The sequence below is a fragment of the Citrus sinensis genome, chromosome 3 (assembly GCF_022201045.2).
Source record: "Citrus sinensis cultivar Valencia sweet orange chromosome 3, DVS_A1.0, whole genome shotgun sequence".
NCBI lineage: Eukaryota > Viridiplantae > Streptophyta > Magnoliopsida > Sapindales > Rutaceae > Citrus > Citrus sinensis.
In genome coordinates, this window is record NC_068558.1 from 8,759,986 (window position 1) to 8,895,632 (window position 135,647).

Consider the following 135,647-nt stretch of genomic DNA (forward strand, 5'->3'; position numbering starts at 1 on the left):
TTTGAGCAAGTGCTTCAAAGAATTTAGGGTAAAAACTCATTTAGTCCCTATATTTTAAGATTAGTGTCCGCTTAATCTCTGTATTTTTAAAAATACCTCGAAACATCTCTGCCGTTAAAGTATTAATACCACTACCGTTACTTTTTATTTCTTTTGATTTACTTTTACAATATTACCCTTTTATAATAATTTTTTTGGACATTAATAAAAAGAAAATAATTAAATTACCAATTTCACCCTAGAAAAATAAAAAAAAATTATATTAATTTTTTTGCATGCACCATTTACACACTTGGTAGTTTGCATACAATTTTTGACAATTAAAAATTAATATAATTTTTTTTATTTTTAGGGTTAAATTGGTAATTTAATTATTTTCTTTTTATTAATGTCCAAACAAAAAAATTATTATAAAAGGGTAATATTGTAAAAGTAAGCCAAAAGAAATAAAAAGTAACAATTTGATTTTTGACAATTAAAAATTAATATAATATATTTTTTTTTATTTTTTAGGGTTAAATTGGTAATTTAATTATTTTCTTTTTATTAATGTCCAAACAAAAAAATTATTATAAAAGTTTAATATTGTAAAAATAAGCCAAAAGAAATAAAAAGTAACGTAGGGGTATCAATACTTTAACGACAGAGATGTTTCGAGGCATTTTTAAAAATATAGGGACTAAATGGATACTAATCTTAAAATACAGGGACTAAATGAGCTTTTACCCAAGAATTTAATGTAAAGTTATAATCTCAGTTATTTGTATGATTATAAATATAAAAAAAGAAGAGATCATAATGTTTTCTTTATCTGAGTTTTATTGAGTTTTTAAAGATATTTTACTTAGTGTTATATATATTTTTGATAATAGTGCATGGTTAAAATTTAATTACTTTTATATTTTTATATTTTTAGTTTGGTAGTCACCAATCCAGGTGAGTATTAATTACTCACTAAAAATTTGAATCAAGAGAGAATGTTGATAATCACTTGATTCAATTCCTATCTGAATCAAATATTTAACAGCATAATTTGATTTCTTAATTACTTTTATGATCATTTTCTTAATTATTTAGACTTTAGATATAGAGAGAATCTCTCCAAAGCCTTTTCAGAACGAAAAATAAACAGTAACTAATTGGCTATTACGTTTTCTTAAGTTCAACTGAAAATTAAAATTAAATGATTCAGTTTCGTGGCCGGCGTTTCATTCCTTAGTTCTTCATCTGAAATTTACAGTAATTTAGAAAAAGAAGAGGGGAACTTGCTTGTATAGTCTTAGAAAATGAAAATTTGTCACTGTCCCTATTCCCTAACTCCTCGCAGCCAAAAAACAAAGGAAGAGATACATATATCAAACTAGCTGAACACAGCTAGCTAGCTAGCTAGTAGAAGCAGAAGGCCTTGCTATACGTGTAGGGTGATCATCTCCAGCCATGATTACAACAATTTTGGGCTCCAGGGCCGCCGGAGGATCAATCGCTTCCGCAGATTTTTCATCTTTTTGATCACCGGACGATGGCCCCGTTATCGATGACTTGTCGTGACAGCAAGCAAGAAACATTAAAGCAACAGCTATGACACCAAAAACCAGCAGCAGACCTCCAAACATGTACGGCAGCGGAGAGTTCCACTGTACCAGCCCAGCCCCGCTGGGCGCCGTTAAATCAGTTGCAACATGTCTCATTTTCTTTTCTCTCAAATCTTTATGTGCTTGTAGCTTTGAGTATTTTAACTTTTTTTTTCTTTCTTTCCTGAGTTAGAAATGGGGATCGATCAATGAATTTATATGAGTAACTTTGGATAATACCCGCAATAAGATATATTTCATGGCTACTTTTGTTTAAATTACGCAAAAGTGTCCTTAATTCTTTTGAAATCAATATTGTGGATGCTTTTGATCTTGTTTTTCACAAGCATGCATGTGGGTTGATTTATTTATTATTCAAGTGGAGGTGGTGAAAATTATGTTTTGGTTCCAAATTAAATTCCCTAATGATAATCATTAATTAATTATGAAAGTGCAAAGAAGTGATCTAGTGTTTATATTATATTATCCGGATTTCAGGATGTTGAAAATATTGTTTAATCGATTCCTATAAAAATAACTTAGGAATGTAAAGGCACCAAATTAGAGACCTTTCATCATCATCCATTACTTAATTCCACATTGATGTCCTCTCCCAGATTGATATCTTATCATCGTGATATAAATTTTTATTAAGAAAATATATTGATTTATGAGTAAGGATAAAAGAAAACAGATTATTATTATTATTATTATTTAAAAAGTAGTTCCTAATCAGTAATATTACAAAATATGATATGATATTTTGTCCAATTGTTTTTTTAAATTTAAAAATCTTTATTTTTAGGTAAAATTTTGATTGACGTTAAGGGAGTAACTAAATATTATGAAAATCATAGAAGGATAAAAGGTAAAATTAAAAAAAAATTATTAGATTAAAATTAGGAATATCTCATATGATAATTGATATAATAGTTGTCGTATTACCTAACTCAAATCTGTAAAGATAAAACTCATTTAATTTATTTGAACTTTAATTAAAAATAAAGCCACTCGGCCTTTGGCCGAGTGGTGAGAGCAGCAGTTCGAACCCCCACAATGCATGTGGGGGTGTTTCCTTCCTCAAATAAAATTGAGTGAAGGCAATCTGCTACCTTACCCCAGTGCGAGGAGTAGACATCCCTCGAGTAAAATCTGGGCAGCGCTCCATTAGCTTTGATGTATGTTGGTCCCAGTTATAATCTGATTTGTACATATCAGTTATATTCTCATGTAATATGAGTTGTAATCGGAGCAATAGTCTCATGTAATAAAAAAAAAACTTTAATTAAAAATAGCATATGATCGAAAGGGTGACAGGTTTTTTTTTTTCAAGATAAGAATAACATTTCTTTGATTACATGTATCGTTATATAAAGTTCCAAACGAATGGGAGGGATATTTTGACCAAATTGCCGAGGGGCACAAATTCCTTCACCTTGCTTTTTGGTAGCATATAATCTTTTTGATACACTTATCATCTTTTCGAATTCAATATATATAGCTCCAGTTAGCATTAAATGAATAAAGCAAGTAGCAACGGAATATAATATTATCAAGGGATACGGGGGCTCGTGATTCGCTCTCTGTGCCATTTGTCAAACTAAATATCTCCTTTCCGCCTACTTATTCTCTTCCCACATGCATGGTGCGGTTATAGATTCCAAAGCAAATCATAGATGCTGTACTGCCGTGGTGGTGAAATTCCAATGCAGGCTTGCCGGTAATTGGAATCTGAATCAGCACCGCTTGCAGGCGACATTAATTTCTCTTTTCCAACGGAATAGAAATGGTTGACAGTTGTAACTTTTAACTTTTAGCTCCAGGATGTTTTTGTGGGAGTTTGAACCGCTGACCTCAGAAGGCCTAATGGCTGAGTAAATGATATCATTTGATGATGGACAAGTATTACGACTCTTTGTCACAATTTACCTTTTAAAAGAATAAATTCCAACTATGAAATCAACTTGGAAGTTGGAATTAATGCACATGGTTGAGAACGAAAAGAAGGAATAATCAATAATGCATGACGAGAGGATGTAAGTTATATAATACGTAATTGATACTAGCCTAAGATTCCGAATTTCTGGCAATTTGTATTTATTTTCACTTATTTGAATCTTCACTTTATATATAAATAAATATCTTTTTTTTGCAGAAATCCCGTATAAACGGTCCGGTGTTTTCGCCACGGTCGGGTCGGGTTGGTTTTTCATAACAGTCCAAAGTCTGCCGCCAACTTTGTGCACTTTCCAACTAGACAACTCTTATGAAACATTTTTCAACGAATCGCCATTTGACTAGATAATGTCTGTTTTTCCTTGAACCCCATTAAACTGATATGCTTTCTTTCTTCTTCTTTTTCTTTGAATTAATTATCAACTTCTTTTAGGAGCTTCAAATGGGCATCTTGGGCAGATCGGGCTTGGTGATCAATTGGGAGTACGAGTCATTCCCTGAGGCCAAAGACGTTGTGGCACTGCCCTTCTTTGCCGCCTTCTTTGCTGCAGTTAGGCTCTTTTTGGACAGATTCCTCTTTGAGGTATCATTTTAATAACCAGTGTATGCATATTTTGTTCGTATTAATTACTGGGTTTTTTGTTGGTTTCAATTTTGCCTCACTTCTTGTTGTGACCTGTAATGTAAATATCCAAGTGCACTATAATTTTATATTTGCTCTTCTACAACTTTGGAAGTGCTTGATTGCTTCTGTCTAATGTTCAACTCCTTTCTTTTTTTTTTTTTCCCTTTTTGATTTCCAATTTGTTCAGTATCTATCGTTTTGAGTTTTGACAAAGTTAATTTGTCCTTTGAAACATTTATCTTCCCAAAAAAATCAAAATCCTCGTGTTTGACAGGAAGTAGCTGCTCATGTTTGTCGCAGATTTTAGCTAGAAGAACTATTTTCGGGAAGGGGCATGCCAGAAATGATTTTGTGACAAAAATTAAAAGGAAGAAAATCAATAAATTTAAAGAGTCGGCATGGAAATGTGTTTACTTCCTTTCTGCTGAACTTTTGGCGCTAGTTGTCTCTCGCTATGAACCTTGGTTCACTAACACTAAGTACTTTTGGGTAGGGCCTGGAGATCAGATTTGGCCTGATCAGAAAACTAAGTGAGCTCTACTCTGCTATTTAGTATCGCCGAAGTAGTAATATTGCTTATTGTTGTTTCTTGATCTCCTCCCATGATTAAATCAATGTTCGTATAGCTGTATAGCTGACTGGAGCTATTCTTGAGTTTCAGATTGAAATTGAAGGGATTGTACATGTATGCTGCCGGATTCTACACATACTCAATCCTTGCTTTGCTATTTTGGGAAACGCGGCGTAGTGATTTTGTGGTGTCCATGACTCACCATATAGCAACTGTCATTCTCCTAGCATTGTCTTACATATTTAGGTAGTGGAAGAGGCTTCAGTTTGCTGCTTCTTTTCTCTTTTGAAACTTGTCTGATTCAAAAAATGTATAATTGGATGACTCTGATTTGTTTTTTTGGTTGACAATGATTGATTAGAATTTTAGTTATCTAATATATGCTGTTTCCTCTTTTGCATCTTTACGATGACCTCTTCCTCCTGAAGGTTCACTCGTGTTGCTCCAGTTGTTTTAGCCTTACACGATGCCACCGATGTTTTCCTAGAAGTTGCAAAGATGTCAAAATATGGTGGGTTTGAGCGGACTTCTAGCATATTTTTCACCACTTTCGTTTTCTGTTGGACTGTACTTCGCATAATTTGCTATCCTCTCTGGATTCTTCGGAGTACAAGGTAACTTCATCCTTTAGCATATATTATAATAGCAACAATAATCACTGATGTAGCTTGAGATCATTCATAATGAGATCGTTCTAGATTAACCTACCAAGGCAAATAGTCCCTGCCTTTCCTTTCCACTTAACATTGTTCTTTCCATAACAGCTATGAAGTTGTTCTCACCTTGGACATGGAGAAGCATGCAGTAGATGGACCTATTTATTATTATATTTTTAATACTCTTCTGTTCTGCTTGCTTGTTGTTAATATTTATTGGTGGAGTTTAATGGTCGGGATGGTCGTGGAACAAATCCATGCAAGAGGCCATGTTAGCGATGATGTTCGGTCAGGTAAGGAACACCATTTCATTACATGATGTGGTACATGTAGATGAAGTTTCTTGAAAGATTTCCATCAGTAAACTGCTTTCTCCAACTGTGCTGTGATGCTGAATTTGGTTATTGATTGTTATCGTTATTATTATTTCCAGATTCTGAAGATGAGAATGAACATGATGATTGACCACCAGAGAAGATTATTAAGTAGCTGTGCTGAGTGTTTGGGAAATCACAGTTTCATAATTTTGTTAGTAAGTTGTGTGCATTTTGTATGTTTGGGACAGATTAATTAGGAGACTTCATATTATTTGGACCGTTTCCATCTTCATCTCTGGCGCCCTTATTATATGACTATATATCAGTATGCATATCCTAGCGAGTATCAGATAATAAGTTATTCCTTCACCGGTTCTGTAATTAATGATTTTTGGCAACAATCCAAAGAATCGTAACCGTAATTAGCAATATGACTATGTCCATGATTAATTAGCAATATGAAGGATGCATGCATGTGCCTTTTTTTTTTTCCCGCAAAGTTGAATTGCTGAAGGAGCTGGACAGGCTATGTGAGAATTGGTTCTGCTTTCCATCACAGGCACATTTGGTAACTCTTAGTCGAGCTGTACTCGATGTGTTTGTTTGTTGTACTGGGTTAATATTGGAAACAAGGTATCTCCATCAATAATAAGGTGATAAAGAAGCCACTAACACTAAGGTCTTGGTTTAAATGGTGGACTTGTTGCCTCATCGAAGTTTAGGTTAAATGATTTGAGTCTCTGTGGGAATTCAAAACATTTTTCCTTCAACAAATGCGGATAATCTCTCCAAATATTTGTAAGAGGAAGCAGATCTCTATACTACATAACAAATATATGCAGTTAGGATTCACAATGTATGTTACAGTCATTTGTGACGATAACATAACCAGGGAGTAATTATACATGTGTTTATATTTTGAATAACTGATCGATCAGATTGTGCCTTAAAGCATCTGACCGGATATGCAATGTGGGTCATCAAATTTCGGGTCGGGTAAAAAACGGTTAGGATATTTAATAACTGTCAGAAAGTGTACCGCCGAATTTCTGCAACTGCCAATTAAAAGAACCCTCGTGTAACAACATTGTCCACCAAAGATCGTCACCAAAAGTAAAGAAATGTCTGGCTTCTTTCTTTCTGAAAATTCCCAGTAAAATGATTCTGATCCTCTCTCTTCCTTCTTCCTTTCTGAATTGATCAAATTCTTTCCCGCGCTCCAAATGGCTATTTTGGGAATTTCCAGTTTCGTGATCAATTGGGAGTACGAATCATACCCAGAGGCCAGAGACTTTTTGGCACTGCCATTCTTTGCCATCTTCTTTCCTACTGTTAGGCTCGTTTTAGACAAATGTGTATTTGAGGTATCATTTATTTTATTTGTGTTTCTGGATTTTCTTTTTTAAATTTCATAATTTATGAACTTGAATGTTAATTTTTTTTTTTAAAAAAAAAGCTAATTGTATTATTGTTAAACTGGTCCTGGCATTTTGATCCTTTAAGCACTATTTTTTTCTTGGAGGCAAGATCTAGAATAGATTTTCATTTATTATATATAGAATCGTAGAAATCAGATTAAATTTGAAAACATATATATTCTTAATCCATACACACAAGTATATTTATTCTATTATCCGTACAAATAAATTTTCACATCCTTGCGACAAGTGTAATATTGTGTGGATGAATGTTTGAAATTTCAAAACCATGTTACTTTGGATATAAATTTATAAGACTGTGAAGATAAATTTGAAATGTGCATGTGTAATGTATTTGGCACAGATTTAAGATTAAAAGCAGGAGAGGAATGGGTGTAGAAGTTAATGTACAAGCTTTTATTTAAAACTTGCTATAATTGAAAATGGAGCATGTTCTGATGAAAGTATTAGTGCACATAGTAGAACAATATAATTAACTGAAGGATCGAGCTAAACACTCATGCTCACGGACTCGTGCTCATGCACATTGCTACCATGACCAAGTTGCAATGTCAGACAGCCAAGGGTCTGGAAAATCTTTCAGCAGGAATATCACCTCACTGTCTTACTTGGACTGGATAATAACTTCTAAGTTTGTTTCTGTTTCAACCTTAGGGATCTATACTCATGAGTGCACTGAAACTTTTACATAAGACTCTATTTTTCTGAATTTGAACATTGCTTGTATTTGATCTTTTTTATGGCTTCAAAATATGTTAGTTTGCTTCTGTTTAATGTTCTAGTTTCCATGTCTTTTTCTTCTAGTTGCAATTTGTTCTGTGTCCATTGTTCGACATGTTATCTTCTTTTTTGCAACTTCTCTTTTTCTCAAAATCCTCTTGTTTGATAGGAAGTATCTGTTCATGTTTGTTGCAGAATTTAGCAAGAAGACTGATTATTGGGAAGGGGCACGCAAGAATCAATTTTGGGACACAAATTAAAAGGCAAAAAATCAATAAATTTAAGGAGTCTGCATGGAAATGTGTTTACTTCTTTTCTGCTGAACTTTTGGCACTAGTTGTTTCCTATGATGAACCTTGGTTCACTAATACAAAGTACTTTTGGGAGGGGCCTGGAAATCAGGCTTGGCCTTATCAGAAAACAAAGTAAGCTCTACTCTGCTATTTGATACGGCAGAAATAGCAAAATTGCTTATTGTTGTTCTTGATTCTTACATAATCCATATTCTTAGTTATGATGGATTTCTTGTCTGTTCAAAGTAGTTGACTGGCAGTTTTCTTGATCTGCAGATTGAAATTGAAGGGATTGTACATGTATGTTGGTGGATTCTATGCATACTCCATATTAGCTTTGCTCGTTTGGGAAACACGGCGTTCAGATTTTGGGGTGTCCATGGCTCATCATGTAGCTACTGTAATTCTCATTGTGCTTTCTTACATATTAAGGTATTGGAATAGGATTCAGTTTGCAGCTTGTTTTCATTTTTGGGTAGCTTTGAAAGTTGACTGATTCAATACTGCAATGGTATAATTCTGCAGTTTTCTATTATGCTAAAACAATATTAAGTTTTGATGTATGTTTTGATTTTTGTTAATAATGATCAATTGAAGTTTTTGTTCAATAATATGCTCTTTCTGCCTTTGGCATGTAAAGATTGCTTCTTCCTCTTGCAGGTTCACTCGTGTCGGTTCAGTTGTTTTAGCTGTACATGATGTTAGTGATATTTTCCTAGAAGTGGCGAAGATGTCAAAATATAGCGGCATTGAATGGATAGCTAGCATATCTTTTATTGTTTTCGTTTGCTCTTGGACTGTACTTCGCATAATTTACTATCCTTTCTGGGTAATTTGGAGTACAAGGTAAGTTCAGCCTCCAGCGTAATAGAGACCCCTTAATACATGTTGGATTTCTCAATATCTTATATATCTTACTTACAATAGCACAGAATCGGAAACAATAATGTAGCTGAGTGTCCTTGGAGGACAAGATACTACTTGTAGTCTCATTCTTAGTAGGATTTGATGACTGATTTATGAACCTCCCTAAACTATATTGCAAATGAAGTTCTGGAAAAGTGAAGATACAATACTTAAAAGAATAGAGAAAAATTTACTTGAGCTAATTTTTGAAACCATTACTCAGCAAGAAGATCACTGTATGGTTTACTTGTAAACATTGTTCTATTAAGGCAGCTCGACAATGTTATCCAAGTTCTTGCCAGCTTCTTCTTCTCAATCTAAATTTATGCAGCTGTGATTGATTGATTATATCATAGAGAAAGATTTGTAACTCTCTTTTTTATGTACTGTCTTCATTTAATTTAAATTAGTAGGACTAGAAGACCATCAGGCATACCTCTTGTGTAATCCAAATGGCATGACAAATATTTAGTATACCCATCAGCATTTATGGTCATATTGGTAGTTGAGTGACATGTGCCCAGTGCCAGTGGTGACCTTCTACCGTACAATGCAGTTTACATGAAAAAATTTCTTGCATTCCTTGTCCGTATTGGTTCAAAGTAGTATAATCTCCGCATTTTCTTTTTATCTCTTTATCACAGCTATGAAGTTCTTCTGAACTTCAATAAGGAGAACCACCAGATGGATGGACCCATTTGTTATTATCTTTTCAACACTCTTCTAATCTGGTTGCTTGTTCTTCATATATATTGGTGGAAGTTAATGGTTGGGATGGTCGTGAAACAAATTCAAGCGAGAGGCCAGGTTAGCGATGACGTCCGATCAGGTATGTAACATGATTCAGTACATGGGTTGGATTTAAGGCATTAAAAATTCTGTAATTATATCAATCATACGGTAAAACTTTCGGATAGCATTGACCAAGTGACACAAACAATGAAATTGACCACTGGGAATAGCATGAATTGATATAATGGCACTATTTGACCATTATATCCCTGGTTTAGAAGACCAGAACCGGGGCATATTTTTTGGTGTAACCAAACAATTGCACAATATTAGCCAACAATTTGAAGCCACTTTGAGAGGGCTTGACAATTATGATGAATTTGGTGCCATTTTCTTAACATTGCTCAACTAGAAGTCCAGGACAGTGTACTCTTTTGAAAAATATTTTTCGTAGGACTTACACAGTGTGTTCTTATTATTGTAATATTGCAAATAAATAATGTTTTGGCTTCCCGCAGTTGAGAAGCTAGTGGTCACATATTTCGTGTTACGGTACATTTAGAGGAAGTTTCCAGAAAGATACCATTTGTAAATTGCTTTCTCCGCCGGTGCTGTGATGATGTGATCCTGAATGAATCTATTTATTTATTTTCTTAGATTCTGAAGATGAGGATGAACATGATGATTGACCATCACAGAAGATCAATAAAGTCCACAAATAGCTGTGCCAAGGTGTCTGGGAAATCACAGTGTGACCATTTTGTTAATAGTTTTCTTTTAAAAAGTTTTCATTTTCACTCCATTTTTGGATTGATGTTGCCTTGTTCCTTCATCATGCAGATGGGCCTCAACAGAGGCATGCTCATCTTTATTTCAAGGTTCTCATTTCCACGTGTAAGTTGATACAGATAACCTACTTAGAGATAGCAAATCATGAAATCACTCTGTATCTGAAGGGGTGTGTACATTGGCGATTGTTCTATGAGACAGACTAGAGTTTAGAGCTGAAAAGTACTAACTTCCAGAAAGACCTCATTCATGATTTAAGTTCCAGCCAACGTCAAAATGCCATGCTTTAGATGATTGAAAACTAGTTAAAATTGTAATTTACAGATGTTACATTTAGCATGTTTTGTGCAACTTCATAAGCTTATGCGTCATTTTGTTACTTTTTCCCGCGTTCAAATCTGGGTGAATTGTCTTTGAGTGGGTTTGTTGTTGGAACCAATGTAGACTATTCTGGTCTTTTTTTTACCTTTGAATTTCTCAAAACAATTAAAGTGACAATGAAAGCAATTCTTGCCACTTTGCATAAGGAACAACAATATTTCAGGGACATTAATCTCTACTTGGTTCATTGCTTGGTTTTTACTTTCTGCTGGTTTTACAATATCAACAGGTTACATGTCTTTATTATTAAAAAAAGGATAAACTTCAATTTATCCTCTACTTAGAATGATAATTTTCAATTTATTTTATAAAAGTGTGAAAACATTGATTTATCTCACTTACTGTCAAGAAGACTTTAAAAAAAAAAATCACATTGCCCTTCATTTGTCCTCATCTTCTGAATAAAAATGAGGGTAAATTAAGATTTTTAAATTTTTAGGGGATAAATTGAAGATTTTCATTCTATTTAGGGATGAATTAAAATTTACCTAATAAAAAATAACTCTTAGAAACTCAAATATTTATCAAACGTAGATACATAGACAATCAATCAATTGGAACCTTTTGCAGATGACGCATGATATGTAAATGGAAAAAGAATATGAAAATGTGCATTAGAATCCGATGCTTTAGTGTTGTTAAACCGAAGAAATAGAAATTAAAACTTCATGAATCAGTTTGAACACATAAAATCTCATTAAAATTAAGGCAAAAAAGAAATAGAAAATAAAACTTCATGATCAGATTGAATATATGCGATCTCATTAAAACTAAGGCAAATGGCTTGCTAGGCTCAACTTTGATTAACAAATACGTTTTATGTGATTCTAATTTTTATTTTTTGTGGTCTACTCCCCACTTCACAACTTCCTTTTTGGCCTTACTAGCTGCAGATATAATTTAATCTTTGAATTAAATTTCATCTATGAAAGTTCTAATTGGCTGATTAATATTGTAGTCTGCATGGGATGTTTTTCTGAAGCATTCCGAGGGCACTAGAAGAGTATGTCCTAGTTCCATTTCCTAATTCGAATATCCCCTCTTTGAACGAGGCTAATCCATTTCCTAACACTGCTATTTTGGTCAGGTGGCAAAACTTTCACAGTTTCAACTAGGGTTGTTTGTTTATGAGAACTTCAATAAAAATTTTCATCATTTTATAGTAGATGAGGTGTTGAAACAGGGCGTTATACCCCTTCTCCCACTGTAATGGTCTATATGAGAGAAAGACCACGAGTTTGATGCAGGGGCTTTTAGGATTTGTATGAAGGGACCTAAATTCTGTTCCCTTTTTCAGCTGGTTAGTGTAGGTTTTTTTTTTTTTTTTTTTTTTCAGAGTCTCATTCGACATTTATATTTTCTGGTCTCTGGGGAAATCAGGGAACTCCGGTAGCGATCATCTGTTAGATAGTGGATCTATTGAATCCCAGCAGATGTCCATTTCTGATCTTTTTCTATCCGACAAAAATATTTCCGATGATTTCAAGTTCTGTAGAAGGTTAATAAGAACAAAAAAGAACAATTCATTGGCAACAGTGTTCCTGCTTACTAATTTATTGTTTAACAGACACCAAAGTAACATCTTTGTTAAGCTTCAACCTATGGATTTTCGGACCGTTCTATCAGGAAAATCTAATGTTGCCTTAAGTACAGCATTTTTTTTTTCCACCTTTTCTGACTTGTAAGTTCTTTTCTATGCGTAACATCCCAGTTTGAGTGGAAAATATGACTTGAGTGATCTCAAAGAGTTTTATAGCCTGGTCTAGAGATCAGAAGAAGAAAACATAAAAAGGGGGCTTTAGCGAGACTGATGTGGTTTCTTGGAATCACACTTGACAACTTGAGCCATGTGGCATTCGAGTTGTTTCCAGGACAGTTCAGTTTCTCCTCTCTTTACTTATACCCTTGCAGGCACACATGAATTCCACTAGTTAACAGACAGACGCATTCAAATCCCTTGAAATTATTTGCCAATGCCTTTTTTTCTTCTTTTTTTCTTTTCCTTAGAGATCTCTGCGGATATTCTGTTCTGTTCGGTGGGGTACTCGAATAAAAACTATTGAACAATATAGTTAGGCTACCATTACTCTATGTATTTCCAAATTATTCTAATGGTCTTAGTCATATCATGTGTTAGGCATAAACATATTCTCATCTTGGGCATCAATAAAGATGATTGACACTCAGAAAAACCAATTTTCAGGTTGACATTGCCTCTACGAGAGCCCATGTGTTGTAAAATTACTTGTACTCCAGCTTGTCTCATCTGCTGATTATAGATCTTTATTTTTTATTTTTTTTTTTGAGGATTTATGCTTTTCATATCTTTCTCCTATCATTGAAATTTCTTCCCTTACTAAGAGGATTAAAATACAAAAGCGTTCATAGCCAAAAGAAATGAGAGAGAGAAGCATGTGGTGAGAAATTATCTATGGAGAATATGTCATTTTGTTTTGTTGTTGCCCTTTTGTTGAGACTTGAGAATATGATGGCTGCTTTGGTGGCTTGGGCTGTATGAGCATTCACAACAAATAAGAATCTAAGATTAAGTTACTTTCGTGAGTGGAAAAAGAAAAAAGAACTTAAGCAAGCCAATGGTTACACTGCAATAGATACTTGATGTGAAAAGAATGACATTTGAGTTTCGGCTTTGGTAAATTTTTTTTTTTTTTTTTTGAATGTTGTATAAGAAAATTTGGATCCATCCAACCGTGGCCTCTAGGAGAGCCTCTCATTCCACTTCATTCCATGTGGTTGAGCTTTGTTTCTATTTCTCCACATGAATTTAGTAGTTGCAGTGACTTAAAATTACTTTATCTAACATACATTAATGAGTAGTACTACACGTTACAAAATTTCATCCCAATTGATGTGACATTTACTACTCTACGTCATTACCATACGCCAATATGAATGAACAAAAATGAGACATTATGTATGATATGCCAATTCAACATTTTCCAACTACAACAGATGTAAGATATGCCAATTCAACATTTTTCAATTACAATGGATGTAATATTCGCAGTTGGAGATGCCCTTATTTCATTCATCTGTCACATGCTGTTAATTTATTTCATTCTGTAGGCTTAGAATATATGAATAGTAGGCATGTACGCACTTGGAGTTTGTTAGTAGTTTGAATTCGACAATGAATTCCCTCCTCTTCCCCTTGCTACAGTAATTTAACAAAGAAATAAAGGCAAAATCCTATATTCCCTTTATTATTGAAGAGAAAATCTGTCCGATCTGCTTACCATGGTTATATGATTCCTTTCTAAGGAGCGTGTTATCTGAATCTCATTTATGCTTATGAATTCCTTAAAAGCATTGCTTATTCCTGTTCCAGAGTATGATTCACTGAATTCAAAGTTATACTTCAGTAGCACAGAAGTTTGACACCCCAGTACTGATTCGTCCTACTCTACATGAGAAATTGAGAATTCGAGTTTGGCTACAATGAAACAAGTTGATATTCCCAGTGGTCTCGGAAATTGGAATACTGAAAAAGTTTTTTTTTTTTTTTAAAAGGACTTAGGAAAGTTGCCTCACATACATGCATCTGTCTGAATTCAGCCATCAACTTGATGAGCATAAATATTCACTGAGTGAACTATTGGCATGACTTGGATAGTTGGTTTATTAGCAATTGACAAGTTAGTAGTTTGGAAATATTTGGAAATCAAGTTACTTTCCTAGTAGAGAAAACCAGGAATACATGTGTGTACTCATCACTCATGAATCAGACAGACTCATAATTACCAGCTTTTGCTCTGTGGTAATGTTATGGACTAGGAAATTGGTATTTGGAGTTGAAGAATGTTAGCTTTGTTTGGGAATTTACTTCACAATCAAGTAAGTAGATATAAACCAAATTGTCCTGATTGAGAGCTTTGTGTGAGTTATATTAGATCTGTAAATACTGACCAATGGCCGTGCAGAAATGGGTACTCAAGTAAATAAAGTGTGATCACGGAACAGCTAATAAGAGACTTAAAACAAAAGTTGGAAAACTCACTCAAGCTTGAACAGACTTAGTGTGGGCACTAGATACTGCTGTGCTTTGGATCTATTATTCCTGTCCCTTAGGACCCTTTCTATCCTTTCTTTAGATGCGGGTGAAATTTGTTATGCTTTATGCACATCTTACCATCGGAAAGGTATAAAGTGTAGTAAGCTTTTCTTAAAGTACAATGCTTGATTCTTTATCTCTTGTTGGACGGAAGTTTCAGGATAACATTTACAACTTCTTTTGTCTGTTTGTATTGCAGTAGCAACAAGATGAACACAAGTTTAGAGGAGTATAGAATGGTGGTAAAGACAAGAATTTGCATAAAGTACTGACAATTATCCCCACATATCGAACAACTTGGGATACAATGGCAAATCTAGATAAATTAATGCATAACCCATCACTTAATTAGAACTTTAGAAGTGATTTGTTTTCCTCTTATTTTCAATATGATGGAACAATGCCATAGCCATACTCTTCTATTGAGAACATCTCATCGACTTCAAAATCCATTTCTGTTTTCCTTGCAAACCTGCCCTTGACTCGAGGTCGAGCCTCTGCATAGGCCTTCCTAGAGGCATATCTTATTTTCTTCTCGAATCTCCTTGCTTTTCTTTTTTCTCTGTATCTTAGGACCTTTGCCACCCTGTTCATTGGAGAGAATTGCAGGGGCACGAAGAATGAAAAGTTTGGGAAGAGGTCATTCGTCCCTTGTGAATATTTGGTGTATGAACTTGAGATGTCAGCCCTTGTTGCCTTTGGTAAGATGCCAGACACGGGGACCTGGATTTGGAATTGGAGTTAGAATTAAATAGAAGCTATAATATAATACCTTACCTGCGATAGGAAATATTCGGAATATGGAAGCATTCCCTATGCAGATAGTGCATAACAGCATGGAAAAACCTTACAAAGTACAAGATCGATAGAACTGTGTAATGTTAGAGATTCATACAATTAAGTTACGCCATGATTGGTAAAAGAGGGAGGATAGATTAAGTAAGATGATCTTTTTGTTCATAGGTGTGATTTCTCGTAAACATGTTTATGAAGCATTGTGTCTTATACCTTCTTGCTTTTGAAAACTTCTACTTGTTTACTTAATTCGGTGGTGTTTCTAGAGGAAAGCATAAGACTAAGGGATTATTAAACCTAATATGCCACTGAAACTGATGATCTAAAAAAATATCCTGGAACCATGGAAGTAAAGTTGATTCCCGAGTATCTTTAATCAAGTCCTTAATCTAAAATTAAGTTAAATGCCCCGCAGAGAACAGAGTCAATATGGAATTTTCAGGATCATTAACGAAAAGAAAGTAGACTGCCATCAAAAGAAAAAAGAAAAGTACATGAAGTCGTCAAGTTAATAAACTTAAGAGAATTTCTAATGGAAATAATGGTTTCGTGTTTACGTAAATATAAGAAATCTTACGGTCTGACTAATTGAAGGGTTGTTAATGAAAGCAGCTTTTGAGGCTTCATACTTCCTACTAAAGTATTCATTCTCTTGCTGTTGCTGTTGTTTTTGCTGTTCTTCTTTATCCTTCACTTGAAAAGGCTGAACTGGCACCACACCATCGCTTCCATTGTCTCCCCGATGAGTGCATTGTAGTTGCTGCAGATTGTTTTGATCTTGGCACTCATGCTTCGTGCATGAGTTGTATTCCATACCAAAGGACTCATCTAGCTCCTGAACATATGTGTGTCCACTATTCATCTGGTTGTCATGGTTAGCAGGCTCAAGTAACAACCAAGAATCCATCTCATCTTCATCTACTTCAATTGTAGGCGCAGTGACTTCCTTTTCAGTGTCAAACATGGGGTCTGGCAGATAAGTACTCGAGGGTGCAGTGAATAGATCTGAGAAAGGAGGTGCTGGGACCCTAGCATGGTGGTGGTGGGCTAGGAAGTTGGCCAGGTGTTTATCAGCATCACAACTGAGGCGGAGAGATGCAGCATCAGTGTTGCAGGAGAAAGTTGCTTGTCCATTCTCACATGCAGCGGAAACCCACACGCGCTCATGTGGTAAGGCCATGGAATTGTAAGCATGAACACGTTCATCACAGCTGTCACAGAAGTAAGCTAAGTGAGTGTGGCAGTAGAGTCTACTAACTGCTGCTTCACAAGTGTTACAAGTACGCATCCAATCACCAGGATAGCCATCTCCATCTCCACTAGAATTTGCATTCAACATAATTGTTTTAACAGGTACATGCTATATCTGAAATTTGTTTTGTACGTGTAGTTCAGTTGTTGTGAGTAGGAAGGGAAGGTGTGAAGTAGAAAATGGTTGAGTGAGGCACTGCAAGTAAGAATGTGAAGGGAAAGCAAGAATCCAAAAAGTGAAAAGTTTCAGGTTTACTAGTGGCTGAAAGAGGTTTCCGTATGATCTTGTGGCCTAGCTGTGTTTTTCAGGTGGGGCAGGGAATGGGGTGAAGGTTCTTGTGGGGTTCACACTTTTGTCACTTTTTGTAATCTTTATACACGTCTGATTTTTAGGCTATAACAATTTACTGCTCAGTATAGGATCTGGGAGAAAGTTGATATAGCTGGAAATGAAAAGAATTTCTCGTGGTAGATGTTGGCAGAGAATTATAAAGAGCAACCAAAGCAATAGAAAAGTCACAAAGATTCAATGTTCAATATTAAGGTTACTTACCACTTCCCTTATATGTATGCTGAACCATCAAGAGACAGAACATAACATGGTATCGAACAAGTGATGATCATATACACTTGATTGAAATATCTTTCAACTAAGTAATCTTCCCAGGTAACATGTAATGTACACGTACTTTTGGTCCCGATGTGTTGGGACAATTCTATTTCAAAATCAATAATGGTTTCAAGCAAGCCCTTTCAAGCCTCGTTGCTGTTTGAAGGATTACATTAACGCTTTTTTAAGAGCATATGTTAAAGGAAAACTATCAGTACCGTGAAATATTTTTATATGTATGAGTGCTTGCATTGCATCTCGTGTTGCTTGCGATATTTACAAATAATAATGTCATATGTTCGTTCATTATTTAGGATGTACTATCCCCTGGTTAAGATTTAGAGTGGGATATGGTTTTGACTTTTGAGGCCATCTAAAGTGGTTTTTTTTTTTTGGTGGGGGGGGGGGGGGGGGGGGGGGGGGTGGGGTTGGTTCTATTGAAGCACTTGATAGTTTCATTTTAGAAACTGCTTAATTAAGCAATTGTAAACTAATTGATTTCTATTTTGATATATAGGGACAAAGTTCCTGTGGTGCGCCAACCTACGAATTCAGAAAATGGAGTCCCCTGAAAGTTGTCTATGAACTGTACACGGATTATGTATTGAAGAATTCCTTTCAAGAGATGGATGTATGCGAACTCTTTGACATCTTTCTAGCACAGGCAGTTAAGGATCGTGTTGCTCTGTTGTGGCAATATAAGGAATTTAAATACTCTGTGTGTGGGGAAAAAGTCCTTCTCATCTCTAGGGTTTCATGCAATAACTCATTTCATCCTTACTTTTTAAACAATAGCTTAAAACATCCTTCCGTTAACTCACCGTTAGTTGAATGTCGTTTGTTAGTAATTCATTAAGGGTAAAAAAAGATTTTCCATCAAAGAAAAAATTAGAAAAATAAATAAAAGTTGACATATAACTAAAAATAATTTTATCTAATCCCACTAAATAGGAAATACTGAAAAAGATGAAAAAATTTTATTTCAAGCAATTCTTTTTTCACTTCTTTCTATTTTGGTAGTATGAAAGCCCTATAAACCCTAGACTAAGTACCAAAAATATCACAATTTTCTTATTCATATAAGTATACTCTCTAATTGCACAATAAAATGGCTTGAATTGAGTTGAAAATAAAGAAGATATTCAGCACATGCAAGCACATAAAAATTGGTGATATTTTTGAGCTTTTCTTCCAATGATTTAAAGATATTGGGTTAATTACAATTTGTTCTTTATGACAATTATTCAATGGTTATATCAAACTATATCATCGTTGATTTCATTTTAAAAAAAGTTAATAAATTTTGAATACTTTGTAGTGTTATTTAATTGCGTGAAAAAAATTATTTTAATATAGTTTATATCACTTTAATGAAAAATCTTATTTTGTCCTCAATAAATTACTAGTTAACGGTTTTACACTAACGATAAGTTAACGGAATGATATTTTAGGTTATTGTTTGAAAAGTAAGGATGAAATGGACTATTGCATTAAACCTTGGGGATGAAAATGACTTTTTCCCCTGCGTGTGTGTCTATATATATATATATATATATATATATATATATATATATATATATATATATATATATATATATATATATATATATATATATATATATATATATATTATTAGGGAAATTATCATTCATATACCCTATATTTATTCTATTATTAAAAATACTACAACACTTTGAGGGTGTATCAATCGTCCACCCTTAGTTGACAAAATATATCAGCCGACCACCAAACCGTTATTTACCGTTTGAAAGTTAACGGAGTTACAGTGAATTGACGATTTTACCCTTGAAAATTATTACTTGTATACCCTTAAATTCTTTTTTTATCACTTGTATACCCTTAAATTATCACTTATATCATATGAAAAGACCAAATTACCCTTCTGACGTCATCATACTTAAACGGCAACTAATGGTTTAGTGGTCAGCTGATACATTTTGTCAACTTAGGGTGGACGATTGATCCACCCTCAAAGTGTTGTAGTATTTTTGATAATGAAGTAAACTAAGGGTATACAAATGATAATTTCCTTTATTATTAAAATAGAGATTTATACACCTCAACATTGCTACATATACAATGAGATAGTTGCCATTCGATGAACAAGTTCATTTCTCGCCATTCATACATGTTGGTCTCTAGTAATGCATATTGCAATATCACGAATCATATCATGCAAAAAAATGAAAAAATGATAATTGTTAGTAATATTGTCAAGCAACATACAACAAAGTGTTCAGTTGGTGCACCGATGCATGTACCCAAGCTTGTGCTTCGTTCACCTTATTTTTACCAAAGTTTCACAAGGCATCGCACTATACCCTATTACATGTATATGCCTCATGAAGGTGGGAAAAGTTAAAAAAACTCGTGAAGGATAAAACCACATATTTACACCATTTCTTCCTCTTAGAGTTTCTTCTTCTCACTATTCCTTTTTCACAATTTCTTCCTCTCATGGTTTCCTCTTCTCTCACCATTTCATCTCTTACCTCCAATTCAAAGGTTTTTGATAAAAATAAACTCTTCAAAAGGTGTATCATCAAGTGGTGGATAAGGTATGTTTGAAATGCAACCATTTTGTATGCTTATGGTTTGATTTGATTTTATTACAAGTATATTTGGTAATAATTTATGAGTTTTGATAGTACATTATTCATTATTGTGCTTGCACGCACAAACACACACGCTATTGCATAAAATATAAGGATTTGAGATCTCAATTTACGTTATAAGTGATTAAAAAATCAGTACAAGAAGAAGTTGAGTACAAAATCAAGTAAGTCGAGTATTTAGTCGAGTAAGAAGTGAATTAAGGAAGATGAGTACGTCGAGTATCTAGTCGAGTAAGAAGTTGAGTAACTATATTAAATAAGTTGTATATTAAGTCGAGTAAGAGTCGAGTAATTTTTAAAACTAGTTGAGTAAATATCAAGTTTTTATAACAAGTCGAGTAAGAGTTATGTAATTTCTTTTGAAAAAGTTGAGCACAAAGTCGGGTAAGTCAAGTAAGAAGTGAAGTAAAGGAGTTGAATAAGTCGAGTATTTAATGGAGAAAGAAATTGAGTAAATTTATTAAATAAGTTGACTATTAAGTTGAGTAAGAGTTGAGTAATTTTTAAAACAAGTCAAGTAATTTTTTAAATAAGTTTAATAAAAGTCAAGTAAAGTTTTTGAACAAGTCGAGCAAGAGTCGAGTAATAAGGTCGAGTAAATCATTTGAACAAGTCAAGTAAGTTAATTAAATAAGTCGAGTAAGTCTTGCAATGTAATTTTATCTAACTATTTCAAAAAAAATTGCTAAAATTTTTTAATGATGATAATGTCTTCACTCGTCAATGGCAACCATACGTGTTCCTATCCTGTTTAATAGTGAATGGACTCAGGAATATAGTGAATACAAATTTACCAGTACTCAGATATGGATATGAAAGTGTCACATTTAACTACATTTAAGCAACTGGTCAAAAGAGTTGCACAAGTTATTTCTATTGACCTTTCTGAATTTTTTATTAACATGAAGTGCAAGTTCAAAACATCATCAAAGCCTTTGCCACCTATGAAAATTTTGAATAATTATGATGTAGAATTTTTTTAGAAGAAGATAGTAGCGGTTTCAGAAATCCTCTCTACATCATTTATTAATATAAAGTAAATATTGTCGAGCCTAACGGCTATGTGAGAATAGAGAATAGTCCAATTGTAACACACCCTTTATGAAATGAGAGTCATTGTTATCCAATTATTGGTTTATCAACCTCCCAACATGTAGTTGAAAGAGCCAATATAGAAGATGATGGTTTTATTCTTGACCTTTTTGGCAGTGGAAATGAATTAGAATAAGAACTTATACCCAACACTCAAGGTGATGTGCAACATGAACCAATTGAGGTCTATTTTAGTGTGGACATTATCAAATATTAAAGCAGTAATTGATAGTCTTTTAGTGTTGACTGTAACTCACCACACACTAGTAACAATTATTTTTCGAGACTTAATTTTATGGAAAGACCCTAGTAACAATTGATAGTCTTCTGGTGTAGTAATTCAATATGCATGAATGATTCATTCGTTAGCATCGACAATTTGGCATCGAACAAAGTTGGCAATGACAACGATGGATTTATGGAAAGACAACAACTTTCTTACGAAGAGGTCTTGCAAGGCATGCTCAATGCATGTGCTGTAATAAAAAAAATGAATATAGAACCTTCAAGTCTTTATGCTGTTAAGGTCAATGATTGTGGTATGTTTGAAATCAGAAAGCATTGCCATTTGCATTCTTATTCCCATAATGTCCCCGAGAAAGATCATTGACAAGCTTCTATGAAACTAATTGCCCAAAATATTCAGTTTAAGTGTGATAGTTCGCCTTTTTCATATAGGGCAACAGATGTTAAGCAAGATTTTCAACAAAATATGATAGTAATATAAGTTATCACAGAGCATGGAGAGCAAGGGAACGTATAATGTAAATTCCTCGAGGATCACTTGAAAACTCTTATAAATTGCTTCCTTAATATGTACAATGCTTGAGAAGAAGAATCCCGGAACCCGTACTATCCTTGAGATTGATGACACAAATCACTTCAAGTACTTTTTCATGGCAATAAGAAGTTCTTTGAGAGAATTTGTTAACATATATGTTTCCATAACGTTGATTTTGATGATAACAAATAAAATTAAGAATAATTAAGTTTTTTAAAATCTCAAATTATTTTTTATACATTTTAAATAAATCATTATTTTCACATTTTAAAGATTTTATATTTAATGAAAAAATAATTTTATAAAATTGGTTGTTTTTCAAGTTTATAGTCGAATTGAAAGAGTTTTGAAAACTTTGAAATCAACAAGTATTGCTTAGAATTCTGGAGAAAGACTTATTTGAAAAGTTTCATAGCGTTTTGGGCAATATCATAATTACAAAAAGTTTTGGGAATAACAAGCATTATTTTCAAAACTCTTTCAATTAGACTATAAACGTGAAAAACAACCAATTTTATAAAATTATTTTTACATTAAATATAAAACCTTTCTAATGTGAAAATAATGATTTATTTAAAATGTATAAAAAATAATTTAAGCTTTTAAAAAACTTAATCATTCTTAATTTTGTTTGGTATCATCAAAATCAATATTATGGAAACATATATGTTAACAATCTCTCCCTCTTTTTTATGATGACAAACTTTTCATGTATTTAAAAAATGATTACACAAATTGCTCCCCCTAAATGTAAGCTCCCCTTACAATTTAAGATTAAAAAATTAATCATTCTTAATCTTGTTTTGTTATCATCAAAATCAACATTATGGAAACATATATATATGTTAATAAAATTTTCTTCTTCTATTAGGTCAGTTATTGCAGTTAATGGTATGTTTCTCAAAGGAGAATATAAAGGAATCAAAGACAGTAATAATCATATTTATCCATTTGCTTTTGGTATCAATAATAGTAAGAATGACGCATCTTGGTTGTGGTTTTTTACAAAGTTGAGATAATCGAAGAGGGAAGTTCAAAATTGGTTTTCATTTCTGACTAGGCTTGGTAATTTGACCCGACCCTATTTTTGGACCGACTAACATGACCCTAATTTTAGGGTTTTAATCCGAATTTTTGGGTTTCGGGTTGGGTTTGGGCCAAAATTTTTAGGCCTGAACAAATTTCGGGTCAAAGTCGGGCTTAAGCCGACCCGACCCTATTTATAAAAAAAAAATTTATTTTTCATGTTGGATTTTGGAATTGATTTGTGTGTGGGATTGAAATGGTTGTGGAATTGAATTGTGTTTTTTTTTAATTTAATCACATTGTGTGTTTTTAAAGTTGGATTATGGAATTGAATTTAAAAAATTATTCCTATTAATTGGTTGTTTTGTGAATTATTTTGTGATTAATTATATTGTACATTTTGCCTTTGTTTTGTTAATTATTTTAAATTAGAAAAGATATTGACAAATTTGAGTTGCCTAAATTATTGAATTAAGGTGCATGTATAGAAGAAAATATTAAAATAAAATGAATATAAAACAAAACATTAAAAAATAGTTTAACATTAAAATAATATGAAAACTATTTCGGGCCCGACCCATCCCTAACTATAAAATGGTCGGGTTCATTTAAGGTCGGGTTTCAAATTTTTTTGATCGAGTCGGGCTAGGGCTTGGCTAAGCCCGAGCCCGACCCGACCTTTTGCCATTCCTATTTCTGACTATCATCCAAGCATTAAGAAATGTATAGCTAGTGTATTCTCGAATGCTATTTATTAGCGGTGGGCAAAATCGGGTTCGGGTCAACCCGATCGGGTTTCAAGTTATTCGGGTTGTGCAAACATTGATCCGAATACAACCCGAACTTACAACCCGACCCGATCCGATCCGATATATATTCGGATCGGTTCGGATCGGGTCAAAAATCGGGTTGAATTCGGATTGAATCGGTTCGAATTAAAAATGGATCATATTAAATTCGGGTCAAATTAAACCAATTCGGGTTGATGAAAACGGGTCAATTCAAAACATATATACCAATACACCATGAAAGCTTCAAAATTCAAAACACATAAGGGACTAAGGGAGAAACTCGGGTCGGGTTGGAGCTTGAGCCTTGGAGCAGCAAATCGGCGGCTGGGTTTTCGGCAGCAGATCGGTGGGCGTGCAGCAGCAGCTTGCGCACGGCTGGACGCGCAGCAGTTTCCTCGCGATGGCTGGACGCAGCACGGCGGCAGCAGATCGTGGACGCAGCAGTAGATGGCTGGACGCAAGGCGGCAACAACATGACAACAGCACGGCAACAGCAGATCGCTAACGCAGCAGCAGATGGCCGGACTCGCAACACGGCAGCAGCAGATTGCGGGAGGGAGAGAATGTTTTCTTGCTTCTTGAGGGTGGGTTCACGGGTTGGGTGTTGTGATTTTTTTGTTTGTGTGTGTTTTGTGTTTGTGTAAACTGTAAAGTGTAACCTTTTGAGTATGTGATTTCACTGATTTATGTAATTATGTGTGGTGTGCTGTGTGCCGTGTGTGTGTGTTTGGTCATAGAATTTTTTTTTTTTTTTAGCAACCCGATCGGGTTTGCAATATTTCATCCGATCGGGTTATATTAACAACCCGATCCGACCCGAACCCGAAATTTTTCGGGTCGGATCGGGTCGGGTATTTTGCCCACCCCTACTATTTATAGGGTTTGTATATACCGCTTAAAGCAAAACCTTAGTGCTCACTTTAAGGACATTAATGTTAGTAGTATATTTAAAGCGGCTTCAAAAGCATATCAACTAACACACTTCTCATATTATATGTATGAGATATATAAGCTTAGCGAGGCAGTTGAAAAGTATCTCGAGGAAGTGGAGATTGACAAGTAGGCACATTCACTCTTCGACGAGCGACATTATAGTATTATCAATACTAACATTGCTGAATACATGAATGAGATTCTAAAATCTGATCAATTGTTACCTATTCATAAACTAATAAATGAGATAATTGACAAACTCTGAAAGTGGTTTTGTAACCACCGAGAAAAGACAGTGGCTACAAATAGTCTACTGACAACATGGGTAGATAAGGTAGTGGGAGATAGAGAAATATGTATTAGTTTATTGTCAAAGATGGTGATATTGATGAGGGCATGTGCACATGTTAGAAAAAACTTGCATTTGTCGAGAATTCTAACTCGAATAATTACCATGTGTACATGTTGTAGCAGTGTGCAGACTTAAGGGTTTTTCAGTCTATGATTATTGCTCCTATTATTATTCAAGTGATACGTAGGTGTTAGCATATTCTGAGACCATTTATCTTATTGGTCCTCAAGAGGGACAGGTTGTTTCTGGTGATATATGTGCCCGCAAAATATCCTCGTCTAGAAAAGCGGTCAAGTGGGCATACAAAGAATAATAGAATACCATCGAAGGGTGAGGAAAAGTTGCCTTATAAATTCACTCGGTGTGGTGGTCATGGACACAAACGACTCAAATTCATTACGCTAATGTGGCTACATGAGAGTGACCTGTTGTTTCAAATTTATATGCAGTGCAAGTGAATTAATTCTTTGTATTCATTTATGTTTTGCCATTAATTTATTATTTATTTATTTCCTTGAAGTTGTTTAAACATGTACTGAATTTAACATTGTGTCCATGCAAGGTTTGATGGAGGATTGTACATAGTATGTCGTTTTTAAAGAGTGACATAATGGAATTTTTGCATCAAGGCTTAAGTGCTTGGAGCAACTGAAGGATTATCCTAGGGATGACAAAATCCGAATCCGAATCCTCATTGAAGTTTTGATATCCGGATCCGCATCCAGATTAGGAAAAAAAATGCAAATCTAGATGCAAATAATATCCACAAGGATTGTGGGCAAATTTTCTGGATATCTGGATTCGCATAGTAATAAATTCAAATAAAATTTTAAATTTAACAATTTACCTAACAATATGAAATAAAATCTAATTATAATTCAACAATCAACAATTCAACATAAATAACATACAACAGCACCATAAATTTATAAATAAAGTTTCACAATATAAATCAAACATAAAAAATAAAAAAAATCTAAGGTAAACCGACTATTACAATATTCTCTAATTATTATTATTACTTTTTTAGTTTCTTAATAAATTTTTCAAAGTCAATGAAGATTATAGAGTTAATTATGCTTATACATATTAAATAAATAATTTAATAATAAATAATGTGGATCTAGATTTCCGAATGCACTTGCATTCAAATCCAGATCTGGATCCGCGAGGATCTTAGATTTTAGGCTTCGGATCCACACTTTTTAATATATGAATCTAGATTTTTCTAGATCCAGATCTTTCGTATCTTTGTGTATGCGGGCCGAATATGAATTTTCTTGTCATCTCTAGACTATCCGGAATCATTATATAAGGATTTCCATACTGAAATTGTATAAGGATGAATTTGCTATTTGTTATGAGATGGAATTTTATTTAATGTTTGTTGGATGTTGTAGATACTTTTTTTATGGTTATTACATATCTTGATAGATGATTACAAACTGATAAAATTAAAATATGAGTATACTCAACTTTTTACCCAACTTAATTAAAGAAGAATTTTTCATTTCAATTTAGGTCTAGTGTTCTCGATTAGTTACCCAACCACCATGCAAAAATCGAGAATTTCTGCTGAATTGATACTTGAGGCAGGTTTCATTTAAGTTGAGAGTCCTGAACTCCTTACTTGACTTACATGACAAAGTCGAAAAATTTTGCTGAATGAATATTGGGCAAGCTTATATTGAAATTGAGTATTCTCTACTATTTACCTAACTTCGATTAGGGATGGCAAAAAGTGGGCTTGGGCCTGGGCTTGAAATGAAGGCCTGGGTCGGGCTCGATCTTTATTTATTTTTAAAATTATTGTAAATTTGAAATAAATTAATGATAAAAAAAGTTATTATAATCATGGATAAATTAAAGAAAATGAATATTTCAAAGAAAAATAATAAATAAAGCAAACGAAAGCTTATAAATTTAATTTTCTTTATTACTAGATTCTCTAATTCAAATAGTCTTTTAATTAATCAACACAAAAAGAGAGTTTAGTATCATAATTTTATCTTTTTTAAATCATCATTGATTTATAAATTAAGAATTTAAGTTTTTCTTTTTTATTTTTAAGTTACTTTTCAATTTTAATTATATTATTCTAATTTATAAATTTATTTTTTTCAAAAAATAGTGGGTCTGGGCCTGGTCCGGGCTTTTTTTCTTGAGCCCTTGTCTAGGCCCTCATGTGTGGGTTTTTTTGCCCACCCTAACTTCGATGAAAGAAATCAAATATTCTCGACTATTTATCCGACTTTGATGAGAGGAAGTTGAGTATTGGGCATGATTTAGTTTAAGTCGACTATTTATCCCACTTAGATGAAAGAAAAAAAATTTTATTGAATGAATACTTGAGCAAAATTACATTGAAGACGAGTACTCTCCATTATTTCCCCAACTTAAATGAATGAAGTTGAGTATTCTCAGTTATTTATCTAACTTCGGCAAGAGGAGAATTTTTGCTGAACATTGGCCATGGTTCAACTGAAGTCGAGTATTCTCGACTAGTTACTTGACTATGATTTAAAAAGCTGAGAATTTTTGTTTAATATTAGGCATGTTCAGTCAAAGTTGAGTATACTAGACTCCTTATCGGACTTAATTAAAAAAGTGCAGAATTTCTCAGAGTACTTAATGCTAACTAAACAAACAAAAAAACCAAAAAATTTAACTTAATAAATTTGCACATCCATAATCCTGGAAGTCAGTTCGATGATCATAAGTTCAATGACCATACAGAACGTTGTAACCTTCTTAAGGTTTTAATTGACACTATCACAAAAGCTAGACCACTATTAATACAAAGCTAACTCATTGTTATCCAAAACAAAACAATTAACTTTTTATCATTATCAATCGCATTCGTCTATCAACTTCTTCTTAGTAAACAACCATGTAGAAACTTGTTTCTGGTATCCATTAATGGCTGCTTGTGTGGAATGTCACTTGGAATGATTTGACCATTTACAAGCGCATCCAAGTAATGCATAACAAACACCCTACAATCATTGCTACAAGAGGTAGAAAGAAAGTTATAGTTAGTTTGACATCGCATAACTCAAAATACAATATAAGGAACGAAGACAATATTTTTTACATGTTCTTTTGTTGTGGGGTGTCTAAAGCTCGCATGGCTTTCCACTAACGAGTTAGATAATTATCGTCAGAACGTGAATCATACCATGATATCTTACCTTGAATCAGTGATGTCATAACTACAAATGGAAAGAACTCATTCTCAAATGTAGTAACATTCATATAATATAACATCAAGTTATACGCAAAAATTGTCTGCTGTAGAAGGTTAAATTCTCCCAGTCCTCAATGTTCTTACTTAAGATGAACACCATTAAATGAAAAAAAAAAATTGCAGTCAAGAAATCAAAAAATATAGGCTACTTACTTTGGAAACATATTTCCAATAAACAACACATTTGATTTTTTTCACCCTTAGCATAATCAACAATATAGTTTGTAGCATTATTTATCTAAACTTTTTCAGGGCTGATCACATAAACTGAATATAAATGCTACGACTTTTGCCAACATTATATAAAACAAAAGTATAAGTGTCTTATAAATTTTATATTTTCCTACATGTTTATAAATGTAATAAAAAAACTTACTTGATATAGTGTCCATTATGGCTCGTTGATGCATATCAAAAGATGAGTTGATCAAAGTGTGTCACAGGGCATTAAAAAAGAATCCAAGTGCTAGAGGATAATAAACCAACTGTTATTATATGCATTATTTAACAAATTCATTAAAATACTTAACAAAAATTATTATTGTGCTAGATATCCATGCTCTTGGTTTGTATAATCGGTGGAAGAAGTGTTTATCTGTATTGTAAATAGGCCACCTCATAATTAAACTACGCATAGGAAGTAACAAATGTGTTATTACATAACAACATGAATAAATGTAATTAACACTTAAAGTGGAAGAGTAAAAGAACATATGGCTCCATTTTGTCATCATGCATCCAATCATCAAAATTTTTTGGACCATTTGATTTAGATACTACATTCTTTCGTGACTTCTTATGAAGGCCAGTGTAAGTGTTCTAACATATACTTTTTTTTTTTTTTTTGCATCCTTTTCTAAAGTGAGACTCAATGGAAAGTTCATCAATAATGTTAATTACATCAAGTACTAAGGTAAGAGCATCATGTACAGGTGGCTATATTACAGATAAATACAACAAAATTTAGAATTCCCTACACAATTGTTGTCAAATGAATTTACATCAATTGAATTTAATATTATAAACTTGAACATTAATTGTATCTCTATCTTAGTTAAAAGCCATTGAGGTAGGAGCTTCATATACATGCATTACAAATAAGTACAACAAAATTTATAAATTCACTATACAACTGTTGTCAAATGAATTTAAATCAAATGAATTTAATATTATGATCCTGAACATCAATTTTATCTTAATCTATGTCAGAAACCACGAAGGTAAGAGCATCACCGTGATGGTGACTGTATATGTAAAAATTATAAAAATAAAATCATGACAATTCTTTTTAGCTTAATTAAATTTTGTAAACCTGATCAGTGAGACTATATTTCCCTACATCAAAGGTACTACAAACTCCTTGAGTAATTTCGTCATTCTCTATACGTCTTTTGTAATCTTATCAAGCTTTTCTTCTTAAATATCAATTTTTTGCACCTTTTTTTTCAATCTTGCTTAACCTATCATTAATTTTCTAAAATGTTGGAGCAACATGATCACTTATGGAGATATGATAAGGTGGAGTGACCTATGACCATGTTTTAAGATATACTGCTAAGTTACTTTGATAAGTCAAAATCTAAAATTGCCTTCAAAGAAATCAATTGACTTATAGTTTTGCTTCTTTTTTTTAGAGTGTTGTGGTCCTCTAAAAAGCAGATGCATTAAGTGACATAGGAAAAAGTCATGCTTATCATCAGTAACAGTTGTGTGCCGATCGTATGTATCAACATATGTTCGTTGTTAGACTTATCCCCACTCACAATATAGGTTTCGCCAAACTCTTACTTCCACTCCATTTTCGAAGCTAAGAACTATTGTATGTACGGTTGTGCAATCTCATTACTTTAATTGCTTCTAGTGGCATGCAAAATCGTCACTACCGTAAGCTATATAATATAGATGTCAATAAAGTTACACCAACAAAGTACTCATGTTTTAAACAAAATAACTTATAATAATACTTTTAACTAAATAAACGTGAAATACTTATGGTGTCTTTCTCTTTCAAGGATTTACTTATTACATCAACCAGAATCTTATTCTTACAAAACCATTTAAGAATTCTTGGAACCTTCAAATCACCTTGTTCGATTGTAAAGTTTTTTGTTGAATTCAGCAATGATCTCATATGTCCACAACTATAATGTTATAAGACTATATCAATATCAAACGAAATTCATATATTTATCATAAAAAAAAATTAAATAAGCATCCTCACCTGAAAGGCAAATAGGAAACCATAAAAACTATATTTCTCTTCCGCACTTGGATCCAATGAACCAGATCTTTTGCTTCTCCTTTTAATTGTGTTCTTCAAACTCAACATTGTTGTCTTGAATGACCAATGACCCGAAGGAGAACTATTAAATTCCTTAAAATTAATTAATAGACGAATATAGAGGTCGTTAATTTTATTTTTATGCTTTTTTCGCAGCAGTACAGACTCCAAGAAATATATTATGGTAAACTTTTCAATTGAGATATCATCATTGGACTAGGCTGTTGAAAAAGCTTTTTGCAATTGCATTTGTGAAAAGTCACGATTAACCCTCATGAACACATCATATACAATATCACCATTGTCTTTCCTATGCACCAAAAAAATCATGTTCTTTGTGGCATTTCAGTCTCGTTATCAAGGCAAACTCTAGCATAGAAAATTTGCACTCTTTTTGTCCTATTTTTAAGTAGATTGCCTTATCAGTTGATCTTACGTACCATAATAATAATGCTTGAACAATTTGACGAAGAATTGTAGATCTTGAAGGTACACGAAATGACCAAAGCATGTTTCCTTAAACATTTCATATTGTTGCATCGTGAGATATTCCTTTATAAGTGAAAGCGCCCTCAATGATGACATATTAGACACTTTCTCTAAAAGCGCCTTTTGATCATCGTTATTTGCATTATCATCGAATGTCACGATATTTTTAGAATGTGGTATAGAACCTACATTATCAAGGAAAAAAAAGGTTTTAGCTAGAGGTTAAATAGGTTCATAAACTAATGAGATTGATTCGAATTCTAAACTACATAACAACTTTGTTTCTTCAAGACAAAAATAAATCTATTTTATGTTGTTTACTCGTAGTTTTGATCAAATAAATAACACAAGTTTTTAAATCAACAACAACTTGCCCCACTCTTGCTTAACTAGGACACTGAAAAGAATTAACTACTAAAAAGTAAGGGGAAAAATAATTGTTTCAGCCTACTCTATTCTCTTTATTCATATCAAAACCTCTGGATTATTGGTGGAGGTTCATAATAAGCCATCCAACGATCTTCTTTAACCAAATTCTTCATTGTTTGCCCAACAGTCGATCCATGCTTTCCATTCTTATCCCCATCCAAAACCTGCAACCCAGTTTTAATTGTATCAAGTGGCATTGCAATCAAAGTCGATACACCACTAGCCATGGTTGTGCTCACTCCCTGAAATGCCATCATAGTTTTTTAATCTAGCCTAATCATCATCATATTACCCTTGCCATCACCATCTTTCCTGCTCAAGAAGCAGGTACCGTGCAGACCTCAAAGGCCATCTCAATACACTAGTACCATCTCTAATGATTGGAATCAATGAGTTTGAACTCGAATAACCACCTTTCGACTTCAAATATAAAAAGTCCTAGCAAGTATACCCAATTCATTTTAGGTTAAAAAAAAAATCATTTATCTATTTTCAACATCAATAAAAACTAATAATTTTATTAAAATCACCAATTAGTCTTCTTATTATTTTTAGCAAAAACCCTAAAATTTTTCATTAAATATTTGAAGCAGAAAGAAGAATATCAACTATAACTTACCTAGTAACCAATGATAGATCCAAGACGAGGTTGTGGTGAGACTGACAAGGCGGTGGTGACAGCAGAAGTGGTGATCATTGTCGCAAGTTGTCTTGCTTTTGTTCACAGAGTTTTTCTTTCTTTTTTAGTTTTTGATCTTGCTTGACTTTGCTTCACTTTAGGATATGAGTCTAGTTCTGTTAGGATTTAATTGAGGTTATTTTTGTGTTTTCTCTGATTATTTTAAATACATATGTGTAAAATTAAAAAGTGTTATAATTTGAGTCATATATTGGGTATTTTGGAGGGAATGGGGTATATCCCACACAATTTCCCCCTTTTATTATCATGCTAAGCTAAGTTTTGCCCCATCAATTACTACGGATTTAACTTCGCTACACTTCAGATATGATCAACTGCCTTAAACAAGCACCATGCTACTTCCTTCAACTGATAAATTTTGTTGAGAATTCATCTTCCTTTGACAATACATGTCATGACCCAACCCAGACCTGGCAAGATATTGTCCGCTTTGGGCCTTAACAAGGCCCGCACGGATTTGTTCTCGGGGCGCCCATACACCCCAAAACGCGTCTTGCCAATTAAGGTGTGGATCATCCCTTATAAACCCAGCATCTCTCCCGTGCTTTGTCGATGTGGGATTCGCCTAGGGTGTTACATACACCCCCCCTTGGGGACTCAGCGTCCTCGCTGAGGTTGGCCCCACCATCGCTCAAGAGGACACGCGGAGCCGCTCTGATACCACAATGTCATGACCCAACCCAGACCTGGCAAGATATTGTCCGCTTTGGGCCTTAACAAGGCCCGCACGGATTTGTTCTTGGGGCGCCCATACACCCCAAAACGCGTCTTTCCAATTAAGGTGTGGATCACCCCTTATAAACCCAGCATCTCTCCCGTGCTTTGCCGATGTGGGATTCGCCTAGGGTGTTACATACACCCCCCCTTGGGGACTCAGCGTCCTCGCTGAGGTTTGCCCCACCATCGCTCAAGAGGACACGCGGAGCCGCTCTAATACCACAATGTCATGACCCAACCCAGACCTGGCAAGATATTGTCCGCTTTGGGCCTTAACAATGCCCGCACGGATTTGGTCTTGGGGCGCCCATACACCCCAAAACGCGTCTTGCCAATTAAGGTGTGGATCACCCCTTATAAACCCAGCATCTCTCCCGTGCTTTGCCGATGTGGGATTCGCCTAGGGTGTTACAATACATTACAAAATTTTGTTGAGAATCCATCTTCTTCGACAAAATATTATACTACTTTACATCTTTTATGATCATTTCCTAACAAATTCTTGAAAACATTTAGAACCTTTGTGATCATCTCTTAACGAAATCCTCAAAAATAGTAAAAACTAAATACAGTATCCGGTATGGAAATATAGTTTAAAATGAAATATACCTTGCAAACATAGATTGATCTCCGGATACACGAAAAATTTTACTTGTAAATGTCCTGCTTCAGGTTCTTTTTCTAGGATCATCTTGCCCACGCCTCCCATTACCCACTCACTAGTGATGTTCCCACTAATCAAGCCACTGCTCAACATTCGTTTCAATATCTTCCCCTTTTTTTAGCATGCCAACAAGCCAAAGTCTGCGAACTTGATGACCTTATCAAATCTGCTAGAAGATTTAAAAAAAAATCATGTGAATCAACCTGTGGCGTATCCTGGATGTCTTTTGGGCATTTAAACAAATAGTTGATAATGTTAATGCTGTCATCATTTTTCAAACCTGTAAGAACCCTGAAGCTCTCAGTGGTAGCTTTAATGATGATTATTCGATAATCTGGCGGCGGTCACATGTGGTAATAAACTTGACGATCTGTTGGTGCAGGAGAGAGTACGGTGGCGTTTGTTTTTTTGTCTGAAATCTAAATAGACATGAATTAGTCTGAATTCTGAATAGATCTAAATGTCTGAATCTGAATAATATGTTTTTTTTTTCATCTGAATCACGAAAAATAATTATTAAGTTGTTTGTTTTTTTAAACTTAAAAAACTGAAAATATGTACTTTTACATTTGTATCCTTATTAAATTTGAATGTCAAATAAATAATATATTAAATACCACAATATTTTTACATTTATAAGTAAAACTATATTCAAGTGAATATATAATGATTTTGGAATTTTAATATATAAAATATCATAAATTTCAAATTTTATCGTATATAATATAAGAAAAAAAAACTAATAAGATGCTTGAAACAGTTGATTTGTCATTTCATCTCGAAGTTGTCACCTGTAATTTTGATCTTCAATACTTGAGGAGTTGATACCAAAGTGAGGAGGGATTTCATGACGATTAAAAAAATAATGATTAGATTATTATGTGGGGTAAATATTTATGGGTAAGTTTTGGGATATACATGAAAAATAAATCATAAAGTAGGGATATTTTTGACATTAAAAAGTAATGACTTAATTTAGATGTCTCTATTAAGTAAAAAGTCAAAAAAATTGGCTTATTTTATTAAGTCAAAATTATCTAAAAAGTCTCATTAAGTTATAAAAACAAACACCTCTAATTAACTTAATTAATTAAGTTAAGTCAATTTAAGTCATTAAGTTAAAAAACAAACGCCACCTACGTGAGGTTATTGTTTGTTTTAGTTTCTTCTTGTTGCCAGCAGTTAAGGTTAGGGTTAGGAATAACCGCCAACCCAGCCAACCGAATAATTAAAATGACAAATTTTAATTCATTGTTAAAATTATGAAAATAACAATTTATTCACATTTTTTATTCAAAACATTTGGAAAATTGAGAATATTTTTGTCTTATGAATAAAAGAATGGAGGTAAGTTGATATTTTGATAATTTTGAGATACTGAAGATTTTCATTCTAAGTGAGATAAATTAAATTTATTTAATTTGAGTTACGAAAAGTTTAATGCAACTTGATTTTTATTTTTTTGTCTTTTAATTTTCAAAGATAGAGGTTTGGGCAAAATTGGTTTGAGTGAGGTTCAAATGTGATCTAAAGGATATAAATTTACTTTTAAAAAATCAATTAATTAATTGATAGTTGCATAACAACAATATGAGAACTATAATATAATACATAAATAATGTCTGAATTCATAATGGACATTTTGGTAACATAAAATTTTATTCAATTAAGAGTGTTTGAAGTATATTTTAAAGTGTAAATAGTTTCACCATAATCTTATAATTAATTTTATATAAAATAGTCTGATCATAGTACATTGTTAGAAGGTTTACGAGTACAATCATATGAATTAGTTGAGAATGTTGTTTGGAAATGGTTTTTCTAGTATTTCCTCAAAAGGAAAAAAAAAATTAAATCTAAACCGAAGTCAACATGAGTGCCAGCGAACCCACCTGGCCACCTTGACTAAATTTTTTAATTTTTACTTGGTTTTTCTTTTTTAATTTTGATTTTTATTTAATAATTAAAAAATAAAAATCCAAAAAATTTAATCCCTTGCTTAAAATGTAGAGTGAAGTTGGAAAATGGCTTTGATGCCATCTAAACTGTTTTTTTATTGAAGCACTTAATTGTCATTTTCAAATCTGCTTTTAATTAAAGAGACATTTTACATAAGCACACCTATACTTACACCTGCAATGGCTCTTTTTGCGCATTTGTTGTTTTTGGTGTTGATTTTACTGTGCTTCCTTCTGTATCGCAACTTGATTTGATGCACTGCTTAAAGGATAAAATTTTGAAATACAGGAGTAAATACAACTAATAAAATGTATGTATGACATGCATATTTAAAATTAATATAATCATCCCTTACATAATAATTTATTAGAATAAATACATACACATTATAATATAATTTACTTATTTGTATAACTGATATAATATCTCTAACATATTCTAAAATTTATCTATTTAAGGTGTATTGATGGCTAAAGTTCTAAAACAATTTGTTACTTTGTTTATCCCCTGGGAATAGATTTTATCGTGCCCGTTTCTTCAAGAATGAAGTATCATTTGCATTCGGATGAGACTTACAGTCAGTAGCGGAATCGACTAAATTTGCAAACTCGTCTCATGATTTAATTAAAAATAAAAAATAAAAAATTCATTCATGTTTGTTTGCAGTGGAATCTCTAGGGTTTATTTTTGCGTGGAATTCAGGTTTTATTTTGAAACCGACATTAGGAAATAAAAGATATCATCAATGAACGCTAGACTGAAATACTCTGTATACGATGGACAGTTACAATCAAAGATTCAGACCTCCAACATTATTACTACATACACAGTGAAATTGATCTACATGCTCATTTCTCGCCATTATGGCGACATCACGTACCACCTCATGCTTAGAAAAATGATCATCATTAGCAGTAATACTGTTAAGTAACCATACAAGAAGTTTTTCGTCTGTGTATAGTTGAGCTTATGCTTCTTCCATCATCTTATTGATGCCTTGAAATAAACCCAAACCCATGCCGTAGTTTCACAAGTATAACCCTGTCATCTTCTCAAATAGGCACCAAAGCTGCTGCTTCATTTTCTTTATTCTCTCATCCTACGTTGATCTAAAAATGAACAGCTAAGATTTCTCGATTAGATATCATAAGTGGTGGATGATGATCTATAGCAACAAGCATGATGCCTGTGTGGACCCTAAATTGAATTCTTGGAGCATTCCTAAGATATAAAATCTCTTAGGAACAAACTACATATGCAAAACCTTCACCAGTTGAGTCTCACCAACTTCAATGATACTTCCTCCTTCACATTCCTCTTTATGAGCATATACGACTCAAATTCCATCCTCAGTCAAATCTATAAAGAATTGGCTTAAAGCCGGTCAAAGTAGACTCTCCTATCACTACATAGTAATGTGAAACCAAGACTTCCGTTCTCATTTGTTTGATCTGCATTCTTTCTTGGAAATGAAACACCAAACTACTTATTAGGTTGCTTCTTGTTGCGAATCCATCTTTCTTATCAATTTCATTTTAATTTTTGACAGTCAACTTTACATCCCTCGTATATGACTCTTAGATCTAAGAATTCATAAAAATATTCTTATCTTTCTTCAATCATTTACATTCATTCTTGGAAAAAAAATATCGACACTAATTTATTTGCGATTTCTCCTTGAATCTTTTTCATTTATAACTCTAGGGATGTTTATAGAAAAACTAACTAAATAAAGAGTATTTTTCTCTACTTGTGTATTCTTGCCCACGCCTCCTATTCCCCACTCATCAAAGATGTTGTTCACACCAATCACCCATTGCTCAAAATACGTTTCAATATCTTCCCCTATTTTAAGGATATACAACACTGTGCTGAAAAGCCGTCGGCGGATTTATAAACTTAATGAATCTGCCAAAAGATAAAAGATAAAAGATAAATCATGTGAACTAACCTGTGGCGAGTCCTCAATGTCCTTTCGGCATTTCAACAAATAGTTGGCACACAAGCAGCTCAAGCGCTTGCACGAAGGCCTCCGGGATTGTAAAAGCTGATGCCGCCAACATTTTCGAACTCGTAAGACTACCGAAGCTTTCGATAGAATCTGGTGGCAATCATATGTGATATTAAAGCTAGAGGATACGATGGTACAAAAGAAAGTATTTGTGGTTATAGCTTGCTTTGGTTTCTTCCAGACGCCGAGGGGCGGCGTGGGTTAGGGCAAAATAAAGTCTTTAACCCAACCAAACAAATATTATTGTCTATTGAATAACGTAAATTAGCCCGATCTTATAAAGCTGGCTATTAAAATTGTAGTTCTTTTTTTCAATTTTTTATTTTTAAAGTATCTGCTGCACATGGGCAGCTTCCCTGTTATTATTAAAAGTCCATCTCAATTCATAAAAGAGTTCGGGGATTCTAAACACAGCCCGACAGTTACGGGCTTTCTTTTTGCCAACCCCTTGCTGCCGCGTTATTTCCAGCTCGTGGAGCACAGGGTAAAAACCCGCTGGCATACGAGGATCGTTGCTTCCATATCACAACTCCAAAATCCCTGTGCTTCTAATAACACTGTTTTTCATTTGAAAAATAGCACTTACCAAGTGCAGCAACATGTAGGCAAAGAAATTTTATATCTTGGGTTGTTAACAAGCATGCTCGGCTCAACACTATACTTTAAGAAGCTCTCATAAACATGAACTAACGTATTGCAAATTATTCAAGGCCCTGTAAACAAAAATCAAGTGAACATATCATAAATTATAGTGGTTTTATTACACAACTGAATCTTTGTATGCAAGGAAACATCTAAACTTCAAAAAATTATAGATGACAAAAATTAAAAATGGTTGCCACTGAACGATACACTTAACCACCAAATCCAAAGCACAACTGCTGAAACTACTTCAAAAGCAAGCATCTCAGCAACATCTAACAAGGAAAATCTATTGCTTTCACTTCCATTTCCACTTCTAACTATAATATATGTTGCAGGATGATTGTTTACAACTCAAATCTGCTTAGTCAACCTGTGTATAACTGAGAAAACTTTGAGATCAACTTGTCAACATGAATTACGATATCGTCAATGCGGGGGCGAACAGCAGGCTGGGGCTGAAGCATCCATCTCACAAATTGGTGGAGAGCATCTGGATATGGTGGATTAGGTCCAGCTGGCCATTTTATCTGTGCATTTAAAATGGCCAATTGTAGGCTTCCTCCAGATTCTCCAAGTGCATACTCAAATGGAGATACTCCATACCTGGAAAGACAATATCAGCCACAAGCAACAGGAATAACTAATACAATGACTACAATTATGGACATCAAACAGATCCAACTTAAATAAAACAGGAGAAATGCTAGAATGACAGAGAAACAAGAATACAAAGTTTACGGATCAAATAGCCATGAATACCCCAATTAATCATGTATATGACAGAGAGTAAGAATAAATCAACAAAAAGCAAATGCTCAAGAGTTGAGTAGCATAGACTAATACAGTTTACGTCTGAGGTATTTTAATCTTGCTAAACATTGAAAAGCAATAATATGTACATTTATCAAGTCGTAAGCTAATAACTAGATTTGAAAGAGTTAAAACTCTAAAACAAAACCAATAAAGTAAAAATCCAAGTACATGAGTCAGAACTCATAAACAAAAACAGTATAATCTCAATTCAAGAATAATGAAAAACAAGTCCATATAGCTTCATGTCCTAGAGTTTCCTGCAAATTATTCTAGGACTTTCTTTGATTTGTATAACCATAAATAACATAATGTGCAATTCAATATTTTTGAGTTAGGACACTTTCATGCATGAAACTTCTCACAATGTGTGGACGCATGTCTATAGATGTTTTTGCATTACATTTGATAGGACTCATACTTAAAGTTTTCTATACATGCAATAAAATTTTACTAACAAATAGAAATGAAAGCATAGAACTTGATATCTTCACACACCAATGCGACAGAATGTCCAGCTAAACAGTTTCTCAATGTCAAAACAAGAATAATCACTGCAAAAGAGATGGATCAGTCCTCACATTATTGCATATAATGTGCATCCCAGAGACCAAACATCAGTTCTCTCATCAATATCTGTATGACTCGGACAGTCCCACAGCTCAGGAGCTCGGAAAGGTGCAGAACAATGCTCAGCAGCCCATTCCTGCAAGAAAAACCACCAAAACCCCAATCATGAGCATGGTGGGGGATGCAATGAGTTGAAATCAAACGGAAGAATGAGCTTATATGTACAAGTCAATTAAAACAGAAAAACATTAAACAAGAATAATTAGAACAATATCTAGATTTCAGAATAAGCAATGACTATTAAGAAAAATGAAAAGAACAATAAGCACCTGCAACTGTAACGCCTCTGACCGAGAGCGAATTTGCTTTTGTGCAGGCCGAGCACTCCCAAAATCCATCAATATTGCAAGTGGTGGTTGCCCTTTTCTGCAGGTAATAAGAATATTACCAGGTTTGACATCATTATGGGCATATGGAGGCTCAAGACTGTGCATATGTTTGAGTCCTGCACAAATCTGTGGCAGCATTGTTTCTTAGTCATATATAAGTTCCAAAGCTTTGTAGAATGCAAGAAGAGCCATATTTACATCTAGGAAGCATCACCTAATTCTCTTATCTGGCGCGATGTAGAAATTACAAGAAAAGCCACTTTTTTAGTAGAATTTTGTATTGCAAAAGGAGCTAAAATATGGCATTGCTATTCACCTGGTAGAAAATTTGAAGAACATCTGAGGTAGAAAAGAATTCCTTTTTAGTTTGCATCACTTTGGCATGGTCCAGTAAAGTTCCATCCAGATGGACTGGAAATAACAAATAAGCTTCATGTTTCCATGATCCTTCTTGGTTGGCCTAACCGATAAAATTAAATCAATCTTATAAACTAAACATATGACCTTCACAGGGAGAACAATGAAATCATACAAGTAGAAGAAAATTTCCAGCTCATCAAGGCACATAACACCATCTGTAATCAACCATTGTTAGCATTGGCAACATTAACAGTCTGAATTTATCCCAATATTATAAATAAGATGAGACAATAAGGTAAAGAGAAACTTTTGACCAGGCAGGAAGTTCCCTTTAATTACAGCATAAGCTGTATAAATCCTTCTGCGGTGGGCTTGCTTTACAGAAAAGAAATACTGATATTTTAGAAACTAAATTTGTCTTCAAGGAAAGTCATCAGTTTCAGCTCCAAATTTGGTCCAATGCCATGAAAACTTTGGAAGGATATGTGGGGGCTAAATGAATTAGACGTGCGTTTGTCTAATCTGCAGTGTCCTATATCATTACAAACACGAAGGAAATAATGCAAATGTAACATATGTCTTATTTTGTACCTTTCAACACCAGCCACCGGCATGCAAAGGCAACATCAAGCACCAAAAATAATTCTATATGTAGGTAATTTGCATGCTTCAGACCCATGAGATTCCATAGCATTTACATCAAACGCAACAGGTTAATATCAGTTGAATGAGTGCTTTATTACCTAAATTCTGCTTGAAGAATGTGGAAAGCAATTACTTGTAAAGTACCTTAACAGCAATGATGGCATGATCAAGTAGCGGAAGCAGATTACGATGACTAAATAACGACGAAACACGAATCTCCTCCCTGACCATCTCAAGCTGTTCATTGTTCTGAATGAGAACTTTCTTCATTGCATAAGTTCCATCATCTGCACGATAAGTTATCAATGTCAATTTCACACCTTGCAGATTCTAAATAAGCTTTCATTGATAAAATGAATAGGTACACTTCCAGAGATTCAGATCACTTTTCCTTTCACTTTCATTTTCATTCAACAGCTACGAATCTTAAATAAATAAAACTCCAACTTACAAAAGACAATTGCACATATCTAATTTCTCGAGATTCTTAGAAAATCAAACTCTAAGAAGTTATGATTCATATCTTGTTATTAAATGAAGTGCACTTCATTCTAAATTACATAATTACAACAAATCAGTCAAAATTCACTCAAATTATACACAATCCGCGGCAGAATCCTCTCACATTCAAGCTAATGAGTACAGATCCAAAAGAACGTAGCTTTAAGAAATTGAAATTTCAGAAAATAAGATTTGAAAGAGTATGGAGGACGAACCGGAGAGATGAGAAGGATCTTTGACTTTATTAGCGAGGCCACCGGAGGCAGCAGAGGCGTCGGTGGTGACCGTCTCCTTGACCAAATACACGTAGGCGAAGCCACCCTCACCGAGCTGCCTCAAGATCCTGTACCGGTTCTCGTTGATCCACACGTCTCCTCCTCCGTTTACGGAGTCGTACAGCGCGTTCAGCCCCGAAAGCGAACACCCCATCTCTCTCTATTTTTCTTTTACAAAACGACGAGAAAAAGATATAAAATAACTTTCAATTTCTCATTGTGTATCTCAGATTCGTTGAGAGGAAATAAGTTACTTCTGTTTTATTATTATTTTTTTTTTTCCCCTGAATGGTGAACAAGTTACTTCATGTCAACGAGTTACGAGATTCTGTATGTTTTTTTTATTTTATTTTATTTAAGTTCTTTCTCGCTCGACGGTCGCTCGCTGGCTTACTTGCAAGTTTGGGTCGTGGCCTCGTGGGAATCGAACACGTTGCTTATTAGCTTTTGCCACTTTTAGTTTTTCAAGCATGCACCCCTTTGTTTGTGCAGATGGAGTGGACTCATCAAAATATGCTGTGTTTTAAAACCGATGTACGACACACGTGGCAAGGTGGCCCACACGTACGATCATGGATAGTCTTAAAAAATAAAAGGAGTCTCAAGAAAAATTTGCCTAAAATGAAAATTCTTCGTTATTGATTAGCCAAATACAGATCCAAATAGAGATTTTGTAAACGCCCTGCAAAGATAAACTATAATGGAATGTGCTACCTGCTTAGGATAAACGGGAACAAGAGGTTAAAATTAGTTTTCCTTTGATTTTGCTTAAGCTTTATCATATGTTATTTAAGACAGTGTTTGCCAATCAATCATCAGGATTCCCACAGAGCTACTAACTGTCAAATGCTTAAATTATGTCCTCTTAAAAACACACATGCTCAATCTGGAGATCAACGCTGCTGCCTCTGAGTTCACAGTTATAATTTCAGTATCTAATCAGTCTAGCTTCGCAGCATTTGTTGGAATGGCTGGTTGTTGTTGAGTAATGCAATGTATATTTCCACCTCCCAAAACAATTTCCCTTGCTCTTTCAATTCCTACCACCTGAACCCAACAGCCAATAGATAAGTTCCTTTCAATAGAAATGATATGAGAGCAAAGTGTTTGAAAATGAGATACAAAGATCTTATGACATACAAAGATCGTAGAAGTGATATATATTCAATGGAGTTAGTTGCTTACTTCATACTTAGGAAAGGCTTGAGACAGGACACGAACAGCTTCACCGTCCCACTTTTTGTCCCCAAACTGTGGTGCGATGATTCCTCCATTTGCAATGTAGAAATTCACATATGAAGCAGCAAGTCTTGTACCCGCAAGTCTTGGTTTAGCCTCACCATCCTGTAGCAGATCCATTGAAGAGCATAAAATCAATGGCCAAGAAGATTTAACTTTTAATTCTTTGCACAAAAACAACATATAATAGAGGGTAAAGCGTAAATACAGTTCCCAAGACGTAAATGCATAACATGATACTACTCTGCTGTTAAATTCATGTTATTCCCAAATGATGGAACATGAGAATTACGAGTTTTATCTACAACGCTAAGTTTGAAATTGAAAAAGATACACCTAACGAGCGCAAGCACTTGCTTCACCCACCCTCGTTACAATTGCTGTTGTGCATTTCGATAATTAACAACTCGGGCAAATTTTAGATATTAAGCTAGCATCCATTGTCTGTAGAAGTAAGTAAAGATGAAGAGGCATGAATGACAAGTTGTAGCATTCTACAATGCTTGCCTGATTAAGTCCAGCAGCTTCTTCTTCTGTCATATAAAGTGGCCCTGGTACATGAAGTTTAATTATTTGTAATTTCCGACCTCTGGCATCAGTAGCATCAGAGAGAATAGTCAACGCCTCCACAGATCGTTCGTACTGAGGATCTGTTTTATCATCAGTCCAAGACAGTAACACCACACCAGGCTTTGAAAAACAGCACATATTGTCAATATGGCCATTAGTATCATCATCACCTGTTAAATTAGCACAGCAGATATTTTCAATTTAAAATAACATTAAAAAGTGACAGGGAAAATGTCTAACAAACCTCTGCTACATATTTCTAGAGTACATCAAAGAAATGAGTGTTGACAACACAGAACATGAGCTCAGAAAAGAGGTGGGAACTAATCGACTTCTGAAAGAACTAGTTTTCTGTTCAGAAAGATTGTTTGAGCAAAGTATCAGCAAAAGCTTTTGTATCCAAAGCCCAATAAAGAAACTAACGCTTTTTATGCCGGTTGATAGTGATGGATGCTAAAAGATATTTTTCTACAGCATGATTCTGCATTCAAATCCTAAAAGAATCACATGGAGAACAATTAGAACTAGTCAAAAATAACCATTCAGTTAACCAGAGGCAATTCTAAACTTATTAGCAATAGCTTTTGTTATCCAAAGCCCAGTAAAGAAACTATTCCTTTTTATGTTGGTTGATAGTGATGGATGCTAAAAGGTATATTTGTTCAGCCTGATTCTGCATTCAAATTCTAAGAGCATCATATGTAGAATCAACTAGTACTAGTTACAATAACTATCCAGTTAACCAGAGGCAATCCCGAAGTTGCTACAGAGCTAGAAATTGTGAGTTCTATCTTTACTAGGAGAAGTAAACTTCGAAATTTTCACAAATAGGTTCAACTGAATATACAGGCAATATAAATATATTGTCCTGGCAACCAAGAAGTCAGAAGTACTCCACCACAGTAAAATAATTTCAAAAGAAACTAGACCATTCATGACACAAGAAAAGACAATAAAAGAAACAGTAATGATACAGCCACAAACTCTTGTACAAACTTATTTTGTACACACTGATTTGGCATTAACTCATTGGTTGAATGAAAATACAAAATAATAAAAACAAATCATGTGGACCGAGAGGTATTTAATCCAACAAATTTAATCATGCCACATCAGTTTGTACAAAAAAAAAAATTGTACAAGAGTTTGTAACTATATTATTACTCTAAAAGAAAAACAGAGATGAACTAATTATGAAGAATAATGGTATCTGAATACAAAAGAAGTTTAAGCTACTAAAATGAGCAGACACATGAATCATACCAAATAATCCACGAGGCAACCATATAATCTTCATGACTCCAAGATATGCCTTAAGTTCGTTCTCTATTTGTCCTTTGTTCAAATGTGGGTTCCTGTTTTTGTTCAAGAGGCACTCCTCTGTAGTTAAGCATGTACCTGAAGGAGCAAAATGAAATGCTCAACTAAATGAAAGCATGATGAGAACCAACACAGCCTTTTGCAACTTGTTTAGGTATGAAGTTTGGCACTTTTCTTGGAAACCAGAGTGACAGCAAATTCTATAATTGCAAGAACTTCAACACTCCAAAGAACTGACATAGAAATAAACTTGCAGCGGATCTCTGCCTACTGTATTCCATGAACTTTAACAGACATAAGACAGCATAAGACTAAATACAATATTCTTCAAGACATGATTGTAGTCTCTCAATTACCAGAAAAAAAAAAAAAAAATTGCATGTTTTCATTGCTTGAGCCATGAGGGTTTTAGAAAAATTTCAGTGAATAAGGAAGCAACTGTCTGGAAATTTCAGAATGCACTTTCTATGAGAGATCAGCTTTTTTCTTTATCATATCAATTGAATGCATTATCCTTTAGTACACTAAGGACTGATGAGAATGCACTCTCCAAATCCTTGAGCAATGTACTCTGCAAATCCTCGAGCATAACCAAAGGCAACAAGTAGTCATGTGTTTTTGAAAATGTGGATATTAAAAACTTTTAAACTTGTTTAATAAGAATTGGAATGGTTCTAAAACTTTAAAAGGCATATACCTCCGTTCTTTAGAACAATATCTTTCCAGAATCCAATTAAACAATATATTGCCTTTACCTTCTCCATCCACATGGATGCTTCCCCCTTCGAGAACCATAGAATGTGGAAATCTAGGAAGCCTCTCCGTACTCAAAATCTAACAAAAAATTATTAAAGGGATCAAATGCAGGCATTACTATATTAGCAGTGTCCTTGAAGAGAAAAGAAGAGGAAAAAAATCCAACAAACTGAAACATGTTTTTGTTACACAAACCTTCCTTGCCACTTGGAGGTCAAGACTCCAGTCTCGGTAACAACCATCATCAACCCCTGAAAGTTCCAAGAATAATGCCTTTTAAAGAAGGCACTCAGTGAACAGAACTGTAATCCAATCAAACATAGATTATAATCACTGCAACTGTAAGTAGTCCAGGAAATATTTCTTTATAAATGTGATACCAGTGGGATTGGGTGTTTGTTCTTCCAACATTGATAAAGCTACAGGCAAGAATATTCATCCAGGTTACTCTGATGTACTGATATGCAAACAGTCTTATTTAAGGATGATGATATAAGCAACACATATGAACAAGACACACCAGCTGGTATCTAGTTGCAGATTCATACCCTTTATTAAACCACACTTGGACAGTTTTGGGGATATATTATCATAATTTGGAAACACGAAAAACTGACTCCAATGATCTTCGTAAAAGGATATGAGAGATAAGAAAAGGTCCAAACTCAAAATAGATTTGTAAATATTAGCTTCTGTTGTTGCACAAGTATGGCCTTGTATGATTATCCATTGGTATCCCCATTAGAGAAAGGAAGTGAAATGTCAATTTCAAAGACTATATAATTCTTAATAGCCATGAAGTTTGGACTGTCTAAAGCTTACCTCCCCAACTGTTGAAATTCCAATCAATTCCAGCAACCTTTGGTGCTTGAGCACCTGAACTTGCGCTGCTTTTATTAACAACAATCTACAATGGAAAAAAAAAACAATGGTTCAGAGGCTAACATAAGCTAGCAACCTAGGATCCATCTGAAACAACCAACTCCAGGTAAGATTCTTCAGTAACAAAAGGGAAGCTCACCGTTGGCCCAGTATCTCGAAACCAGGAATCATTCATGCTCATCTCAATTACCCTGATATTTTCGGGTAGCTGACTCCGTGCATTCTCCCACTAACAATGCATTGAATTGAAAATTTTTAACTCAATTTGAACAATATTAAAGGGCTTCCATCATCTGCAACTTTAACTAACCTGAGCAGCACTAGCACAGACAGTCACAGGTTCAAACTTTGAAATAGCTGTTGCTACCTTGGCAAATACCCTTTGAGCATGAAGGGCATCATCTCGCCAGTTATCCGGACGTTCCTAATAATATGAATACTAATTGTCAAAACAGGCTATACACTCTTAAAAACCCCAAAATTCCAGAAAAGCAGAAACATCTATAACAAAACAAACAGCACAAGTAGTCCAAATTTGTTAAAGATTTATTTTAGCCAAGGATACTACCATGTTGAACCATCAATTTAGGAAGCATTTTCTTTAAAATAATACAGCAATAACAACAATGATTATAAAGCAAACCAAGGAAATACAAACATAAACAACAAAAGGGTTCGTTTTGGTTCATATGATAACAATTTAAAATGTAACAAATTACATGCAAAGCTGTAAGAGAAACCATGTCGCAGCAAGATGAAAATAAAAAAACATGAAAGAATTGAACATAACGTACAGGCCAACCCATCCAGCACTGTGAATGGGGCTCCCACTCAGCAGGCATGAGGTATCCATGAAGAGCCGGAGTCCCGTTCGTTTCCATTTTCAATTCTCTTTTTCTCTCACAAACAGCCCACTACCCGTGCCCTAAAACTAAAAGGAAGCAAGCTGTAAACGACGCGGAGAGTGAATGAAAATGAATCTGGCGCAACTCCTATTTTCTAACAGGAGTTTATGGAAAGGTGGGTACCGTCTGCGTAACTCTATTTTCAGTTCTCTTTTTCTCTCAAAATCAGCCCATTTCTCGTTTATGGAAACGTGGGTACCGCCTGCGTAAGTTACGCTGCGTAACTCCTATTTTCTAACAGCGCGCGAATAAAAACGTCGAGCCCACCAAAGGCAGAGAGCGGCTCCCACTGAATGCTGTTTGAAATGTTATAAATTTTAACTTACAAAAAAAAATTATAATTATAAAATAAAAATTAATCATATAAACTTAATAATATATGATAAATATAAATTTTAAATAATAATTTTAATAAAATTATTTAAAATATAATAATTTTTTAATTGTATAAATAAAAAATTATATCAATATAAATTTTCAGTTACTGTGGTTAATATTTATCAAATACTTTAGTGATGTAACTCTAAGACCTCGTTTGGTTGGAAGATTAAAAGTGGGGATTGGACACTTTTTTTAAGTTTTATCCTTGTCTCATGTTTGGTGCTATCAAGGATATTAGAATTCAGTTATCCTTAGCCCACAAACTAATCTATATTTTGTAAAGGAAATTATCCAAGGGGGGCTATGGGATTAGTTAGTATTGGATTGTATTGATAACTCAATTAAACATAATAATTTATAAATATTAAAATTATAGTAATATGTGATCAATGTAATAAAAATTATTGATTTTAATAATGTAAATAATAAATTATACTAAAAATATTATTAATTTCACATTAAATTAAAATTTTATTTTAATTTATTTAATTATTAATTATTTTTATAATTTCAAATTTACATTATAAATTAATTATTAAATTAATATTCAAAAAGATAATTTTTTATCAAATAATAGATTATTGAATAAAAATAATATAAATATCATATATATATTTAACAAAATAAAAATTATTTAAATTATTATTTATATTTCATTAATGTCATTGAGGTTGATTTGTATAATTAATAATACAAAATTTCAGTTTATAATAATATTAATAATAATAATAACTTGTAAATTGTAATATTATAATATAAAACATGATTATTTATAGTCCAATCTAATATTGCACCAAACACAACATAGTATTATATATAATCCAATATTATCCAAATCAATTCTATCTTATCCAATCCAATCTAATCCAATCCAATTCAATCTGACATACCAAACGAGACCTAAAATTACAATGACTCAACTTCAATTTCAAATGTATCTTAAGTGGACTCAAGTCACGGTGTTAAATAATCACAATTTTATTATTTTTGTAATAACATGATACTTGTATACAATTAAAAAAAAAAAATTGTAGTGTTGTAACTGTTGTTTGTCAAAAAAGCACAAGAAATCAAGCTTGGTCACTCCTATTATTTCTATTGAAATTTTGTTAAAGTATTATCCTTAGAACTCAAGCACTCTGTCACTCCTTCTATCAAAGTTTGGGCTCGCAATTGCAACGCCAGTGCGTTTCTAATTTGTCCATTCTTTACTTGCTTTTGAGTTTTGGTTTACTGTGCTGATTGGGTGGGGAGGGTAAAACCTTCTTCACAACTATGGATAAGGTCGATGTCCAATCATTTTAGGGAAATTTACGAAAATAACCATAAATATTTTGTTATTTTTGCAACTAATCCTCTGAACTTTTTTCTATCAACATTAGCCAAACACAAGCCTTTCTCCCCAAATTACCCTTCTTTACAGACCAAAACTAATCGGCATCGTGGCATGAGTTATTTTCAAACTTATTGATCTGAGTCGGGGGATGAATCTGATGACAGGGTGCCTGTCGCACCAAAACTTGAAGTTGTTCATGATGATGTTTGTGATTCGTCGGAAACGGTGGCGTTTTGGCCGGAAATTTGAGATAAGTTGTAACTGTTTGGTGATGCTTAGATTCCGGCGATGGGTTGGTCGATCGGAGGTGGGGAGTAACGAAAGAGGTTGAGCTCGTGGAGAGGAGTGGATTGATTACGGTGGTGCTGGCTAAATCGCGGCGGAAACCGGTGAATGACGGCACGGTTGGCGCGGCTGTTTTGGTTGTTTTTCCGGCGATCTGTGGCTAATCAACGGTGTCCGATGCTTGGGGTTTGATGGCCAGCGATTTATGATCCGTTTAGTGGTGGTTGCGTCCGGATCGGTGACGGAAAACGAGAGCCGGCAGCCTTGGACGGTGGCCGCGGGCTGAAGCTTTTGTTTCTGTTCTGTTTCGGTTTTTTTTTTTTTAAATAATGAAGCTAAACGGAAGAAAACAAAAAGGTGAAAGGAAAAGCAATCTCTCACCCGCGTCGAAGTCGAGAAAAGTTAGAAGCAATTTGGGCACGAAGATTATGGAAGGGGGAATGAATATCAATGGATTTGCAAGTGAAAGCATTAATAATAATAATGCTGATAGAATACAACTTGACAAATTTTCCATCTTAAAATCATGCAACAAGCCGCAAAAGATTAGATTTTTTTTATAAAAAAAAAATCAAGCTTTTTGGCCACAGAACAAGTTTTTTGGGGGAGAGATGAAGGAGGGGTATTTTAGTCTCAAAAGTTGTTTTATGGCTAATGTTGATAGAAATATTTTTGAGGGGTTAAGATGAAAAAAATTAAAATTTTAATGGTTATTACTGTAAAATTCCCATCATTTTATTAAACGTGGTTTAATTATTTTCATTTTCGGATATTATTCTACTCGTGTGTTTTTTATTCTATAAACATTATAAACAAAATAAAAATGTTATCATTTTCGTTCTCTAAAATGTTCGGATAAGTCCACGGTCATTTGCTTACTTCAAAACGTTCCAGTTATTTTACTACAATAAAAAATCATCAACCACCCGTGTCAAAAAGAAAAAACAGCATAAAATATAGAAATATATCTCTAAAATTTTTCTTTTTAATCATTTAGGAAGAGTTTGATTTTCAAATAACGTCTTTAGAATAACTTTTTTTTTCTTTTACTTAAAAAGTAAGGGGTGAGCAAATTCTAAATTCATTTTTAACCCCTTACCTTCTTTAAAATTTGAATTCAGGTGATTAGTTAAACAAAATATTTTGAAAATTACTCGATCACATCTTTGGAGACATTTTCATAATAATTTGTTTAGAAAAAGGAAATGATATTTTTCATATGATGTTTATAGAAAAAAACGAATTAATATTGTATATTTCTCTTCAACAAGAATAGTATATGAAAATGAAAGCTGGTTGATAGTTTATCTAGAGTGAGTTAATGAGTAATGATATATATTCTAAAATTTTATTTTAAATTTCATCATAAACGATGTGGTATATAAGATACTATTTATTAAGTGGTTAATAATTTTTTTATAAATTTTAAGTAAATTAATTATATTATCTCTTCCATAAATAAATAAATGCCATGAAATTTTGAAATTAAATTTTAATGTTCAACACTACTCGAAAACAAAAATTCGGTATTTCCATTTAAACACATCAAATGAGTTGCATTTCGTTCCGTTTTTGCAAAATGAAAACATTGGCCAAAAACAACAGCAAACTACCTCTTGTTGGCTCTCTCTCTTTCTCTTTTTTTTTTAATAAATAAAAAATAAATAAATACTAATAACGGGAAAAATGTTGGAGAATGACAGCGTATCAAATTTCCATATACATTATGTTAATCTAGTAATGATGGAGGTGCGGGTGTGTGATTTTTAATATCAGCCAAACGTTGTAACATGATTCAACGAGTGACAAAGGAAACAGAACACGTGGTGTGGGGATTTTACTTCAATTTATTGATTCTAAGAAATTATTCCCTACTTTGATCCCAACATGCTAAATGAATCGGATCGCCCAAGGCTGTCATTGACTTGATCAGATTTTCATACAAGCCCGCCCAACTCAAGCTATTGATGATTTGGGCCGCGCCAGTATTGCCCACAGGCCACAGGCTCGACGGGTGATAGTAATATTATATCATTTGGCATTAACAAATGAGAGAGAAAAAATTATAAAAAAAAAAAATCGACTAAACAAATTAAATAGATTGACAGAGACGAAATTTACCTCCACAGCCAGAAGATACAAGCAGTTAATATACAAAGCCAACATTACAATTTGCTTGACTGTAACTATTATAGACTGACTGGTACATGATCTTTTTAGTCGATGCGTAAAGTTTTGACAAAAATTGCTTGTACTTAAAATTTACAAAGCCGTTAGTAAAATCAACTCATTACTCCAAATTGGAAAACAAGAGAGAACTGGTATTTCAATCTGCAGAAGTGGAACTTCTTCCAAGCAATAAGAGCAAGACATGGTGCAAACGTTTAGTGCAAAACAGAACTAGTATGTCGCTTCATCTGCAACATCCAAAAAACTCATTACTATTCATGAATGCAAGACAGTAGATGAATGCAACATCAAAATGCCATTGCAAAGAAAGTGCATACCATCATTGCCGTCATCCATGTTAAAATCGTCTTCGTCATCATCAAAGTCAATGTTCTGCATGAATGCACAAAGCATCAGTTAAATATTTCTTTATATCAATCTTTTCCTGTTTTCTTTAATAGTTGTTTTACAAGAAAAACTTCACAGATGCATTCAGAAAGTCATTAATGGTCAAAGGGCAGATGTACAAGCCTACAGAAAGCATCTTGTTGAAGCAAAGCTCAAAATAAGGACTACCGACGCTTATACATGACAGCTATTAAGAGATTGATTATCAAAACAAAATCAAATAAATGACAAATGAGCAAGAAGAGTGAAAATAAGTTGCTTTTATCACAAAACAAGCATCAATTGACTTGAAATATATCTGTTTTTGGACAAATTTATTCTATGCTCTCTAATAAGAACTCCTATAGCCAGTTAGGACAGAGCATTGGGACAGGGCATCTTGACCAACAAGTAAGATGCTCTCCAGAGAATAACCATCCAAGCAACAGTGTATCATTCTTCTCAATGGCAAAAACGATAAAAATTATCTGTCAAAGACACTAAGCTTTCCGGCCAAAAATGCGCCTTAAAATACAGCAAATGCAAACTTCATTCTTCATGCTGTTACTACTAAATAAAGGCGAAAAAGGAAGGAAAGGAGAAAAGGAAAGATGCATCCAGAAAACCAGAAGGCCTGCGCACGAACTGATTTGCCCCCATCACGTGGCTTTCTCACCCAAATTTAACATAGTAAAATTTGAATGCATTTACAGTAGTAACAATATAGAATGATGCTAAGGTAAGAATCCCTATAAATAAATAGCAGCATAGCATTTGAGTGCAACCTGATTGTAATCTCCATCATCACTGAATTCTTCTTCAGCTTCTCCAGCCGCCTCATCACCATCTTCATCTTCATCTTCGCCTTCTTTCTTTTCCTTTTCATCTTTATCCTCTTGGCCCTTTAGATAAAGAAAGAATCACCAATATGGAGTTAGAATAAAGACCAAATAATCTGCCACAGAGAAACTGAGGATACCAAATAAGGAAATATAAGTTTTTCCAGAGAGTTTTTTCTCAAAAATATTGCAGCAGAAACATAAGACCGCATCACATAAGCAAAATGGTTACCACATTAAACAAGCAGATAAGTCATCAATGCCATAAATTTACCTCAAACTTCTGTTCAAGCTTTTCAAAGAGATCCAACTTCCTCAACCCTATCATTTAAACGACCGAATTGGTTAACTAAACCTTTGAAAGCCAAGTATTACAAGAGAGAGTTGATAAATAACAAAGCATAAATAATTTTAATTCAGAGGTTCATTTAGGATATATTTGGGATTGAGGGGCTAAGGCTTTTAACCGGCCACCATTATAAATATCATCTATAGTTGAGAAAGAAAAGTGATCAAAGCTTGTATTTAAGAAAACCTCTATCTGCATTCCATCGCACTCTTTTTGGATTTCGCTGCTCCCTTGAATCTGAAAGTTTATTTCACCATCAGATGAGTCTGAAGCCTTAATTATAACATGCATTCTCACAAATACCACTACCATATTTCAATGAGTTGTTTAGTTTGTCTACCTTTAACCAGTTCTGCAGGAAAATTATTAGAATGGAGCTGTAGAAATTGGTTAATAGATCCACGATTTGATGAAACTTTCGGCTTATTCCAGTCAGAATATCTTTCAATGTCCACGCTTTGGCTATCTGACACCAAATTCATGAAGAAGGCAAAATTGCTACAACTTAAATAATAATAGAATACAACAAACAAGATGTCCTAAAAACAAAAACTAATTCACATTCTGGCATATTAAGAACATTGCAAGTTAAAACGAGCCTAAATCATGAACCATGCTTTAAATATTGAATTTCCACCTATCCTTCTCTTTCTGTCTCTTGCTAGTTTCCACTAACAAACTAATACGTAATACGTAAAACATTAGAGATGTCGAGTTAGTTGATACTCACTCTTTTCAACATTCTCTTCAAGAAAGTATGGAGAGGATTTCCAATAATTTAGCAACCTTGAATTCCAGAGAATTAAGTTCTTTTCGATTGGTATATTTTTGTGGGCAGGCAATTCAATCTCCTACATTTAAAAAATAAAAGCTTTCAGATAATTTTTTTTTCTTAATGAAAAGTAAAAGAGCCTAATTTTAGCTTTAGCATTTAATCACTAAGAAACTGACGCATTCATATTTTTTAAAATTTTAAAATTATAAACAACTAAGGATGCTAATAACTCAAAAGGAACAATAAATAAAGAAAATTTATTACTTACAGGAAAAAGTTTAAAAGGTTCTTGTTTAGCGAAGCCAAAGCCACCGCCGCCTCCATAGCCACCTCGTCCACGTCCGCGCCCTCTATACGCCATTTATCTGCAAAAACATAAAGAATGAAAACAATTAAAATTACGAAGGAAGCAATTAATTAATTGATTAACAATTTTTTTATTTTTGTTTTTAAATGAAGATAAAGAAGGGTTTAAAGGTTTAACTGAGCAGAAAAAGGCAAAAAACGAGAACGATTTCGTGCTGGACAGTTGTAGTGATGAACCAGTGATGAATGTAAGCCTACATTTGGCACGTATTTGGCAGTATGATTAAATTAAATTGATTATAAAACTGATTGAATTATTCTGAATTATACGTAATGCTGCCTTATGTTTGGTAATATATAAGATTACTCGGATTTGGCTATGTTAAATTAAAAACAAGTGAAGTTAAATAGTATTTAATTAGAATAATTAAATTTATTTAAATTATACGTTTTTATATATGATATTTTTTGCCTATTAAATAATATATTATTAAAATAATTAAATATAAAATTATTTATTTATCAAATGTTATTGTTTTACATAATATTCAAATGATAAATGGGATGTTTCTTAATAATAATTTTGTTAACACATATAATATACTATTAATTAATTATTTAACATTAAATATTAATATAAATAAATAAATGAAAGAAGATGTTACAGGTAATTGTAGGACTAAATTTAAATGCAGTCCACTTAATCTACTTTAAGTGTGTTTGCCAAACTTTGGATTAGATATATTATCCAAATAATCAATTTAATCCTACACTTTGTCCTGCCCCAAGCATGACCTTGAAAGTTTACGTGGTAATAACAATTGGGTACTTAAGGTTTTGTAAAACTACAATAATAGATATAGTTCTCTAATCATTTTCCAGGGGTACCTAAGAGAGTAACAGGTCATCTAACGTCTAAACATGAAATCCTCTATTGTAATACGACATGTCATCTTCTTCAAAATAATAATACAACATGTCGGAGATAAATTTTGGAAGACAAAATGTCTTTAAAACTCGAAGACATTGGATAATTAAAGTGATAGATGACAAACCGTATAAGGGTTTAAAAGACAACTGACCAGCGTACAATGTTGGTACTGGTAAATTCAGGATTCATGACAATGAATTACTCTGTTATGCTAGATCGAATGATTGATCTGAAGACAACAAACCTTGCCTGAACGATGGAGTAATCTATAATCGTCCATAGCCATTAATTTTTGGGCCTCTATTATGTCATATCAAACCATGACAAATTTTCTAACATTAAAACCATGTATATATGTATGTTCTTATATACTCAATCACAAAATCAGATTTGGATGAATCCGATCGAATTTTGCGTTAATTGGATTAGAAAAAATGACATGAACTTATGATTAAAGCTAATCCGATTCGAACATATTCGGTTTGGATTAGATAAAAAATTCTATAGTAACGGATAAAAAATTCAATAGTAATATACAATAAAATCTGAACATATCATGTCGCGGTGGCCGGTGGAGTAAGCGGCAATAACGATCGAGTTGCAGCAAATTGCGTTGGTGCGTCGCGGACGCACGGTGGCTTGGCTTTGCGCGGTTGTGCCCATGATATGAAAGAACCACAATAAAAGTTATGTATGGTGAGAAGGGATCATACTCTAGATTCCATATTCATCAAAACTGTAGTTTTTGTGGCCTCTTTGGCAGGATTAAGCAGTACCTGGGTAATTGACATACACATTGTTAACGTATATGTTTCCATAATGTTGATTTTGATGATAACAAACAAGATTAAGAATAATTAATCTTTTAAACTCAAATTATTTTCTTTTTAAATAAATCATTATTTTTAAATTATGAAGGTTTTATATTTAATGGAAAAATGATGTTATGGAATTAAAGTGTTTTGGACTAAAATGAAAGTATTTTAAAACCTTTGATATTGTTTTTAAAATTTCAGATTTGGATCTATTTGAAACTATTTAAATATTTTGGGTCATTCTATAATTTCACATAGTTTGGGTGAAATCATAATTTCAGAAAGTTTTGGGATTGACAAAGCATTATTTAAAAATTCTGAAATTGGACATATTTGAAAGCTTTCAAAACTTTTTGAGCCATAGTATAGTTTTATAAAGTTTTGAGGTCAAACTGTAAATTTAGAAAATATTTCACTGTAGCAGTTACTGTAGCAAGCGGCTAACCGGATCCTGACAAACGGTAGACCGAATTCGGGCAGAATGTTTCTGAAACTTAAACGGCTAACCGGATTTCACAAGCGGCATACCGGATGTTCAGAAATTCAAAATTGTGGCTGTAACGGTAACATTAAGCGGCTAACCAGATGTCCATAAACGGTAAGCCAGTTATGACCAAAATGTGCATAGCGGCTAGTTTTTGATCTCAAACTATATAAACTCAAAACCAATTCATTTTTGGTAATCTAAGCAAGCATAAACAAGTGCACACAACATATATTGAGCTTCAATTTCGTAACTCATCATTTATTAAATTATCTTTGTTCTTCAATTTGTATATCCACTCTTAAAGAGAGATTCATTGTTGTATTTTTCATTTCTCATCAAATTGTGAGTGTACAAGTGTAAGAAACACTTGGGGTGAAGAGATTGGAGAGATAATCTCTTGTTGTAAAGGTTCATTGACACCTTGAAGTCAATTGTAAACGTTTGAAGCCTTGAAAAGGCTCGAATAGTGAAATCCTCAAGCCCGGTGTGTTTGGAGGCGTGGACGTAGGTGGGGATTGCCGAACCACGTAAAAATCCTTGAGTTTGCTTTCTCTTCCCTTGCTAATTTATTATTGTGCTTTCATTGAATTTATTGTTTTCGAATTTATTAAGGCATTAGATTGATTTGTTGTGTGGATTACTTAGCTTAATTTTTAAAATTTCAATTCACCCTCCCTCTTGGGTTGCCTAGTTAGTATTTCACACATACCAAAATAAAATTTGCAAAATTAAAAATAAAATAATGTCAAGACTTGCTACAGAAGAAATTTGTTTCCTATGAAAACACATAAAATCGAGTAGCTGTAAGCAAACCTTGTTCAAGTGTTACAATTGAAATTAACTCTCGTACAACTAAATCAACTGCTTTAGATACAAAATCCAAACCTTAAATCCACAATTATGGCAGGTAACTTTGGGAGTTTTGGAAATTCTGACGTGCATGAGCTGTTTGTGAATGTTGAGCATAATTGTCATTTTTCCACCTAAAATTTGGGTGGTTTCTCCAACCAGAGTTGTAAGTTTGAGAGTATGAATTGGGATTCAGCTTTTTGAAATTATCTACAACATTTACTTATTCGTACAAACTTTCTCTCAAAGTTGGTAAGGTCGGACAATTCTGCGTAGAATGGTCAGTAAAATCGCAAACATGACATGAAATATTTTGAATTGACTTTATATGGTCATTCTTTTTCCACTCTAATACTTTAATTTTTCTGGCTAAGGATGCAAATTTACCTTGAAGGTTATGGTCTTCTTTAAGGTTATACATGCCTCGACCAGATGGAGATAACTGTGGTTTACTCAATAACTTATAAGACCTAATTGTATCTCAATATTGTGCATTCTTTGCTATATAGTCAAGACAATCTAATGCAGCTTCAAGACTTTTGTCTTTAAACTCATCATTATACATCATTTCAACGATTTATCTACTTTGGAATGTTAGTCCCTCGTAGAAGTAAAACACTAATCTCTATGTTTCAAAACTGTGGTATGGACAAGTGTTTAGTAGCTAGAAGTTTTTTCCTGACTTTTGAGTGAAAATAGTGATTTATCTTTTGAAAGAATTTGTTTTGTGGGTTGGAAAGAACTTGTTCAAAAATTGTGTTTATATTTCATCCCAAGTTCTAATTGATCATAACCTAAGATTTTGTAACCAAGTTTTAATTTTTTCTTTAATGAAAAAGGGAAAAACTTAAGTTTGATTATGTTCATGCTATAATTTTTATCAGTGCAAGTGTTACAAACTTCCTCAAATTCTCTCAAATGCAAGTATGGATTTTTTAGACTCAAAATCATGAAAAACAGGTAGAAGTTGAATAATACCAGGTTTGAAATTAAAACGAGATGCGTCAGGAGGAAAAATTATACATGATGGTGTCCCTATTCTAGTAGGATGCATGAAATCTCTAAGTGTCCTAGGCTGTTCATGAAGATTTTGTACGGTTTGGTTATCTTCGTCTTCTGAAAAGTTATCAACATCAATATCAGCCATATTTAAAGGTGGTGAAGGTGATCTCCTCGTTAATCTGCTACTATGTGAGTGAGACCAACGTTGCATGCAATGGTAATGATATGTGGGTGTGTGTTAAATAAAATTTAGAAAGTGATGCACAAACAAATGAATAATGCATAAAACACCAAAAGAAAATTGCACAATTAGAACAAAATGAAAATTAAATAAGCAAATAATATAAATAAATAAGAAATAAAAATTAATTAATTGAAGTTAAAATAATAGGCAACATATTAACAATTTAGGTGGTAATAGAACTAGCCATATAATAGAACATAAATTAATTGCGAAATAAAAATTACATAATTTAATGCACATGAATAAAAATAGATAAACTGAAATTTAAACAACAATTTAGGCAGTTGAACCAACCATATAAATTAACAACAGAAAAAAACAACAAAAATAAAAGAAAAGAAAAAATTACAGAAATTAAATGAAAAATTACAAAAAAATATTCTTTCTTTCTTTTTTCTTCTATTTTCTTGTTTTCTTATGTAATCAATTTCTTATAATATATTTTTGAAGTTTGTTAAATTAAATGAATGTTTTGTTTTTCAATATGAGTGACTAATTTACTAAGCGAAGGTGAATAGTGAAGCTCAATTATTCAAATTATTGAATTAATTACTCTCTCAAGTGAGTCCTAAAATTTGTTTTATTTATTTGTATTTCTTCTTTACCAATTTATTTTATGTCATATTGATTTATAGATTTAGATCTCCTTGGATCTATACGGTATTTTGACATAATGTCAACACTCTAATATAATTGTGGTACATTAGGTACTTGATCCCATATTTATCCACACTAATGGTTAGTTAAGAATTAAATGACATAATAATTAACTGACAAAATAAATGCAAAATACAAATATGAGAGAGTGTTATAACTTCAATTTGAAATCCAAGAGTAGATCTCGTAACCTTAGCATATTTTTAAATTGATTTATGTCAATTTCTTTTCTTACACTTAATTTTCTTTATTTAATAATTGACTACTAAATTTTCAATTCCTTGCGGTTCGACCTCGGACTCACCAGATTATATTATAACTAGACACTCTTATACTTAAGAGTAAATAACACTTTTAAGTCGTGTCACTATTTAAGTGTACATTTAACACACCATATTGCATTACACTGTATTAGCTATATTATATTATGGTGTACTGTATTAGAGTGTATTACATTAAATTGTAATGCAATACTACTTTTGGTAGGATGGATTGTATTATATAAAATAATATTATTTATATTAATATTAATATTACATTAATATTATTTAATTTTATTAATTTCATTAATTTCTTAGGATTTTATCATTACTTTTTGAAATTAAGTATAAAACAATTATTTTTGTATATTAATTTTTATAATGTAAAAATTATTTACTAATATACTACTATTAAAAAATAAAATGTTACAATAGTATGATATAATATTATTAATAATAATTTATTATTATATAATTTATTTCTATATATTATTTATTATAATATAGTACAATCATATTATAATGTAGTATAATTTAACAATATATTGTAAAAATAAAATACTTTATAATTATATAAATTATATTGTATTAAAAAATATATTATTAAATTATAAATTATTTTTTATTTATTAATTTCAAATATAATTGTTTAATTTAGATTTATTTTTAAATTTATTATTTTAGTAAATAATAGATGATTAAATAAAATTAAAATACTTTTACATATTTAAAGTAAAATAATTTAAATGATTTTATGTAATGAAAGTAAAATAATGTATTATCATTTACTTATCAAATATTTAGGTTTATTACTATCTTATATTATTATTTAAATTAAATTTATTTAATACACCTTTCATTATATCAGTCATCTTTTTAAAGCAGTGCAATGCTATCAGAAAACGCATTCAAACATAAGTTAGCATAAAAATATGTTTTAATACAGTATAATACAACGTAATGCAAGCTGCCAAATACACCCTATGTTCATATTTTTGTTTGCTATTGGGCTTTGGACTAGTGATAACCGGTAATGAACCTACGTATAAGTCCAAACTTCAAAGTCTCAGCCTTTATATTACAACTCAAATATTCTCCTCTCAATACTCGTGAGAGTCTCGGTTATGCTATAATAAATTGATCTAGGCTAGTCTCGTTAGATTTATAATGATAAATATCAATAGACTTTTGATTATAAATATCATTTTGGAAAAACAAAGTACATATTTTATTTGTTTCCTTTTCATACATTCATAATATTTTATCTACTTTCCATTCCCACCCAAATTTGTAGAAGATTAATAATAATATTAAGTACACTTGGATTAGAACTAACTTACTACCACTTGGTAAAAAGCCTTTGTAATTACAATTACTTTCAAATTTTGGATTTATTCCAAGCCAAGTTTGAGAAGAATATGTTTGAGCTAGACTAATAACATCTCCAAAAGGTTCTTTAAATTTTACTCTTCAAATATGTATTTACTTACCTCTGTGGTAAATAGAAGAGTGAAAAATATGTTATTCTCTAAAAGATTCTTCAAATAGAAATGAGTTAATATTATTTTAATTAAATAACTATTTTTAAAGGAAAAGTCAATATTAATTAAAGCACATCTCTCTCTTTCTCTAATAAAAAGTAATAAAATATAAATTGAAGAGAGATAAAATAACTCTCTAAATTTGAAGAGATGATTATTTCTTATTTGAAGAATGTTAATTGTAGCGTCTTTTAAAGCCTTAAATGTTGATGTGACTCTTCAAATAAGTAATAAAATCTTATTTGAAGAGTTTTTTTGTGATGCTTTAAGGCTTCTTTTTTCTTTGTCATCACGATTTGAAATTTTTTTGCTGATTCCACCACTAGTTCACCGTCCCTAACTCAAATTATAAGTAACATGAAGTGTATATATAGGGTTAATTTCGAATAATCCCTCTCGTAAAATGATAATATTCAAAGTATTCTTTAAGTTATCATTTACCCATATTTTTATCAAGAAAAAAAAAAACATTTTCATCAACCCATATTTTTTTTCTTAAATAAAAATGTAGGTAAATTAAAATTTACAACAATTTTGAGAGTTTTTTAAAATTTTTCATCACAGGTGCGCAATCTGAAAGTTGGAGATCAACGTGGAGCTTAGAAGTATGTACGTAATGTTATAATGCTCGACTTTGATGTGGGCTCATCATAAGTCAACCATGTTAGATTTTGATATTCCTTTGTATGGCAGGGTTCTATGGAATATGGATAGGCTTGAATAACTGTCGGCTCCAGACTTTATAATCACATGATACACAGTGAAAACAAATCTTGTCATCAGGTTAACTGGTTAACTGTGAGTTGAATAAAACTTGTATCATATTGGACAACTGCAAACAACCGCTTTTGGTTTTGGATTAGACTTGATGGGCCTGGTTCAGCATTGCGTTTGGGCTAGAGAGCTAGATTATGATTCCACCCCCCAACCAAAAAAAAAAAAATCCAATCCTGACGGCGCATATGATTCCATCCAATCACAATGCCCCGCCTGTTCTCAATGTGGAAAATTCGCAGGATTCCCAACACTTCTCCAAAAAAACCCCCAGAAGCCTCTGTTCATCTTGATTCCTAAGAATTCACTGTTCCAAAAAAAGAAAAAAAAAATCAAAGAAAAGGTATGCTTATTACAGCTCGCTAATTTGGTTGGGTAAATTAGTTTGGTTCATGAATGTCCGAATAATATTTGATCAATCAATTTTTGTGAGGCTTTATGTAATTTAATTCTCAATGTTGAAGGAAATTTTCTTTCCTTGAAGTTGTGTTTTTGAGATAACTATGCATGAAGAGTTTAGCCAATTGAATATGATGGCTGTGAAAATGCTTCTGTTTAATTTCACTCATCTGTTAAGGGTGTCTCCCGGCATGAATTGAATGTGTGTCTTTGTGTAGATTGTAATTAGTTTTATGGCGCTATATTGATTATGATCGTAGCAGCTGCTTTTTGGGGCGAGTGTATTGCTTTTATTTGGGAATTAGGAGATGCTGTCTGTGCTTTTTATAGGCTTTGAAAAGGCCTGCTTGTAGCAGTAGCTTAAAAATTGTAGTACTAAGTGTTTGATAAATATTAGTTGCCATTTGGAAGTTAAGTTGATTTGATCCATCATTTGTATGATGAGAAACTCATAATATCTTTACCATTTTTGTCAAAATTATTATTTAAAAATCACCTTTACCATGTACTATTAACTTTTATTTCATAATTACATTTTTTTTACCTAGTAGCCACAGCACCTCAACCAAACGGGCCTAATATTGTCTCATTAGTTCTGCAGTGTGTGGAATCTTTCTTAGCTTTACTGACTTGAAATATGGGCTCATGATCCTGTATGCCTATTCAATAATTTCTCTTTATTTAAATGTGACTTTTTAACTTTTGTTTTCCATGCAGCAAGGGAGGGAATATATATTGTGGAACTTATATGGCTCAGGACACTTCTTCAGGTGCTGATTCACCTCGACGACGACCTGGTCTGTTGCGAGATCAGGTTCAGTTGGTTAAGAAGAAGGACTCTGATCGCTATGAGATTGTTCCTATAGAAGATACATTGTCATTTGAAAAAGGTTTTTTCATAGTAATTCGTGCATGCCAATTGTTGGCTCAAAAGAATCATGGGATAATATTAGTTGGAGTAGCAGGTCCCTCCGGAGCTGGAAAGACTGTCTTCACTGAGAAGGTGCTCAACTTTATGCCCAGTATTGCTGTGATAACCATGGACAACTACAACGATTCTAGTCGTATCATTGATGGCAACTTCGATGGTAATTATGATATTCTTTTATGTTGCCTGGATACCATTTTAATATTCATCTTTTAATGATTCCAAAATGAGCTTTTTGAATATAGAGGATAAACAGGTTTGTTTTCGGTTCAAATCAGAGCCTCTATTTTCATTGCACAGACTGTTTATAATATTCTTTTTGTAGATGATAGAATAAAGAAGCTCAATCGTGTACTCTAAGCCTATTGTGGGTCTTCATATGAACCCATGATTAATAGTAGCCAAGGCATTGTTGAAATGATCTGGATCTCTTGTCTTCATTGACTAGATTTTGTAGATAGGCCATTATATTTGCCACCCACCATGGATTTAAGACTATCAAGAACTTCTTTAAATGTTGATTGTGCACAAAATGGGTTTGCTATTCATTTTATTGTGTTGATTATTTATCTGGAAATTAAAGTTTATTTGAGTTTAAAATATTCTTCAAACCATCCATATGCCTAGGCTAACTTAGTTTATTCTTTTATCTGTTTGCTTCATTCGAGATACTAATAGATTTGTTCTTTTTTTTTTTTTTTGCAATTATCGTAAACTTCTTATGATTGTAGTTTTATTTGAAATTTTATTTAAGTTTGTTTAGCTCCTTTGTATTTTCCAGATAGATTTTTGAGTATCATGATTGAAGATGAGCGAAGGATGCATGGTAGACCTCTAATTGCTGTAGTGTTTTGAAACAGACCCGCGCTTGACAGATTATGACACACTGCTTGAAAACATTCGTGGTTTAAAGGAAGGGAAAGCTGTTCAAGTCCCAATTTACGACTTCAAGTCTAGTTCTCGCATTGGTTACAGGTTGCGTATATTTTGAAAATGCTTTTTAGGTGTTCATTTTGTGTCAACTTTTTGGCCTGTGCATGATGGGACCAGGGAGTGAATAAAGGACAATAGAAGTTAGGAGTTTTGTTATGGCTAATATATGTGTGGGATTGAGGTGTTTTAGCTTTTGATTCACAACTGTTGTGAAATAAAATCACTAGCTGTCAAGTATAAGTAGGTGTTTGGTTGATAAACATTAGCTGCCAATTAAAAATTGGTAGTTACAAATCACATTAGCCGATTTGCTCTCAAAATTAATTTGAGGTGCAACAGTTACAAAATTACACTAAGGTTACCACAAAATTTAATGGTTTAGCTTATGTGAACTTTTACTTGATGCTCCTTTGTTTGTCTAAATGGTCTTAATTTGTGGTCATATTGATGTTCCTAACAGGACACTTGAAGTCCCTAGCTCCCGCATTGTGATTATTGAAGGCATCTATGCCTTAAGTGAAAAACTGCGGCCTTTGATAGATCTTCGTGTATCTGTTACGGGTGGAGTTCATTTTGATCTCGTAAAGCGAGTTTTTCGTGACATTCAACGTGTTGGCCAAGAGCCTGAAGAGATAATCCATCAAATATCTGAAACGGTTTTTGCACTTATCTCATGATAAGATTGTTTTCTGTTGGCTTTCTTACTGAGTTTCTTCAGTCATTCGGTTGCCAATTGTAATTGATAAAGATTTTCTTTTTTTCCTCTTTTCACTTCCATCCTAATATAGCAGTTTCAAATATTTCTTTTTTGCAGGTGTACCCAATGTACAAGGCTTTTATTGAGCCAGATCTCCAAACAGCTCATATTAAAATCATCAACAAGTTTAATCCCTTCACTGGATTTCAGAACCCAACTTATATTTTGAAGGTTAGTATCCATGTATCTTTTTCAGGTTAAAATTTTTGCAATTAATGAGTTGAAGGTGCCTTGTTGTGACATTCTTCTCTAATTCTAGCACTGAGTGCTTTCTATCGTTGTAGTCAACAAGGCCAGTGACAGTGGATGAAATTAAGGCTGTTATGTCCAAAGAGCATACAGAAACTACAGAGGAAACTTATGACATATATCTTCTGCCACCCGGCGAAGATCCTGATGCATGCCAATCATATTTGAGGATGAGGAACAGAGATGGCAAATATAATCTCATGTTTGAGGTAGGATGATTGTAAATTTATGTCTCTTCTTCAAGCCATAATATGTTTAGAGAATAAGCCTGATTAGCCTTTGATGAGAACTTCACGGCATTTAGAGTGCCTCAACCTCTTGTTTGAAATATCTTATCCTGAAAATTAATCCAGATTTTGTTACTTCATGCTTTTCCCATATTATTTTATAAACAAGAAACTTTTTCCCATCTCTCCCCGTGCATGCATGCTGGTGTGCATAACTAGAAGCTAAGAGTAACATCACTACTTTGCAGAGTGCACGCTTTTACAGGTCTCAAGAAGTCATGAATAACATCATATATATAAAAAATAAAATTCAAGGGCGCATAAACCTGCAAATAGAATATCATCAATAAGCCCAAATAGTTTTATACTTCAGTTCTGTTCTGAGTTTGTTTAGATGTATCTTCTCTAGAGAGTCATAGATGTTTAGAAAATTTTAGAGTTTCTGACCAGTTTTACTTGTTCTCAGGAGTGGGTTACAGATAGTCCATTTATAATATCACCCAGAATAACTTTTGAAGTTAGTGTCCGTCTTCTTGGAGGGTTGATGGCTTTGGGATATACAATTGCAACTATCCTGAAAAGAAGCAGCCATATCTTCTATGATGACAGGGTGTGCGTGAAGACTGATTGGTTAGAACAACTCAATCGGAAGTATGTTCAGGTATTGTTTCATCTAATTCAATCATTTGCTCATCTCTCCCTCCCCAACCCCTTTTTTTTTTTGCTTTCATTGTATTCCACTGAATGTCTTTCCTCAGAGTTGGGTTCAGTTTATTATCTTTCATACCTCATAATCACATGCCAGTCTGTCTTACTTTTTCACTGAATTGTTTTTTTTCTCTATTCTTAACATCATTGGATGCCTTCCCATGGTGACAGAGTACTCTTCTTCTGTTTATTATGTATCGATTATACATAATTGTAGCTGGAAATGGGATATGATGATGATGAGGCCATGTATGAAATACATTTCCTCTTTTTATTTGACATCTGAATAATCATGTTTTAACGGCAGTGTATCTGTAATTGTGTATCACAACAATCATTGAGGTATGTTCGCATCCATCTCGAATGGTCAGAACCTTATGTCAAGCATTTGAAATTTGCCCGATGAGTTTTGTGTCAGTATTCCTTTTTAATTCATTTGAATTTTAAAAATTAGTTAGATCAACCACTTTCATCTTTGTTTTTCCTCTATTTATCATATAACGTTTGGGTAATCATGTCTTGTTTCTGGACAGCCTAGATATTGCTGGAGCATCTTGTTGTAATGTCACTTGTCGGAGCTGGTTGAAGTTTGGTGCTAGTTGAAGTTATTAGGAATGCATTTTGTTCAATTGTAAAAATATTTTCGTCAACTCAGCATCTTTGCTGCAATCAGTGGCATTACTCAGCTGCTGAACACGTGGTCTAAGTAAAACATCTAACATTACAACTGTCTTATAACTATTTTTTTTTAACCCTTTTTGTCATAATTTAAAGGATATAAACTAATGGTAAAGTCCTTTATCCTATATGATTTTTGGATTGCTTCATTCTTAAAAATTGCAAAGCTGCTGCTGTGTTCAGTAATTTTTGCAAAGGTTATGCAAGTAACTATTTTCTTTATCTGGAATGCCTGGCATATTGGATAAATGTGGCACTGACTAAATTTTTCATATGTAGGTTCAAGGTCGAGATCGTTTATATGTTAAATATGTTGGAGAGCAGTTGCGCTTGGATGGTTCATATGTTCCTCGCACTTACATAGAACAAATTCAGCTGGAGAAACTTGTGAATGATGTTATGGTATAATCTTTTCATCTGATTATGCTTGTTTGCCTACATTTACTGCTGCTAACATTATCAATCTGTAGGCCCTGCCAGATGATCTGAAGACAAAGCTCAGTATAGATGATGATTTGGTTTCAAGCCCTAAAGAAGCCCTTTCCCGAGCCTCTGCAGACAGGAGAACTAAGTATCTCAGCCGGTATTGTCTTTTCCTAGTGGCAGTTTAATATTTTTCCAGTTGGGACATATGACTGAAATACAATTGATGTTCCCATTAATACACTTGTTTCCCCAAACTTTCCATTTTAGTTTTAAATCATTTAAGTTTGTGCAAAAACCCTTTCATTGTCTCTATAACGAGCACTACTGAAGGGCATTTATCAAGTATTTTTCGTATAGTTTGGAAAATACTGGAACTGATTTGTTCCTTTTGAATAAACTGTGTACATAATGGCAGTAGTATATCAAATTCATTTTCAAATCAGCGGGAGAAGAATTTGACAAAGCTAGCAAGAGTTGTTGTTAATAATAGAAGGTTCGATGGTAGGACACCAGAATCACCTGCCTCGCTTGCAAACCAGGTCAGTATTATTGTATTTTGGACTGAAGGATGCTAGTGGCTGTCTTGGTTGTATACTGTGAAGATCGCTTTGCACCTGATTTCCTAGAAAAGGAAATGAAGATAAAAGAAAGCAGGGATTAGCTTTTATTCGAACTTTTATTTATTTCTTTTTGTCCTTTCCTTTCTGGTTACCTTTGGCGTAGGGGAGTTGATATCATCCTTACCACCAACATAAGAGATAATTATATACATGATGGGGTTGTTTTTACCTGCCATTCCCCTTCATACTTGTTTCTCTTTAGTTTTCATTTGTTTTCTGGATTGTTTCAGGGAGTCATTAATCAACTCTCTGAGCAAATATCAACACTGAATGAGAGGATGGATGAGTTTACATCTCGTATTGAAGAGATGAATACCAAGTTTGCAATCAGGAAAGTTTCGGCTAGCCAACAAAACTTAGCTTTGCAGGCTGAAGCTTGCAATGGCTCTGGACCAACTTCTCTTTTCATGACTGGCTTGGCTAATGGTTCATTAACTGGATCTGTGCTGCCCAATTCATCATCTTCTTCCCAGTTGGCTAGGGAGTCTCCTCTTATGGAAGAGGTACAGTGATCCCCATTCAATTAAGCTTTTGGCAATAAATGGAGTTGGAAAAATCATAGTAAGAATCTTATGGTGGACATTCAAAGTTCTGTGTATTAGGCTAGATTGGACCTTAATGGAAAAGCGAAAGACATAATTAAGAATATTATATACATATAGAAGAGCCTCTTAGAAATGTTGAAGAAATAAATTCTGATTGCTCTTTCTATCTCCTAAACAGGTTCTGCTAGTTGCTAGAGGGCAACGTCAAATTATGCATCAATTAGACAGCATAAGTAATCTTCTGCATGAATACTGGGGAGAAAGGACTCGTCAAGAGAGAACAGATCGGCCAAGCAGGGTGATTGATGTTGATTCCATTGGTGTCCCTTTAATTTTAACTTTAGCAGTTGGTGGTTTAGGCCTCTTTCTCTTTAAGGGTCTGACATTTCATAAGTGATCATCATGCCAAGGGGCTAACTTTACTGCATGCTGTTGTATTTGTTGTTATATTACTCTCTGAGAGAGAGGGAAGCCATCTAAGTTGCCTTGAGCTTCAATTGTATTTGAACTTGATGCTAGCGGCCATATCTGCTTCTGAGGGTAAAGTTGGGCAGTCAGGCGGCTGTATAGTAACTGTATATCTTTGACTAAAAAAAAAAAAAGTGATACTGATAATTTTTCCTGAAAAGCAGCTTTGTTGATGATCATCGATGTGAATACAATTGTTCTAAATATGTTCTACTTCGTATGGATATGACAAATCAATGTACCCCGTCTGTGTTTACTCACCTATAATAAATGGGGAAAATTTCAACTCATGCTGCTGAGGATAAGACGTCAATGTACCATGTCTGTGTTTAATCACCTGTAACAACTAAGGAGAATGTCTCTAATACCTTTCTTTCTATTTCTATTATTTTAACCATTCATAGATCGGGCCATAAATTGATTTCTTTTAAATTTTCACATTAATAGATGGGTGCATAAATTGATGAACCTACCCATTATTTGTTTCCAACAAGTGGTTCCGGTGGGGTTCCTCACTGGGAACAATGACCATTCCTCTGCATTCATGCGCGTTAGGCCTCTAGCTATTATGCTGGATTCACTGGAAGTAATCATCAGTGAAAGTTGCTTGGAAAGGGAAATAAGAGCATAAAAGAATATATACCAACAATATTTCCAGAGATTTGCACTAAAAATTAGATTATTTCGCAGTTTGCTCTTAAAAAAATAAAAATAAAAGCAATATACCCACATATGAGACATGAAAACCAACCATCTCATGCAACAGAGACAAACTGCATTTTACATTCGACAAAACTAGAGTACATTACTCAGCTAGAAAGGGAAGGTTCGAAATCAAACATATCTGTAAGCACAATCATCTTTGTTGGCTTTAAGTCTAGTTCATCAGAAAAGAGAGGATGCCAGTTCCTTCACATCCTCTACAACGAGGGTATAATCAGCTTTCAACTTATCTTGTTCCTCTTGTCCTAGTTCTCCCTTAGTTGGCTTAGTTAGCACCAAAACACAGCATGTTGGCCTCTTTGTGGCACCTGCATTTGCAAGATCCTGATGACAAAATAACCAAAAATAGGACAAGGGAATGTCAGCACACAGATGGAATTGCTTGTGGCATAATACAATGTAAACCTTTGGGAAATGAAAAAAAAGAAAAGTATACAAGGAGTTCTAGAGAAGAAGGGTATGCATAAATTTCAGTTTAAGGATTCTGCTTCAATAAAAAGGAGATAAGGAGTCCTATTAAGGATGCTAATGCTAAAAGGTAGAATTTAACTGCTTCAATAAAAGCAGGTAAGCTAAAATTGTGGGGATGCCACAACCCCACTCTCAAACACATGCACGCGCACCCGAAAAAATGTATAAATAAATACAAAAAATCTAGATAATGAGAGAAAATTTCACAACGAAAAAGTAAATGCCTAGAGAGATGAGAAGAAAGGAATTCTATATAGGCCATACCGACATCCACACTAGAGGATAAATAACATGAGGCATGTGATGCCAACTTATAATGAAACCCAAACAAAAAGATAAAATAAAAAAATAAAAAAAGGAAAAAGAGAAAGAAGCAAATTACTGAATTACCTCTTTTGAAGCAACATAAATGTAGGGAATATCAGACTCTTCACATAAGATAGGAACGTGAGTGATGACATCAATTGGACTAATGTTCCCAGCTATAACACATAATCTGCACTCATGAAAAAGAAGGGGAAGGGGATCATTCACAACTCCCACGCAATTGAAGGAATGTAAGTTGTCATTTCTATAATACATATCAAGAATGTATGATCAAAGTAACCTCTGAGAAAAATATGACCCAAAACACTTTCTTTTTCTATTTTGTCTGGAGAAGAAACAAAAATTCGTTCTTAATTATATCACCAAAACAACACACCAACACTCATATAATCTCTCTACTTTTACAAAAAGAGAAAAAAAAAGAAATGAACACATTGATAATTGTCATCAGTTAAGCATAAGAATCACAATGCTCGAAAAAAATGCTAAATGAGAGCTTGAAAGTTCTAATTTACACTATGACCATGGCCACTGACTTAAAATCTATTTCCCTAATACCACAAGTAATATTTGTCATTCATTCAGAGGAACAAATAGAGCCCAAATTAACTTCATTTACAGAAAGAAAAAAGCATAAATATCGGAAATACAAATAACCGACCCTTTATGACCACGGCGGATACTTTTGACCACTTCCTTCACTCCTCTCTTCAAGCATTTGTGTTCAGCAGCTACAATAATACAAAGCCAATATTGTAACATTAAAGAATCAAACAATCAAAAAGTGTACTGAAGTTAAATCATTTCATCAATATACTGAGGACCATCAACAACCCATCTAGGATTATCACTTAAAATCTCAACACATGCTAAAAAAAAAACTGAAATATCCCAACAATGTATTTGCTGATATATACCTCGACGGACAAGCTTGAGGGTTCTTTTGGAGAGCTTCTTGCCAGCTAGAGGTTTAGCAATGGGAGCAAGACTAACAATCTTCTTCTTCTCATCTTTATGTGGGGTTCTCTCTGCTTCGCTGTCGCTTCCCATTTTCTTTTTTCAGTTCTCAATGAATTGCACGAAACAGAGACTAGGGTTTTTCTTTTTCAGTTATGGGCGCTGATAATTTGGTTTTGGCAGCTTAGTATTCCTAGGGTTTTAGCAAAGAACCTCGGTGTTGCTTCTCACGTGCCTAATCTACAACTCGTGCGAGTTTCAGCCTAGCAGTGGTAATTCGCCACGTGTCGGATTTATTTGGCCCAAAAGTCATGACTAATGGGCTGAACCCAAATGAAGATCACAGTTTAGGGCCGTGAAATTTTGTCTCATGGCTGTACTATTATAAGCTGAAAAATAAATTTATTATTGATATGATTTTTTTTTGTTGAATGAACAGTTATTTAGGTAGTGTTTACATTTTAAATTGAAGTGAACATCCTAAAAAGTGGAAATCCTAGAATTAGAAGTGTGGAGTGAGAACGAGAGTAAGTTGTTTACTTACATGAAATGTGAATAGAAAATTGGAATAAGAATCCAATTTATGTGTTTGCTTTGTCTTAAATTAGAGTAAATGATTTCAAATTATAATTTTATCCTTATTTAAAGAATTATGATAAAGCAACACAATTAAGACATTATTATTAATAATATAGTACAAAATTAATATTTTCTTCAAATAAACTATTTGTTATTATTAATTAATGATATTTAATAAATATAATAATATTATATTTTTAAATAAAGATAACATATATGAATATTATTAGCTCTCTATGAATATAATAATGTTACTTTTTAAGTTATTTTAACTTATAATCAATGTAAATTATTATTTTTAGCTAAATATAATAATATAATGTTTAATATTATTATTTTTAATAAATGTAATTTATAAAATAATATAACAATATTATTTTAAATAAATATGATATTATTTATTTTATTTTATTAAATATAATTATATTAAATTTAATAAAAAATGTAAAAAAAGTAAGAGGTGGGAGTGGATTCCCACTCCCCACTCCAAAAACGGGTGGAGCCTAAGGATTGTGATTTCTACTCCTCCCTTGAAAGATGTAAGTAAATATTGGAGTAGGAGTAATTCACACTCCTCACTCTCATTCCAATAAGTAAACATAGCATTAAAGTTAAATAACTAAAAGTTTCAGAAAGATAAATACGTTGGCAAAATCTCGAGCAAGCCTAAGCTCACCCCGGCTCGAGTTCGGCTTTTTTCGGGCTAGGCCTAAAAGCATGAATTTGTTGGTGAATTATGAGAATATGGAGGCAAAGAACAATGAAATTTCTTAGGATTTGAGACATGTTTCCTTTAAGGTTTTATTTGCCCTCACCAATCTTGGTTTGCTATAGAGTTTTAATGGCAAATTACCCCCAAGATATATCAAATCCTGAATACAATCTTTAGCAAATAAGATTGTATTTCCAGAACAAGCATGAAAAATTCAAAATCTGATTTCTAATCTTATTGTATATATTTCTTTTTATGAATAAGATGTTTATTTGAAAGAATACAACCATTAGAAATGGTACTTCTTCGAAAAAACTCTTTTGGTTTGAAAATGTATCGATTTACAATCGAAATCTTTTCAATCTTGCTAACCGTTTTCCAATTGACAACTTTCTGGAAATAAACGGTTAGCCGTTTTCTCAATAAACGGTGAGCCGTTTATTCTAGGACATAAAACATGCTCTCTGGACTTAAACGGTAAGCCGTTTTCACCATAAACGGTGAGCCGTTTATTCCAGAACAAAAAACATGCTCTCTGGACTTAAACGGTTAGCCGTTTTCTCAATAAACGGCAACCCGTTTTCGTCCAGAATATCAAACCAAACAAACTTGAAAGATGTTACAATCTCTCTTACAATCCCCACTAGATTGTAATATTTTTCAGATTTATTAATGATAAACTTATACATACAAAAGGTATCTTTCGATTTTAACCTTTAATTAGTGAGTGTATTTCAAAGCATTTACAGGACAATAGTGTGCTAAGCATTAAACTTTGTCTCTTAAGTAAATACCGGAGATACATCACATATAAGCTATCCCAGATTTCAAAGTTGTGTTCCAATAGTTAGCACTATTCCGGCCTTGTGCTCTATCTTGGATTCATGAACATTTACAAGATTAAACCATGACCTTGTTAGAAACGGCACCATTTCTTATGTTCACTTAGGTGAAGTTTCAAATCATGTCTTTAGCTATTAAAAGACTTGAACTTCATTAAGAGTAAATACTCAACCTCAACCTCGTAGCTATTTGCACCGAATATCTCGAATTGGATTATTTATTACTCGGTGTCAAACCAGTCACATAACAACAACTTGTTATTACCCATTTAACTATGGAGTAGCGGTATAACTACTACATAGTTGGGTTACCGTCGTTGGTGACTTTATTATATAAAGGTTTCAATCACATTCCATAAGATGTATCCTTAACTAAGTCTCTTGAAAGACCTTTTGTTAAAGGATCTGCTAGGTTTTTATTAGTCCTAACATAAACAATATTAATAACACCATCTGCTATTAATTGTTTCACATATTCATGTCTTAAGCTAATATGTCTAGACTTTCCATTATACACTTTATTATAAGCTCTAGACAATGTAGCTTCACTGTCGCAGTACAAAGAAATAGATGGCATCGGTTGTGGCCACAACATTATATCAAACAACAAATTTCTCAGCCATTCTGCTTCTTTGCCTGCAGATGCAAGTGCTATAAACTCACTTTCCATTGTTGAATGAGTTATGCACGTTTGTTTCTTTGAAGCCCAAGAAACCGCTCCTCCAGCAATTGTAAAAATCCAACCAGAAGTGGATTTATTGTCTCTTGTATTGGTTACCCAACTAGCATCTGAATATCCTTCCAGTACTTCAGGATAATCATTATAAAACAAACCCAAATTAACGGTCCTTTTAAGATAACCAAGTATCCTACCAATTGCTTTCCAGTGTTCAACACTAGGGTTACTCGTGAATCTTGACATTTTGCAAACTGCAAATGCTATATCAGGCCTCGTACAATGCATAGCATACATCAAGCTACCAATTGCACTAGCATATTCTAGTTGAGCTACTATTCGGCCTGAATTCTCTAGTAATTTAATACTAGAATCATATGGGGTATTAGCTTCTTTAAATTTCAAATAATTGAATTTAAGAAGCACTTTCTCTATATAATGAGATTGACACAACGAGTAACCCCCACTATGTTTATTCACTTTGATACCTAAGATAGTATCTACTTCACCAAGATCTTTCATCTTAAATTGTGAAGTTAAATACTTCTTTGTATCATCTACTCCTTGCATATTTGTTCCAAAGATAAGCAAGTCATCAACATACAAGCATATAATCACACCAAAATCATTCGTATATTTAAAATATACACATTTATCAGCATTATTATGCTTAAAACCATGTGATAAAATTACCGAATCAAACTTCTCATGCCATTGTTTTGGTGCTTGCTTTAAGCCATAAAGAGATTTGATTAACTTGCATACCTTTTTCTCATTTCCAGGCAAAACAAATCCCTCAGGTTGTTCCATATAGATTTCTTCATCAAGATCACCATTAAGAAAAGCTGTTTTAACATCCATTTGATGCACATATAAATTGTTCAATGAAGCAATTGCAAATAGCACTCTTATAGAAGTTAACCTAGCTACCGGAGCATATGTATCGAAATAGTCAATACCATTTCTTTGCTTAAACCCTTTGGCTACTAATCTAGCCTTAAAAGTTTGCAAAGAACCATCATTATTGTACTTTCTTCTAAATACCCATTTGCTGCTAATTGGTTGAGATCCTGGAGGAAGATCAACCAAGACCCATGTTTGATTCGACATTATCGAATCCATTTCATCATTTACCGCCTCTCTCCAAAAAGAAGCGTCTCTAGAAGACATAGCCTCGCTAAATGTCTTTGGATCTTTTTCAATATTTAACAACAATGGTACTTTGTTAAGTACATTCTTTCTATCCCCTTCAACCAAGAAGAGTAGTGCTTGTGATGAAATAAAATCCGGAGCTAAACTTTTTTCTTTCTTTTCACGCTGACTCCTCCTTAGTTCGAAAGATGTCGTAGACTCTTTCCTTTTATTATTGTTAGTGGAGGTAACAGGAGTATTAACACATGGTTGATCAATAATTGATTCTGATTCAATATTAGAATCATGTTGAAATTTATTCTCAATAAATTCAACATCTCTAGATTCCACAATCACATTAGAATCTAAATCTAACAACCTATAAGCCTTGGAATTTTCAGCATATCCTACGAAAACACTTTTTATACCTCTAGCACTCAACTTTGATGACTTAGGGTCATGTATTTTATAAAAGGCTAAACAACCCCAGACCCTTAAATACATCAAGTTTGGTTTTCTTCCTTTCCAAATTTCATAAGGAGATATATGTGTTTTCAAAGATGTAATTCTGTTATGAATATGACATGCAGTGAGTAATGCTTCCCCCCACAAATTATTTGGTAGTTTTGCATTAAGGATCATGGAATTTATCATATCCGTGAAGATCATATTCTTCCTTTCAGCCAAACCATTTTGTTGAGGAGTAAATGGAGCTGATCTTTGGTGAATAATTCCAACTTCTTCACAATAATTATTAAATTCAATTGAGAAATATTCACCACTTCTATCACTACGAACCATTTTGATTTTCTTATCTTTTTGGTTCTCAACTTCAGCTTTGAAAATTTTAAATTTATCAAAAGCTTCACTTTTTGTTCTAAGTAAATACACATAAGTGTATCTAGAACAATCATCAATAAAAGTGATGAAGTATCTCTTACCTCCTCTTGTTAAAATGCCATTATACTCACAAATATCAGTATGTATCAAATCCAATATTTGAGTATTTCGTTCAGCTTTAGGAAAAGGTTTCTTAGTTATTTTAGCTTGGATGCAGATTTCACACTTATGACCTTTAACATCATTGCAATTAATCAAACCATGCTTAGACATGTATTTCAAAGATCTAAAGTTCAAATGTGCTAATCTAGCATGCCAAACATCACAAGACTCAACAATATAAGCTAAGTTGATATTATTATTATTAATGCTGAGTTTGTACATTCCATCACAAGAATACCCTTTCCCAACAAATAATCCATTCTTTGACACAATACAAGTATTACCCTCAAGCACAATCTTAAGCCCATGCTTACACATACAACTAGCAGAAATAAGATTCTTCCTAACGGAAGGTACATGAAAGACATTATACAATGTGACTTTCTTTCCAGAAGTGAAGTTGATCTCAACTACTCTTTTCCCTGCTACTATGGCTGCATTATTGTTCCCCATGAGAACCATTTGTCCTTCCGTTTCTTCTTTGTATGATAAGAAAAATTTCTTATCATTACAAACATGAATTGTTGCACCCGAATCGAGCCACCAATCATAGGACTTAGTTACAGCCATATTGGTTTCAGTAATCATGCCAATTTGCATTTCAGAAACCATAGCACAAATCTCTTCAGATTTGTTTTCAATAACATTAGCTTTATGGGAATTCACTTCTTCTTTTTTCTTCTTGAATCTGCAATCACTTTGGCGATGACCTTTCTTACCACAAAAGAAACAATTTCCAGAAAACTTTTGTGTGCTGGACTTCTTGAATTTCTTGTCATTCTTGACTTTAAAATTCTTTGAGAATTTACTAGCTTCAACAACATTGACTTTAGTATAATCATGCTTATCCTTGGATTCACGAGACCTAGTCTCTTCTTCAATTACCAAGTGTTTTTGCAATTCTTCTAAAGTTATGTTCTCTTTACTATGAAGGAGTTTCTTTCTATAATCATTCCAACTTTGAGGCAATTTAGCAATAATAGCCCCAACTTGAAATGATTCAGAAATTTCAACTTTTAACTCTCGAAGCTTAGCAACAATAATTTGTAACTCATGTATTTGATCAAGAATGGATTTTGTGTCTACCATAATAAATTCAAAATATTTAGATACAAGGAATTTGTCAGTACCTTCTTTCTCCGTTTTGTATTTGTATTCAAGAGCATTCCAAATTTCCACCGGAGAAGTCATAGAATTGTAGAGATCATATAATCTGTCAGAAAGCGTATTGAGTATGTGACCCCGGCATATCAATTCATCATCTTCACGACGTTTCCTTGCAGCCTTAACAACTTCGGTATCATCTTCTCTTGGTTCTGGAAATGGTTCCAATTTCGGATCAAGAACATATGCCACTTTAAGAACAGTAAGGAGAAAGAACAATTTTCCCTTCCAACGAGTGAAATTAGTTCCATCAAAACGATCGAGATGGACACTAGGATTCAGAAATGATGTCAAACTCTTCTCAACCTCCATTTGCACAAAAATTAAAACCTTAAAGATTGTTGGTGAATTATGAGAATATGGAGGCAAAGAACAATGAAATTTCTTAGGATTTGAGACGTGTTTCCTTTAAGGTTTTATTTGCCCTCACCAATCTTGGTTTGCTATAGAGTTTTAATGGCAAATTACCCCCAAAATATATCAAATCCTGAATACAATCTTTAGCAAATAAGATTGTATTTCCAGAACAAGCATGAAAAATTTAAAATCTGATTTCTAATCTTATTGTATATCTTTCTTTTTATGAATAAGATGTTTATTTGAAAGAATACAACCATTAGAAATGGTACTTCTTCGAAAAAACTCTTTTGGTTTGAAAATGTATCGATTTACAATCGAAATCTTTTCAATCTTGCTAACCGTTTTCCAATTGACAACTTTCTGGAAATAAACGGTTAGCCGTTTTCTCAATAAACGGTGAGCCGTTTATTCTAGGACATAAAACATGCTCTCTGGACTTAAACGGTAAGCCGTTTTCACCATAAACAGTGAGCCGTTTATTCCAGAACAAAAAACATGCTCTCTGGACTTAAACGGTTAGCCGTTTTCTCAATAAACGACAACCCGTTTTCGTCCAGAATATCAAACCAAACAAACTTGAAAGATGTTACAATCTCTCTTACAGAATTTATGTGTTATATTGTTTTTGAATTTTTTCACTATAATTTACAAATTTATAATGTATATAATTTTTTTAGATTAGACTTTAAAAGTTAGGTTAAAAGGATTTAAACCTTTAAATATATGTTAAGGATGGGTTAAATAAATACTAAAAGGTATGTTTTATTTAAAATAAAAATATTTTTAACACATTTATCAAGCTTTCGGGCTAGATATAGGTTTTTTAGGTGAAGCCCTAGCTCGGCCTAAAACACTTACACTCGGTTCGAGTGGACTTTTTCTACCATGTTTAGCTATAACCACAAGCTTTTCTATAGAAATTATTTTACACAAACTATTTTTTTGGGGGGGGGGGGGTGTTCACATATCCTCTCCCAAATAAAATTTGGGTGGAGGTAGGTATCTTCCCATTAATATGAGGTGGAGATAATCAAAATAATAATAGGTATACTAAGATTTTTTGTACAAATTAATGTGGTGTATTTTCTAGTGTCACATGGCTCATCATATATTTTCTTTATAATCTTTTAAATGTGGGATACACATGGCAATGAGTGAATGCAAAAGAAAAAAATGTATTATTATATATATTATTATTTACAAATTATTGTACAAATATTATTTATATGAATTAACGTAGAAATTAATGTGTCAATATTATATAATTACCCTATGTCCCAAATTTTAAAGCACATAAAAAAATATAATATGAGATACGTGACGATCGTATAATATATTGCCACATCATTAGTTTGTACATGCATAGTTTATATAAGAATTAGTATACCTAATATTATGTTGTAATTGAAATGGAGTATAATTTATATTAAATTGAAATTAGTTTTATTTCATAAATATAAAAGCTATGAATTAAAGTATCTATGTAACCTCCAAATCTGGAGGGCTACCTTAATCATTTCTTGTTACAGTTCGGTGAGGCAGCTGTCAAGATGGAGGAAATAATAGTTATGATATTTCATGATTTTTGTAGGTTAATTAGTTACCTCATTAATAGATAAGGTATTGGCCAACTCGGGATACATCAGAAAGGTTGATAATACGAGCACGATGGAAGTTCTAAGCATGCATGATTGCATGGTGACAGTCACAGATTGGGCACAACATGGGTTGCGTAGCAAGAAAAAAGAATTTTTTTTTTTTAGAAAAAAAAAAAGCCTTCTGATACCAGTTGTTTTAAATTTTTAAATATTTTGTTCCACATCTATACAGTATGCATGATTAGGACTCCATCTGATATGCGGAGAAAAAATTGTAACTTATCCTGAGAAAATCCAGGCTCCAAAAAGAAAGCTTGGAGACGCCATTTGTGGGTTTGCCTATAAATGCAGGTGCATCATCAATATCTTTTCTAACTCCTTAGATAGCCATTGACTTGCTCCGTATCTTTTCTATTCATCATCTTCTTCTTAACTTTGCCTTCTCTGTTTCTTTCTTGCAACTTAATTTGAAAATCTGGCCCGCCCTTCGACCACGACAGGCACCGATGCCATTGCTTTTGATATTGCCGGCGGAGGCCAGTACGCTGGCGTCTCCCATGGTAGAATTCTCAAATACATTAATCCCATTCTTGGTTTTGTAGATTTTGCTGTAACCGGCGAAAGCAGTTATGTTACGGCCCGAATAACCCTTTGCTGGAACCCATTCGTGGTCGTTCATTTGATCCGACAATCTTTACATTGCATATTTTGATCCACTAGTGATTAAGAGGCCCTTTACCAGGCCCATAATACATGGACTTTACATTTTGTGAGCTTTTATCCATAATTTTTATCCCGCTGGCTGGGCTTAAAGCCAGCTGGCATGAACTGGGCGGGCCCAAATTTTTCTGCCAATCCTATTTTAAGGTGCACTTTCCATAAATTTTTCAAAATAAAATTTGGCACTTTTCCAATAGCTGCTCAAAGTAGGTTCCATACCCTGGAAGCTGGAAGAATGGTTCCTTTCTTGATTCTTGATCTTGGTTTTCGATCTCTCTACCTATAAGTACCAGCATACAGGTATATGTTTGTGTATCTTCATTCCCAAAATGGCCATAATCTTTAGCTTCAAAACTTTGATGATGCTCTGCATCTTCCTTTTTGAACTCCCTTTGCCTTCCATGGATCTTTCCATCCCAACCTTCACCAAAATCATCCTACCAAATACCGCCATATGTCCTGAATCTGTACTTCAAAAGCTTTTTTGTTCTTCGGATTGTATTTCAAAAGCCTTTCGGTTGAATCCCCAGTACCAAATGCTTTGAGAATTTGATTGCAAAATAAGCAGTATCAATGGAAAACTACCCATCATACAATTATAAAATGTTCAGCTCTGAATCCAAGTCCTTTAAACTAGGACATGCATGCATGTGTAAACAAACGAGTCCTGGTAATCGGTCGACGTCTAAACCATGAAGGAAGTTGAAGGGTACTCTTTCTGCAATGGTGGCTAGTTGTGTTGCAAGACCTCCATTTTTTTCCGACGAGATCGCCTGTTAAGCTGTTGAAACTTAAGCCCAATCCCCTTGTACCCTTTCGGTGAATAAGTGAATGCAAAATCGACAAAACCAACATCAGGTCCTTGCTGTTTAAGAATTCTACCATCAGAGACGCCTGTCTAGGGTCCTGCACCAGGTGAATTGAAGACGGAAGGCTTCAGGGCCCATGGTTGTTAATGGTGCTAATGGGAGCTTCGTGAATGACTCAGCTGAGAGAACTATTGAATGAATAGAGGACAGGACAAAGACGATCATGGAAAACATTTCTACCTAATCTGCTTAACAGAGACATTAAGAAGGAGGGAGCTGGAAACTTTCAAAAAGGCTTTTTTAAAGTTTAAAATGTTTTATAGACCGGAAATTTATACAACAAATTGAAACAATCTCACAAAGTACACAGTGATAGTTCGGCTTTGCATCAAGGGCGGATCCAAGAACTTTTTATCACTCCGTACTAATTTATAAAATTATTTTCAATATCCATATAAATGTCAGTGCATATAAAGAAATAAAAAATTACATATCAAACAACACAATATCAAAACTCTTAGTACAATATTATATTTAATAAAAGATTGACAACCATATAACAAATAAGTTTATAATATAAATTATTAAAATTGTACCATAAAAATTATTTTTGAAATTATTATAATTTTATTGATTGAGAATGTGAAATCTTTAAATAATTTGATATAATGGAAAGAAAATGAGCAAGTATGACTGTGAAAAAAAACATGAAATTATGAAATTTTTAATTGTTACTATATATATATATATATTAATTTTTTATAGTCAAAGCTCCCTACAATCATAATATTTGGAATTAAACTAATTTAATTAGTATGAGGAGGTTATAATTTAATAAAAGTTCAGTTACAAAATTATTATTTTGACTTAATTATGCTCAGAGCAAGTGATGCAAAGGTAAAATATGCACTACACTAATAATTAAGTAATAGAGCATACCAAATCTAATATATAGATATTGATAAAAGAAATAGACATAATTTTAAAGAAATTAATACATATATTTATGTAGTGTCGGAATTATGCAAAGTCATCTTCAAAGTCTAAATGTTTGCATTCTATTATGTTTTTCTCTCAATGTAAATTTTATAAATATTGTATAAGTATTTAGTAACATTCTAAATAATAAATCATTGTCCCAAATAACTTTTAATAAATATTTATTTCATCTTAGGCCTTTAATATAATATATCATTTTTTTTCGCGACATACAAATAATTATTACTAAGTGGAGGGGAGGTTTCTTAAAAGAGAATCTAGAAAAATTACAACGTTTTATAATATAGAGTTTATTCTTGTTTATGATTAACTCAAATTAGGACCGAAATTTTTTATGATTACCTAGATGTTATTCTTATATAGAGTATCACTGGAGAGATTTTTTTATTGTAATACTAGAGACTACATTATAATACACTGATATGCTTTTCTTTCAATTAGAATTTTTTTACAATAAGTTAAAGTTGTAATGACATTTTAGCCCCTCTAACAATTTCAATTTATTCAATAAAATATATAATTTAACCATTTTATAAAATAAGACACTAACTCTAATTGAAAAAACAAATTATGGACATAATTGAAAATAAAATAAAAACTTATTATATATAAAAATGAACAAAACATAAGGGGGTATGAATGTTTATTTCCTGGGCTAGAGCCCGGTCTAGACCAGGCGTAGAGTTTTTAGCCAACCTGCAAAGATGAATACAAAGAAAAGAAAGAAAATGCATATCTTAATTAAAATGGGGTGCATTCCCTTTCGTCCGTACGGTTTGGCCTAATTTTGAGAAATGTAGCGTCAACGGTGTGATAATGCTATGCCTTGCGAAAAACTGCCTCCCGGTAAAACGGTTTCAAAATCAAGGCCTAAGCACAGAACAGACCCAAATATTGTGTATCACTTCAAGAAATTTTATCTGAAAAAAGAACAAATAACTATTTTTGTGATTCCAATCGATTTTCAGCACATACTGGTGACTTCATAAGGTAGTGGCCGTGAAGTTTCATGCATGGTCTACTTTGTCTCTCAGTGAAGCATTTGTTGTTTAATAATGTGCAATCTGCCTAAACAGAAGCAACAGACATTGACTTTGACACAAATCTGTCTACGTTCTCTATCTCTTGGTTCAACAACTTTAACCGATATTATCCCTACTTACTGGCTTTCCAAACTTGAGGCACATTTTAGGGTACCCTTTTTGTAGCATCGACCTTTTCATATATCAACCCTGAATTTAAGGTTGGTTCCATACCTAGAAATAACAAACCCGTTTCTTCATTACAAAATCTTCATTGTGTCATCTGGTATCCTGCTTGAATTTTCATCTCTAACAGTACACTTCAATTATTGGTTATCATGTCTATAAATACCTGCATGATTGTGTTATTCTTCATTCCAAAACATAGCTGTAACTCTCGGCTACAAAATGGCAGCCACGCTCAGCCTCTTCGTTTTCGTCTTCTCTTTGGCCTTGGATGGTTTTTTCTATCCCAACGTTCACCAAGATCCTGTTTCCACCAAAAGCCTTTGGTGGAGAATCCATTGCCTTTGAGCCAGTTGGTGGAGCATTCTATACTGGAGTTGCTGACGGTAGAATTCTCAAATACCAGGCCCCAGATGGTTTCACTGATTTCGCCTTCACCACACCAACAAGGTAACATATTGAACATTGAACTAACCATCTTCATGGAATTTTTTTTTTTTAATAAATACCAGACTCTTTCGGGTTTGATACAGGTCAAAGGCAGTATGTGATGGCACCACAAATTTAGATTTGGGACCAATCTGTGGGAGGACATTTGGTTTAGCATTGCACTATGCAACAAGACAGCTCTACATCGCCGATGCTTATTCTGGCCTTCTGGTAGATGGGCCTAATGGAAGACTTGCCACCCAACTTGCGACCGGTGCAGAAGGACAAGCTTTCCACTTCTTGGACGGTTTGGATGTTGACCAGGGCACTGGAATTGTCTATTTTACAGATGCTAGCGGTGCCTACGATTTCAGGTTCTAACTCATCCACATTCTTAACTTTTTGACTGCACCAAAGTGAACTAAAACTGTTGCAAATTGTTACACAGGACTATTGTAAAGCTGAATATAACAAATGACTCCACTGGAAGATTACTATCGTATAACCCAAGAAGCAGTCAAGTTACAGTATTGCTAAGGAATCTCACCGGGCCAGTAGGGGTTGCAATTAGTGTAGACAGCTCGTTTCTTCTTGTATCAGAGTTCACTGAAAATAGGACTTTGAAATATTGGCTAAGAGGTCCCAGAGCTAACTCATTCGATATCATAAACTTCCAGGCAAAGCCAGACAATATCAAGAGAAACCCAGGCTTGTTACAGACATTTTGGGAGGCAGCAATCATTACAAGACAACCTGCAGGAACACCTGTGCCGATAGGTCAAAGGATCAGTGCATTTGGTGCTGTCCTGGATACGATAAGTTTCGAGGCACAGTACGGCACGACTCCAATCAGTGAAGTTCAACCGTTTGGTGGTGCATTATACATATCTTCACGATCAACAGATTTTGTTGGTGTTCTCAGGCCTTGAGGCAGCTTTGCTGTAATTGCAGCTTGAGTTGTAACAGCTGCAGCCGAATAAGTTGTGTAATAAGGCAGGGCTATCCCTGCCCTGGGCTCATAAATGACGCTTTTACAATGCTTCTTTCGCTTTCTTCAGTATCAGCAATAACTGAGAGTTCAGAGGAATAGAAATGGAAGTAATGCATTTTGTCTAAACTGCATCCCTGAGTCAAAATCTCATAAGAAAGTCCTCACACATCATTGCCAAATCCCTAATGGCTGAAAGTATTTTCCATACTCTCCCTTCGTGGCAATCTATGAGAAAGTGTACATGCCCTTAATAAAGCCATAATAGATCGGTCAATGATTACAGATTAGGACCAAAATGATACTTATGATTGAAAATTATATAAAATTATAATCAGAGGATAAGCATTAAACACTTTCATTAATTCAAGTCACTCAGATTTAACTCATTTGTGTTCTAAAGTCGGAGCACAGATCATCGTTAATATTTATATGCGAGTATGTCAAAAAGGCAATATACATTAAAACATTAACAAGCCAATCAAGTAGATAACATTATGAAAGACAGGTAACCAGCAAGCACTAAAGAATTCATGCTAGAAAGATGAGCATATATGAACTTCACATATTCTTTAATTCAGCTAAACAGTCTTGGATGCCTTCCAAATTTGCATTGTAGAGGCCTGCAGTACAAAATAACAATATCTCATGAAACAAATATGGGATTTTGACTCCATAAAGAAAAATCAACTCAATGAGACAAATAACATAAACATGAGTACTGTTACCTTTGCCACGGTTCATACTACAAAAATCTCTATCTGCATTGTTAACCCTCTCCACTTTAATATGCTGCATATCATTCATCCTTTTCGTCTTCAGGTTGTGCATTTTCATATGCAGGTCTGATGCAGTTTTTACCATCTCTGCAGGAAGCAATTGTTGAGAATACATACTATTACAACTATAATACAATTTTCTATCTAAACATTTTGTTCTAGAAACATCAGCAAATATAATCAACTAAGAGTTTAGACAGTTTCTGTTGGCAGAAAGACTTGAATCTTCAGCAGTAGACATTCTTTTATTTATTCAGTGGCTCTTAAGAGTTGTCTCACAGGCTTAAAAATCCTCCTTGGTGGACCCAATACAACGTATAACAAAAGCAGAAGTCTCAATGAAGTGGACTAGTTCAGAGGAGCCAGTTCTTTGAGTAAACTTATCAAATTGGTATACTTCAGCAATATTATTACTTCCCTTTGTTTAAGCTGCTGGCCAGATGAGATTAATAAGAGTACGCGCGCCAACCAATTGTGGTGGTTTCCATGAAGACTTCAACAGGTTAAAACACTAACATATCAAAACATACTAAGCATTAAAGGGAGAAGAAAATTTGTTGTCTGAAGTATAGATTATTATTGGACAAAAAGTTTATTGGCCAGTGCTCTCCAATACCATGATCCATATTAATTGCCAAGGAGTGTCATATAAGCAGTTTACATATGCAAGTTACTGAAAGAGGCAGAGAAGAATCAGTACGACCCACCAGCAAGGTTTCAAAAAACTGACCAAGAAATTACAAAGGCTTGGATATCTCAACAGCACTAAAATATATTCTATCCAATAACTTATATAAAGTAGAAAAATCTGCAATATGCTCAACCCACTTTCTTAAACAACACATTTTTTGAAATAGATGAAAGCATTAAAAGTGGATGTCATTGCAATCTGAAATCGAGAAAACATGAGGCTGAATAATTAACCTTGGAACAGGTCATGCACAGAATTTTGATCATATAATTGTAATGCCTCACTAACAAGTCCAGCAGAGTGATCAGTTGCAGAAGACTGCTTTTCTAATGCTTGAAGCTCTCGACTGAGCTCAGAGGACTCCTTACCAACCTTAAGAGCGAATTCCAATGCAATGAAAACCAATTTAGACAAGTAAAAAAAAAAAAAATCACTAGAAATGAGATATTCAGACTATTTGAAAATTTGTTTTACCGCAGCAAGCTTATCCCTCAAGGAATCCATTTGCACATCAAGATCTGAATCATTAAATGCATCTTGGCAGAGTGAGCTTTCACATGGTAATTCATTCTGGAAAGAAATTTCTGAGGCATGTCACTAATATAAATAGAAAGAATTAACAGCAAGAAAAATTTACTGCATATTCTCCGTCAAATAAATTTAAATACCCGGTTGTTCATAGCAATTTCACAATTAACAAAACATTGTTCTTACATTATTCTCCTAGAAGAAGATATCTCATTATCACCAGATAGTCAGCTCGTCATAATTTCGGCATACTTATGTCTATTGCAAAATTTTGACACTAAGCATTCCCTATGCTTTTCTGCCTATGAGACTCTTACAGCCTGTCCTTCTCCAATAGTTGATAAGTCTACTTAAAGGTTAACTTTCAGCATCCAAACCTTATTGCTGCAACATTAATTCTCTAGGATTACCAATTTTAAAAATGTTAGGCAAGCAGTCAAGCTTGTCAATCGGCAGATCAAAAGATATGCAAAATTGTGAGAAGTGGCTATGTTGCTGTGCAAAGCAGTCAAGTGGATGTACAGAACCTCAACTGAAAAAAGTTTGGCATTCCCTTTATAGTTTTATCTTTCAAATAATTCCTTACCCTCCCCAACATTTCCTTTGAAGCATACTGACCATAAAACTCAAAATAATCATAATAATTTCCAAACTATGCCATTAGAAATATTTAAACTATCCATGTTCACACGAACTTATGCATTGCCTCAATGGATCATAGAAATAGAACAAAGAAAAAATGGTTATGGCCGAAGGCTCTATGCAAGTTAGCAATCAATCAAAAAAAATTTCAAAAAGTATAAACCATACTTCTTTGAAATAAATCCCAAAATCTAGAAAACTTGGATTGAAGAAAATGAAAAATAACAATAGGTCAGACTAATCAACTTTTTTTTTTCCTTTGAATTATATGAAGATTCTACTTTCCAAATTTCAGTTTGATCCAAGAAAGAAACATAACATGTTTACCGATTGCTTTGCACTCTTAACAGGGGTATGAGAAGATCAAATCAAGCATAAATAGCATAGCACCCCACTTAAACTGCTTTACAACATTACAATAAGCATTAGCATACAAAAACAGAATAACAAAGTCTCAACAATCACCATTAACGCATGTAAGGAGATAAATTGAGGGAAGAAAATTATGGAGATACACATAAATAGAAAATAAATTTGTCATGCAATGTGCCAATGACCAAATAACATCCAATAAACAAAAGAACCTACACTTTTGGGTAAAGAAAAGCCTTCAGGAACAGAAAAACAGTGATGAAGGCAATACTTCTCCCACACACTGAGTCGCTTATCCAAAGCCAACTGAATCAAATTGCGGATATAGGCAACACCCTATCAAAGTATCATAGGAGAATCACAAAGACCAAAGAGTTAGCAGACATACATCACAACCACAAAACAATCATAGCTCCATAATCCAATAATTATCCATATTAACTTCTTCTAATGATTTTTTTTTTAGAATAGTCTCTTGCGCAAATAACTTTGTATCACAAATTACCACCAAGGCATTTATTAATAGGAAATTCTTGAGTGGTCCACTTCCCCTGAATGAAAAAAAATCCCCTTAAATATTTAAATTTAAAACAATTAATAAAAAAGTTGAAGAAAAGAAGTGACTTGGAATTCATAAGGGATTTTTTGTCTGTTCCTTTTCGGTATTTTCGGTCCGCTTCACCTCGACAGTTATGCCATGATACACTTAATGACTATATGCAAGACTTCCCAACCAGGACATATTTGCTTACTTGAGGAACATAATTTCTTTCTCTCTCTCTCTTTTTCACCCTTCACGAGGTTTAAGTTGAAAAAGAAAATTATGGGTTAGTTAATAAATTGAGCTGCAAAAGTGGTGGATCTTTACCTTGCTTAGATCTTGAGACTTATCCGTGTCCTCGGTTTTCAAAAGGGTCGATGCCTGTCTGCATAAACAACGGCAGCACAATTCACAGTCAGTTCTTTTTAAAAAATACAGAATTAAAAATATAAAAAAATGACAAAGAAATGGAGTTTGAAATTGAAAGAGAAAGAGAAGGGGGAGAGAGAGAGAGAGTACTGGAGATAGAAATTGAAAGCTTCGTCGACCAAATCGTCGACGGTGTTGAGAGTTTCGTTGATGAAAAGTTGTGGGTTTAGGTTTAGAGAATTGAATACGGCCTCACTTTCGCTTCCTTCCATTTCTCTCACTCAAGATATCTCAGCTTCCTTCGCTTCCTAATTTCTACAGAAGCAGAGAAGGGGAGATTTTGAATCTGCTATTTAGGGCTTTAATTTTATAACACTGATAATTTTCCCGCCAAAAATTGTAGGTTGGTAAAAACTGTATAATGTGATTGAAAAAAAAAAGAAAATGAAAATGCAAGTGGTATCTGGCCACTTTCCACTTCAAGTCTTCTCCAGTACACCACTTCACTGCGACTACTTTTGCGAACCACTTTTTTTTTTTTGTCAATAACACAATATATATATAACTCGTGCTTTTTAGTTTCTTTAAAATTTAAAATGGAAAAATTGTAGCAATTTCATCACTCTTTATTTTTTTTAATAATTATATGAAGAAAATATTATTCAAAAAAGATAATAATGTCATTGGATTAAAAAAGGTGTCAGAAATATGGGCTTCGACACTAATTTAAAACTCAATTGTCGCGTTTTAGGTAATCTAAAAGTTTATAATGTTGTTTATCAATTTAAAATGGTGCAAGGTGCCCGATGTGAATTTTTTTAAATACAAATTTATACCATTTCATTTTTAATTCGATTAACTTATTAAAAAATATAAAATTATGAGTTTTTTTTTTAATGCAAATTTTAAAATTTTCAAGATTAGAAGCAAAATGCCAGTCAGAGTCGGCTGACCTCCATAAAACTGGTAAGCCACAAAAAATAAAAGTAAAAAATGGAAATTTTGTGGTAACAAATTTTGTGTGTGAAACTGTGAATTATCAATCAACGCCAAAATGTTGTGGAAATTGCAAAAAGCATCAGATAAGGTGAGGCTATTTTTGCAGAACAAACCATTTTCGACAGCATGGTTGCAGTTTCAGTTCCAGAGGCACTTCCATATGGAGAGGAAGAATTCGTCAAAAGTTCAGGGTTTGTACGATTTCTGTAAAAAGACCTTTACGCCCTCAGGGACACCGCCTCCCTCTTCTCAAGCTGTACGCGATCTCTGCTCTCTCTTGGGTATTTCTCCATATTCCATTTGCTCTTAAAGTTTTTTTTTTTTTTTTGGGTCAAATACATATTTATAAGTTTAGTTGTTAAGTTTGGTCAATTCTGTTTCTGGGTTTTGCGGGCTCGCTGAATTTTGATGCGGGTTTGGTTCGTTTTTGAACTGCAACTGAAGAATTTTATATTTTGCATATTGGGATTTAATGCAATTCCTTGATTATTGATGTATGTCATTGTACAGGATATATGAATTAGTTAAGGAACTACAGTAAGTATTTGTATATCAAATCTATTCCACATTATTATTCGTGTATGACTTACAGATTGCATTTCATCTGAGTTCATATGTTTGGAAGTGACTGCACGACACTGACCTTCCATATCATCAGCAATTATGGCAGCAAAATTTTTCCGTGACAAAAGATCTTAGAATTCATCGACTGGCCAAAATTTGTCTGGGAAAACATACTTTACATGCCGTAGGTTGCATTGCAGCAGTAAGACTAAGATTACGGATCAATTAACTGTTCCTGATGCTAGGCGGCTTGAAGGCCTGTTATAAAATAAAATAAAATTAGTTATCTATTGAAAACAAGGACAGGAAGGGATAATTAAAATCAAATTAATTATCCAGAATGAGTAGAAAATACATATTGTATCACTTATTTCTATCAACCTAAAACAGATTTTCCAAGCTTGTCTGTCAATAACGCTCAATTTATAATAAGCAAGATTGAGCCGGCTTTGGATATCACTTCTTTGTAATAAATATATTAATGGCTGTCTTGTATCGATGCCAGGTTTTACTGCAATTTATTCATGAGAACCCATTTCCCAATTAAAGATTGTTCTTAGTAACAGTTAGAAACCTTGAAACATGAGTGATATTTTGATCATTGGGAGTGAAATGTGTCCCATTCTTCTGATGAATACTAAGAATTAGCATTTTGCAGATACAGTTGGCCCTGCTGATGTGGGGCTCGAGGAACAAAGTTCAGATGATGATCGAGGGCTTGGTTTTTCTGGCCTTTATGGACTCAATAGGGTAGCTCGATGGGCTCAACCAATTACATATTTGGATATTTATGAGTGTGATAGTTTTACGGTATGCAGCATTGTAACCAAGTCTTCTGAAATAAATTCATTCAGGCTTTTGGTTCTTGATTCTCCGTTTATTATTATTTCAAATGCTTGATGCCACCTCTTTAGAACAATTTCACAGACATAATATTTGCTGCTACAAACTAATGCACAAAATTGTGACCCTCATCTGCTGTGTCTATTGTATTTCAATTGTACATATACTCAAGATTCAAAACTTTAACCCTTCTTTCAAGCTTGATAAGATATTGTTCAGCAATATCATTTATGGCTAGCTAATACAGCTTTTGAGCAGCCATAATGAGGACTATATGATAAGAAAATTGGCCATAAAATATTGTTTTATGTAGTATTGGACTGATTAAAATAAAGATTTTTCTGAAGACAGATTTTTTATTTCATATGCAGATGTGCATATTCTGCTTTCCAACATCCGCGGTTATTCCACTTCATGACCATCCTGGCATGACTGTGTTTAGCAAAGTTCTCTATGGGTCTATGCATGTAAAAGCCTATGACTGGGTTGAGCCTGCACGTTTCCAAGAGACCAAGGGACCAGGTTATCGTCCAGGTTCGACTTCTAAGCTCACTTTCATCTTTGAAGATAATAATTGTTGGGATTTCAGGAACCAAAAGGCAGCTCTAGCGTTGATCTTTGCCCATAATTCTTCTTTAAAATTTTTTGCGGCATGCTGACCTACATCCAGGAACCAGAAAATTAATCCTATGATATGTTTTAATATAATGGGGACAGGGTGCCAGTATTGCTAGCTTTATGATTATTTCTCTATGTTTAACTGTCCTCATTTATCCCATTTAGTGGTCATGTTTACATGACCTTTACCAGATTTCGTCATCAGTGTGAGAAACCTCAATTCAAAATGTCTTTTGTCAATCGTGGTTAGGAATGGCAAAATCCAGGTCCGGGTCTGGGTTCGTCGATTCTGGTTCCAGACTCGGATGACAATTTGCCATCCCGGATCTGGAAATAAAGCCGGATTTTTAAACTCCAGGTGCGGACCGGGTTCAACCCGGAAAATTCCGGGTTTCCGGAATCCGGGTTTTGAATCTGGATGGGCACCATTTTTAGGCTTGTTTCAGAATGTAAAAACAGAGGTAAGGCACCGGGGAGTGTTCAACTTGCAACTTTTTTCCATCACTGATTGCTTCAATGTGAAAATAGGAGTAATATTTAAATCAAACAGAAAAAATTGATTAAAGAATATAACAAAGCAATGAAGCAAAAGTGCAAAACAACACCAAAATTTTGTGATTGTCAGCTTGTCATCATCAAACAAAAGCTAAATTAATACCAAAATAGAACACAAATGGTGACAGGGAATGAAAATCCAGTAAATTTGTACAGCTGGTCATTGCTTCGTCTATGTCCGTGAATCCCAATTCGTCACTTTGTGTGCATGATAATCTGCCGCTGGCCGTGACCGTGAATGAGTTTAGGAGCTACTGAGAATTCAAGCCTTTGATGATGATTGATGACGGTTTGATGATGATGATTTAAATTGGTGAGTTTGGGAGATGAAAAGGAGAGGAAATGGTGGTGGCTGTGAATTGATGAATTTGGGAGATGAAAAAGAGATGAAATGGTGGCGGCCGTGTTGAGTTAATAGCCAAAAGTGTAAACTAGTGTTGGTTTTATTCTTTTTCCATTCTTTTTTTATATATTTATATTAAAGATAAATATATCTGGATCCGGGTTCCGGACATACGGGTTCTGCTGAACCTGGAACCGGATCCGGATATGTCCGGGTTTTAAAAAATTAATACCAGACCCGCATATTATTTAAATACGGTATGGTTGAACCCGGCCCGGATTATCCGGGTTCATCTGGGTACGGGTTATTTTGCCATCCCTAATCGTGGCTGTGATTAACAAATTATAGATAGGCAATATTTTGTGTGAGATTTACTGTATTCTTTCCTGTACAGTCGAGATATTTTCAGTCAATGATTTGTGAGACTCATATTTCTTGCTTCTGTTTCCAACTTTTGATGGTCTAGAGACTGTAGGCAAACAACTTACAATTAAATTTCTCCTTTTACAGTGAGGTTGGCAAAGTTGGCCACTGATAAAATTTTAACCCCACAATATGGGACATCCATTTTATACCCAAAGAGTGGGGGAAATATGCATTGTTTTACTGCAGTCACCCCCTGTGCTGTACTTGACATTCTCACACCTCCTTATAATGAAGACGCTGGCAGAAAGTGTACTTACTACGTAGACTACCCTTTTTCTACCTTCTGTAAGTAACTTATCTAATTTCTTTTCTTTGCCTTCTTCATTCTTTGCATGCAGTTTGAAAACCCACTAATCATGCTTTTCCACTTGGCTTGTTAAACACACTACACTGCAGCCGCAGTAAATGGAGCTGATAATGAAAAGGAGGAATATGCATGGCTTTCTGAGATAGATACACCAGATGATCTCCACATGCGCCCCGGAGTGTATGCCGGCCCAGCTATTCAGGTCTAGCTTGTACTAAGATGATCAGATGAGCTCAGGCTTCTAGTCACTTTGGTCTGAGCTGTAGGCACCAGAGAGTATTCTGTGAGATGGTGTTATGATCGGTGACTGAAATGCTGATGCAAAAAGGTTTATAGATGGTTCTACGCCATTCACCAACAAAGAATCTGAATCGTTAAATAACAGTATAGTCTCTAATTTATATAAGGCATTTACTTTTACCTTCATCGTTATGTAAGGTCTTCCTTGTAAATTAATTGGCCCATCTATTGATAATCGAGGTTTCAAATTAAAGCAGAATACTATAATCTTTCCTGGACAGAGAGATTCCTACTTGTGTTACAGTTTCGAAACTGGACGCACACTGATGTTGCAATATGGAACTTGTCTATTTATCTATATTAATCTTCATCAGTTTATCAATGTGGATGATGATCTAGTGAGCACTAGTGCTGTGAATTAACCGATAACACCATGTGCCATTATAACTTATCATAAGGTGAGCATTATCACCCTCTAGATCATTAGTCTTTATCTTTATTCTTCAGAATCTGTAAAAATATCTGACATTTTGTCTTTAAAATAGGAGTATAGGACTTGTATTGTCTTCTGAATTTTGTGAACAGATGAAAGTGCATGGATCTCCCAGTGTGGTAGTGTCCATGTTGCCAGAGTACTTAAAAGCTCCTCGTCAGTTGAACCTAGAAAAGTTCATCAAAGGAAACCAGCAAGAAAATGACGGTACAAATGGTTTTTGCTCGTTCTTACTGAACGATGAGAGCCATGTTTATGAGAGGGAAGTCATGCTTCTCATAACACATTACAGATACTTCATAAAAGCTGTCAATGAAGATACACTGATGGACTACTGGTTGATGCATGATATTATCAGAAGTTGCACACACTTGGAAGATCGACTAACAGGACAACAAATTCTGTATGGGATGATTCACATCTCAAACTAAACAGAGTCCACGCTCAAACAAATTTGCATGATCACTTCAGATCTTGAAAGCAAAGTTTATTCAGAGACAACAGTTGTTTCAATTGAGATTGAGAACGCATGGTTTGAAAGACATCTCAGCTGACTGGCCTACAAAAAATCTCTCCAAGCTTTCCTAGGTTTACTGGACTCATAGCTTAGGCAATGTGTTTCATGATCCTGAACTTGAACCAGTATCTTATTCTGATTAAAGAAGCCACATTTTGTATCTTTTCCCTAGGGTGATCTGAAATCTTGACCAGCATAACGCACATTTCCGAGTTCCTCTTCGATGCGCAGAAGCTGTAACAGAACCAAGAATGCAAAAAAAGTGAGTTAATTCTATTCGCAAAGAAGATTGGGAAATATAACGAAAAAGAGAGTGCAACATGACCAAAAGCTTGTTTACTAGAAACCCACTAAATCTTTAGGGGGTAATTTGTCCGCTAGTTTCTTGGTGAGCTTAACTACCAAATTTGAACACACATTAGTTTGCTTAGGCAAGCATGATGCAGATGCTCTGATTTCATAACAATCCAATGATTTGATGTCGTATGTTTTAGATCATCCATTCAGATAGTTGGAAAAGGGTAACACATGTCATCCACTTGAACATGTTGTATCCACAGGGAAATTCTAAATTGTCGGATATGGATGCTACAGAATTTAACCTTTATGAGATTTATCATTTTTTGGGGATTGCAAGGGGGAGGTCAGGTGGGGGAGAGGGAATGCAACCCACCAACTTGCAACAAAAACAGAGATGGGGATAATTTGAAACAACTTTGATTCTACCTGGTTATACTTGGCCAATCTCTCACTTCGGCAAGGAGCACCAGTCTTGATCTATAAACCAAAACATGCAACAGTCAACTTTAGGACATAAATAAAGAATGAATATATATGTGTGTGTGTGTCCAAACTAGAAGACAAGAAAAAAACACACTTCAATATGGTGTGCTTTGTCATGTAGTGTATTGGAATTTGTGTTTTTCTGTCTTTTAGCATTGCTTAAAGGGTTTCAGCTACTACCTGTCCGCTAGCCAAACCAACAGAAAGATCAGCAATAAAATTATCTTCAGTTTCACCACTACGGTGGCTGACCATCACACCCCAACCTGCAGATTTAGAGTCAAGTGCTGCTTGGATGGATTCGGTCACAGTGCCTATCTGATTAACCTGCACCAGAATTTAGAGAAAAAAAATTAGCTAAATGCACCATCAATGTGAAACATGTCTATGCATACTATGGACATGTCATTGAGAATTGTAATTGAGAATCTGAAATATTAATTTTACTATGGTTTAAGTATAAAAAACAAAAGGAGATGCAAAAGTAAAAAGAGGCTTAAATCTTCTTAATCTTTGCCTCAACAACTAAATTCTCTAGGCGAAAAATATTTTTAACTCCATTAAATGATACCCAACAATTTGTGAATTGCAAACAGAGTAATTATTTGTGATGAGCCAGATATTGTTAAGCAATTTTTCACACCAAATTTTTTTGGATTTACACATTAGTTTGTCTTTTCAATACTATTCAATAGTTTCAATCCAATGTCAAAATCTCTTGCATATCACTCCAGTTAAAAATGCAATTTTAAAATGATTATGCCCTTGCAAGGATTTTGACTGTGGGAGTAAAAGAATGATGCTTCTTTCATTTTCCTAGAAAAGAAATGTAGATAGCATCATTGTAGTGACCGTCAAAAAATCAAGTTCAATGCATGAGGCTAAAAACATGCTAGGAAATGAAGGAAACAGTGAAAGAAGAAGGAAAAAAACAATATCGAGCTGATGAAAGAAAGGATTAAAAGCAAGAAAATGATGGAAAGCACAAATAGACTCCATCATGTGAAGGGTAATGGAAAAATCAAGATTTAATTTCAAATAGATGATTTACCTTTAGAAGTAATCCGTTGCACGACTTTTTCTGAATGGCTTCAGCTATTCTCTTTGGATTTGTCACCAAAAGGTCATCTCCCACTAGTTGAATATCAACTGAAGACTGCAAGGAAGCCCATGAGCTCCAATCATCTTGGTCGAAGGGGTCTTCAATTGACACAATAGGGAAATCTCTGACAAACTCCTTGTAGAGATCACCAAGACTCTGAGCTGACAACACATGAGCTCCATCATTTGGTTGTTTCTTGAAGTTCAGATCATAGTTTCCATCTTTAGTGAAAAACTCTGAAGCTGCAACATCCATTCCAATTTTGATCTGCAACATCAATTTAGCTCCTTAGGTAAGCGAAATATTTTAGATGCAAAAGAATAAACAATGCAAATAAGCATAAAGCACCCCACATACCTTGCCAGTATAACCAGCCTTTTCAATTGCATCAGTAAGCAAAACTAGCCCCTCCCTGTTATCCTGAACATTGGGAGCAAAACCTCCTTCATCTCCAACATTGCAAGCATCCTGCCCATATTTTTCTTTGATAATCCCCTTCAATATATGATAAACTGTAGCAGAAACATAAAATCGTTAGCTGCCAATCAACTCTGAAGAATTCAGAAGTACTCTAAATAATATGTTAATGAACATCTACATTTTCATATCAAAATGCATCAGCAGTTAACCATGATCATAGACACACTAGCTAAGGGACATTAACATTTACAAGCTTGACATCATTGTTGATAATGATTCATAAAAGTTAAATGCATAAATGCAGTCCTTGTTATCTGAGCCTGCAAAGATTAAGAAAAGTTAATCCTCATACAGTAATTTATGTTGATAAGGTATATGCATGATTACGAACCTTCACTACCCATGCGGAGTGCCTCAGCAAATGAGGTTGCACCAACTGGCAGTATCATAAATTCTTGCATAGCCAAATTATTCCCAGCATGACTGCCTCCATTAATCACATTAAAAGCTGGCACTGGCATGACAAGCTCCTTTGTCCCTGACAATTCCTGAATGTGCTTGTACAAGGGCACCCCTTTCGCTCCAGCACCAGCTCTACACACGCTAAGAGATACCCCTAATATCGCATTTGCCCCTATCTTTGACTTGTTTGGAGTCCCATCGATCTCCAGCATTATAGCATCCACCTCAGCTTGATCTCTTAATAAACAGATACAAATAACATCAGAATCATAAAACCAAGAAGCAGAAAACTCTCCTCATACTCATAACAACGATGCTGCAAAATAACAAAAAGATACATTTATCTTCGTGTTTGATCACTAGAAACAGCTACCACCTCCTAAAGTTTCAACTAGACAGACCACAATAGTTTGAAATTCTTCAAAAAGGACTCCTAATTTCATAACATCAACTATGCTGCTGCAAGAACGAAAGGATACATTCTTCATCAAGTTTGATTGCTAGAAATAGCTACTTACGATAAATGCACTACCACCCCTAAATTTTCAAGTAACAATAAGACGGATACCCAATAGTTTCAAAATTCGTCAAAGACGCCCACAAATTTGAAAACCAAACCGAATATGACCTCACCTGATATCAACTCCGACGAGCTTGGGACCCAGAATGTCGTTAATGTTCTTAACGGCATTGAGCACACCTTTACCGCCGTAAACACTCTTATCTCCGTCTCTGAGCTCCAATGCCTCGTAGATTCCAGTGGAGGCCCCACTGGGGACAGCCGATCGAAACAAATCATCGGTGATCAGATCAACCTCGACCGTCGGATTTCCCCTGCTGTCAATGATCTGTCTGGCCTTCACCGACTTCACCTTCGCCGAGGACGACGCCGTAGAAGCCACGGAGCATTGCACTCTCATGGGGCGATAACTCCGAGGAGGCGTTGACTGTTTGAGCTTCGAGGAAAACAAGGGTCTGGCGGTGGGGTTGGTTAATGAAGAAGCCATATCTGGGTTGGGAAGTCTGACTGAAGAGCGTGTTTGGAAGGAGGGAAAGTGGGAGAGAAAGTTTTAATATAAGAGGGAAAGTTGGTGAGAAAGTGTGGGAAAGTCCGGTAAGTGGCGATGAAAGCAAGCAGCGCTCTAATTTGAATATAAATTCATTTGCCTGCCGGCGTTTATTGGGTTGTTGGAGATACGTTTAAGACTAAAGCGAGGGAGCAGGTCAAAGTTCTTGAAGTTATGTGTGTGTTCTGTCTTTGTGTTTTAAAATAAATATTTTGATTTTTTAAATTATGAATTAAGGTTGATAAATTTAAAATTAGTGTGATTTGCATGTGTATTATAAAAAAAAATGGGAAGGTTTTTGAAATACCAAAAAAAAAAACCTTGAATTAATCAATAATGTGGGTGAGCGGGATTGAGATTTATTTGTATTATTATTATTATTAGATGTTGTGAACAATGAGATATTATTTTTAACTTTTGTTTTTATAAGGAACGTAAACATTTCATTAAAACATTCATGATCTTTGTTGGTATAGAATCCGGCCATATTATGTGTAAAGTCTAAAATTTGTTTCATTTCTTTCATTTATGTATTTCATAATAGAATATTTTATATTTATTATATGTAAGTGAATAATTAAAGTGTTTTTTAGATTTTGATTTTTTTTATATAGAATATATTATTTTATGTTAATAATTATGTTGAATAATTAATATTTGGTAAGTGGACATATTGGTGGAGTGGAGTAATGATTATATTGAATAATTAATGTTTGGAAAATGAAGATATTGGGGTATAGTAATTATGCTAAATGATTGAGTTTGGTTGTATTTTTATTTTCTTTGTGTGTGGCTTGCGTGTGTGCCTTGATGTTGTATCTCATTTACATTTAAAATTTTTCAAGAAGTGTTTGAGCAAAAGCTTTAAGTTTCAAAGGTGTAGTCCGAAGTGAAATTCTTCTTAGAGAGGTAAGTATTTATAATCTTTTAAATTTCTATTTTATGTGTGATTCTAGGTTATTAGTTGAATGGTTTTGTGTACATTATCCTGAAAACTGTGAACAGTGCAGATTCAGTGTTATATAGTTGATGTTTTCGTTAAATCTCATGCATAAAACTTCATAGCTTATTAAACTAGACATCTTTATCTTTCTATGCATATGTTTATTGTCCAAAAATTCATTGCATATTAATTGTTTTGATTTTTCAAAATTGGAATACTAGTACTGGAAATTTTCAATTTTCAGCAGCAATCCTCAATTCTATAATTTATTTTGTAATCCAAATGACTTCCGAAATTTTCTGGAAAATTTTATTACTATATATCTACATGTCCAGTTTTTGTGTATTTAATTTCGTAATTTTTGGATTTATAGTAAAATCATTAAAAATCATAGAGCTGGGCTGCTGCAATCTTAGAAACTGCTTTCCATAATTTCAAGGGGATGATATTCAAGATAATTTTAATTACTTTTTCATTAGCAAATGCTTTAAAAATTTTAATTCTGATTCCATATTGTCTCCTCTGATGATCAAAACTTGAATCACTATTTTTGAACGCATATAACTAAAATTATGAATTTTTGAATCAACAGTCCTCTATTTATTTTGTCACTGGACAGTTTTAATGTTATTGTGGAAAATTAGTTTTTCGGAAATGTTTATGAACTCTAATTAATTTTGATAACATTTATATTGAATGCCAACATGTTTACAATAGCTTTTAATAATTGTGATTTTCCAACAATAGTTATAGCTTTTAGAAATCAGCTCCTATAAAATGATCAAAGGTAGTTTGGAGAATTGATTTGTTTAGGTTAGAGTTAATGGTTTAAGGATGTTGCGTATCTTATGAAGGTCAGATTAGAATATGATATTGATAAGAATCTCATCTTGAAAATTTTAGACCAAGAATGAGCTCGTGTATTTGGGGTTTTTATTGGTTGTTTCGGATCGAGGTAAGTGGATTCATGTATAACATTTATTATATATATATATATATATATATACAAATTTATGAAAAGAATAATGTTGTTCACAAGGATTGGCATATTTATAGTTTTGAAGTATTTTTGTTGTTATAGTTTATAATAATGATTTACATTTTGGTTTAAAGTTTATTTAAAATGTTTTCTTAAATTGTTTTTTAAAAAATGGCTTTAAAATACTTGTGTTCCATAAATTGTTTTTGTAAAGCTTTGCCAATTAAATGTCTTATAAGAGATTTTGTTGATCGATTATTGAACGATTGATAGTGAAAGATTGAAAATTATTTGAAGGTTTTAGCTCATTGTCCGTAGTTTCGATTACTAATATGACTGAACAATTAATTGTATTGTGCGCATCTATTGATGATTATTGCGGGGTAGAGTATCCTGATTGAACTACCAGTTGATCACCAGGAGTTCACGTGACACTATGAGGCATGAGTAAAATTGAACAAATGAAAGATTTTATTAATAAATGATTATTTATTGAAAATGGTCATTATGTTATGACATAATTGATTTTAAATTTTACCATACATATGTAGTAGAATATAAAACGATTATTGATTTCAAATTCACGGCACTTAATAATTATTATTATGTACTTTATCGTTATTAGTAACCTTATGCATGTGTTTACTTACCAAGTTGATGACTCACCCCTCGTCTCTAACATTTTTATAGAGTGATTTTAAAGATGTGGACTTTTTGGTTTTAGAGAAGATGATTTGTTAGCCGAAAGCTTTGGGCATTTTCATGATGGATAAATTGTTGCTATTTAGGTTATTACTTTAGAGCTGAATTTGATATTGGAGGATTATTGTTATATTTATTGTTTTAGAGACTATGTTTCAACTTTGGACATTATTGATTTTCATTTGGGATTATTAATAAGTTTTAATTGCTTAGAGATTGCATTCCAAATTTCTTTTCAACTTCTTGGGAAAATTTGGGGTATTTTTATGTCATAAAACTAGCTTACCTAAGGAATAAGCATAGGCATTACATGATCTGTAACAATTTGGAAATCGATCCGGTGACTTTGAATTTCTGAAATTATCCATCAAATCTCTGCTTTGCTACTCTATATGTTGTTTACCAAACTTGCAGCATCTTGACAATCAGTCTCCACAATCACATAATGAAAACCTACGTTTCTGGCCCCCGGCAAACCCCAAGCTACAGCTTCAGGCGACTTCAACTTTTGCGAATCGAGAATAAGTTAAATTGGGCTTGGAGAAACTGTGTATAATAAGAATTGAGCCCACCGTGGTGTGCTGGGTTGACTTCTGACTAATGGAAAAGGTGTGGGGGTGTTGACTGATGATGTACTGATTACTGATATCCCTAATTTAGAACAAAATGCAAATAATTAAGAATGAAAGCTTGATTAGTTGATAGGGTACATTAGAGATGAGTTGGAATGGGACTAGGGTTTTCCAATCCGGCCTGCTCCCATCCTTGATTTGTAAAGGAATTCATATTCACAGTTGGTCCCTTATTTAAGAAAGTTGGTTAAACGGATTCATATCACTAGCGACTCATTTTTTAAATAAATTTTAGATCCAAAAATTAATCATATATATGTAGATGCAATTAAAATATTTTGATCATCTTCACAAATAATCGAATCAATTTAGTTATAATGATATACTTTTAATAAATGTAGCAGCAGAACAAGGATTTTGGTTAGGCGTGTGACCCTTAAAGATAAGGAATCTAAGAGGGAAAACTGTGATTTTCACAGAAAAATTAAAGTTCCAATGTTGAGTCCTTATTAGTTGTCTAACAGTATGTTTAACCCTATCATATAAGAAGACCACACCACTAAAGTTGAGGTACGTAAAAAGTTTAAACAATATTTAAAGTTGTTGATCTTGATGTTGTCACAACTCACTGACTCAGTAACTAAAATTATTAATCGCCTAAAATAAACACCTTTTTTTTTAGAGGACCAAAAATAAACACTTAACAAAAGCATACAGGAGATTATATAAATATATGAGTTATGCTGTGATGTGAAAACAAGCTAGCATCTTCTTGAAATTACTCAATCATCCTGCCACAAAGAAAATTAATTTTTGGAAATTAATGTCACCGGCTCATGCCAGAACTTTTACGGACACTGAAATAATGAATGGCAAGAAAAAATTAGAAAAAGAATCACAATATGGCAAATGAAAGAGAAGGGGGAAAAAAATCTTAACAAGAATTTCTTCTTTCCCTCTACCTTAATCAATTCCTTATTCTATGTGGGAGTCAAGAGAGGTGAGACCATGAGAAAGGGGAGTCAAGAATGAGCGGGAAAAATACATGGAAAATTGGTTACGAGTAATATCAAATGTATCATTTTAAAACCAACAAGCGTGTAGATCAGCTGGCATGAGGCTGTTCTAGTTTAACCAATGTTCTCGGTTCAAGGTTTGAGAATGCAGCTACATTAAAATACTTATTGGAAGAGTTTTGCCGCCCTAGTGGTCCTACTGGCTCAAGAATTAGCTGGAGTCTAATGTGGTCTTTAGATACTAGATGATTTAATACATAAAAAAAAATGTATCCTTTCAAATTTATTATCTTTTTCAAGGTGATACATAGTTTGATTATTTATTTCCGATAAGTTCTTGACTTTTACGCTTGTTCTTGACCTGAAATATCATTTTAGATAAACCAGCAAATAAATCCTTGTTTCTACATGCCTTTTTCTTAATTGGTCAAATAAATTAATAGGTCCGACAGAAAAAGGATTAATTGTAATGAAGTTGAAAAATAATTTTAGTATATAGCCTCCAATACTCAACCTCTATGTGAGATGGTCACAGTTACCCTTCAATAATTTCTTTTGTTTGATTATTGCTTTAAAAATAATAGAGACAAACTGAGATATTACGAGTTTATCAGGATTTAATTAAGGGTAGAAAAAAATTCTAAAAAAATTAAGGGTAAAAAAAAAAAATTCTATAAAGAACGAAATTGCATGTAATTCTTCCAAATTGTAGTAGTCTTTGCATTGAAACTAAATACACGGATTTAGTTATACCCGGCAACTATTGAAGAAACATCCTATCTCACCTGAAACTACGTGTCCTTTCGAAATTTAAATCCAAATCCTAGTAAAAGATTAGAAGACGTATTGACATCACATTCGTAATGCATGAATTCTATCAATTTCTCTATAAAGGCACTTGCATATTCTTCTTCTTATCTTGTTTTTAATCTTTCTCCCATCTTCTCTCTAATAATAATGATAGTCTTTCCGTTTTCATTAACTCTCTGTAATCTTTTCTAGTCTTAGGGTTAGGGTTTCTCCACAATGGCTCGCGCAAGCAATATCTTTGTGGGTTTTCTTAGCTTATGCTTTCTTGTCCTAGGCATCGTCGCCCTCAGTTTCTCTCTGGCCATTCACTTTCATGGTGGCACAGCCACAGCATGCCAAAAATCCCTGTACACCCCGTTACTTGTAACGGCTATCTTTCTATCTGTGCTGTCTTTGCTGGGGTTGATCGGTTCGTGCTGCAAGAACAATTTTCTCCTCTACCTTTACTTGATTGTTTTGTTCTTGCTGATTCTTGGCTTATGCATCTTCGCTGTTTTTGTGTTTGCTGTTACATCTAATAGTGCCGGTAAAGCTGTATCCAGATTAGGGTTTAAGGAGTATCGGTTGGGAGATTATAAGAACTGGCTTAAAAATCATTTGGTGAATGACAAGAATTGGAATGAGATTAGGAGTTGCATGATTGATTCTCAAGTTTGTAAGAGTCTTGAAAGGAATACTAATAATAATCAGACCGCTGCGGATTTTTTCAAGAGAAATTTGTCTCCAATACAGTCTGGTTGCTGCAAGCCACCTGTTGCTTGCGGGTTTCAATATCAAAACGCTACGTTTTGGATATCGCCGACATCGGGCAGGCCCGCTGTGAATGACGGCGACTGCTCTGCATGGAGCAATAAGCAAGATGCGCTGTGTTTCAACTGCAACTCATGCAAGGCTGGGGTTCTTGTGAACATCAAGAAAGAGTGGAAGGTTTTGACAATAATCAATGTCTGTGCCCTCGTCTTTATCATCCTCATGTACTCCTGTGGTTGCTACGCTTTGAGGAACAATCGAAGTGATAAGCGATTTAGTAGATATAGATACGCCGCATAACCAAATCATATATATATATATATAAGTTAATTTATTTGAGTTTCATTTTTGTTTTGAATTAATCACATATGTGCCTAATGAAGTAGCGTAATAATCAATACTTTAATGGCATCTGTAACATATGTGCAATATAACTGAATCAATTTATTTATGATCACTTACTTTAAATTAACATGCCCCTATTTTGATGGTATCAATCAGTAGTTGTCAAATACATTAATCCATAGACATTTTGAAAACTGAATTTTTATTTTTATCTTTTGTTTCAATTCAAAGGAGTGAATTTCTCACATTTTCTGTTCCTCGCTTCCTATCCTACACAAAATTTGAATCGATTCTCGAGATCTATTTTGAATTCTTAATTATGGAGACCTACTTTTGGAAAAAAAGTAATGCATATTCATGTTATAAGCACCGAATAGAAAGAATAAAGTTCCAAGAGTTTCAAGCACCAATAGAATTTTCCAAATTTACAAATTTTTACTGAGTCATGATATAGCTCCACCCTTGCAGTCATCGAGGGTTGAAATTAGATGCAATATATTGATTCAATTTGGTTTGCTTTCGGAAAATTTTAAGCAATTTTATGTAAATTTAATTTATTAATTGGCTCTCTTAAATTTATATTGTTTCCAGATCATATCTCTCTTAAATCTCTCTTAATTCTATTTTTACCATGGAATGACTCTTACCGAATTAAGATCCCCACTATAATGATCGTTACAACAAATTAGAAGTGAAGTTGGACACGGTTAAAATATTGCATTTCAGGAGAGGATCTGAATCTGCAATATAGTGAGGTGGATTTATTTATCTTCTTATGAATTTACGAGAAGTTACTTTATTTTATTTTTATTTTTATTTTTTTTTAGATACATGGAACTTGTTTAATTGTAGTGATTATTTTTAGAATGAGATGCTCACGATCGCTTACCTAATTTTGCGGAAACATTTATATACTTGAACCAAATATTGGAACTAAGAAACATCTCAAGTCATAACTCACTCAGGTTTCCTGCTTTTGGAACCAACTTACACTATCCTAGGTTTTATGGAAACCTGAGATTCCGTGTATCCCAAGTTACCAAAATTTCCAAGTCCGCAGTGCATTCGGTTTAATTTTCTATAAAAGCACTTGCATATACACGCTTCAATCGTTGCTTCGCTCTCTGTGGAGAAAACCAAACCTCGGGATTTGCAAACCACTCTTCACACCACATAATAAAATAATGGCTCGCTCTAGCGACAGCATCTTTGTATGTTTCTTTAGTTTCTGGTTTCTTGTCCTCGGCGTCATAACCATCGGGTCCTCCCTCTTAATTAACTTTTCCGGTGGTCCAGTATGCCAAAAATCTCTATACATCCCATTACTTGTATCGGGCATCATTCTATCTATAGTGTCTTTGTTGGGGTTCATGGGTTCGTGTTGCAAGAGCAACTTTCTGCTAAGTCTTTACTTGTTTGCGGTGTTCTTGTTGGCTGTTTGGTTCGTCGCCTTCGCCAGTTTTGTGGTTATTGTCACGAATGATGGAGCTGCTGAAGCTGTGTCCAAGTTAGGGTTTAAGGAGTATCGGTTGGGGGATTATAAGAATTGGTTACAAAGGAATTTCGTAAGCGACAAGAAATGGAAAGAGATTAGGAGTTGCATGATTGATGCTCATCAAGTTTGCAAGAATCTTGATAGGAATAATGTTGTTGATCAGACGGCTGAGGATTTTTACAAGAGAAACGATTTGTCCCCTGTTCAGTCTGGTTGCTGCATACCACCTGTTGCTTGCGGGTTTCAGTATCAAAACACAACGTTTTGGATACCGCGGATATCAGCCTCGACAGCAAAAGACAACGACTGCTCTGCATGGAGCAATCATCAACAGACGCTGTGCTACAACTGCGATTCGTGCAAAGCTGGAGTTATTACAAATGTGAAGAAACAGTGGAGGGTTTTGGCAACTATCAACTTCTGTCTAGCTGTCTTCATCGCCATCTTTTGTTCCGCTGGTTGCTGCGACATAAGGAACAAAAATCGAAGAGATCACAACAAATCTTTGAACCAATGCCTGGTTTAGTTATGTAATTGTTTTTGAACTAGGTGCCTCAAGAATGGATATATTTAAGTGATTTGTAATATCATAAGCTATGTAATTGTTTTAATTAATGCCTCAAGAATGGATAGCTCAATGCCATAAATTGGATGTATGGATCTGTAATATATATGTAATATTTTTTGATTCACTAATTTACTTCATCTTTGTATGATTACTTATTTCTTCTTATTGAAAACTGAGTTCTATTTTTTTTTTCCTTTTTCGGTTTGTCCTATTTTTTTCCTTCTTTCTTACTCAGGAATTGAATGATCTTTAGTTACATAACTTTATTGAATCAAATTTTATGCATAAAGATCTTGCATGTGATCTCTTTGAGATCTTTGTTTCATGTTTTAATCAATTGATGCTAAGTCTCTTTCTATTATTTTGAAAAGTAACAGAAGGGCAGTTGATATATATATTTTTTTTTCATAAAAGTAGGAGTTTTGGAAAATTCAAATCCATTTTGGATAATGCTTTGGCATGACATGTCATGAGTTGAATATAAATTTTGCATGTAAATAATGTGTAACATGACATGTCATTAATTAGTTGACATTATAAAATTATTATCTCATCAAGAGTGATGATATATAAAGTCAATTATTATTAAACACATGACAATGTGACACCTCCTTTGAGATTTAAATTTTGTATATTCTAACTTTAGAAATATATCATTCTCATCCACTATATATCTCTACCTCCCTCAAGATTCGAATTAGGTAACTAGTTAAAAAAAAGAACTACTAGAAAATCACTTGACTAAACCCAAAAACATAATTGATAATAAATTTCACCAAATTCAAATTCTCATTAAATATTTATATAAGTAATTTGGAAGGATGCTTTTGTAATAAAACATGTATTTAATCGTTTTTCTTTTTCTTTTAAAAATAACGTGATAGGTTTTAAAACCGCCTTATTATGGGTTGTGTTACGACAGCTAAAATTTTCTTTTTGATTAATGTTGAAGCAAAAGGTCTTGTGAGTCCTCAACGTGGGTTGCGACAGGGGTTGCCCTTTATCGCCTTATCATTTTATCTTGTGCGCAGAGGCTTTCTCGAAATTAATTAGTACAAGCTGCAGTTACTGTTATAGATCTTCATGGGATCCGATTTGGTCCTAATGTGCTAATGTCCCATTTAGCTGCTTGTAAATTTGATCCTTTGTCGTGTGGCTGATTGCTTTCTTTATGGTCCTGTTTGGGATTTAAACTGCCGGTTGATGTTGAATAAATAAGTTGCAAGGGAAATTAATGCAAGATGATGAGCTAGCTAGCTAGTTTTGCATCATTCAATAAGTATGGATTGATCGGTAGGTTTTAAACCCGCACTCAATTCAAAATTACTAGAACTGCACTGCATGCAAGTAGTTTATGATTGCATTAAAATAATAATAATGAGAAGAAGAAGAAGAAGAAGAAGAAGAAGAAGAATATAATAATACAAGTGAGATTATGTTATTGGACGGTCGGAAGAACATAGCAAACTCTATTTTTGAACGGGAAAATGTTAGCCTTCTGGGGCCTTAACTACCACTTTTAGAACTATGAAGGCATGGAGTTAAATGTTATAATGTCCATTTTCTGGTCACTAATTAATTTTTATAGGAATATGTCAATTGTTACTTTAAAACTCTGTAATTAAATGTGTTAAAACTCGAGAAATTCAAAAAAGTTGCAGCAAACATCTCAACAGATATGTGGGCTAGTATTATATTAATCAGTCAGTGGCGTGCTAACATCATGGATGGTGGAGGCCGAGTGTGGTGAAGTCGTAATGGCGGAGGCTCAGATTTTGCCAAGTCAACTTGTAACACCCTAGGCGAATCCCACATCGGCAAAGCACGGGAGAGATGCTGGGTTTATAAGAGGTGATCCACACCTTAATTGGCAAGACGCGTTTTGGGTTGTATGGGCGCCCCAAGAACAAATCCGTGCGGGCCTTGTTAAGGCCCAAAACGGACAATATCTTGCTAGATCTGGGTTGGGTCATGACAATTGTGGTATCAGAGCAACTAGGTTAGGATTCTGTAGACTTTCTTTTACGGTTTAATTAGATTGTCTAATTAAATCGATTACATTTGTTTTGTAGAAATGAAGAAGGACAATATGGGTATGAAAAGTGTTAAGAATAAGAGATGGACGGAAATTGACAGGACTGAACAATTTATCTTAAGAGGAGTTCTTGTCAAAGATCTAAGTTATACTACTTATTGCTCTTGTTTACAATAGCAAATTTTCTTAGTTATACTACTTATTCAGTACTCTGCGCGCTTGCACGACCTTTAGCCATGAATTATTTACTTTTTTTTAAATTATTTATTTATTTATTCTCCGTGTTATAGTCAAGAGATGTCACGTAAGGGAGGTGCTAGGCATGCCTCTAGCTCGAGAGATGTTTTAGGTATCGCTGACGACGCTGACCCAACCTTGCACGAGATGGCTAACGAAGGAAATCCTATGATGCGCGCAATGCTTAGATTGATGGAACAACAAAGTAAGTTAATTCAAGATATGGCTAGAGGCAGAGTTGGGGCACAAGAGAATGTGCCAGTTGAAAGGCAAGGTGGCGCAAGAGATCATGGGGCTATGGTGAACTTAGAACGATTTAAGAAATTGGGACCACCTACCTTTCAGGGGACTGCCGATCCCATGGTTGCAGAGGCATGGCTAAAACCGATGGAGAAGATATTTGTGGCTATGGGTTGTAATGATGATCAAAGGGTAATATTAGCCTCTTTTGTCCTTCAGGGTGAGGCAGACTACTGGTGGGATGCCAAATCTCGTCTCATAAGGGTTGGCTTGCAAGATGCACCCATTACTTGGGAGTTATTTTTGGAGGCTTTTCATGAAAAGTATTTTCCTGAACGAGTTCGATATCAGATGGAGGCTGATTTCTTGAGGTTGACTCAAGGAACAGAGTCTGTTGCGGAGTATGAGGAACAATTTACTGCCCTCTCTCGTTTTGCTCATACCTTGGTTGCTAATGAAGGTAGTAAGTGTAGGAAGTTCCTGGAAGAGTTACGTCCTAACATTAAAGGGCGATTGACCATCCTTAAGATTAACAATTATGCCGATTTGGTTAGGACCTTACCATGTTTCAATAGATTGTTTTGCTAAGGAAATTATTTTTCGCCTACCTGGCGAGGAAGAATTTCATTTTCAAGGGAATCATAAGAGTCATAAAGCTTTGATTTCTATGGTTAAGGCAATGAAAATGCTAAAGAAGGGGTGTGAAGGATTTTTAGCGTATATAGTTGCTGACCATCCCGATGGGGCGTGCCTTGAAGACATACCTATTGTAAGGGAGTTTATTGATGTATTTCCTGAAGATCTTCCGGGACTACCCCCAGATCGAGAGGTTGAGTTTACTATAGAATTAGTTTCTGGTACTACACCTATATCCAAGGCGTCATATCGGATGGCACCCATTGAATTAAAAGAACTAAAGGTCCAGCTACAAGAATTACTAGATAAGGGTTTCATTCGTCCTAGTGTGTTGCCTTGGGGTGCTCCCGTTTTGTTCGCAAAGAAAAAAGATGGTTCAATGAGGTTGTGTATTGATTACCGGCAGTTGAATATGGTTACTGTCAAGAATAAATACCCTCTTCCTCAAATTGATGACCTCTTTGATCAATTACGAGGTGCATCGGTATTCTCTAAAATTGATTTACGATCTGGCTACCATCAATTAAAAATAAGAAGTGAGGATGTATCGAAGACAACTTTTCGAACTCGTTATGAACACTATGGGTTCTTAGTTATGCCTTTTGGATTAACTAATGCTCCTGCAGCGTTCATGGATTTGATGAATAGGATCTTCCAACCTTATCTTGACCAATTTGTCATCGTCTTTATTGATGACATATTAATTTACTCTAAGAGTAAGAAGGAGCATGAGTTGCACCTGAGGATTGTATTAGAAACATTGCGGAAGAAGAAGTTGTATGAAAAATTTAAGAAATGTGAGTTTTGGCTTGATCGTGTGATGTTTTTGGGACATATAGTGACGAAGGATGGTATTTCAGCAGATCCAGCCAAAGTGGAGGTAATTGTTAATTGGGAAAGGCCTGCTAGTGTGACTAAAGTAAGGAGTTTCTTAGGATTGGCAGGTTATTATAGGCGCTTTGTCAAAGGATTTTCTAGCATAGCAGCACCATTGACTAATTTGACTAAGAAGAATGTGAAGTTCAATTGGGATGAGGCATGTGAAAAGAGCTTTCAAGAGCTCAAGAGTCATTTGGTGACTGCCCCCGTTTTAACTTTTCCTTCTGAAGGTGGAGGTTTTGTGATTTACAGTGATGCTTCTAGAAAAGGTTTGGGTTGCGTTTTAATACAGCATGGTAAGGTTATAGCATATGCTTCTAGGCAGCTAAAGAATCATGAACAAAATTACCCAACACACGATTTGGAATTGGCTGCTATAGTGTTTGCTCTAAAAATCTGGAGACACTATTTGTATGGGGAGACTTGTGAGATCTTCACCGATCATAAGAGTTTGAAGTACTTGTTTACTCAAAAGGAATTGAATTTGAGGCAGAGAAGATGGTTGGAGTTGGTAAAGGATTTTGATTGTTCTATTAATTACCATCCAGGTAAGGCAAACGTGGTAGCAGATGCCTTGAGTAGGAAATCATCTGGGTGCATGGCTCATCTTATCACCATGCAATCTCATTTGGTAAAAGACTTGAGGAGATGTGGGATTGAGGTAGTTACTCATGGGCAAGCAGACATGTTAGCACATTTGACAGTCCAACCCACTCTAATTGATAGAGTTAAGGTAGCTCAGAAGAACGACATAGAACTCAATAAAATCCGTGAAGATGTGAGCAAAGGACATAAGCCCGGATTTAGACTTGATAATGGGGATGGATTATGGTTGGGACAAAGGTTATGCGTGCCAGCAGACGAAGAGTTGAAGGCAGAGATCTTAAGAGAAGCTCATGAATCATCTTACAGTATGCATCCTGGTAGTACTAAGATGTATCGTGATCTAAAGCAAAGTTTTTGGTGGAGGAATATGAAGAGAGATATTGCTGCTTTTGTGTCTCGGTGTTTAGTCTGCCAACAAGTAAAGATTGAGCATCAAAGACCAGCAGGAACTTTACAAACGCTTCCTATTCCTCAGTGGAAATGGGAACACATAACAATGGATTTAGTTTCTGGATTACCTCGTTCTAGGAGGGGATGTGATTGCATTTGGGTAATTGTTGATCGATTGATGAAATCAGCTCATTTCTTGGCAAGGAAGAGTACAGACAATGTAGGGCAACTAGCTAAGTTGTTCATTAAGGAGATAGTGAGGCTTCATGGGGTTCCAGTGTCAATAGTGTCTGATAGAGATCCACTGTTCACTTCAAGATTTTGGGCTAGCTTACATAAAGAGTTGGGGACAAAATTGAGATTTAGCACTGCTTTTCATCCACAGACAGATGGGCAATTCGAAAGGACTATTTAAACCCTTGAGGATATGCTTCGAGCTTGCGTCCTAGACTTGAGTGGTGGTTGGGAAGAGCACCTAATGTTGATCGAATTTGCTTATAACAATAGCTTCCATTCGAGTATTGGCATGACACCATTTGAGGCATTATATGGAAGAAAGTGTAGGTCCCCAATCTGCTGGGATGAAGTTGGTGAAAGAAAACTTTTGGGTCCAGAATTAATACAGATTACTGTTGATAAAATCAAGTTGATTAGAGGACGTCTTCAAACAGCTCAGAGCAGACAGAAGAGTTATGCAGATCGTCGTAGACGTGAGTTGGAATTCGAAAAAGGAGATTTTGTTTTCTTAAAAGTATCGCCATGGAAAGGGGTGCTTCGGTTCGGGAAGACAGGAAAGCTTAGCCCTAGATTTATTGGACCATTTGAGATTTTAGAGAGAATTGGTCCGGTGGCCTATCGCATAGCTTTACCACCAAGTTTGTCTAGGCTTCACAATGTATTTCATGTGTCTGTGTTAAGAAAGTACATTGCAGACGCTTTACATGTGCTAGACTATCAACCGATTCAGATAAATGAAGACATGTCGTATGAGGAACAGCCTATTGAGATTGTCGATCGAGACGAACAAGTATTAAGGAATAGAGTTATTCCCCTAGTGAAGGTACGATGGATGAATCATTCTATTGAGGAAGCCACTTGGGAGCGAGAAGCAGAAATGTTGGAGAAGTATCCTTAACTCTTCCATGCATAAGGTAACCTTTTAATTTCGAGGACGAAATTTTTATTAGGAGGGGAGAATTGTAACGCCACAAATTCCCATACATATTAAATTATGGAAATTGGGTTTTCATTGAGAATTATGGGTGGCCTATAACCCTTATTTAGAAAGGGGTACTAATTAAATAGAGGTTATTTATGAGATCATTTTGGAAAATGGTTATTTTTCCTTATTGAATAGGGTTTCTTAAGATCCCCTATAAATACATACTTTTCCCCCTTCCATAACCCTAAGTTCACAACATTTATTCTTCTTCTCTGCTGCTCTTTACGCTCTTACCCAAATCTTAGGATTCAAACCTTTGTTTAGGAGAGAATCAAAGCGACGGGTAAGTTGTTCTCCATGTTCTCAACAGATTTCTAATCACTCTATCTAACTAGGGTTTATATTGGCACGATTCTAATGGTTGTAGATCATTATGCATGGTTTAGAATATATTTAGACTTTGCTTAGGGTTTTGATTTAGTATGAGTTTAGTTAATCAATCCTTGACGTATTAAGCACAGGATAATTCTGGACAGCATGAGGATCTCGAATTTTAAAGCTATATTTTCTGAACGAATTTTCTTATAAAATTTATATTTCTGGAAACTAGACATGTAGGGCTTCTTGATTAAATTTTATTTCATTAAATTCAACTTCGTTTTCAATTTTATACGTATTTTGGAAATAGAAACCACTGCACTGGAAATCCACAATTTCAGTATTGTGATCAGATTCACAAGACTATTTGTACCACCAAATGAACTCAAAAAATTCTGAAAGTTTATATGTATGTTAATATATGTGTCTAGGATTCCCAGTTTTAATTTTATAATTTTCTGGTTAGTATTTTATTTTATAAAAATCACGGAACCCGTTCTGTTTGGTTTAGATTATGTGAAAACAGTTTCGAGTTTGCTGAGTAGTAAATAGTTTTTAAAATGTTTTTGATATCGGATCCTCTTGTAAATTTTACATGGGGTACGCATGGATGTCCAGAATAGTTCCAGAGATATTTTATATCATTCTGAGACTTGGATTAAGAGTTAAAATTCCGAGAATCAGACATGTACGGGTATGAATTAGAAAATCAGATTCTTAGAATAAGTCATTAATTGTCATATCTTGTATTTGTTTAAGGAGTTGAAGGTGATTGAGGCTCTTAGAAGCTTAGAGGTGGGTTAATTCAAGTTCATTTGTCGAGGTAAGTAACTTCATTCCTAGTATACTGGATATGTATAAGTATTTTGATATTATTATTATAAGTAAAAATATTTTTATACTACTTAGAAGATTAATGGATTTTCATAACAAAATTAGTTTTATGTAAATGTTTTAAAGCCTAAATTCTTTTTAAGAAAGTATTTTATAAATACTTTTAGTATGTAAATTATTTTATGACATGACAACCTTTTATGATTTTATCTATAAAATAATTTGCAAGCCTAAATTATTGTTATGGACATTTATGAAACTGCTAAGAATGTTTTATGCCTATGTATGGTTTAATTATTTATGATTGTATGGGGGCCACCTCTTGAGACTATATGGGGGCCACCTCTTGAAGGCTAAAGCGTCGCAAAGTGCCACGTATAAGTCATTATGTTTTGGCTCATTGTCCGTAGTTATTTTGATTCTGATTCTGATTGTAATATACGATATATCTGTCTGGACCAGTACTGGGTTTCTGTTCTGAATGTGCACACGATATTCTGATTCTATTTCTGGCCGGGTCACCGGGACTATAGGTGACACTATGTGACATGAGCTAACCTGTCTGTTTTCTGTATACGTATTACATGATTTGCTTCGTAAGTAAATATGCTTTTGAATATTCTGAATTATTAAGAATTTATCTTATGTTATTGTGATATATCGTTTTATGAAAATTATGGATTATGATATATGCTTTAAACAAAAGAAGGCTTGCAATATTTTTGGTATCGATAGGCCTAGTGTGTTAGGAATGGTTTTACTTACCGAGTTGACGGCTCACCCTCGTCATTACTTTTTTGCAGATTAAGTTTCTTTTAAGAGGTGCACTTAGCTTTGGAGTTAGTGATTTCCAGTTTCCGTTTGCTATTGAATAAGAGGAGGAATAGACTTGTGTTTCTATTTAGTTACTTCTATTATGAACGTGTAATTTGGAGTTTGAGACTTTTGTTATTATTTTTATATGTCCTCGAGAGAGATTATTTAGTATTTGACGTTTGGATTCATGGATTTATTTGAATAGGAATTGGAGGAATTTCAGTTTGAAACTTATGAGTAAAGATTAATGATTTGTGAGTAACCTCCTTCTTCACGTGCTCCGCACGTGTTAGATTTGGGGTGTTACAATTGTGGTATCAGAGCGGCTCCGCGTGTCCTCTTGAGCAATGGTGAGGCAAACCTCAGCGAGGACGCTGAGTCCCCAAGGGGGGGTGTATGTAACACCCTAGGCGAATCCCACATCGGCAAAGCACGGGAGAGATGCTGGGTTTATAAGTGGTGATCCACACCTTAATTGGCAAGACGCGTTTTGGGGTGTATGGGCGCCCCAAGAACAAATCCGTGCGGGCCTTGTTAAGGCCCAAAGCAGACAATATATTGCCAGGTCTGGGTTGGGTCATGACATTGCTGGGTTTATAAGGTGTGGATCACCCCTTATAAACCCAGCATCTCTCCCGTGCTTTGCCGATGTGGGATTCGCCTAGGGTGTTACACAACTAGTCGAGTGCGCTAGTATTGTATCATCTAGCAGTTACATCAAAACTTAGGCACAGGACAAATCGAGTCCCAGGGTCTCACGAAAAGGGAGATTATTGATCTTATGAGTGGTTTTTTAGAGGATTATTAATCTTATGAGTGGTTTTTTTAGAGGGATATGACAACATTTACTTCAAAAGTGAGATTCTTGACCTTATGGGTGCTAGTGACCACCCTTAGGACTAGTTCATTCTTTGAGCACCAATTCTTATGAAAACTGTTAAAATTCTGTAATGAAGCATGCTAAAGCTAGAGAAATTTAATGCCTCGATCTAACAAATTGTAGCAAATTGATTATTTTAGCCGTAAAAACTAATTGAAGATTAAGAAAAAAAAAGATTTACCAATAACAAAACAAAAGAAAAAAATCGAGAATTGATTTCATAATGTGATCTATCTTATCATTATCTCACTAAAAATAATTTAATTGTGAACTAATTATGGAACTAAAATAATTGATAAGATTTTAATCAATCAGTTGTGTATGTGAATGTCTAATAGATGATATCATCAAACTTCGAAGGGTGTCAAGATGGAAATGGAATTCTATATGTTAAAATTTTTCAATATCTGGTGGACAGCTAAAACTTCTAAAATTTTTTTTGTGTATTTTTGTTGAAGTGTAAAAATATTTTCCCTCCTTAAAAATTTGTCATAGAAACGATTTGTAATGAAGCTTTTGAAATGATAAAACTAATAAATTAAAACGAGGAAAGAAACCAGAAACTTGGTGTCCCTCTTAATTGTGGAAAAGTTTTAAATCCAAACCCTTGTAATTAAAAGAACGTTCTCACATACGCAATGCATTCCATCGGTTTACTTCTCTATAAAAACAAATCTAGGGGTTAGGGTTTCTCCACAATCAATATGGTTCGTCTTATGGCATCTTTGTAACCTTTCTTGGCCTAGGCTTTTTTGTCACGGCTTCTTCCCCTCGCTCAGTCTTATGACGGCAAAGCATGCCAAAAATATTTCTACAACCCGTCTTGCGTAACGATTATCTTCTTCTGTGGGCTACTCTTGCTGTTTGTGTAGGAAGAGCGATTGTATCCAAAACCTTTATTTAATTGTGTGGTTGTTTTCGGTTCTTAATTTGCTTTGCTTGCATCTCCGTTTTTGAGGTTGTTGTTATATCTAAAGGCGACGGCAATGGCTTACCCGGATTAGGGTTTAAGGAGTATCAGTTGGGGGATAGTAGCAATTGGCTTAAAAATCGTTTTGTGAATAATGACAAGAATTAGGATGATATTAGGAGTTGCATGATTGGCCCTAAAGTTTGTAACAGGCTTCTTGAAAGGAATTTTAATGAGACGGCTGCTGATTTTTTCAAGAGTAAATTGTCTTCGATAGAGTCCGGTTGCTGTAAGCCACCTATTGCCAGTGGGTTTCAGTATCAGAACGCTACGTTTTGGATAGCACCGAGTTCATGCCCAGCAGTTCATGAAGACAGTGACTGCTTAATTTGCATGGAGCAATAAGCAAAACAAGCTGTGCATCAACAGCGACTCATGCAAGGCTGGGGTTCTTATGCATATCAAGTCACGGTCCAAGCTTCGGTATATCTGCTTTCTCTGTCTAACTGTCTTTATATCTTCAGACTCATCATGTCCTGCGCTTTAATCAATATGGATTTACATAGACAGATGAGTACGTTACACAGACCAAGCTTGAACCAAATTGATTCACAGCCTTCCATTGTGTAAAATTCTATTAAATTTGCGCCTCTTTATTTTATTATTCTTATTATTTTTTTCCTCTTAAACAAGGCATACATTTCTTCTTAAGAGAAAATTAAATTAGATCTTGGTCGTTTTATCATTATAATAAAACCATGAAATTCGCACAAAGATTCCCATAGTTTTGTGTACACACACACACACGTACATATCGTTTGTAACCCTTGAGAAATTTAAATAAAACCCACAAATGGAAGAAGCAATAACACGAAAAAGCAACACAACGGATATTTGCAGCCAATTGTACCTTTTTATTACTAGCTTAAACACCCCATCAATACCAAATGAGCCTTTAGTAAAAGAGTAGTGCTAAATGGAGAGAACGAGGAAAGAAAGACGCCACAAACAGCAGCACATGCTGCCGTGTCATGCGTTCTTCTTTCTTCCTTATGTGGCCAGGAGTTAATAAAATAAGATTTAAAATTGGCAAAAAATAATGAAATATCTTCCTGTCTCAAATGTGATCCACTTGTCCAACACATTATCCACTCATCCCCAACACTCACTCCGTCCCCAACGCTCTAAACAGTATCATCTCGTCCCGAACGCCTGTGTATCTGCTCTACTAACAATCTACAACGAAGCCGCCACCAGCAGAACAAAAGCCATAACCTTGCAGTCAGAGCCGCTGCCACAACGCCGACCTAAAATGGAGTCAATAGAGCCACCGCCACCACGCCCAACACTTAAAAAATTCTAACAATTTAAATATATAACACACATCCAGCAATTGTTATAAATTTAATTCATTACTTTCTAATTATTTAAATTGAAAATTTTCTAACAGTTTAAATATATAAAACACATCCAGCAATTTTTATAAATTTAATCCATTACTTTCTAATAATTTAAACTAAAAAAAGTTTCTAACAATTTAAATATGTAAAATACATCAAAAAAACTTTTATAAATATAATCTATTACTTTCTAACAATTTAAATATATAGAACACATCCATAAACTAATTTTATTTGAATGTACCGAGAGAGAGAAAGTTACCAATTATCCAACAACAATTTCATTAACTGCCTCTATTGTTGGTGTGTTTGTTGGCACCAAACACAAATCTCCGAATGCAGATCTCCGACATAATGGCCATTGGTTTTATTTCATTTTTTTCTGCTAACGAACACATACAGATCTGAGTTCATCGGGTTTGGCTGAATTCGTCAGGTTTGAGATAATGGTGCTTTTTTTCCTTGTATTATTACTTCTTTCTTATGCATCCGTTTCCGCTCATTATTTTAATGTTTCAGCTCATTATTTTAATCCTTAAGCGTCCAAAAAGAAGCGAAAGTACGACCTATGAAACTGCAACACACGCTACTGTTTCTATCGTCCTTCTTTCTTCATTATGGATGCTTAGCATTTTCCTTAGTAAAAAAAAGAGATAATCATCAAGTGTCAAGCAGATAATACCAAATTATTGCTAAAAAAAAATCTTAACTTAAATATATAAGTAGTGGGGTAACTCTCACCTCATGAGCTAACTTTTTATAATATAAGTGAGGGCCGATTATCTGGGAAATACTTGTAGTTTTTAAAATAATTGTTGTTACTTATACTATAAAATAATCAACTATGAAGGAAATCAGTTAAACATCATGTAATTTTTTTTTATGTATTTGGTATTTGGTAAATTTTACTCTCAATTGCTGTAAGAATTTAAATGACTAAATTGAATATAATGTTAGATCAAAATTTATTTAAACATTTATAAACATGTATACAAAATATTTGTATTATATACATATAATAATTGATAACTAAAATGAATATTTTATATTATTAATTTTATTTTTATTTTATTATCTCAATATAATCGGTAATAATAATAACCACATTAAAGTTAATGATTTTATCTTCTAATTAATAAGGATAATTTTGTATTTTTATAATATATATAAGGATATATATGAAATTGTATTAAATAAGAAAGTGATTTGTAAAAAAAATTTATTGTAGGATTGAATGATTTTACTGTAAGTAATTGTTTTAAAAAGTTAAACAAAATTAACTTTTACTTTTTCAAAATTAGTTTTGAATCTTCAAAAACCGTTCCAAATGAGCTCTTAACCCAGAGACTTTTATTGTTATTTGGAATATTGCTAAAGCGTAAGTTCTTGAATTGATTTATAGGACATAAACTCTCCTAAATATAGTTACTTTGGGTTACAAAGCCCAAGAATAAAACCAAGATGGATTATATGCCTAATTCGGTGTATATCTATACTCAATTGTTGAGCCTTAAGCTTGTCTAAAATTTTATAAAATTGGTGCCTTTTTATTTTTTTAATTTCATTTATTTGATCTTAAACTCCTTTCATTCAATTGGAGAAGAATGGATAGAAAGAAATTAGAAAAATTTAGAGGAAAAACAAAAAAATAAAAATAAAAAGGAAATAAGTCTTAAACAAAACCAGGAATATGTTTAGTTTAGGAAAAATTAAATCTTGTCCTGTAAATGAGATCTTCCCAAGATTGAAGAATAAATTCAGAGAAAAAACAAGAAATAAAAAGGAAATAAGTCCTAAACAAGCCTGACCCTATAATCTATTATGATCATGCTCAATTAATTACTACCCCTTGCTGCAAACTCAATTTCATTAACTCAGGATCCCGGCCTGCCGTTTATCTAAAATTTTATATAAAATTTGCGCCTCTTTTTTATTTCTTTGAGGTTAAATTGTTTTCCCTTTTTCACAAACGGAAGGCAGAGAATGAATCAAATTGAGCATTTACGTAGTGCTAAATTTTGTGCCCCTATAATTAATTACGAGGATCATGCTCAATGATCTACACGCATTGCAGTTAACTGAATAAGAGAGGAAACGAAGAAATTAGATCTTTCCCAAAATAGATGAAGAATAAGTAAACTAATAGGAAACAAGAAAATTAAAGGAGGCATATATTTCTTTTTCAAAACATAGATCTTGTTCATTTAATCATTATAATAAAACCATTAAACTCGCTCAAAAATTCCTATATATATATAATATGTACAGATATCGTTTGTAACACTAAACCCCTGGAGAAATTAAAACACGAGAGGAAAGACTCAACACAAAAAAACCACAACCAGAAAATGGAAGAAGGAACAAATCCAATTTGGTTACGATTGTTGATAACGGCGACCGGTGTCCTTAGCTTGACTGATTTCGTCTTCTGGCTGTATTTTTCAATTCTTAAAGTATGCCAGAGTTATCTACAAAGCCCCTTCTCCATAACTTTGCTCTTTTTTCTCCCATTGACACTGGCCTTATCTCTTTCATCCTTCACTTCATGCTTCAAAAAAGCCAAGTGGCTCATGTACCTTAGCGGGCTTGCAATGTTCTTGTTGTTTTCAGGATTAGCCTACTTCACATTTGAACTTAAATCGTTTCAACAAAAATATATTTACAACGAAAAGAATTTGAGCGCAATCAGGAATTGCATGATCAACTCTCATGTTTGTAGCAGTACGTCATGCAATGATAAGTATGGAGCTCTTCTCAAGACTATCAACAAGGAGTGGGCAATTTCGTATATATTCAACATTTTCGTCTGCCTCGTCGTCTTCTTCGCCCTCTTGCTATGGTGTTGCACAAGAAGCCACCGGAATCCAAAGGCAGGTGGGAATTCAATTGAAGAGGCAAGAAACATGAATCCAAACGAAGGCGGGAATTCAACGTCCGTAGAGGCAAGAACCTGCAGGAATCAGAAAGAAGGTTCTGGAAATTCAACCGAAGAGGCATGAACTACATGCAAAAATTATTTTTTTTCTGCTTTTTTTTCCCCAAATTAAATGCAAGTTTTTTTTTTTTTTTAATTTTATGATCAAAGCACCCGCCCAATCCGGTTGTCTAATGGCACATATTACTCCGGCATCATAATAATAATAATAATAATAATATATGAACGTTAATGAAGTTTCAGAGTCCAGTCTACTCGTTCTCATATATTTCTTTTTTTTAAATAACTTTTTAGCAATTTTGCTCTTTACAACTGTTACTTCTAACTAGATTTAATATGGCTCAGTGCATGTATCAATTACTAAATGGATTTGAACATTCCGGATCCAAATTTTTATTGAATTGCAAATCCGACAGTCCTTTGAAATCATCATTGCCATACATATAGGGGAAAAAAAAAAGGAGAGTTATTCAATTTGAGGACATGGGTTAGTATCGGGCTAAATTGATTAATTGAACACTTCCCTCTGCGTGTTATTAAATCTGCTGTTCTGTTTACAAAATTAATAAAGCTTGCATAGTATTCTTACACGCATGGTGAATACAGTGGATATGTAAAAGAATAAATATAATTGAACAGTTTTGTGTTAAATAACCTGATGGAAAAAAAAAAATTATTCCCTGATTATTAGTATGGGTTTGCCGGGTTTGAAACACTGCTGGACTTGGCAATGCCCGGCCCGGTGCTATCAAAATTGAGAGCTAGTTCAGTATTCATAACCAATCATGATAATATAGCTTGTCATTGCAATTAAACAAATAGCTTTCTGCTTTTGAAAGTGATTGGCCACAATCACAAGATTTTGGTTATGCTAATAACATTGTCAGAGCTGATTTAGTTTACTTGTAAGCTTATATTGGAATATTTTAATAGAAAATTTGTTTAAAGAATTAATTAGCTGTAATCAGAGCTGATGATAATTTTTTTTTTTACTTTTTTAAGAATTATTTTTATGAAAAGTAATTAATAATCAATTTATTGTTTGTGTTTCTATTTATTCTTAACAAAAGCATCTAAAATTGAGCAAATTGCTAGTGTCTTTTTCATCCTCCATCAACTGCTTGTTATCTCTTCAATTCTTTTTTAATTCTAAGTAAAATATAAAAGAATATATATTTTTTAAAAAGTATCATTATTGAAAGCAACTTGTATATTTCTTCAATACTTGCCTTAGAGATGGCCAATGGGCCAGGCGGCACGAGGCACGGCACGTGTCTGTACAGCACGATACGACACAAGGATGTTTCGGTAGGGCATGAGGCACAACACGACACGTACGTGGGCCGTGCCGAACCTAAAATTTTAGGCACGCGGGCCTTAAAAGCACGGCACGATTAGAGATGGGCCAAAGCACGGCACGCGAAAAGGCACGTAATAAACACGCTTCATCGGTGGGCTAAGCATGCGGCCCGTGGGCCACCAATAGTACGTGGGCCAAAGTATATCAAAATAAAATTTTTTAATGAAAAATAAATATAAAATATCATGATTTTATAATATCTTGAAATTAAATTTTTTAATATATATTTTAGCATAGGCTTTTTAAAATTAATTTAAGTCCTAGTTTAAATAAATATTCTAATTTTTTATGTTTATAATTTATTAAATGGATAAATAAATATCATGATTTTATAAATGATAAATAAAAAATTTTACGACATTAATATTTCATTTATGAAATCAACTTAGTTAATAGTTAATGGAGATATGTTTCATTTGTGAATAAAATATTTTTCATATTTATGCACAAAAAAAAATTATGAACAAAATATTTTTATGATAAATTAAAAATTATATTTTCATTCAATGGAGTTTATGTGCAATTATAATATTAGTAGTTCAAATAAAATTAGATGTAATTGTTATTCTAGAATTGTAATTTTATTTTTCATTAATTATTACTATGATCTATGAAATTATTATTATTATTAGGCTGGTGGACTTAAAAAAACACACCAGACACGTGGGCTATTTTAGGTACGCTGGATATGTAGACAAACAAAAAAAAGGTTGATGGGTTTTTCTTTTAGCACGGTATGAGTAGGCTCGTGCCGGGCTCTTATAAAAAAAGGTGGGCATGGCAGGGCACGGCACGGCCCACCAAATCATTTGGCCCTCTACAGATACAATACGTGCAATAAATACATAGCGGCTCAGCTTGCCGAAAAGCCCTGGAAATGCCGTTGCTGGTGAGGGATCACCTACAATATAAATTTTAGACCCATACGGGCATTGCATGATCTAAAAGAGTGGCAGAATTTCTTAAAATCATAGCATTTCCTCGTGTTTGTTTCCTAAAAAGGATTGTTCAATATATGGAATTTATAAAAGTTTTTGAAATTATAAAAGGTGAAAGATTGTGTTAAATCGGAATGCGACTCTTGTTGGCGTGACTAAAATAGAGTTTGAGAAAATTAATTTTACATTAAAAAAGATAAATGTGTGTGTGTATATAAATGTGTGTGTATGTGTGTGAATTAGAGAGAATTTATTTGATTGATCGCTAAAGATATTATTTTATTAAAAGCAAATTTTCTGTAATATCCATTAATATTGGCATATTCTACACATATTCTACTCCACCCTTGAATGATAAATAATAGGCAACACACCTCCAATTCGTTAGAAATTTCATTAAGAGTAGGCTTATTTGAACTCATTAATTTTTTTCTCTATGCCATCGTTTTAATTAAGTATTTTATTATCAAAATAATTTTTAATAAAATTACTTAATTAATCATTTCTTATCTTTTAATTTTCAATTCCTCAATTTTAATTCCTTCATATTTTTTTTCTTTTAACTATAAATAATCGGTTTCTTTATGAGCTACCATAATTAAGAGGAACAAAACCCATTATTCTATGTGAGAGTATAGAAAGACTATATAATCAGGTGTAGAGAGAGAAAGAGATTAGTTAAGAATAATTTTGAGATTTTAAAATTTAAAATTTAAAATTTTTAATAATGAAATTAGTTTTCAAAATGGGTGTAGAGATTAATTTAATATGTTCAAATAACTCCAACCTTGTGTTAAATATAAATGTTGTCAGATTTGACAAACAAATTTACAATTATAACCTTACTTACCAATGACAAACGAAAAATGGCAAAAGATATCCCTTAACTTTATCTTAATTTTGTTTTCCCACCCTTTTACAAGTATGTTCTCTCACCATTCTCTTTCCTCTTTTAATTTCTATCTCATCTATGATCATGGCCTTTTTATTCCGCTATACAGATTATTTTTTTCATACAATATTCAGCTATACATATTAAATGTGCCCGGTTTACTGTATTGAAACTTGAGTAACCTGGGTCCAATTTAATTATTATATGATATATTGTTTTTCTTAGTAGAATGTCAACTCTTAATTAGGAGAAGAATTCTTTCGCTCTGTAGTAGAGAAGGAATTTTGTGTATAGAGTATTTGAACAGATAAATTAAATAATAGAAAAATATAATAAATTATAATATCATATTATGTAATGGGAAAAAGAATAATAATTAATTAACACAACAAAATTATACAGTAACATAGATCCTTCGGTCTTGACCATTAAGCATCTTTAACAATTTAAACGTCTTGGCGAAAAGCAATCTCTCTTCTCGTCGGTCGCAACTCTCTTAATTCCACTAAAACCTAATGGATCACCCTTGCCACATCTTTGCAGGTTGTCTTGGCTTCTGCTTTTTGTTCATCGGCTTCATCATCTTCTGTCCTTTTTCTGGCAGCAAACTACGCCAAAATTCTCTATACAACCGTTACTTGTATCCTATCTCCTTCTACCTGAGCTGTCTTTATTGGGGCTCATGATCAATTTGTGTAGGAGGAGGAATTGTCTCATAATCCTTTACAATGATGTTCTTTTTAATTCTCTATCTAGCCAGCTTATCCATTTTTGTGGTTGTTGTTATATCTAACGACGCCGGCGAAGCTGTACCTGAATTGTGAAAAGTGGCAAGCTGGCACCGCTCTTCTAGATGGGGTGCCAGTCATTATCAACATTCAAAGATTTGAATGTTGACATTCAAATATTTGAATGAAGAAATTTAAGAAAAAAAAATTATTTTATAGCCATTTTTAGCTATAAAAGGGGAGGTTATCCATAAGTTTTAAGCATCCCCAAAATCTATTTTCTTGTGAGAGAAAGAGAGCTGAAGGATTTGTGAAGTTTTCTAGAGTTTAGTGAGAAATTTGGTGTATTTAGGGTTGAGTGAGAGAAATTATTTCTGAGAATGTGATTGTAATAATTTTTCACATAGTGAATATTTTCTCTAGTTGTCTTTTGACAACGATCGTGGTTTTTCTCCAGATTTAGAGTTTTCCACGTAAATCTTGTGTTATGTGATTGGTGTATTCTCTATTTAATTTTTTCTATTAATTTATTACTTTACAAATTACTTGGAGTGATATTGGGAGGAAGCTCAATTTCCTAACAGTGGTATCAAAGCCATTGATTGAAGTTTTGGTGTCGGGGGCACTATTCACGTATACGTATTGTTCACGTATATATTACTGTTCACGTATACGGTACCATTCACGTGAAGCAATTGGAGTCAATCCAAACAGTCCGTGGTGAAGAGTAAAGGCTGATTTGCGAAGCAAATATGTCGGTATTGAAATTTTCATGTCCAGTGAAATTTGAAATAGAAAACTTTGATGGGAAAATTAACTTTGGCTTGTGGCAAATTCAAGTCAAGAATGTGTTGATTCAATTTGGGTTACATAAGGCATTGAAGGGGAAGTCATCCCTTGCTTCTAGTAGTGGCTCTGGAAAAGCTAGTATAAACAATGAAGATTGGGAAGAGTTAGATGATAGAGCTACAAGTGCCATATGACTGTGTCTGGCAAAGAATGTTCTTGCAAATGTAGGAAATATTCCTACAGCGAAAGAACTTTGGGAGAAGCTAAAAAAATTGTATCAGACAAAGAGCATCTCAAATCGATTGTACCTGAAGGAGCGATTTCACACACTGCGAATGATTGAAGGTACAAAAATTTCCGATCACCTTAGTGTTGTCAATGGTATTGTATCAGAACTAGAAGCCATTGGTGTTAAAATTGAAGATGAAGATAAGGCGCTTAGGTTGCTATGGTCACTTCCAACTTTCTACAAACACATGTTACCTACTTTGATGTACGGGAAAGAGATGGTAGATCTTGAAGAAGTTACTAGTACTTTACTCTCAGAAGAAAGAAGATTGAGTGGTGAAAGTACTGAAACTACAGATATCTCAGCTTTGGCAGTTGTGAGGAATTGGAAGAAAAATAATTCTAAGAAAAATGGAGTCTACTGGGGGTGTGGACAATTAGGGCACCTAAAAAGAGATTGTCATAGTAGAAATGGAGCAGGATCGGCAAGTGACTCTAGATCAGATATTGATAGCATTAATAGTGGTAAGTCTCTCATCATCGTAGGAGACGATGATCCCTTGTAAAACGGATGATGACGACTTCCTCATAGTATATCGCTAGTGCCATGAAAAGGGATGTGTTACTACTAGCGGGTCCACAAGATTTGCACACAAGACATGGTTGGCATTGATGTAGAGTGTGTGATGGAATTTATGTCGATGGCTGCGAACTTTCAGGAAAGCCAACATGGAAGTTGCACCATAAATTTCAACAGGATATTTCGACATGTGCCGATGTAAAATTCTTAGAATTGGTAATTAATTTTAAGTGGTGTACTCTTTATGGTGGAGTATGATAATTCTCTATGTGGAGGATTATAACTAAGGTGAAGACATTAAGTATGATGTGGAGATTAATTGATTTTCAATCAAATCTCCAAGTGGGAGAATGTGAAAGTGGTAAGCTAGCACCGCCCTTCTAGATGGGGTGCCAGCCAGTATCAGCATTCAAAGATTTGAATGTTGACATTCAAATCTTTGAATGAAGAAATTTAAGAAAAAAAAATTATTTTATAGCCATTTTTAGCTATAAAAGGGGAGGTTCTCCATAAGTTTTAAGCATCCCCAAAATCTATTTTCTTGTGAGAGAAAGAGAGCTAAGGAATTTGTGAAGTTTTCTAGAGTTTAGTGAGAAATTGGGTGTATTTGGAGCTTGGGTGAGAGAAATTATTTATGAGAATGTGGTTGTAATAATTTTTCACATAGTGAATATTTTCTCTGGTTGTCTTTTGACAACGACCGTGGTTTTTCTCCGGATTTAGAGTTTTCCACTCAAATCTTGTGTTATGTAATTGATGTATTCTCCATTTAATTTTTTCTATTAAGTTATTACTTGACAAATTGGTTGGAGTGATATTGGGAGAAAGCTCAATTTACGGATTAGGGTCTAAGGAGCGTCGGCTGGGAGATTATAGCAATTGACTTAAAAATCGTTTTTTTTTGTGAATGACAAGAACTGCAATGAGACTAGGAGCAGTTGGATGATTGATATTGCTGGAGTTTGTAAGTGTCTTGAAAGGAATGCTAATAATCAGACGGCTGCAGATTTTTAGACGAGAAATTTGTCTCCAATACAGTCTGGTTGCTATAAGCCACCTGTTGCCTGTGGGTTTCGGAATCGAAACGCTGCGTTTTGGATAGAGCCGAGTTCTTGACCAGGTCCAGCAGTTCATGATCTTGAGCATAATAGGGACTGCTTTGCATGGAGCAATAACCAAGACGCGCTGTGCTTCAACTGCAACTCATGCAAGGCTGGGGTTCTTATGGACATCACGATAGAGTGGAGTTTCTTGGCAATCATCATCAATTTTTTTCTTTTTCTCATCCACTTCTCAGCTTGCTGCGCTTTAATAACCAAACTGAGCGAGCATGAGAGCCAAATTGATTCCTTTGTGTAAAATTCTAATTAAGTTTGCGCCCCCTTTTTTATTTATTTGAGGTTAAAATGTTTTATTTTTAAGAGTCAAGTGAATAAGAAAGGATATGAGAAGTTAGATTAGATCTTTCCCAAGAGTGAAGAATAAAATTTGGAAGAATAATCAAGAAATTAAAAAGGAAATAATAAGTCATAAACAACGCATGCATGTATTCCTTTTCAGCACTAATATTTCAATATTATCAAAATACCACCAAGATAGAAAATAAGATATTGTTAGGGTTACCATACAAAGTTAACAACAGTGCCATCTTTTCCGTCATCGTATATTTTGGTGGTCAAATATTTTTTTAAGGAAAAATTAGCAAAAAACTAGCTAAATTAAATCTTGTTCATTTAATTATTATACTAAAACCATGAAACTTGGACAAAGATTCCTATATTAGATATTTCGCTTGCAAATCTAGAGACACTAGAGAAATTTTAAACACGAAGGAAAGAGAACTAATGAAACCCCAAATTAAAGAAGCAATAACTCAATTAAAAAGCAACGCAATCGATGCAATTCATTTGCAGCCAACTGTAGCTTTTATTTATTTATTGAGGTGGCTTACACCTAATAACAGGGGCGGAGCCGTGGAGGCAATGTAAGACTAGAGGGTGCCATAGCCCTTGCAGAATTTTAAAAAATTTTAGGGTTTATAAATAAAATATGAAAAGTTAATGTAAAATGTCCATATTGGCCCTGCACAACTAATGTATAAAGTTAATATATTAAATAATATTATAATTTTATTGTTAAGCCAACTAATGATAGCATTAGAATAATAACAAATCAGCCAAGCCTATTAAAGTCCACTAAATCAGTAATATATAATAACATAAAAATTGGAAGTTTAAATTTTACCTCCATAGAATTTTCCCTGAGCTCCGCCCCAGCCTAATAAAACCACAAAAATGAAAGTAGCAATGAACCCAAATAATGTGTTTATTGTCTTCATAACTGCGTCTAGTGCCCTTGGCTCGATTGATTTGGCTTCTGGCTGTATTTTTCAATTAATAAATATGCCACAGTTATATACAAAGCCCCTTCTTTATAACATTGCTATTTCTAATCCCACTGACATTGGCCTTGTCGCTTTTTTTTTTTGAATACTATTATACAGAACTGTAAGTATTACAATTAATATTTACAAACAGATTCTACAATTGGGACCTTCTTCGTGGCATGTACTCCTCTGAAGCGCTGCCCAAATTCTTTAAACCCTCTCAAATATTCGAAGGTTGTTCACTCTACTCACATTTCGTGAGAAATAGATTGGCTCCACTCAATTATTTGATAATTGAGGAAGGATTGTAAATAAGCCTCATAAATACTTTTATGGAGGCTCAAACCCTTACACTCATTATTCTAAGTGTAAGGGTTCTCTCACTGGACCAAAGGCCCATTTGTGGCCTTATCGCTTTTATCCTTCACTTCATGCTTCAAGAAACCCGAATGACTGATGTACATTAGGGGCTTGCAATGTTGTGTTAGTATCCAACATCCCACCTAGAAAAAAGATAATAATATAAACGGGAATATAAGTTCATGAGTACCTTTTATAAGCCGGACTTTAAATGTGAGATCTACTCATTGATCCTTATTATTTGGTATTAGAGCAGGCATCACATCAAGTATGGAATTGGTATAGGTACGGCTCCGTGACCTCGATATTACGAATGGGGTGAATTTGCTGCTCAGAAAAAAGATGAGATTCATGACCGATGTTATAGATGGGGCAATCTGAATGGTGCTCCTACTCAGAAAAAGATGAGATCAACGAAATCACCTCCGAATTGAGAATGATTGGGTAATATCTCAGATGGAAAGAATACAACAACGTAAATGAGAATATAAACTTATGGACACCCGCCCTTACAAGTTGATTTTTGGGTCAGTTCTACCCGTGAGTCCTTATCATGTTGTTGTTCGTTACAATGAAACTACGTTTCTAATGAGAAGACCGATCGACTTGGTGCTAACAAAACTCGAAGCTTGTTTCAGTTGTCATAAGTCATAACCAATCATGATATATAATATAGCTTGTCATTTGTTATTAACAAATAGTTCTTGGCTTTTGCAATAAATGATTGGCTTTAATTAGACTTGATCTATAATAACCTTAAGAGATAGATTTTTTATTATAAGTGTTTAGATTTAAAGTTTAAACAAAGTAGAACAACAATGAATCTGAAATTAACGACGTATATACTTAGAACTGATTTAGTTTACTGGTTTGTTTATCTATTGGAATATTCTGATATAAAAGTTTTTTCTTTAACACTTAATTAGCTGTAATCAGAGCTGATGAGTTGTTTTTTTACCTTTTAAAAATTATTTTTATGGATATTAATTAATTAATCAGTTTATTGTTTGTGTTTCTATTTATTCTTTAACAAAATCATTTAAAATTTAACAAATTACAACTTTGTCATCCTTCAATAAATACTACTTGTTATCTCTTTAATTCATTTTTTATTCTAAAGAAAAACAAAAAAAAAGTAACATTAATTATTAATAAACAACTTGGATATTTCTTCTTTAATACTTTACTTTTATATATGTATGCGTGTGTGTTTACATATAATACAAAATATTTCCTAGTAAAAAAATTTTAAGTATAAATAGTTTCCAAATTGACTCAAATCAATAATTAATTAATTAATTAATTTTACACTCGTTTATGAATGTTGAATTCAATAACAAAAGTTAATATATTTCCATAGACATAAAGTCCGTTACAAATCCCCCCCACCCCAAAAAAAAAGAAGATCTTACCTACTATTCTGTTTTATTTCTTCCTTTTTCTCTTAACAGCAACAACCAACATTTACATAAATATCATCACACCACTCTTTTTCACCAAAAAATAAAAAAAAATAGAAAAATTCAATTACACAACACAACACACAATGCCTCGCTTTAGCAATGCAATGTTCATAGCCTTAAACTTAATATCACTTGCAATGGGTTTCGCCGCCGTCTTCTGTTCAGCGTATGTGCAAATGCATGACGGCTCAGCTTGTCAAAAAACCCTAGAAATGCCGTTGTTGGTGACGGGTCTGTTCTTGTTGATTGTGTCGACGTTAGGGTTGGTGGGTGCATGTTGCAGGACTGATTGGCTGCTGTGTATTTATTTGTTTGTGATGCTCATTTCGATATTAGGGCTCATAGCTTTCACGGTTTTTGTGCTCATCGTTACCAACACGTTTGTGGGTAAAAAAGTGTCGCAGAATCGGCTTCATGATTACTCTTATTGGCTGCAAAATCGCCTTGCTGATGGTAAAAATTGGCAAGAGATTAGGAGTTGTTTGGCTGACGCAAACGTCTGCAGAAATCTTGGTAACAAAGACTTAAAGGATTGGTCTCTAGTACAGGTACTTTCATTCATTTATTTTATTTTATTGCCTTATATCGAACGATTAGTTTTATATGGCCACAATTTGACCTGGATATGTATTTCGGAAGAGCCAAATTTATGGCCTATGCTTTTATTTCGAAATGCTTTTGGTTTTTTTTTTTTCTCAAAAGTGCTTTTAAAGTGATTAAAGCATTCCTATAGTGTTTGGATTACAACACGTAAAATATTTTTTCAATAAATATTAATGTAGGAACATGTGTTAAAGGGAGAATGACACTCGGTATTAAACCCCCACATTAAACATTAATAGAAAATATATTTTTTGAATAATTTTGCGATTGTATTTTTGTTGTCAGTTTATTCTTGATGTGTTTGTGAAAAGAGAGGAAAATTTTTGAATACTGAAGATTACATTTATCTTCCAACAGTAAAATTTGCATACATGTAGGACTCTATGGGTAAATTTGAAAAAAAAAAGGTGATAATAATGAGAAATATTGAGAACCAACGTGTCATTCTCACTCATACATACATACATACATAGAGATGTGTGAGTGTGTGTGTGATGCGTAATCGCTTTGGGCTAACAATGGAGTTGTTTCAATATTCAGTCAGGCTGTTGCAAGCCACCGGTGTACTGCGGATTGGAACGCAAGAACGCGACGTTCTGGACAATGCCAGAAAATGGACCGGCGGTGAGTGACAGTGACTGCGCGATGTTCAGCAACGACCAGAAGCAGCTTTGTTACGATTGCAATTCATGTAAAGGTGGTGTTCTTGCCAATATCAAGAGGGAGTGGAGGCTTCTGGCCGTACTCAATGCATGTGTTATTGGCTTTTTAATTATCATCTTCTGGATTGGTTGTTGCGTGAGGAAGAACATTCGATATGATCAATTCATTGGATACTAAGGTAGAGGCTACTCTTAGAATGTTAATTAGTACAAGAAGCTGTACATTCTTCCTTTAGAAACTCTGTACTTACTGCTGGTAGTATGTAACTTTTTAAGATCTTTTAGCGGATGTTAACATTGAAAGGCACATAATAATTTTGCCGTTGTGGTACGGGCTTAAAGGTGTCTCCCACAGTTGGGGCCCTCCCCAGGATACCTCGTGGATAAGACCAAAAAAAAAAAAAATAATTTTGCCGATCAAGCTAGATTTTGTTCTAATAAATGCTTATTTAATGGGTATAAGTATTTTAAAATTTTTTATTATTATTTAGTTGTATTTTTGAAGATTAAATAAACTATTTTGTCTCTATTAGTAAAAACTCAAATTTTAAATTTCTAAAAGTGGAGGTTAAAAATCTTTTTTAAAATATTAAAATATCTTTTACTTATTTAACAATCTTATTTTATTTATTTTATAACATAATTTTAAAAAAACTTATCGATTAAAAATTTTTAATTTTTAATTTTTAATAAAAAAATGTATTGACAACTAAACAACTAATTTTTTGTGAAAGCTTTGCTCACAAAAGCTCTATGCTAAATAGAGTCCAAACTTCATTCTTTAAACTTTCTAGCGACAATGTTGTGAAAGTTGAGTTATTAAAGCTATTGGTGATTAATTACAGTTTGGTTGTGGTAGCACTAATGATTATTTTTCACAGCTATCAAGTACACATCTCTTGATAGTTACGATACCACTTTACTAAATAGAGGCTTAATATGATTTTGAAATGGAGCACTACTATACTTGATTTAAAAAAAAAAAACTCCTTTTCTTAAAGATGTAATTTTTCTCACGTCTCCAGTTTCATTTTGAGAGAATGAAGAAAAACTTGTTCAAATTGAAACATGAATTTACTGTTGCAAGTTGCAATTAATTATAACCTTGTACTATTGTATCAGAAATATTGATTAATTAACTTGAAAATATTAAATTTAGACTTTGACTTCCAAAATGATGGACAAGTTAATACTGAATATGGTAAGCATAAAACAAAAAATTAGTGCGTAAAGTTAATTACGTAATTAATTGACAAAAAAATTTGGCAAGATGTCTTTATATCATTAAATTTGGCACTCTTGTAATCGTGTTGTGTAAAGATGAGATCATGATTTATCAATAATCGAACAGAAAACATTGAAGTTTGGATACAAAATATATCTCAACAACACCCTTAGAGACTAAAAGGAAATTGACCCATATAATAAATTTATGTAATAGTTCATAAATACTAAATTTAACAAAGTTTCTTGCAATCATTATTGTATTAAAAATTTCTTGTACGAGTCAACAAATGCCGATTTTACACAGTTCCGTTATTGTATAACAAAATTATTGTGTAACAAAATTGTGTTTAGTATCATAAATACAATCAAACGAGGGAACAAAAGAGACTTTTTTCTTTCTCGATGATCCCATTCTACTTAATTATAAATTAAAATCAAAGGTTTTATGGTATCAATCACATTCATAGTGACATAATATCCAATGTAACACACTTGGCAAAACAATTCATACACTCCATGATGACACGTATGCGTTACAAGACGAAAATCCAGCATGAAAATTGAACCTTTCTTTCAAATCTTTCAAAACCAATTAAAATTAAATTAAATTAAGACAAAGCAACCGTTGTATGGATTAATATTTGAATAAATTCTTTTTTAGTCCTTAAAGTTTGAGTTAATTATGAATTTAGCTCTTTATTTTTAGAACTTATGCAAAATATTTCTGTCTTTATTTTCAAAAGTTTTGGGTCCAAGGGAAAAATAATATTTTGTACGATAAAACTTAAAATCCAAACGAATTTAACATACCAATATGTTAAGTAAATTTTACAAAAACAAATAAATAACGAGGACAGATTGAATATAATTAACTCAAATTTTAGGAATTAAAAGAGCATTTTCCCCTTGATAGTTGATACCATATTTAATTCTCAATCAAAATTAAAAAGCAGTTAAGAGACATCTTCTTCTCGCTGGTTTTTCTCATTTTTCTCACTAATTTATTTCTAACAAACCGTTCGGAACAAAATCCAATCAATATTCAACAAATTAACAAGAATCTTGAATCTTTCAAAAGAAATAATATGGTTCGTGTAAGCAACTTCATTGTGGGGTTCCTGAACTGCATTTCTCTTGTATTAGGGCTAACAGCCATTACCATTGCGTCGTTCTTCTACGTCCATAGCTCCACACATTGCCAGAAAGAGCTATCAGACCCTTTATTTGTATCGGGTATCGTCTTGTTCATCGTGTCATTGCTAGGTTTGATCGGTTCTTGCTGTAGGACTAATGCCATATTGCTCATTTATTTGATCGTGTTGTTCTTGTTGATTGTTGGCCTTGTTGTCTTCATAATCTTCTCGTTTCTGATCACAAATGAGGATGCCGCTAAGGCGGTTTCGCATAAAGGGATTAAGGGTTTCAGGACTGGGGATTTTCAAAATTGGTTGAAGAATCATTTTGTTAATGGGAAGAAGTGGAATGAGATTAGGACTTGTTTGAAAGATTCTAAGGTTTGTAAGATTCAAAATAATGCATTTGAGACGGCTGCTCACTTGACTTTGTCTCCGATCCAGGTAAATTAATTAATTAAACTGGCTTCCTCATATATTGTTATTTTACTTAATGACATTAGGATACATGAAACGGGAAATTAATGTAGGGTTTAGGATTTTTTCTTTTTTTCCCCTTAAATGATCATTTTGCATTGAAGTTTGAAAAGCTAACCAAGTTGACAGTCTTTCCATGGTGGTTGAATGTGAATATAACAAATAGGAATCAATATATTTTCCTTGTATGGTTACTTCATTATTGGCAATGCAGGAAAACATGACACTGACATTTATTAGCTCTTTTACGAGTTAGCAATCAAATACTATTATGGGGTGATATCACTAGATGCTATAGATCACTCTGATACAATCCGTATCAATGAAAAGAGTGATTCAAGAGACATAAATTCTTTGTACAAACTGATCATGCTAGCACACATTGTTATCTGAGTGACAATTGATAAAATCTTGTGATGTGTATATTTATTTTGAAAATATTAGACTAGTTGTTGTTTGTAATAAATCGATGAATATGTTATACAATTTACCCAAACTCAAGGTTTGTCATACTATGTAAATATATATCTTCAATGTTCAAGCTATGCATTTACTTGTGTTGCCTGCTTGCATAAATGTATCCATATATAATTCTCCAAGGGGCAAATACAAACTTGGTCTGTTACACTTAATTGCAGGATATAACTAATGCTTCTGCATTCTTGGTCATTACTTTTCGTAAAAAGATTCAAACAATTATTCGTATTTGACAAGTTGAAAACTAAACAGATCGGGATTCTCAACCCAGAAACTAAAATTTAGATGATATACCATAGAGAATTATAAGATGTTGCAGGTCTTTCATTCTTTGTTTTGAAGTTTACATTTAATGTTATCTATAACTCAGTGTCTCATGGTACAACTTCATTTAATCTCACCCCTCTCCAGTCTACATTTATGTGATACATCCAGTATAAACAACACTATTGTTTCTCATTTTCAGTCCAGTTGCTGCAAGCCACC

General features: G+C 33.8%; 16 protein-coding genes across 21 annotated transcripts; 8 read left to right on the forward strand and 8 right to left on the reverse strand.

Moving 5' to 3' along the window:
- Nucleotides 1-1,382: 1,382 nt before the first annotated feature.
- Nucleotides 1,383-1,688, reverse strand: LOC102608445 (protein GLUTAMINE DUMPER 4). The gene has a single exon (XM_006485665.3). The coding sequence runs from the start codon at nt 1,686-1,688 to the stop codon at nt 1,383-1,385; it is 306 nt and encodes a 101-aa protein (XP_006485728.1).
- Nucleotides 1,689-3,735: 2,047 nt separating this feature from the next.
- On the forward strand, nt 3,736-8,199 carry LOC102609029 (ASC1-like protein). Of its 3 annotated transcripts, none has more exons than XM_052438539.1 (7): nt 3,736-3,877; nt 3,961-4,110; nt 4,453-4,682; nt 4,814-4,969; nt 5,152-5,337; nt 5,488-5,672; nt 5,813-6,127. In XM_052438539.1, exons 2-7 carry the CDS (start codon nt 3,970-3,972, stop codon nt 5,842-5,844), a joined length of 930 nt encoding a protein of 309 aa, XP_052294499.1. In that variant the 5' UTR covers nt 3,736-3,877; nt 3,961-3,969; the 3' UTR covers nt 5,845-6,127. The 3 variants fall into 3 exon arrangements, 2 of the variants coding, with proteins under 2 accessions (XP_052294499.1, XP_006485730.2); XR_008053533.1 differs by lacking the exon at nt 3,736-3,877 and adding an exon at nt 8,051-8,199 and having other exon boundaries at nt 3,884-4,110; nt 5,813-5,911; XM_006485667.4 differs by lacking the exon at nt 3,736-3,877 and having other exon boundaries at nt 3,884-4,110.
- On the forward strand, nt 6,350-11,134 carry LOC102608738 (ASC1-like protein). The gene is made up of 7 exons (XM_006485666.4): nt 6,350-7,060; nt 8,051-8,280; nt 8,425-8,580; nt 8,809-8,994; nt 9,699-9,883; nt 10,444-10,518; nt 10,627-11,134. Exons 1-6 carry the CDS (start codon nt 6,920-6,922, stop codon nt 10,473-10,475), a joined length of 930 nt encoding a protein of 309 aa, XP_006485729.1. The 5' UTR covers nt 6,350-6,919; the 3' UTR covers nt 10,476-10,518; nt 10,627-11,134.
- Nucleotides 11,135-14,969: 3,835 nt separating this feature from the next.
- On the reverse strand, nt 14,970-17,351 carry LOC102609317 (zinc finger protein CONSTANS-LIKE 2-like). The gene is made up of 2 exons (XM_006485668.4): nt 16,401-17,351; nt 14,970-15,751 (listed from the first exon to the last, which is right to left on the reverse strand). The coding sequence occupies exons 1-2, from the start codon at nt 17,160-17,162 to the stop codon at nt 15,413-15,415; spliced, it is 1,101 nt and encodes a 366-aa protein (XP_006485731.2). The 5' UTR covers nt 17,163-17,351; the 3' UTR covers nt 14,970-15,412.
- A 21,157-nt stretch (nt 17,352-38,508) lies between these two features.
- Nucleotides 38,509-42,308, reverse strand: LOC102609995 (uncharacterized). Its single transcript, XM_006485669.4, has 6 exons — nt 41,928-42,308; nt 41,356-41,498; nt 40,523-40,666; nt 40,147-40,332; nt 39,829-39,953; nt 38,509-39,040 (listed from the first exon to the last, which is right to left on the reverse strand). The coding sequence occupies exons 1-6, from the start codon at nt 42,139-42,141 to the stop codon at nt 38,803-38,805; spliced, it is 1,050 nt and encodes a 349-aa protein (XP_006485732.2). The 5' UTR covers nt 42,142-42,308; the 3' UTR covers nt 38,509-38,802.
- Nucleotides 42,309-42,685: 377 nt separating this feature from the next.
- Nucleotides 42,686-47,872, reverse strand: LOC102610307 (agmatine deiminase). The gene is made up of 10 exons (XM_006485670.4): nt 47,549-47,872; nt 47,065-47,178; nt 46,894-46,983; nt 46,695-46,779; nt 46,068-46,123; nt 45,872-45,950; nt 45,060-45,194; nt 43,734-43,966; nt 43,173-43,331; nt 42,686-43,034 (listed from the first exon to the last, which is right to left on the reverse strand). Exons 1-10 carry the CDS (start codon nt 47,633-47,635, stop codon nt 42,927-42,929), a joined length of 1,146 nt encoding a protein of 381 aa, XP_006485733.2. The 5' UTR covers nt 47,636-47,872; the 3' UTR covers nt 42,686-42,926.
- Nucleotides 47,873-51,730: 3,858 nt separating this feature from the next.
- Nucleotides 51,731-54,822, reverse strand: LOC102610615 (late secretory pathway protein AVL9-like). Of its 2 annotated transcripts, XM_006485671.4 has the most exons (9): nt 54,665-54,822; nt 54,449-54,545; nt 54,136-54,256; nt 53,746-53,871; nt 53,592-53,642; nt 53,331-53,377; nt 53,003-53,119; nt 52,169-52,223; nt 51,731-52,078 (listed from the first exon to the last, which is right to left on the reverse strand). In XM_006485671.4, the coding sequence occupies exons 2-9, from the start codon at nt 54,539-54,541 to the stop codon at nt 52,062-52,064; spliced, it is 627 nt and encodes a 208-aa protein (XP_006485734.2). In that variant the 5' UTR covers nt 54,542-54,545; nt 54,665-54,822; the 3' UTR covers nt 51,731-52,061. The 2 variants fall into 2 exon arrangements, with proteins under 2 accessions (XP_006485734.2, XP_052292540.1); XM_052436580.1 differs by lacking the exon at nt 54,665-54,822 and having other exon boundaries at nt 54,449-54,641.
- A 7,406-nt stretch (nt 54,823-62,228) lies between these two features.
- On the forward strand, nt 62,229-69,385 carry LOC102611230 (inorganic pyrophosphatase TTM1). 2 transcript variants are annotated; one of them, XM_006485673.4, is made up of 12 exons: nt 62,229-62,389; nt 63,163-63,533; nt 64,234-64,348; nt 64,767-64,962; nt 65,121-65,234; nt 65,348-65,521; nt 66,006-66,200; nt 67,205-67,327; nt 67,396-67,508; nt 67,767-67,890; nt 68,202-68,474; nt 68,695-69,385. In XM_006485673.4, exons 2-12 carry the CDS (start codon nt 63,194-63,196, stop codon nt 68,911-68,913), a joined length of 1,986 nt encoding a protein of 661 aa, XP_006485736.2. In that variant the 5' UTR covers nt 62,229-62,389; nt 63,163-63,193; the 3' UTR covers nt 68,914-69,385. The 2 variants fall into 2 exon arrangements, with proteins under 2 accessions (XP_006485736.2, XP_006485737.2); XM_006485674.4 differs by having other exon boundaries at nt 67,770-67,890.
- A 237-nt stretch (nt 69,386-69,622) lies between these two features.
- LOC102610926 (H/ACA ribonucleoprotein complex subunit 2-like protein) lies at nt 69,623-71,643 on the reverse strand. Its single transcript, XM_015532578.3, has 4 exons — nt 71,423-71,643; nt 71,167-71,236; nt 70,569-70,674; nt 69,623-70,031 (listed from the first exon to the last, which is right to left on the reverse strand). Exons 1-4 carry the CDS (start codon nt 71,553-71,555, stop codon nt 69,870-69,872), a joined length of 471 nt encoding a protein of 156 aa, XP_015388064.1. The 5' UTR covers nt 71,556-71,643; the 3' UTR covers nt 69,623-69,869.
- Nucleotides 71,644-83,533: 11,890 nt separating this feature from the next.
- Nucleotides 83,534-84,620, forward strand: LOC102611702 (protein STRICTOSIDINE SYNTHASE-LIKE 12-like). The gene is made up of 3 exons (XM_006485675.4): nt 83,534-83,712; nt 83,796-84,065; nt 84,140-84,620. Exons 1-3 carry the CDS (start codon nt 83,534-83,536, stop codon nt 84,618-84,620), a joined length of 930 nt encoding a protein of 309 aa, XP_006485738.2.
- A 500-nt stretch (nt 84,621-85,120) lies between these two features.
- On the reverse strand, nt 85,121-89,118 carry LOC102611993 (protein MIS12 homolog). Its single transcript, XM_006485676.4, has 7 exons — nt 88,752-89,118; nt 88,560-88,617; nt 87,908-88,027; nt 86,624-86,719; nt 86,383-86,521; nt 85,408-85,545; nt 85,121-85,302 (listed from the first exon to the last, which is right to left on the reverse strand). Exons 1-7 carry the CDS (start codon nt 88,871-88,873, stop codon nt 85,241-85,243), a joined length of 735 nt encoding a protein of 244 aa, XP_006485739.2. The 5' UTR covers nt 88,874-89,118; the 3' UTR covers nt 85,121-85,240.
- Nucleotides 89,119-89,558: 440 nt separating this feature from the next.
- LOC102612287 (plant cysteine oxidase 3) lies at nt 89,559-93,878 on the forward strand. Of its 2 annotated transcripts, none has more exons than XM_006485678.4 (5): nt 89,559-89,881; nt 90,829-90,974; nt 91,379-91,541; nt 93,034-93,234; nt 93,346-93,878. In XM_006485678.4, exons 1-5 carry the CDS (start codon nt 89,656-89,658, stop codon nt 93,462-93,464), a joined length of 855 nt encoding a protein of 284 aa, XP_006485741.2. In that variant the 5' UTR covers nt 89,559-89,655; the 3' UTR covers nt 93,465-93,878. The 2 variants fall into 2 exon arrangements, with proteins under 2 accessions (XP_006485741.2, XP_006485740.2); XM_006485677.4 differs by having other exon boundaries at nt 89,566-89,881; nt 90,823-90,974.
- Nucleotides 93,879-94,241: 363 nt separating this feature from the next.
- LOC102612999 (enolase 1, chloroplastic) lies at nt 94,242-98,523 on the reverse strand. Its single transcript, XM_006485680.3, has 7 exons — nt 97,907-98,523; nt 97,203-97,510; nt 96,749-96,903; nt 96,341-96,658; nt 95,470-95,616; nt 95,233-95,283; nt 94,242-94,740 (listed from the first exon to the last, which is right to left on the reverse strand). Exons 1-7 carry the CDS (start codon nt 98,278-98,280, stop codon nt 94,675-94,677), a joined length of 1,419 nt encoding a protein of 472 aa, XP_006485743.2. The 5' UTR covers nt 98,281-98,523; the 3' UTR covers nt 94,242-94,674.
- Nucleotides 98,524-103,578: 5,055 nt separating this feature from the next.
- LOC102620845 (tetraspanin-11-like) lies at nt 103,579-104,412 on the forward strand. Its single transcript, XM_006485782.2, has one exon. It carries the CDS (start codon nt 103,579-103,581, stop codon nt 104,410-104,412), a length of 834 nt encoding a protein of 277 aa, XP_006485845.2.
- A 1,415-nt stretch (nt 104,413-105,827) lies between these two features.
- Nucleotides 105,828-106,478, forward strand: LOC102621134 (tetraspanin-8-like). The gene has a single exon (XM_006485783.2). The coding sequence runs from the start codon at nt 105,828-105,830 to the stop codon at nt 106,476-106,478; it is 651 nt and encodes a 216-aa protein (XP_006485846.2).
- Nucleotides 106,479-108,852: 2,374 nt separating this feature from the next.
- LOC127900543 (uncharacterized) lies at nt 108,853-109,620 on the forward strand. The gene has a single exon (XM_052435685.1). It carries the CDS (start codon nt 108,853-108,855, stop codon nt 109,618-109,620), a length of 768 nt encoding a protein of 255 aa, XP_052291645.1.
- Nucleotides 109,621-135,647: the final 26,027 nt, after the last annotated feature.

Bases quoted from the DNA above. Each gene is read 5' to 3' on its own strand.
- LOC102611993 (XM_006485676.4), bottom strand. From the start codon at position 88,873: ATGGAAGGAAGCGAAAGTGAGGCCGTATTCAATTCTCTAAACCTAAAC. The intron at 86,522-86,623 runs GTAAAACAAATT...TTCGCTCTTAAG, and splicing joins TGAGGGATAAGCTTGCTGCG to GTTGGTAAGGAGTCCTCTGA. The intron at 85,303-85,407 runs GTAACAGTACTC...TTTGTACTGCAG, and splicing joins TAGTATGAACCGTGGCAAAG to GCCTCTACAATGCAAATTTG.
- LOC102610926 (XM_015532578.3), bottom strand. From the start codon at position 71,555: ATGGGAAGCGACAGCGAAGCAGAGAGAACCCCACATAAAGATGAGAAG. The intron at 71,237-71,422 runs GTATATATCAGC...GTATTATTGTAG, and splicing joins CCTCAAGCTTGTCCGTCGAG to CTGCTGAACACAAATGCTTG. The intron at 70,675-71,166 runs GTCGGTTATTTG...TCATGAGTGCAG, and splicing joins ATCCGCCGTGGTCATAAAGG to ATTATGTGTTATAGCTGGGA.
- LOC102621134 (XM_006485783.2), top strand. From the start codon at position 105,828: ATGGGTTCGTGTTGCAAGAGCAACTTTCTGCTAAGTCTTTACTTGTTT.
- LOC102610615 (XM_006485671.4), bottom strand. From the start codon at position 54,541: ATGGCGTATAGAGGGCGCGGACGTGGACGAGGTGGCTATGGAGGCGGC. The intron at 53,872-54,135 runs GTGAGTATCAAC...ATTTGGTGTCAG, and splicing joins TGAAGAGAATGTTGAAAAGA to ATAGCCAAAGCGTGGACATT. The intron at 52,224-53,002 runs GTTGCACTCAAA...GCATTCATGCAG, and splicing joins ATGATGGAGATTACAATCAG to AACATTGACTTTGATGATGA.
- LOC102611230 (XM_006485673.4), top strand. From the start codon at position 63,194: ATGGCTCAGGACACTTCTTCAGGTGCTGATTCACCTCGACGACGACCT. The intron at 66,201-67,204 runs GTATTGTTTCAT...TTTCATATGTAG, and splicing joins TCAATCGGAAGTATGTTCAG to GTTCAAGGTCGAGATCGTTT. The intron at 67,891-68,201 runs GTCAGTATTATT...GGATTGTTTCAG, and splicing joins CTGCCTCGCTTGCAAACCAG to GGAGTCATTAATCAACTCTC.
- LOC127900543 (XM_052435685.1), top strand. From the start codon at position 108,853: ATGTCACGTAAGGGAGGTGCTAGGCATGCCTCTAGCTCGAGAGATGTT.
- LOC102612999 (XM_006485680.3), bottom strand. From the start codon at position 98,280: ATGGCTTCTTCATTAACCAACCCCACCGCCAGACCCTTGTTTTCCTCG. The intron at 96,659-96,748 runs GTATGTGGGGTG...TTGATGTTGCAG, and splicing joins AGGCTGGTTATACTGGCAAG to ATCAAAATTGGAATGGATGT. The intron at 94,741-95,232 runs GTAGAATCAAAG...GTTCTGTTACAG, and splicing joins GATTGGCCAAGTATAACCAG to CTTCTGCGCATCGAAGAGGA.
- LOC102608445 (XM_006485665.3), bottom strand. From the start codon at position 1,688: ATGAGACATGTTGCAACTGATTTAACGGCGCCCAGCGGGGCTGGGCTG.
- LOC102608738 (XM_006485666.4), top strand. From the start codon at position 6,920: ATGGCTATTTTGGGAATTTCCAGTTTCGTGATCAATTGGGAGTACGAA. The intron at 7,061-8,050 runs GTATCATTTATT...TGTTTGTTGCAG, and splicing joins TAGACAAATGTGTATTTGAG to AATTTAGCAAGAAGACTGAT. The intron at 9,884-10,443 runs GTATGTAACATG...TTATTTTCTTAG, and splicing joins TAGCGATGACGTCCGATCAG to ATTCTGAAGATGAGGATGAA.
- LOC102620845 (XM_006485782.2), top strand. From the start codon at position 103,579: ATGGCTCGCGCAAGCAATATCTTTGTGGGTTTTCTTAGCTTATGCTTT.
- LOC102611702 (XM_006485675.4), top strand. From the start codon at position 83,534: ATGGTTTTTTCTATCCCAACGTTCACCAAGATCCTGTTTCCACCAAAA. The intron at 83,713-83,795 runs GTAACATATTGA...GGTTTGATACAG, and splicing joins GCCTTCACCACACCAACAAG to GTCAAAGGCAGTATGTGATG. The intron at 84,066-84,139 runs GTTCTAACTCAT...ATTGTTACACAG, and splicing joins AGCGGTGCCTACGATTTCAG to GACTATTGTAAAGCTGAATA.
- LOC102609029 (XM_052438539.1), top strand. From the start codon at position 3,970: ATGGGCATCTTGGGCAGATCGGGCTTGGTGATCAATTGGGAGTACGAG. The intron at 4,683-4,813 runs GTGAGCTCTACT...CTTGAGTTTCAG, and splicing joins TGGCCTGATCAGAAAACTAA to ATTGAAATTGAAGGGATTGT. The intron at 5,338-5,487 runs GTAACTTCATCC...TTTCCATAACAG, and splicing joins TGGATTCTTCGGAGTACAAG to CTATGAAGTTGTTCTCACCT.
- LOC102609995 (XM_006485669.4), bottom strand. From the start codon at position 42,141: ATGGGGTGTTCGCTTTCGGGGCTGAACGCGCTGTACGACTCCGTAAAC. The intron at 40,333-40,522 runs GTGAATAGCAAT...ATGCTGCCACAG, and splicing joins TTCTTCAAATTTTCTACCAG to ATTTGTGCAGGACTCAAACA. The intron at 39,041-39,828 runs GTGAGGACTGAT...TTGTCTTTCCAG, and splicing joins TGCACATTATATGCAATAAT to GTATGGAGTATCTCCATTTG.
- LOC102610307 (XM_006485670.4), bottom strand. From the start codon at position 47,635: ATGGAAACGAACGGGACTCCGGCTCTTCATGGATACCTCATGCCTGCT. The intron at 45,195-45,871 runs GTAAAGGCAATA...TTGCTCCTTCAG, and splicing joins CATCCATGTGGATGGAGAAG to GTACATGCTTAACTACAGAG. The intron at 43,967-45,059 runs GTATGATTCATG...CTAATTTAACAG, and splicing joins GTTGCCTCGTGGATTATTTG to GTGATGATGATACTAATGGC.
- LOC102612287 (XM_006485677.4), top strand. From the start codon at position 89,656: ATGTTGTGGAAATTGCAAAAAGCATCAGATAAGGTGAGGCTATTTTTG. The intron at 90,975-91,378 runs GTATGCAGCATT...TTTCATATGCAG, and splicing joins ATGAGTGTGATAGTTTTACG to ATGTGCATATTCTGCTTTCC. The intron at 93,235-93,345 runs GTAAGTAACTTA...ACTACACTGCAG, and splicing joins CTACCCTTTTTCTACCTTCT to CCGCAGTAAATGGAGCTGAT.
- LOC102609317 (XM_006485668.4), bottom strand. From the start codon at position 17,162: ATGTTGAATGCAAATTCTAGTGGAGATGGAGATGGCTATCCTGGTGAT. The intron at 15,752-16,400 runs GTAAGATTTCTT...TTCCAAATCCAG, and splicing joins ACCCTTCAATTAGTCAGACC to GTCCCCGTGTCTGGCATCTT.